The 107,591-nt window shown below is 50.7% G+C and overlaps 1 protein-coding gene across 1 annotated transcript; it reads right to left on the bottom strand.

Annotated features, from left to right (window-relative positions):
- Positions 1-36,308: 36,308 nt before the first annotated feature.
- FGF11 (fibroblast growth factor 11) lies at positions 36,309-99,043 on the bottom strand. The gene is made up of 5 exons (XM_075261785.1): positions 98,465-99,043; positions 94,328-94,438; positions 90,250-90,353; positions 85,538-85,736; positions 36,309-36,806 (listed from the first exon to the last, which is right to left on the bottom strand). Exons 1-5 carry the CDS (start codon positions 98,655-98,657, stop codon positions 36,706-36,708), a joined length of 708 nt encoding a protein of 235 aa, XP_075117886.1. The 5' UTR covers positions 98,658-99,043; the 3' UTR covers positions 36,309-36,705.
- Between the last annotated feature and the right edge of the window lie 8,548 nt (positions 99,044-107,591).

Genomic DNA, 107,591 nt, shown 5'->3' with positions numbered 1-107,591 from the left:
TTGGGGGTTGTAGCGCTGTATACGGTATATAGGAGTGTATTATGGCCATGTTGGGGTTGTAGCGCTGTATACGGTATATAGGAGTGTATTATGGCCATGTTGGGGGTTGTAGCGCTGTATACGGTATATAGGAGTGTATTATGGCCATGTTGGGGGTTGTAGCGCTGTATACAGTATATAGGAGTGTATTATATCCATGTTGGGGTTGTAGCGCTGTATACGGTATATAAGGAGTGTATTATGGCCATGTTGGGGGTTGTAGCGCTGTATACAGTATATAGGAGTGTATTATGGCCATGTTGGGGGTTGTAGCGCTGTATACGGTATATAGGAGTGTATTATGGCCATGTTGGGGGTTGTAGTGCTGTATACGGTATATAGGAGTGTATTACGGCCATGTTGGGGGTTGTAGCGCTGTATACGGTATATAGGAGTGTATTATGGCCATGTTGGGGGTTGCAGTGCTGTATATGGTATATTGGAGTGTATTACAGCCATGTTGGGGGTTGTAGCGCTGTATACGGTATATAGGAGTGTATTATGGCCATGTTGGGGGTTGTAGTGCTGTATACGGTATATAGGAGTGTATTACAGCCATGTTGGGGGTTGTAGCGCTGTATACGGTATATAGGAGTGTATTATGGCCATGTTGGGGGTTGCAGTGCTGTATATGGTATATAGGAGTGTATTATGGCCATGTTGGGGGTTGTAGTGCTGTATACAGTATATAGGAGTGTATTACGGCCATTGCTGGGGGTTGTAGCGCTGTATACGGTATATAGGAGTGTATTACAGCCATGTTGGGGGTTGTAGCGCTGTATACGGTATATAGGAGTGTATTATGGTCATGTTGGGGGTTGTAGCGCTGTATACAGTATATAGGAGTGTATTATGGCCATGTTGGGGGTTGTAGCGCTGTATACGGTATATAGGAGTGTATTATGGCTATGTTGGGGGTTGTAGTGCTGTATACAGTATATAGGAGTGTATTATGGCCATGTTCGGGTTGTAGTGCTGTATACGGTATATAGGAGTGTATTGTGGGCCATGTTGGGGGTTGTAGCGCTGTATACGGTATATAGGAGTGTATTACAGCCATGTTGGGGGTTGTAGCGCTGTATACAGTATATAGGAGTGTATTATGGCCATGCTGGGGGTTGTAGCGCTGTATACGGTATATAGGAGTGTATTATGGCCATGTTGGGGGTTGTAGTGCTGTATACAGTATATAGGAGTGTATTACAGCCCATGTTGGGGGTTGTAGTGCTGTATACGGTATATAGGAGTGTATTATGGCCATGTTGGGGGTTGTAGCGCTGTATACGGTATATAGGAGTGTATTATGGCCATGTTGAGGGGGTTGTAGTGCTGTATACAGTATATAGGAGTGTATTACAGCCATGTTGGGGGTTGTAGTGCTGGTATACAGTATATAGGAGTGTATTATGGCCATGTTGGGGGTTGCAGTGCTGTATACAGTATATAGGAGTGTATTATGGGCCTTGTTGGGGGTTGTAGCGCCGTATACGGTATATAGGAGTGTATTACAGCCATGTTGGGGGTTGTAGCGCTGTATACGGTATATAGGAGTGTATTACAGCCATGTTAGGGGTTGTAGTGGTGTATACGGTATATAGGAGTGTATTATGGCCATGCTGGGGGTTGTAGCGCTGTATACGGTATATAGGAGTGTATTACAGCCATGTTGGGGGTTGTAGCGCTGTATACGGTATATAGGAGTGTATTACAGCCATGTTAGGGGGTTGTAGCGCTGTATACGGTTACTATATAGGAGTGTATTATGGCCATGTTGGGGGTTGCAGTGCTGTATATGGTATATAGGAGTGTATTATGGCCATGTTGGGGGTTGTAGCGCTGTATACGGTATATAGGAGTGTATTATGGCCATGTTGGGGGTTGCAGTGCTGTATACAGTATATAGGAGTGTATTACAGCCATGTTGGGGGTTGTAGCGCTGTATACGGTATATAGGAGTGTATTATGGCCATGCTGGGGGTTGTAGCGCCGTATACGGTATATAGGAGTGTATTACAGCCATGTTGGGGGTTGTAGTGCTGTATACGGTATATAGGAGTGTATTATGGCCATGTTGGGGGGTTGTAGTGCTGTATACAGTATATAGGAGTGTATTACAGCCATGTTGGGGGTTGTAGTGCTGTATACGGTATATAGGAGTGTATTATGGCCATGTTGGGGGTTGTAGCGCTGTATACAGTATATAGGAGTGTATTATGGCCATGTTGGGGGTTGTAGCGCTGTATATAGGAGTGTATTATGGCCATGTCGGGGGTTGTAGTGCTGTATACGGTATATAGGAGTGTATTATGGCCATGTTAGGGGGTTGTAGCGCTGTATACGGTATATAGGAGTGTATTATGGCCATGTTGGGGGTTGTAGTGCTGTATACAGTATATAGGAGTGTATTATGGCCATGTTAGGGGTTGTAGCGCTGTATACAGTATATAGGAGTGTATTATGGCCATGTTGGGGGTTGTAGCGCTGTATACGGTATATAGGAGTGTATTACAGCCATGTTGGGGGTTGTAGTGCTGTATACAGTATATAGGAGTGTATTATGGCCATGTTGGGGGTTGTAGTGCTGTATACGGTATATAGGAGTGTATTATGGCCATGTTGGGGTTGTAGTGCTGTATACAGTATATAGGAGTGTATTATGGCCATGTTGGGGGTTGTAGCGCTGTATACGGTATATAGGAGTGTATTATGGCCATGTTGGGGGTTGTAGTGCTGTATACAGTATATAGGAGTGTATTATGGCCATGTTGGGGGTTGTAGTGCTGTTTACAGTATATAGGAGTGTAGTATGGCCATGTTGGGGGTTGTAGCGCTGTATACGGTATATAGGAGTGTATTATGGCCATGTCGGGGGGTTGTAGTGCTGTATACGGTATATAGGAGTGTATTATGGCCATGTTAGGGGTTGTAGCGCTGTATACGGTATATAGGAGTGTATTATGGCCATGTTAGGGGTTGTAGCGCTGTATACAGTATATAGGAGTGTATTATGGCCATGTTGGGGGTTGTAGCGCTGTATACAGTATATAGGAGTGTATTATGGCCATGTTGGGGTTGTAGCGCTGTATACCGTATATAGGAGTGTATTATGGCCATGTTGGGGGTTGTAGCGCTGTATACGGTATATAGGAGTGTATTACGGCCATGTTGGGGGTTGTAGTGCTGTATATAGGAGTGTATTATGGCCATGTCGGGGGTTGTAGTGCTGTATACGGTATATAGGAGTGTATTATGGCCATGTTAGGGGTTGTAGCGCTGTATACGGTATATAGGAGTGTATTATGGCCATGTTAGGGGTTGTAGCGCCGTATACAGTATATAGGAGTGTATTATGGCCATGTTGGGGGTTGTAGTGGTGTATACGTATATAGGAGTGTATTATGGCCATGTTAGGGGTTGTAGCGCTGTATATGGTATATAGGAGTGTATTATGGCCATGTTGGGGGTTGTAGTGCTGTATACAGTATATAGGAGTGTATTATGGCCATGTTATTAGGGGTTGTAGCGCTGTATATGGTATATAGGAGTGTATTTTGGCCATGTTGGGGGTTGTAGCGCTGTATACAGTATATAGGAGTGTATTATGGCCATGTTGGGGGTTGTAGCGCTGTATACGGTATATAGGAGTGTATTATGGCCATGTTGGGGGTTGTAGTGCTGTATACAGTATTTAGGAGTGTATTATGGCCATGTTGGGGGTTGTAGCGCTGTATACAGTATATAGGAGTGTATTATGGCCATGTTGGGGGTTGTAGCGCTGTATACGGTATATAGGAGTGTATTATGGCCATGTGGGGGTTGTAGCGCTGTATACAGTATATAGGAGTGTATTATGGCCATGTTGGGGGTTGTAGCGCTGTATACAGTATATAGGGAGTGTATTACAGCCATGTTGGGGGTTGTAGTGCTGTATACAGTATATAGGAGTGTATTATGGCCATGTTGGGGGTTGCAGTGCTGTATACGGTATATAGGAGTGTATTACAGCCATGTGGGGGTTGTAGCGCTGTATACGGTATATAGGAGTGTATTATGGCCATGTTGGGGGTTGTAGCACTGTATACAGTATATAGGAGTGTATTACGGCCATCTTGGGGTTGCAGTGCTGTATACAGTATATAGGAGTGTATTACGGCCATGCTGGGGGTTTGTAGCGCTGTATACGGTATATAGGAGTGTATTACAGCCATGTTGGGGGTTGTAGCGCTGTGATACAGTATATAGGAGTGTATTATGGCCCATGTTGGGGGTTGTAGTGCTGTATACAGTATATAGGAGTGTATTACAGCCATGTTGGGGGTTGTAGCGCTGTATACGGTATATAGGAGTGTATTATGGCCATGTTGGGGGTTGTAGTGCTGTATACGGTATATAGGAGTGTATTACGGCCATGTTGGGGGTTGTAGTGCTGTATACAGTATATAGGAGTGTATTATGGCCATGTTGGGGGTTGTAGCGCTGTATACGGTATATAGGAGTGTATTACAGCCATGTTGGGGGTTGTAGCGCTGTATACAGTATATAGGAGTGTATTATGGCCATGTTGGGGGTATGTAGCGCTGTATACAGTATATAGGAGTGTATTACAGCCATGTTGGGGTTGTAGCGCTGTATACGGTATATAGGAGTGTATTATGGCCATGTTGGGGGTTGCAGTGCTGTATATGGTATATAGGAGTGTATTACAGCCATGTTGGGGTTGCAGTGCTGTATACGGTATATAGGAGTGTATTATGGCCATGTTGGGGTTGTAGCGCTGTATACGGTATATAGGAGTGTATTATGGCCATGTTGGGGGTTGTAGTGCTGTATACGGTATATAGGAGTGTATTATGGCCATGTTGGGGTTGTAGCGCTGTATACGGTATATAGGAGTGTATTATGGCCATGTTTGGGGTTGTAGTGCTGTATACGGTATATAGGAGTGTATTATGGTCATGTTGGGGGTTGTAGCGCTGTATACGGTATATAGGAGTGTATTATGGCCATGTAGGGGTTGTAGCGCTGTATACGGTATATAGGAGTGTATTATGGCCATGTTAGGGGTTGTAGCGCTGTATACGGTATATAGGAGTGTATTATGGCCATGTTAGGGGTTGTAGCGCTGTATACAGTATATAGGAGTGTATTACGGCCATGTTGGGGGTTGTAGTGCTGTATATAGGAGTGTATTATGGCCATGTCGGGGGTTGTAGTGCTGTATACGGTATATAGGAGTGTATTATGGCCATGTTAGGGGTTGTAGCGCTGTATACGGTATATATGGAGTGTATTATGGCCATGTTAGGGGTTGTAGCGCTGTATACGGTATATAGGAGTGTATTATGGCCATGTTGGGGGTTGTAGTGCTGTATACAGTATATAGGAGTGTATTATGGCCATGTTGGGGGTTGTAGTGCTGTATACAGTATATAGGAGTGTATTATGGCCATGTTGGGGGTTGTAGTGTGTATACGGTATATAGGAGTGTATTATGGCCATGTTAGGGGTTGTAGCGCTGTATATGGTATATAGGAGTGTATTATGGCCATGTTGGGGGTTGTAGTGCTGTATACAGTATATAGAGTGTATTATGGCCATGTTAGGGGTTGTAGCGCTGTATACGGTATATAGGAGTGTATTATGGCCATGTTGGGGGTTGTAGTGCTGTATACGGTATATAGGAGTGTATTACGGCCATGTTGGGGGTTGTAGCCGCTGTATACGGTATATAGGAGTGTATTATGGCCATGTTGGGGGGTTGAAGTGCTGTATACAGTATTTAGGAGTGTATTATGGCCATGTTGGGGGGTTGTAGCGCTGTATACAGTATATAGGAGTGTATTATGGCCATGTTGGGGGTTGTAGCGCTGTATACGGTATATAGGAGTGTATTATGGCCATGTTGGGGGTTGTAGCGCTGTATACAGTATATAGGAGTGTATTATGGCCATGTTGGGGGTTGTAGTGCTGTATACAGTATATAGGAGTGTATTACAGACATGTTAGGGGTTGTAGCGCTGTATACGGTATATAGGAGTGTATTACAGCCATGTTGGGGGTTGTAGCGCTGTATACGGTATATAGGAGTGTATTACGGCCATGTTGGGGGTTGTAGCGCTGTATACAGTATATAGAGTGTATTATGGCCATGTTGGGGGTTGTAGCGCTGTATACAGTATATAAGAGTGTATTATGGCCATGTTGGGGGTTGTAGTGCTGTATACGGTATATAGGAGTGTATTACAGCCATGTTGGGGGTTGTAGCGCTGTATACGGTATATAGGAGTGTATTATGGCCATGTTGGGGGTTGTAGCGCTGTATACGGTATATAGGAGTGTATTATATCCATGTTGGGGGTTGTAGCGGCTGTATACGGTATATAGGAGTGTATTATGGCCATGTTGGGGGTTGTAGCGCTGTATACGGTATATAGGAGTGTATTATGGCCATTGTTGGGGTTGTAGCGCTGTATACGGTATATAGGAGTGTATTATGGGCCATGTTGGGGGTTGTAGCGCTGTATACGGTATATAGGAGTGTATTATGGCCATGTTGGGGGTTGTAGCGCTGTATACAGTATATAGGAGTGTATTATATCCATGTTGGGGTTGTAGCGCTGTATACGGTATATAGGAGTGTATTATGGGCCATGTTGGGGGTTGTAGCGCTGTATACAGTATATAGGAGTGTATTATGGCCATGTTGGGGGTTGTAGCGCTGTATACGGTATATAGGAGTGTATTATGGCCATGTTGGGGGGTTGTAGTGCTGTATACGGTATATAGGAGTGTATTACGGCCATGTTGGGGGTTGTAGCGCTGTATACGGTATATAGGAGTGTATTATGGCCATGTTGGGGGTTGCAGTGCTGTATATGGTATATTGGAGTGTATTACAGCCATGTTGGGGGTTGTAGCGCTGTATACGGTATATAGGAGTGTATTATGGCCATGTTGGGGGTTGTAGTGTCTGTATACGGTATATAGGAGTGTATTACAGCCATGTTGGGGGTTTGTAGCGCTGTATACGGTATATAGGAGTGTATTATGGCCATGTTGGGGGTTTGTAGTGCTGTATACAGTATATAGGAGTGTATTATGGCCATGTGGGGTTGTAGTGCTGTATACGGTATATAGGAGTGTATTATGGCCATGTTGGGGGTTTGCAGTGCTGTATATGGGTATATAGGAGTGTATGACAGCCATGTTGGGGGTTTGTAGCGCTGTATACGGTATATAGGAGTGTATTATGGCCATGTTGGGGTTGTAGTGCTGTATACAGTATATAGGAGTGTATTAATGGCCATGTTGGGGGTTGCAGTGCTGTATACGGTATATAGGAGTGTATTATGGCCATGTTGGGGGTTGTAGCACTGTATACGGTATATAGGAGTGTATTACAGCTATGTGGGGGTTGTAGCGCTGTATACGGTATATAGGAGTGTATATGGCCATGTTGGGGGTTGTAGCGCTGTATACGGTATATAGGAGTGTATTATGGCCATGTTGGGGGTTGTAGCGCTGTATACAGTATATAGGAGTGTATTATGGCCATGTTGGGGGTTGTAGTGCTGTATACAGTATATAGGAGTGTATTATGGCCATGTGGGGGTTGTAGCGCTGTATACGGTATATAGGAGTGTATTATGGCCATGTTGGGGGTTGTAGCGCTGTATACAGTATATAGGAGTGTATTATGGCCATGTTGGGGTTGTAGCGCTGTATACGGTATATAGGAGTGTATTACAGCCATGTTGGGGGTTGTAGCGCTGTATACGGTATATAGGAGTGTATTATGGCCATGTTGGGGGGTTGTAGCGCTGTATACGGTATATAGGAGTGTATTATGGCCATGTTGGGTGTTGTAGCGCTGTATACGGTATATAGGAGTGTATTATGGCCATGTTGGGGTTGTAGTGCTGTATACGGTATATAGGAGTGTATTACAGCCATGTTGGGGGTTGTAGCGCTGTATACGGTATATAGGAGTGTATTATGGCCATGTTGGGGGTTGTAGCGCTGTATACGGTATATAGGAGTGTATTATGGCCATGTTGGGTGTTGTAGCGCTGTATACGGTTATAGGAGTGTATTATGGCCATGTTGGGGGTTGTAGTGCTGTATACAGTATATAGGAGTGTATTATGGCCATGTTGGGTGTTGTAGCGCTGTATACGGTATATAGGAGTGTATTATGGCCATGTTGGGGGTTGTAGTGCTGTATACAGTATATAGGAGTGTATTTACAGCCATGTTGGGGGTTGTAGCGCCGTATACAGTATATAGGAGTGTATTATGCCATGTTGGGGGTTGTAGTGCTGTATACAGTATATAGGAGTGTATTACGGCCATGCTGGGGGTTGTAGCGCTGTATACGGTATATAGGAGTGTATTACAGCATGTTGGGGGTTGTAGCGCTGTATACGGTATATAGGAGTGTATTATGGTCATGTTGGGGGTTGTAGCGCTGTATACAGTATATAGGAGTGTATTATGGCCATGTTGGGGGTTGTAGCGCTGTATACGGTATATAGGAGTGTATATGGCTATGTTGGGGGTTGTAGTGCTGTATACTGTATATAGGAGTGTATTATGGCCATGTTCGGGTTGTAGTGCTGTATACAGTATATAGGAGTGTATTACGGCCATGTTGGGGGTTGTAGTGCTGTATACAGTATATAGGAGTGTATTATGGCCATGTTGGGGGTTGTAGTGCTGTATACGGTATATAGGAGTGTATTGTGGCCATGTTGGGGGTTGTAGCGCTGTATACGGTATATAGGAGTGTATTACAGCCATGTTGGGGGTTGTAGCGCTGTATACAGTATATAGGAGTGTATTATGGCCATGCTGGGGGTTGTAGCACTGTATACGGTATATAGGAGTGTATTATGGCCATGTTGGGGGTTGTAGTGCTGTATACAGTATATAGGAGTGTATACAGCCATGTTGGGGGTTGTAGTGCTGTATACAGTATATAGGAGTGTATTATGGCCATGTGGGGGTTGTAGTGCTGTATACAGTATATAGGAGTGTAATATGGCCATGTTGGGGGGTTGCAGTGCTGTATACAGTATATAGGAGTGTATTATGGCCATGTTGGGGGTTGTAGCGCCGTATACGGTATATAGGAGTGTGTATTACAGCCATGTTGGGGGTTTGTAGCGCTGTATACGGTATATAGGAGTGTATTACAGCCATGTTAGGGGTTGTAGTGGTTGTATACGGTATATAGGAGTGTATTATGGCCATGCTGGGGTTGTTGTAGCGCTGTATACGGTATATAGGAGTGTATTACAGCCATGTTGGGGGTTGTAGCGCTGTATACGTATATAGGAGTGTATTACAGCCATGTTAGGGGTTGTAGCGCTTGTATACGGTATATAGGAGTGTATTATGGCCATGTTGGGGGTTGCAGTGCTGTATATGGTATATAGAGTGTATTATGGCCATGTTGGGGGTTGTAGCGCTGTATGCGGTATATAGGAGTGTATTATATCCATGTTGGGGTTGTAGCGCTGTATACGGTATATAGGAGTGTATTATGGCCATGTTGGGGGTTGCAGTGCTGTATACAGTATATAGGAGTGTATTACAGCCATGTTGGGGGTTGTAGCGCTGTATACGGTATATAGGAGTGTATTATGGCCATGCTGGGGGTTGTAGCGCCGTATACGGTATATAGGAGTGTATTACAGCCATGTTGGGGGTTTGTAGTGCTGTATACGGTATATAGGAGTGTATTACAGCCATGTTGGGGGTTGTAGCGCTGTATAGCAGTATATAGGAGTGTATTATGGCCATGCTGGGGGTTGTAGCGCTGTATACGGTATATAGGAGTGTATTATGGCCATGTTGGGGGTTGTAGTGCTGTATACAGTATATAGGAGTGTATTACAGCCATGTTGGGGGGTTGTAGTGCTGTATACAGTATATAGGAGTGTATTATGGCCATGTTGGGGGTTGTAGTGCTGTATACAGTATATAGGAGTGTATTATGGCCATGTTGGGGGTTGCAGTGCTGTATACAGTATATAGGAGTGTATTATGGCCATGTTGGGGGTTGTAGCGCCGTATACGGTATATAGGAGTGTATTACAGCCATGTTGGGGGTTGTAGCGCTGTATACGGTATATAGGAGTGTATTACAGCCATGTTAGGGGTTGTAGTGGTGTATACGGTATATAGGAGTGTATTATGGCCATGCTGGGGGTTGTAGCGCTGTATACGGTATATAGGAGTGTATTACAGCCATGTGGGGGTTGTAGCGCTGTATACGGTATATAGGAGTGTATTACAGCCATGTTAGGGGTTGTAGCGCTGTATACGGTATATAGGAGTGTATATGGCCATGTTGGGGGTTGCAGTGCTGTATATGGTATATAGGAGTGTATTATGGCCATGTTGGGGGTTGTAGCGCTGTATGCGGTATATAGGAGTGTATTATATCCATGTTGGGGGTTGTACTGCTGTATACGGTATATAGGAGTGTATTATGGCATGTTGGGGGTTGCAGTGCTGTATACAGTATATAGGAGTGTATTACAGCCATGTTGGGGGTTGTAGCGCTGTATACGGTATATAGAGTGTATTATGGCCATGCTGGGGGTTGTAGCGCCGTATACGGTATATAGGAGTGTATTACAGCCATGTTGGGGGTTGTAGTGCTGTATACGGTATATAGGGTGTATTATGGCCATGTTGGGGGTTGTAGTGCTGTATACAGTATATAGGAGTGTATTACAGCCATGTTGGGGGTTGTAGTGCTGTATACGGTAATAGGAGTGTATTATGGCCATGTTGGGGGTTGTAGTGCTGTATACAGTATATAGGAGTTGTATTACAGCCATGTTGGGGGTTGTAGTGCTGTATACGGTATATAGGAGTGTATTATGGCCATGTTGGGGTTGTAGTGCTGTATACAGTATATAGGAGTGTATTACAGCCATGTTGGGGGTTGTAGTGCTGTATACGGTATATAGGAGTGTATTATGGCCATGTTGGGGGTTGTAGCGCTGTATACAGTATATAGGAGTGTATTATGGCCATGTTGGGGGTTGTAGCGCTGTATATAGGAGTGTATTATGGCCATGTCGGGGGTTGTAGTGCTGTATACAGATATAGGAGTGTATTATGGCCATGTTAGGGGTTGTAGCGCCTGTATACGGTATATAGGAGTGTATTATGGCCATGTTAGGGGTTGTAGCGCTGTATACAGTATATAGGAGTGTATTATGGCCATGTTGGGGGTTGTAGCGCTGTATACGGTATATAGAGTGTATTACAGCCATGTTGGGGGTTGTAGTGCTGTATACAGTATATAGGAGTGTATTATGGCCATGTTGGGGGTTGTAGTGCTGTATACGGTATATAGGAGTGTATTATGGGCCATGTTGGGGTTGTAGTGCTGTATACAGTATATAGGAGTGTATTATGGCCATGTTGGGGGTTGTAGCGCTGTATACGGTATATAGGAGTGTATTATGGCCATGTTGGGGGTTGTAGTGCTGTTTACAGTATATAGGAGTGTAGTATGGCCATGTTGGGGGTTGTAGCGCTGTATACGGTATATAGGAGTGTATTATGGCCATGTCGGGGGTTGTAGTGCTTGTATACGGTATATAGGAGTGTATTATGGCCATGTTAGGGGTTGTAGCGCTGTATACGGTATATAGGAGTGTATTATGGCCATGTTGGGGGTTGTAGCGCTGTATACAGTATATAGGAGTGTATTATGGCCATGTTGGGGTTGTAGTGCTGTATACCGTATATAGGAGTGTATTATGCCATGTTGGGGGTTGCAGTGCTGTATATGGTATATAGGAGTGTATTATGGCCATGTTGGGGGTTGTAGCGCTGTATACAGTATATAGGAGTGTATTATGGCCATGTTAGGGGTTGTAGCGCTGTATACAGTATATAGGAGTGTATTATGGCCATGTTGGGGGTTGTAGCGCTGTATACAGTATATAGTAGTGTATTATGGCCATGTTGGGGTTGTAGCGCTGTATACCGTATATAGGAGTGTAATTATGGCCATGTTGGGGGTTTGGTAGCGCTGTATACGGTATATAGGAGTGTATTACGGCCATGTTGGGGTTGTAGTGCTGTATATAGGAGTGTATTATGGCCATGTCGGGGGTTGTAGTGCTGTATACAGTATATAGGAGTGTATTATGGCCATGTTAGGGGTTGTAGCGCTGTATACGGTATATAGGAGTGTATTATGGCCATGTTAGGGGTTGTAGCGCCGTATACAGTATATAGGAGTGTATTATGGCCATGTTGGGGTTGTAGTGGTGTATACGGTATATAGGAGTGTATTATGGCCATGTTAGGGGTTGTAGCGCTGTATATGGTATATAGGAGTGTATTATGGCCATGTTGGGGGTTGTAGTGCTGTATACAGTATATAGGAGTGTATTATGGCCATGTTAGGGGTTGTAGCGCTGTATATGGTATATAGGAGTGTATTATGGCCATGTTGGGGGTTGTAGCGCTGTATACGGTATATAGGAGTGTATTATGGCCATGTTGGGGGTTGTAGTGCTGTATACAGTATTTAGGAGTGTATTATGGCCATGTTGGGGGTTGTAGCGCTGTATACAGTATATAGGAGTGTATTATGGCCATGTTGGGGGTTGTAGCGCTGTATACGGTATATAGGAGTGTATTATGGCCATGTTGGGGGTTGTAGCGCTGTATACAGTATATAGGAGTGTATTATGGCCATGTTGGGGGTTGTAGCGCTGTATACAGTATATAGGAGTGTATTATGGCCATGTTGGGGGTTGTAGTGCTGTATACAGTATATAGGAGTGTATTACAGCCATGTTGGGGGTTGTAGCGCTGTATACAGTATATAGGAGTGTATTACAGCCATGTTGGGGGTTGTAGTGCTGTATACAGTATTTAGGAGTGTATTATGGCCATGTTGGGGGTTGTAGCGCTGTATACAGTATATAGGAGTGTATTATGGCCATGTTGGGGGTTGTAGCGCTGTATACGGTATATAGGAGTGTATTATGGCCATGTTGGGGTTGTAGCGCTGTATACGGTATATAGGAGTGTATTACAGCCATGTTGGGGGTTGTAGCGCTGTATACGGTATATAGGAGTGTATTACGGCCATGTTGGGGGTTGTAGCGCTGTATACAGTATAAAGGAGTGTATTATGGCCATGTTGGGGGTTCTAGTGCTGTATACAGTATATAGGAGTGTATTATGGCCATGTTGGGGGTTGCAGTGCTGTATACGGTATATAGGAGTGTATTACAGCCATGTTGGGGGTTGTAGCGCTGTATACGGTATATAGGAGTGTATTATGGCCATGTTGGGGGTTGTAGCACTGTATACAGTATATAGGAGTGTATTACGGCCATGTTGGGGTTGCAGTGCTGTATACAGTATATAGGAGTGTATTACGGCCATGCTGGGGGTTGTAGCGCTGTATACAGTATATAGGAGTGTATTATGGCCATGTTGGGGGTTGTAGTGCTGTATACAGTATATAGGAGTGTATTACAGCCATGTTGGGGGTTGTAGCGCTGTATACGGTATATAGGAGTGTATTATGGCCATGTTGGGGGTTGTAGTGCTGTATACGGTATATAGGAGTGTATTACGGCCATGTTGGGGGTTGTAGTGCTGTATACAGTATATAGGAGTGTATTATGGCCATGTTGGGGGTTGCAGTGCTGTATATGGTATATAGGAGTGTATTACAGCCATGTTGGGGTTGCAGTGCTGTATACGGTATATAGGAGTGTATTATGGCCATGTTGGGGTTGTAGCGCTGTATACGGTATATAGGAGTGTATTATGGCCATGTTGGGGGTTGTAGTGCTGTATACGGTATATAGGAGTGTATTATGGCCATGTTGGGGGTTGTAGCGCTGTATACGGTATATAGGAGTGTATTATGGCCATGTTGGGGGTTGTAGCGCTGTATACAGTATATAGGAGTGTATTATGGCCATGTTGGGGTTGTAGCGCTGTATACGGTATATAGGAGTGTATTATGGCCATGTTGGGGGTTGTAGTGCTGTATACGGTATATAGGAGTGTATTATGGTCATGTTGGGGGTTGTAGCGCTGTATACGGTATATAGGAGTGTATTATGGCCATGTTGGGGGTTGTAGTGCTGTATACAGTATATAGGAGTGTATTATGGCCATGTTGGGGTTGTAGTGCTGTATACGGTATATAGGAGTGTATTATGGCCATGTTGGGGGTTGTAGTGCTGTATACGGTATATAGGAGTGTATTATGGCCATGTTGGGGGTTGTAGTGCTGTATACAGTATATAGGAGTGTATTATGGCCATGTTGGGGGTTATAGTGCTGTATACAGTATATAGGAGTGTATTATGGCCATGTTGGGGGTTGCAGTGCTGTATACAGTATATAGGAGTGTATTACAGCCATGTTGGGGGTTGTAGCGCCGTATACGGTATATAGGAGTGTATTATATCCATGTTGGGGGTTGTAGCGCTGTATACGGTATATAGGAGTGTATTACGGCCATGTTGGGGGTTGTAGCGCTGTATACAGTATATAGGAGTGTATTATGGCCATGTTGGGGGTTGTAGCGCTGTATACAGTATATAGGAGTGTATTACGGCCATGTTGGGGGTTGTAGTGCTGTATACGGTATATAGGAGTGTATTATGGCCATGTTGGGGGTTGTAGCGCCGTATACGGTATATAGGAGTGTATTACAGCCATGTTGGGGGTTGTAGCGCTGTATACGGTATATAGGAGTGTATTATGGCCATGTTGGGGGTTGTAGTGCTGTATACGGTATATAGGAGTGTATTATGGCCATGCTGTGGGTTGTAGTGCTGTATACGGTATATAGGAGTGTATTATGGCCATGTTGGGGGTTGTAGTGCTGTATACAGTATATAGGAGTGTATTACAGACATGTTGGGGGTTGTAGCGCTATATACGGTATATAGGAGTGTATTACGGCCATGTTGGGGGTTGTAGTGCTGTATACAGTATATAGGAGTGTATTATGGCCATGTTGGGGGTTGTAGTGCTGTATACAGTATATAGGAGTGTATTACGGCCATGTTGGGGTTGTAGTGCTGTATACAGTATATAGGAGTGTATTATGGCCATGTTGGGGGTTGTAGCGCTGTATATAGGAGTGTATTATGGCCATGTTGGGGGTTGTAGTGCTGTATACAGTATATAGGAGTGTATTATGGCCATGTTGGGGGTTGTAGCGCTGTATACGGTATATAGGAGTGAATTACAGCCATGTTGGGGGTTGTAGTGCTGTATACAGTATATAGGAGTGTATTACAGCCATGTTGGGGGTTGTAGTGGTGTATACGGTATATAGGAGTGTATTATGACCATGTTGGGGGTTGTAGTGCTGTATACAGTATATAGGAGTGTATTACAGCCATGTTGGGGGTTGTAGTGGTGTATACGGTATATAGGAGTGTATTATGGCCATGTTGGGGGTTGTAGTGGTGTATACGGTATATAGGAGAGTATTATGACCATGTTGGGGGTTGTAGCGCTGTATACGGTATATAGGAGTGTATTATGACCATGTTGGGGGTTGTAGTGGTGTATACGGTATATAGGAGAGTATTATGACCATGTTGGGGGTTGTAGTGGTGTATACGGTATATAGGAGAGTATTATGACCATGTTGGGGGTTGTAGCGCCGTATACGGTATATAGGAGTGTATTATGGCCATGTTGGGGGTTGTAGCGCTGTATACGGTATATAGGAGTGTATTATGGCCATGTTGGGGGTTGTAGCGCTGTATACGGTATATAGGAGTGTATTATGGCCATGTTGGGGGTTGTAGTGCTGTATACAGTATATAGGAGTGTATTATGGCCATGTTGGGGGTTGTAGCGCTGTATACAGTATATAGGAGTGTATTATGGCCATGTTGGGGTTGTAGCGCTGTATACAGTATATAGGAGTGTATTATGGCCATGTTGGGGGTTGTAGCGCTGTATACAGTATATAGGAGTGTATTATGGCCATGTAGGGGGTTGTAGTGCTGTATACAGTATATAGGAGTGTATTATGGCCATGCTGGGGGTTGTAGCGCCGTATACGGTATATAGGAGTGTATTATATCCATGTTGGGGGTTGTAGCGCTGTATACAGTATATAGGAGTGTATTACAGCCATGTTGGGGGTTGTAGTGCTGTATACGGTATATAGGAGTGTATTATGGCCATGTTGTGGGTTGTAGCGCTGTATACGGTATATAGGAGTGTATTATGGCCATGTTGGGGGTTGTAGTGCTGTATACAGTATATAGGAGTGTATTATGGCCATGTCGGGGGTTGTAGCGCTGTATACGGTATATAGGAGTGTATTCCAGCCATGTTGGGGGTTGTAGTGGTGTATACGGTATATAGGAGTGTATTATGGCCATGTTGGGGGTTGTAGTGCTGTATACAGTATATAGGAGTGTATTACGGCCATGTTGGGGGTTGTAGCGCTGTATACGGTATATAGGAGTGTATTATGGCCATGTTGGGGGTTGTAGCGCTGTATATAGTATATAGGAGTGTATTATGGCCATGTTGGGGGTTGTAGTGCTGCATACAGTATATAGGAGTGTATTATGGCCATGTTGGGGGTTGTAGCGCTGTATATAGTATATAGGAGTGTATTATGGCCATGTTGGGGGTTGTAGTGCTGTATACAGTATATAGGAGTGTATTACAGCCATGTTGGGGGTTGTAGCGCTGTATACAGTATATAGGAGTGTATTATGGCCATGTTGGGGGTTGTAGCGCTGTATATAGGAGTGTATTATGGCCATGTTGGGGGTTGTAGTGCTGTATACAGTATATAGGAGTGTATTATGGCCATGTTGGGGTTGTAGCGCTGTATACGGTATATAGGAGTGTATTATGGCCATGTTGGGGGTTGTAGTGCTGTATACGGTATATAGGAGTGTATTATGGCCATGTTGGGGTTGTAGCGCTGTATACGGTATATAGGAGTGTATTACAGCCATGTTGGGGGTTGTAGCGCTATATACGGTATATAGGAGTGTATTACGGCCATGTTGGGGGTTGTAGCGCTGTATACAGTATATAGGAGTGTATTATGGCCATGTTGGGGGTTGTAGCGCTGTATACGGTATATAGGAGTGTATTATGGCCATGTTGGGGTTGTAGCGCCGTATACGGTATATAGGAGTGTATTACGGCCATGTTGGGGGTTGTAGCGCTGTATACGGTATATAGGAGTGTATTATGGCCATGTTGGGGTTGTAGCACTGTATACGGTATATAGGAGTGTATTATGGCCATGTTGGGGTTGTAGCGCCGTATACGGTATATAGGAGTGTATTACAGCCATGTTGGGGGTTGTAGCGCTGTATACGGTATATAGGAGTGTATTATGGCCATGTTGGGGGTTGTAGCGCTGTATACGGTATATAGGAGTGTATTATGGCCATGTCGGGGGTTGTAGCGCTGTATACGGTATATAGGAGTGTATTATGGCCATGTTGGGGGTTGTAGCGCTGTATACGGTATATAGGAGTGTATTACAGCCATGTTGGGGGTTGTAGTGCTGTATACGGTATATAGGAGTGTATTATGGCCATGTTGGGTTTGTAGTGCTTTATACGGTATATAGGAGTGTATTATGGCCATGTTGGGGTTGTAGTGCTGTATACGGTATATAGGAGTGTATTATATCCATGTTGGGGGTTGTAGCGCTGTATACGGTATATAGGAGTGTATTATGGCCATGTTGGGGTTGTAGTGCTGTATACGGTATATAGGAGTGTATTATGGCCATGTTGGGGGTTGTAGCGCTGTATACGGTATATAGGAGTGTATTATGGCCATGTTGGGGGTTGTAGCGCTGTATACGGTGTATAGGAGTGTATTATGGCCATGTTGGGGTTGTAGCGCTGTATACGGTATATAGGAGTGTATTATGGCCATGTTGGGGGTTGTAGCGCTGTATACGGTATATAGGAGTGTATTATGGCCATGTTGGGGGTTGTAGCGCTGTATACAGTATATAGGAGTGTATTATGGCCATGTTGGGGGTTGTAGTGGTGTATACGGTATATAGGAGTGTATTATGGCCATGTTGGGGTTGCAGTGCTGTATACAGTATATAGGAGTGTATTATGGCCATGTTGGGGGTTGCAGTGCTGTATATGGTATATAGGAGTGTATTACAGCCATGTTGGGGGTTGTAGTGCTGTATACGGTATATAGGAGTGTATTATGGCCATGTTGGGGTTGTAGTGCTGTATACGGTATATAGGAGTGTATTACGGCCATGTTCGGGGTTGTAGCGCTGTATACGGTATATAGGAGTGTATTATGGCCATGTTGGGGGTTGTAGCGCTGTATACGGTATATAGGAGTGTATTATGGCCATGTTGGGGGTTGCAGTGCTGTATACGGTATATAGGAGTGTATTATGGCCATGTTGGGGGTTGCAGTGCTGTATATGGTATATAGGAGTGTATTACAGCCATGTTGGGGGTTGTAGTGCTGTATACGGTATATAGGAGTGTATTATGGCCATGTTGGGGGTTGTAGCGCTGTATACGGTATATAGGAGTGTATTATGGCCATGTTGGGGTTGTAGCGCTGTATACGGTATATAGGAGTGTATTATGGCCATGTTGGGGGTTGTAGCGCTGTATACGGTATATAGCAGTGTATTATGGCCATGTTGGGTGTTGTAGTGCTGTATACAGTATATAGGAGTGTACTATGGCCATGTTGGGGGTTGTAGCGCTGTATATGGTATATAGGAGTGTATTATGGCCATGTTGGGGGTTGTAGTGCTGTATACGGTATATAGGAGTGTATTATGGCCATGTTGGGTGTTGTAGCGCTGTATACGGTATATAGGAGTGTATTATGGCCATGTTGGGGGTTGTAGCGCTGTATATAGGAGTGTATTATGGCCATGTTGGGGTTGCAGTGCTGTATACGGTATATAGGAGTGTATTATGGCCATGTTGGGGGTTGTAGTGCTGTATACAGTATATAGGAGTGTATTATGGCCATGTTGGGGGTTGTAGTGCTGTATACAGTATATAGGAGTGTATTATGGCCATGTTGGGGGTTGTAGTGCTGTATACAGTATATAGGAGTGTATTACGGCCATGTTGGGGGTTGTAGTGCTGTATACAGTATATAGGAGTGTATTATGGCTATGTTGGGGGTTGTAGCGCTGTATACGGTATATAGGAGTGTATTATGGCCATGTTGGGGGTTGTAGCGCTGTATACGGTATATAGGAGTGTATTATGGCCATGTTGGGGGTTGTAGCGCTGTATACGGTATATAGGAGTGTATTATGGCCATGTTGGGGGTTGTAGCGCTGTATACGGTATATAGGAGTGTATTATGGCCATGTTGGGGGTTGTAGCGCTGTATACAGTATATAGGAGTGTATTATGGCCATGTTGGGGGTTGTAGCGCTGTATACGGTATATAGGAGTGTATTATGGCCATGTTGGGGTTGCAGCGCTGTATACAGTATATAGGAGTGTATTATGGCCATGTTGGGGGTTGTAGTGCTGTATACAGTATATAGGAGTGTATTACAGCCATGTTGGGGGTTGTAGCGCTGTATACGGTATATAGGAGTGTATTATGGCCATGTTGGGGGTTGTAGCGCTGTATACGGTATATAGGAGTGTATTATATCCATGTTGGGGGTTGTAGCGCTGTATACGGTATATAGGAGTGTATTACAGCCATGTTGGGGGTTGTAGCGCTGTATACAGTATATAGGAGTGTATTATGGCCATGTTGGGGTTGCAGCGCTGTATACAGTATATAGGAGTGTATTATGGCCATGTTGGGGGTTGTAGTGCTGTATACAGTATATAGGAGTGTATTACGGCCATGTTGGGGGTTGTAGCGCTGTATACGGTATATAGGAGTGTATTATGGCCATGTTGGGGGTTGTAGTGCTGTATACGGTATATAGGAGTGTATTATGGCCATGTTGGGGGTTGTAGCGCTGTATACGGTATATAGGAGTGTATTATGGCCATGTTGGGGTTGCAGCGCTGTATACAGTATATAGGAGTGTATTATGGCCATGTTGGGGGTTGTAGTGCTGTATACAGTATATAGGAGTGTATTACGGCCATGTTGGGTGTTGTAGTGCTGTATACAGTATATAGGAGTGTATTATGGCCATGTTGGGGGTTGCAGTGCTGTATACGGTATATAGGAGTGTATTATGGCCATGTTGGGGGTTGTAGTGCTGTATACGGTATATAGGAGTGTATTATGGCCATGTTGGGGTTGCAGCGCTGTATACAGTATATAGGAGTGTATTATGGCCATGTTGGGGGTTGTAGTGCTGTATACAGTATATAGGAGTGTATTACAGCCATGTTGGGGGTTGTAGCGCTGTATACGGTATATAGGAGTGTATTACAGCCATGTTGGGGGTTGTAGCGCTGTATACGGTATATAGGAGTGTATTACGGCCATGTTGGGGGTTGTAGCGCTGTATATAGGAGTGTATTATGGCCATGTTGGGGGTTGTAGCGCTGTATACGGTATATAGGAGTGTATTACGGCCATGTTGGGGGTTGTAGCGCTGTATATAGGAGTGTATTATGGTCATGTTGGGGGTTGTAGCGCTGTATACAGTATATAGGAGTGTATTATGGCCATGTTGGGGTTGCAGTGCTGTATACGGTATATAGCAGTGTATTATGGCCATGTTGGGGGTTGTAGCGCTGTATACGGTATATAGGAGTGTATTACAGCCATGTTGGGGGTTGTAGCGCTGTATACGGTATATAGGAGTGTATTACAGCCATGTTGGGGGTTGTAGTGCTGTATACAGTATATAGGAGTGTATTATGGCCATGTTGGGGGTTGTAGCGCTGTATACAGTATATAGGAGTGTACTATGGCCATGTTGGGGGTTGTAGCGCTGTATACGGTATATAGGAGTGTATTATGGCCATGTTGGGGGTTGTAGCGCTGTATACAGTATATAGGAGTGTATTATGGCCATGTTGGGGGTTGTAGCGCTGTATACAGTATATAGGAGTGTACTATGGCCATGTTGGGGGTTGTAGCGCTGTATACGGTATATAGGAGTGTATTATGGCCATGTTGGGGGTTGTAGCGCTGTATACGGTATATAGGAGTGTATTACAGCCATGTTGGGGGTTGTAGCGCTGTATACAGTATATAGGACAGTATATAGGTGTAGTCCCCGGGCAGTGTGGTCTCCGGTCGCTCCCCTTACCTTGTAGGAGTCTTGCAGACAGCAGGATTAGGGGCAGCAGTCTCCAGGTCTCCTCCATGGCTGTCTCTTCTGCTCGGGGCGGTCTCTGGCAGCAGCTGCCGGACGTGTCTGTGACTGACAGGACAGGGGGTCCGGGCTTGTCATTCAGAAATCCTGTGGCATCTGACATATGAGACCCCGTGGCCCTGCCAGGCATTCCTCCATGTGTATGTCACATCCCCCCCACACATACACAATATATTACATGTACATCACATGGCTCCTGACTGATCCCCATCTATATGTATAGACTGCTGTGTCCAGATATAACACCCCGGGCACTGCCACCTACAAGACGGACTTCACTCCAGCTCAAGCCCCAGAGTCCTCCACTGCCAGTCTGTGCCTGACCATGTACAGCGCCACGGAAGAGGATGGCACCATATAGATATCTAATACTGGCAGGACAGATAGAGAGCAGAGTCTGTATTACATGTGTGATATTACACAGGAGGAGCAGAGTCTGTATTACATGTGTGATATTACACAGGTGAGGAGGAGCAGAGTCTGTATTACATGTGTGATATTACACAGGAGGAGCAGAGTCTGTATTACATGTGTGATATTACACAGGAGGAGCAGAGTCTGTATTACATGTGTGATATTACACAGGAGGAGGAGCAGAGTCTGTATTACATGTGTGATATTACACAGGGGGGAGCAGAGTCTGTATTATATGTGTGATATTACACAGGAGGAGGAGCAGAGTCTGTATTACATGTGTGATATTACACAGGAGGAGGAGCAGAGTCTGTATTACATATGTGATATTACACAGGAGGAGCAGAGTCTGTATTACATGTGTGATATTACACAGGTGGGGAGCAGAGTCTGTATTACATGTGTGATATTACACAGGGGAGGAGGAGCAGAGTCTGTATTACATGTGTGATATTACACAGGGGGAGGAGGAGCAGAGTCTGTATTACATGTGAGATATTACACAGGAGGAGCAGAGTCTGTATTACATGTGTGATATTACACAGGAGGAGGAGCAGAGTCTGTATTACATATGTGATATTACACAGGAGGAGCAGAGTCTGTATTACATGTGTGATATTACACAGGTGGGGAGCAGAGTCTGTATTACATGTGTGATATTACACAGGGGGAGGAGCAGAGTCTGTATTACATGTGTGATATTACACAAGGGGAGGAGCAGAGTCTGTATTACATGTGTGATATTACACAGGGGAGGAGCAGAGTCTGTATTACATGTGTGATATTACACAGGGGAGGAGGAGCAGAGTCTGTATTACATGTGTGATATTACACAGGGGAGGAGCAGAGTCTGTATTACATGTGTGATATTACACAGGGGAGGAGGAGCAGAGTCTGTATTACATGTGTGATATTACACAAGGGGAGGAGCAGAGTCTGTATTACATGTGTCATATTACACAGAGGGAGGAGGAGCAGAGTCTTTATTACTTGTGTGATATTACACAGGGGGGAGCAGAGTCTGTATTACATGTGTGATATTACACAGGGGGGAGCAGAGTCTGTATTACATGTGTGATATTACACAGGGGGGAGCAGAGTCTGTATTACATGTGTCATATTACACAGAGGGAGGAGGAGCAGAGTCTGTATTACTTGTGTGATATTACACAGGGGGGAGCAGAGTCTGTATTACATGTGTGATATTACACAGGGGGGAGCAGAGTCTGTATTACATGTGTGATATTACACAGGGGGGAGCAGAGTCTGTATTACATGTGTGATATTACACAGGGGGGAGCAGAGTCTGTATTACATGTGTGATATTACACAGGGGGGAGCAGAGTCTGTATTACATGTGTGATATTACACAGGAGGAGGAGCAGAGTCTGTATCACATGTGTGATATTACACAGGGGATGAGGAGCAGAGTCTGTATTACATGTGTGATATTACACAGGGGGAGGAGGAGCAGAGTCTGTATTACATGTGTGATATTACACAGGAGGAGCAGAGTCTGTATTACATGTGTGATATTACACAGGAGGAGCAGAGTCTGTATTACATGTGTGATATTACACAGGGGGAGGAGGAGCAGAGTCTGTATTACATGTGTGATATTACACAGGGGGGAGCAGAGTCTGTATTACATGTGTGATATTACACAGGAGGAGGAGCAGAGTCTGTATTACATGTGTGATATTACACAGGTGGGGAGGAGCAGAGTCTGTATTACATGTGTGATATTACACAGGGGAGGAGGAGCAGAGTCTGCATTACATGTGTGATATTACACAGGAGAGGAGCAGAGTCTGCATTACATGTGTGATATTACACAGGGGAGGAGGAGCAGAGTCTGTATTAGATGTGTGATATTACACAGGGGATGAGGAGCAGAGTCTGTATTACATGTGTGATATTACACAAGGGGAGGAGCAGAGTCTTTATTACATGTGTGATATTACACAGGGAGGGAGCAGAGGCTGTATTACATGTGTGATATTACACAGGAGGAGGAGCAGAGTCTGTATTACATGTGTGATATTACACAGGGGAGGAGCAGAGTCTGTATTACATGTGTGATATTACACAGGGGGGAGCAGAGTCTGTATTACATGTGTGATATTACACAGGAGGAGGAGCAGAGTCTGTATTACATGTGTGATATTACACAGGGGAGGAGCAGAGTCTGTATTACATGTGTGATATTACACAGGAGGAGCAGAGTCTGTATTACATGTGTGATATTAAACAGGAGGAGCAGAGTCTGTATTACATGTGAGATATTACACAGGGGAGGAGGAGCAGAGTCTGTATTACATGTGTGATATTACACAGGTGAGGAGGAGCAGAGTCTGTATTACATGTGTGATATTACACAGGGGGGAGCAGAGTCTGTATTACATGTGTGATATTACAGAGGAGGAGGAGCAGAGTCTGTATTACATGTGTGATATTACACAGGGGGAGGAGGAGCAGAGTCTGTATTACATGTGTGATATTACACAGGGGGGAGCAGAGTCTGTATTACATGTGTGATATTACACAGGAGGAGGAGCAGAGTCTGTATTACATGTGTGATATTACACAGGTGGGTAGGAGCAGAGTCTGTATTACATGTGTGATGTTACACAGGGGAGGAGGAGCAGAGTCTGCATTACATGTGTGATATTACACAGGAGAGGAGCAGAGTCTGCATTACATGTGTGATATTACACAGGGGAGGAGGAGCAGAGTCTGTATTAGATGTGTGATATTACACAGGGGATGAGGAGCAGAGTCTGTATTACATGTGTGATATTACACAAGGGGAGGAGCAGAGTCTTTATTACATGTGTGATATTACACAGGGAGGGAGCAGAGGCTGTATTACATGTGTGATATTACACAGGAGGAGGAGCAGAGTCTGTATTACATGTGTGATATTACACAGGGGAGGAGCAGAGTCTGTATTACATGTGTGATATTACACAGGGGGGAGCAGAGTCTGTATTACATGTGTGATATTACACAGGAGGAGGAGCAGAGTCTGTATTACATGTGTGATATTACACAGGGGAGGAGCAGAGTCTGTATTACATGTGTGATATTACACAGGGGAGGAGGAGCAGAGTCTGCATTACATGTGTGATATTACACAGGAGAGGAGCAGAGTCTGCATTACATGTGTGATATTACACAGGGGAGGAGGAGCAGAGTCTGTATTAGATGTGTGATATTACACAGGGGATGAGGAGCAGAGTCTGTATTACATGTGTGATATTACACAAGGGGAGGAGCAGAGGCTGTATTACATGTGTGATATTACACAGGGGGGAGCAGAGGCTGTATTACATGTGTGATATTACACAGGGGGGAGCAGAGTCTGTATTACATGTGTGATATTACACAGGAGGAGGAGCAGAGTCTGTATTACATGTGTGATATTACACAGGAGGAGGAGCAGAGTCTGTATTACATGTGTGATATTAAACAGGAGGAGCAGAGTCTGTATTACATGTGAGATATTACACAGGGGAGGAGGAGCAGAGTCTGTATTACATGTGTGATATTACACAGGTGAGGAGGAGCAGAGTCTGTATTACATGTGTGATATTACACAGGGGGGAGCAGAGTCTGTATTACATGTGTGATATTACAGAGGAGGAGGAGCAGAGTCTGTATTACATGTGTGATATTACACAGGGGGGAGCAGAGGCTGTATTACATGTGTGATATTACACAGGGGGGAGCAGAGTCTGTATTACATGTGTCATATTACACAGAGGGAGGAGGAGCAGAGTCTGTATTACTTGTGTGATATTACACAGGGGGGAGCAGAGTCTGTATTACATGTGTGATATTACACAGGAGGAGCAGAGTCTGCATTACATGTGTGATATTACACAGGAGGAGGAGCAGAGTCTGTATTACATGTGTGATATTAAACAGGAGGAGCAGAGTCTGTATTACATGTGAGATATTACACAGGGGAGGAGGAGCAGAGTCTGTATTACATGTGTGATATTACACAGGTGAGGAGGAGCAGAGTCTGTATTACATGTGTGATATTACACAGGGGGGAGCAGAGTCTGTATTACATGTGTGATATTACAGAGGAGGAGGAGCAGAGTCTGTATTACATGTGTGATATTACACAGGAGAGGAGCAGAGTCTGCATTACATGTGTGATATTACACAGGGGAGGAGGAGCAGAGTCTGCATTAGATGTGTGATATTACACAAGGGGAGGAGCAGAGTCTGTATTACATGTGTGATATTACACAGGGGAGGAGGAGCAGAGGCTGTATTACATGTGTGATATTACACAGGGGAGGAGGAGCAGAGTCTGCATTACATGTGTGATATTACACAGGGGAGGAGCAGAGTCTGTATTACATGTGTGATATTACACAGGAGAGGAGCAGAGTCTGCATTACATGTGTGATATTACACAGGGGAGGAGGAGCAGAGTCTGTATTAGATGTGTGATATTACACAAGGGGAGGAGCAGAGTCTTTATTACATGTGTGATATTACACAGGGAGGGAGCAGAGGCTGTATTACATGTGTGATATTACACAGGAGGAGGAGCAGAGTCTGTATTACATGTGTGATATTACACAGGGGAGGAGCAGAGTCTGTATTACATGTGTGATATTACACAGGGGAGGAGCAGAGTCTGTATTACATGTGTGATATTACACAGGGGGGAGCAGAGGCTGTATTACATGTGTGATATTACACAGGGGGGAGCAGAGTCTGTATTACATGTGTGATATTACACAGGAGGAGGAGCAGAGTCTGTATTACATGTGTGATATTACACAGGGGAGGAGGAGCAGAGTCTGTATTACATGTGTGATATTACACAGGGGGGAGCAGAGTCTGTATTACATGTGTGATATTACACAGGGGAGGAGCAGAGTCTGTATTACATGTGTGATATTACACAGGAGGAGCAGAGTCTGTATTACATGTGTGATATTAAACAGGAGGAGCAGAGTCTGTATTACATGTGAGATATTACACAGGGAAGGAGGAGCAGAGTCTGTATTACATGTGTGATATTACACAGGTGAGGAGGAGCAGAGTCTGTATTACATGTGTGATATTACACAGGGGGGAGCAGAGTCTGTATTACATGTGTGATATTACACAGGAGGAGGAGCAGAGTCTGTATTACATGTGTGATATTACACAGGAGAGGAGCAGAGTCTGCATTACATGTGTGATATTACACAGGGGAGGAGGAGCAGAGTCTGTATTAGATTTGTGATATTACACAAGGGGAGGAGCAGAGTCTGTATTACATGTGTGATATTACACAGGGAGGGAGCAGAGGCTGTATTACATGTGTGATATTACACAGGGGAGGAGGAGCAGAGTCTGCATTACATGTGTGATATTACACAGGAGAGGAGCAGAGTCTGCATTACATGTGTGATATTACACAGGGGAGGAGGAGCAGAGTCTGTATTAGATGTGTGATATTACACAAGGGGAGGAGCAGAGTCTGTATTACATGTGTGATATTACACAGGGGAGGAGGAGCAGAGTCTGCATTACATGTGTGATATTACACAGGAGAGGAGCAGAGTCTGTATTACATGTGTGATATTACACAGGGGAGGAGCAGAGTCTATTACATGTGTGATATTACACAGGGGAGGAGCAGAGTCTGTATTACATGTGTGATATTACACAGGGGGGGAGCAGAGGCTGTATTACATGTGTGATATTACACAGGAGGAGGAGCAGAGTCTGTATTACATGTGTGATATTACACAGGAGGAGGAGCAGAGTCTGTATTACATGTGTGATATTACATAGGAGGAGGACCAGAGTCTGTATTACATGTGTGATATTACATAGGAGGAGGAGCAGAGTCTGTATTACATGTGTTATATTACACAGGAGGAGCAGAGTCTGTATTACATGTGAGATATTACACAGGGGAGGAGGAGCAGAGTCTGTATTACATGTGTGATATTACACAGGTGAGGAGGAGCAGAGTCTGTATTACATGTGTGATATTACACAGGGGGGAGCAGAGTCTGTATTACATGTGTGATATTACACAGGGGGAGCAGAGTCTGCATTACATGTGTGATATTACACAGGTGGGGAGCAGAGTCTGTATTACATGTGTGATATTACACAGGGGAGGAGGAGCAGAGTCTGTATTACATGTGTGATATTACACAGGGGGGAGCAGAGTCTGTATTACATGTGTGATATTACACAGGGGGAGGAGGAGCAGAGTCTGTATTACATGTGTGATATTAAACAGGGGGAGCAGAGTCTGTATTACATGTGTGATATTACACAGGTGGGGAGCAGAGTCTGTATTACATGTGTGATATTACACAGGGGGAGGAGGAGCAGAGTCTGTATTACATGTGTGATATTACACAGGAGGAGGAGCAGAGTCTGCATTACATGTGTGATATTACACAGGTGGGGAGCAGAGTCTGTTTTACATGTGTGATATTACACAGGGGAGGAGGAGCAGAGTCTGTATTACATGTGTGATATTACACAGGGGGAGGAGGAGCAGAGTCTGTATTACATGTGTGATATTACACAGGAGGAGGAGCAGAGTCTGCATTACATGTGTGATATTACACAGGTGGGGAGCAGAGTCTGTTTTACATGTGTGATATTACACAGGGGAGGAGGAGCAGAGTCTGTATTACATGTGTGATATTACACAGGGGGAGCAGAGTCTGCATTACATGTGTGATATTACACAGGTGGGGAGCAGAGTCTGTATTACATGTGTGATATTACACAGGGGAGGAGGAGCAGAGTCTGTATTACATGTGTGATATTACACAGGGGGGAGCAGAGTCTGTATTACATGTGTGATATTACACAGGGGGAGGAGGAGCAGAGTCTGTATTACATGTGTGATATTAAACAGGGGGAGCAGAGTCTGTATTACATGTGTGATATTACACAGGGGAGGAGGAGCAGAGTCTGTATTACATGTGTGATATTACACAGGGGGAGGAGGAGCAGAGTCTGTATTACATGTGTGATATTACACAGGAGGAGGAGCAGAGTCTGCATTACATGTGTGATATTACACGGGTGGGGAGCAGAGTCTGTTTTACATGTGTGATATTACACAGGGGAGGAGGAGCAGAGTCTGTATTACATGTGTGATATTACACAGGGGGGGACAGAGTCTGTATTACATGTGTGATATTACACAGGGGGGAGCAGAGTCTGTATTACATGTGTGATATTACACGGGGAGGAGGAGCAGAGTCTGTATTACATGTGTGATATTACACGGGGAGGAGGAGCAGAGTCTGTATTACATGTGTGATATTACACGGGGGGGAGGAGCAGAGTCTGTATTACAAGTGTGATATTACACAGGTGGGGAGCAGAGTCTGTATTACATGTGTGATATTACACAGGTGGGGAGCAGAGTCTGTATTACATGTGTGATATTACACAGGGGAGGAGGAGCAGAGTCTGTATTATATGTTTGATATTACACAGGGGGGAGAAGAGTCTGTATTACATGTGTGATATTACACAGGAGGAGGAGCAGAGTCTGTATTATATGTGTGATATTACACAGGTGGGGAGCAGAGTCTGTATTACATGTGTGATATTACACAGGTGGGGAGCAGAGTCTGTATTACATGTGTGATATTACACAGGGGAGGAGGAGCAGAGTCTGTTTTACATGTGTGATATTACACAGGGGGGAGCAGAGTCTATATTACATGTGTGATATTACACAGGAGGAGGAGCAGAGTCTGTATTACATGTGTGATATTACACAGGGGAGGAGGAGCAGAGTCTGTATTACATGTGTGATATTACACAGGGGAGGAGCAGAGTCTGTATTACATGTGTGATATTACACAGGGGAGGAGGAGCAGAGTCTGTATTACATGTGTGATATTACACAGAGGGAGGAGGAGCAGAGTCTGTATTACATGTGTGATATTACACAGGGGAGGAGGAGCAGAGTCTTTATTACATGTGTGATATTACACAGGAGAGGAGCAGAGTCTGCATTACATGTGTGATATTACACAGGGGAGGAGGAGCAGAGTCTGTATTACATGTGTGATATTACACAAGGGGAGGAGCAGAGTCTGTATTACATGTGTGATATTACACAGGGAGGGAGCAGAGGCTGTATTACATGTGTGATATTACACAGGAGGAGCAGAGTCTGTATTACATGTGTGATATTACACAGGAGGAGCAGAGTCTGTATTACATGTGAGATATTACACAGGGGAGAAGGAGCAGAGTCTGTATTACATGTGTGATATTACACAGGGGGGGAGCAGAGGCTGTATTACATGTGTGATATTACACAGGAGGAGCAGAGTCTGTATTACACGTGTGATATTACACGGGGGGAGGAGCAGAGTCTGTATTACACGTGTGATATTACACGGGGGGAGGAGCAGAGTCTGTATTACATGTGTGATATTACACAGGTGGGGAGCAGAGTCTTTATTACATGTGTGATATTACACAGGGGAGGAGGAGCAGAGTCTGTATTACATGTGTGATATTACACAGGGGGGAGCAGAGTCTGTATTACATGTGTGATATTACACGGGGGGAGGAGGAGAGTCTGTATTACATGTGTGATATTACACAGGGGAGGAGGAGCAGAGTCTGTATTACATGTGTGATATTACACAGGGGGAGGAGCAGAGTCTGTATTACATGTGTGATATCACACAGGGGGAGGAGCAGAGTCTGTATTACATGTGTGATATTACACAGGGGGAGGAGCAGAGTCTGTATTACATGTGTGATATTACACAGGGGGAGGAGCAGAGTCTGTATTACATGTGTGATATTACACAGAGAGGAGGAGCAGAGTCTGTATTACATGTGTGATATTACACAGGGGGGAGCAGAGTCTGTATTACATGTGTGATATTACACAGGGGGGAACAGAGTCTGTATTACATGTGTGATATTACACAGGGGGAGGAGGAGCAGAGTCTGTATTACATGTGTGATATTACACAGGGGGAGGAGGAGCAGTGTCTGTATTACATGTGTGATATTACACAGGGGAGGAGGAGTAGAGTCTGTATTACATGTGTGATATTACACAGGGGGGAGCAGAGTCTGTATTACATGTGTGATATTACACAGGGGAGGAGCAGAGTCTGTATTACATGTGTGATATTACCCAGGGGAAGAGGAGCAGAGTCTGTATTACATGTGTGCTATTACACAGGGGAGGAGGAGCAGAGTCTGTATTACATGTGTGATATTACACAGGGGAAGAGGAGCAGAGTCTGTATTACATGTGTGATATTACACAGGGGAGGAGCAGAGTCTGTATTACATGTGTGATATTACACAGGGGAGGAGGAGCAGAGTCTGTATTACATGTGTGATATTACACAGGGGGAGGAGGAGCAGAGTCTGTATTACATGTGTGATATTACACAGGAGGAGGAGCAGAGTCTGTATTACATGTGTGATATTACACAGGAGGAGCAGAGTCTGTATTATATGTGTGATATTACACAGGGGAGGAGGAGCAGAGTCTGCATTACATGTGTGATATTACACAGGTGGGGAGCAGAGTCTGTTTTACATGTGTGATATTACACAGGGGAGGAGGAGCAGAGTCTGTATTACATGTGTGATATTACACAGGGGGGAGCAGAGTCTATATTACATGTGTGATATTACACAGGGGGGAGCAGAGTCTGTATTACATGTGTGATATTACACGGGGAGGAGGAGCAGAGTCTGTATTACATGTGTGATATTACACAGGGGAGGAGCAGAGTCTGTATTACATGTGTGATATTACACCGGAGGAGGAGCAGAGTTTGTATTACATGTGTGATATTACACGGGGGGAGGAGCAGAGTCTGTATTACATGTGTGATATTACACAGGTGCGGAGCAGAGTCTGTATTACATGTGTGATATTACACAGGGGGAGGAGGAGCAGAGTCTGTATTATATGTGTGATATTACACAGGGGGGAGAAGAGTCTGTATTACATGTGTGATATTACACAGGTGGGGAGTAGAGTCTGTATTACATGTGTGATATTACACAGGGGAGGAGGAGCAGAGTCTGTATTACATGTGTGATATTACACAGGGGAGGAGCAGAGTCTGTATTACATGTGTGATATTACACAGGGGGAGGAGGAGCAGAGTCTGTATTACATGTGTGATATTACACCGGGGAGGAGGAGCAGAGTCTGTATTACATGTGTGATATTACACAGGGGAGGAGCAGAGTCTGTATTACATGTGTGATATTACACAGGGGAGGAGGAGCAGAGTCTGTATTACATGTGTGATATTACACAGGAGAGGAGCAGAGTCTGTATTACATGTGTGATATTACACAGGAGAGGAGCAGAGTCTGCATTACATGTGTGATATTACACAGGGGAGGAGGAGCAGAGTCTGTATTACATGTGTGATATTACACAAGGGGAGGAGCAGAGTCTGTATTACATGTGTGATATTACACGGGGAGGGAGCAGAGGCTGTATTACATGTGAGATATTACACAGGGGGGAGCAGAGGCTGTATTACATGTGTGATATTACACAGGAGGAGCAGAGTCTGTATTACATGTGTGATATTACACAGGGGAGGAGGAGCAGAGTCTGTATTACATGTGTGATATTACACAGGAGAGGAGCAGAGTCTGTATTACATGTGTGATATTACACAGGAGAGGAGCAGAGTCTGCATTACATGTGTGATATTACACAGGGGAGGAGGAGCAGAGTCTGTATTACATGTGTGATATTACACAAGGGGAGGAGCAGAGTCTGTATTACATGTGTGATATTACACGGGGAGGGAGCAGAGGCTGTATTACATGTGAGATATTACACAGGGGAGGAGGAGCAGAGTCTGTATTACATGTGTGATATTACACAGGGGGGGAGCAGAGGCTGTATTACATGTGTGATATTACACAGGAGGAGCAGAGTCTGTATTACATGTGTGATATTACACGGGGGGAGGAGCAGAGTCTGTATTACACGTGTGATATTACACAGGTGGGGAGCAGAGTCTGTATTACACGTGTGATATTACACAGGGGAGGAGGAGCAGAGTCTGTATTACATGTGTGATAATACACAGGTGGGGAGCAGAGTCTGTATTACATGTGTGATATTACACAGGTGGGGAGCAGAGTCTGTATTACATGTGTGATATTACACAGGGGGAGGAGGAGCAGAGTCTGTATTACATGTGTGATATTACACAGGAGGAGCAGAGTCTGTATTACATGTGTGATATTACACAGGAGGAGGAGCAGAGTCTGTATTACATGTGTGATATTACACAGGAGGAGCAGAGTCTGTATTACATGTGTGATATTACACAGGTGGGGAGCAGAGTCTGTATTACATGTGTGATATTACACAGGGGAGGAGGAGCAGAGTCTGTATTACATGTGTGATATTACACAGGGGGGAGCAGAGTCTGTATTACATGTGTGATATTACACGGGGGGAGGAGCAGAGTCTGTATTACATGTGTGATATTACACAGGGGGAGGAGGAGCAGAGTCTGTATTATATGTGTGATATTACACAGGGGGAGGAGCAGAGTCTGTATTACATGTGTGATATTACACAGGGGGAGGAGCAGAGTCTGTATTACATGTGTGATATTACACAGGGGGAGGAGCAGAGTCTGTATTACATGTGTGATATTACACAGGGGGGAACAGAGTCTGTATTACATGTGTGATATTACACAGGGGGAGGAGGAGCAGAGTCTGTATTACATGTGTGATATTACACAGGGGGGAGCAGAGTCTGTATTACATGTGTGATATTACACAGGGGGGAACAGAGTCTGTATTACATGTGTGATATTACACAGGGGAGGAGGAGCAGAGTCTGTATTACATGTGTGATATTACACAGGAGGAGCAGCAGAGTCTGTATTACATGTGTGATATTACACAGGGGGGAGCAGAGTCTGTATTACATGTGTGATATTACACAGGGGGGAACAGAGTCTGTATTACATGTGTGATATTACACAGGGGAGGACGTGTAGAGTCTGTATTACATGTGTGATATTACACAGGAGGAGGAGCAGAGTCTGTATTACATGTGTGATATTACACAGGAGAGGAGGAGCAGAGTCAGTATTACATGTGTGATATTACACAGGGGAGGAGCAGAGTCTGTATTACATGTGTGATATTACACAGGGGAGGAGGAGCAGAGTCTGTATTATATGTGTGATATTACACAGGAGAGGAGCAGAGTCTGCATTACATGTGTGATATTACACAGGGGAGGAGCAGAGTCTGTATTACATGTGTGATATTAAACGGGGGAGCAGAGTCTGTATTACATGTGTAATATTACACAGGGGGAGGAGCAGAGTCTGTATTACATGTGTCATATTACACAGGGAGAGGAGCAGAGTCTGTATTACATGTGTGATATATTTTACAGGGGTGAAGCAGGGTCTGTATTACATGTGTGATATTATACAGGGGGAGCAGAGTCTGTATTACATGTGTGATATTACACAGGGGAGGAGGAGCAGAGTCTGTATTACATGTGTGATATTATACAGGGGGAGCAGAGTCTGTATTACATGTGTGATATTACACAGGGGAGGAGGAGCAGAGTCTGTATTACATGTGTGATATTACACGGAGGGAGGAGCAGAGTCTGTATTACACATGTGATATTACACAGGTGGGGAGCAGAGGCTGTATTACATGTGTGATATTACACAGGGGGGGAGCAGAGGCTGTATTACATGTGTGATATTACACAGGGGGAGCAGAGTCTGTATTACATGTGTGATATTACACAGGAGGAGCAGAGTCTGTATTACATGTGTGATATTACACAGGGGGAGGAGGAGCAGAGTCTGTATTACATGTGTGATATTACACAGGGGAGGAGGAGCAGAGTCTGTATTACATGTGTGATATTACACAGGTGAGGAGCAGAGTCTGTATTACATGTGTGATATTACACAGGGGAGGAGGAGCAGAGTCTGTATTACATGTGTGATATTACACAGGGGGAGGAGGAGCAGAGTCTGTATTACATGTGTGATATTACACAGGAGGAGGAGCAGAGTCTGTATTACATGTGTGATATTACACAGGAGGAGCAGAGTCTGTATTACATGTGTGATATTACACAGGTGGGGAGCAGAGTCTTTACTACATGTGTGATATTACACAGGGGAGGAGGAGCAGAGTCTGTATTACATGTGTGATATTACACAGGGGAGGAGGAGCAGAGTCTGTATTACATGTGTGATATTACACAGGGGGAGGAGGAGCATAGTCTGTATTACATGTGTGATATTATACAGGGGGAGCAGAGTCTGTATTACATGTGTGATATTACACAGGGGAGGAGGAGCAGAGTCTGTATTACATGTGTGATATTACACAGGGGGAGGAGGAGCAGAGTCTGTATTACATGTGTGATATTACACCGGGGAGGAGGAGCAGAGTCTGTATTACATGTGTGATATTACACGGGGGGAGGAGCAGAGTCTGTATTACACGTGTGATATTACACAGGTGGGGAGCAGAGTCTGTATTACATGTGTGATATTACACAGGGGGAGGAGGAGCAGAGTCTGTATTACATGTGTGATATTACACAGGGGGGAGCAGAGTCTGTATTACATGTGTGATATTACACAGGTGGGGAGCAGAGTTTGTATTACATGTGTGATATTACACAGGGGGAGGAGGAGCAGAGTCTGTATTACATGTGTGATATTACACAGGGGGGAGCAGAGTCTGTATTACATGTGTGATATTACACAGGGGAGGAGGGGCAGAGTCTGTATTACATGTGTGATATTACACAGGGGAGGAGGGGCAGAGTCTGTATTACATGTGTGATATTACACAGGGGGAGGAGCAGAGTCTGTATTACATGTGTGATATTACACAGGGGGGAGCAGAGTCTGTATTACATGTGTGATATTACACAGGAGGAGGAGCAGAGTCTGTATTACATGTGTGATATTACACAGGGGGAGGAGCAGAGTCTGTATTACATGTGTGATATTACACAGGGGGGAGCAGAGTCTGTATTACATGTGTGATATTACACAGGAGGAGGAGCAGAGTCTGTATTACATGTGTGATATTACACAGGGGAGGAGCAGAGTCTGTATTACATGTGTGATATTACACAGGGGGAGGAGCAGAGTCTGTATTACATGTGTGATATTACACAGGAGGAGGAGGAGCAGAGTCTGTATTACATGTGTGATATTACACAGGAGGAGGAGGAGCAGAGTCTGTATTACATGTGTGATATTACACAGGAGAGGAGCAGAGTCTGCATTACATGTGTGATATTACACAGGGGAGGAGGAGCAGAGTCTGTATTACATGTGTGATATTACACAAGGGGAGGAGCAGAGTCTGTATTACATGTGTGATATTACACGGGGAGGGAGCAGAGGCTGTATTACATGTGTGATATTACACAAATTACGCAGTTTGCTAATATTGCTGTAATAAATGTGACCAGTCAGATTTTGGGCGTGTCATCATTTATTTGCATATATTGGGTTAGTATCAGGAGGCTTTTCCTCTTCATTGAGGGTCTTATGGTTTGGGGGTCACAGGTTAGTGTGGATACATGTGCAGATACAGGGATATGGGGACATTCGCTGTATACTCTATGTACAGATGCTGGAAGACGGTTTTCAGGCTTCCTGAGATGTGGACCGTGTGATATTCCTTCTTGTGGTCCTGGAGGTCTGGAGATATTATTTCTACCTCAGATGCAGCATGGCGGGTCCTTCACTTCAAAATCTTATACATCCACCAATAGTCCAAGAGGTATCTAAGAAGTTCATTGCCTAGAGGAAGACCCTGCCCGTCCTCAGGTCTTCTCCCACAACGTGGTCAGTACTTATTGCTACGTCCACCAGTCGTCCTCATCGGGCCCCTCGGAGCCGAGCGCTCGGTTTTGACGTCAGTCTTCTTTTAGGAGACACTTTGATGACATCATGGAGAGAAGGCTCCTTGTAGAGAGCGACTGCCAGACAGAAGAGCGGGGTCAGCAGTCAGGTCATGTGGACCCCTCCAGTCATAGCCCACCTTTATGAAGACCCCACAGGCACAGTCCACCCCTCAGTCAGGGAACATTGTAATATACAACCCCCCCAGTCAGAAAACCCCCACCATAGAGCCCTAGTCACTGACCACCAGCCATAGAGCCCTAGTCACTGACCACCAGCCATAGAGCCCTAGTCACTGACCATTAGCCATAGAGCCCTAGTCACTGACCATTAGCCATAGAGCCCTAGTCACTGACCACCAGCCATAGAGCGCTAGTCACTGACCATTAGTCATAGAGCCCTAGTCACTGACCACCAGCCATAGAGCCCTAGTCACTGACCATTAGTCATAGAGCCCTAGTCACTGACCACCAGCCATAGAGCCCTAGTCACTGACCACCAGCCATAGAGCCCTAGTCACTGACCATTAGCCATAGAGCCCTAGTCACTGACCATTAGCCATAGAGCCCTAGTCACTGACCACCAGCCATAGAGCGCTAGTCACTGACCACCAGCCATAGAGCCCTAGTCACTGACCACCAGCCATAGAGCGCTAGTCACTGACCATTAGTCATAGAGCCCTAGTCACTGACCACCAGCCATAGAGCACTAGTCACTGACCATTAGCCATAGAGCCCTAGTCACTGACCACCAGCCATAGAGCCCTAGTCACTGACCACCAGCCATAGAGCCCTAGTCACTGACCATTAGCCATAGAGCCCTAGTCACTGACCATTAGCCATAGAGCCCTAGTCACTGACCACCAGCCATAGAGCGCTAGTCACTGACCATTAGTCATAGAGCCCTAGTCACTGACCACCAGCCATAGAGCCCTAGTCACTGACCATTAGTCATAGAGCCCTAGTCACTGACCACCAGCCATAGAGCCCTAGTCACTGACCACCAGCCATAGAGCCCTAGTCACTGACCATTAGCCATAGAGCCCTAGTCACTGACCATTAGCCATAGAGCCCTAGTCACTGACCACCAGCCATAGAGCGCTAGTCACTGACCACCAGCCATAGAGCCCTAGTCACTGACCACCAGCCATAGAGCGCTAGTCACTGACCATTAGTCATAGAGCCCTAGTCACTGACCACCAGCCATAGAGCACTAGTCACTGACCATTAGCCATAGAGCCCTAGTCACTGACCACCAGCCATAGAGCACTAGTCACTGACCATTAGTCATAGAGCCCTAGTCACTGACCACCAGCCATAGAGCACTAGTCACTGACCATTAGCCATAGAGCCCTAGTCACTGACCACCAGCCATAGAGCCCTAGTCACTGACCACCAGCCATAGAGTCCTAGTCACTGGCCATCAGCCATAGAGCCCTAGTCACTGACCACCAGCCATAGAGCCCTAGTCACTGACCATTAGCCATAGAGCCCTAGTCACTGACCATTAGTCATAGAGCCCTAGTCACTGACCACCAGCCATAGAGCCCTAGTCACTGACCATTAGTCATAGAGCCCTAGTCACTGACCACCAGCCATAGAGCCCTAGTCACTGACCACCAGCCATAGAGCTCTAGTCACTGACCATTAGTCATAGAGCCCTAGTCACTGACCATTAGCCATAGAGCCCTAGTCACTGACCATTAGTCATAGAGCCCTAGTCACTGACCATTAGCCATAGAGCCCTAGTCACTGACCATTAGCCATAGAGCCCTAGTCACTGACCACCACCCATAGAGCCCTAGTCACTGACCATTAGCCATAGAGCCCTAGTCACTGACCACCACCCATAGAGCCCTAGTCACTGACCACCACCCATAGAGCCCTAGTCACTGACCACCAGCCATAGAGCTCTAGTCACTGACCATTAGCCATAGAGCCCCAGTCACTGACCACCAGCCATAGAGCTCTAGTCACTGACCATTAGCCATAGAGTCCTAGTCACTGACCATTAGCCATAGAGCCCTAGTCACTGACCATTAGCCATAGAGTCCTAGTCACTGACCACCAGCCATAGAGCCCTAGTCACTGACCACCAGCCATAGAGCCCTAGTCACTGACCACCAGCCATAGAGCCCTAGTCACTGACCATTAGCCATAGAGTCCTAGTCACTGACCACCAGCCATAGAGCCCTAGTCACTGACCATTAGCCATAGAGCCCTAGTCACTGACCACCAGCCATAGAGCCCTAGTCACTGACCACCAGCCATAGAGCCCTAGTCACTGACCATTAGCCATAGAGCCCTAGTCACTGACCATTAGCCATAGAGTCCTAGTCACTGACCATTAGCCATAGAGCCCTAGTCACTGACCATTAGTCATAGAGCCCTAGTCACTGACCACCAGTCATAGAGCGCTAGTCACTGACCATTAGTCATAGAGCCCTAGTCACTGACCCCTTGCCATAGAGCCCTAGTCACTGACCCCCAGCCATAGAGCCCTAGTCACTGACCACCAGCCATAGAGCCCTAGTCACTGACCACCAGCCATAGAGCGCTAGTCACTGACCACCAGCCATAGAGCCCTAGTCACTGACCACCAGCCATAGAGCCCTAGTCACTGACCACCAGCCATAGAGCCCTAGTCACTGACCACCAGCCATAGAGCCCTAGTCACTGACCACCAGCCATAGAGCCCTAGTCACTGACCATTAGTCATAGAGCCCTAGTCACTGACCATTAGTCATAGAGCCCTAGTCACTGACCCCCAGCCATAGAGCCCTAGTCACTGACCACCAGCCATAGAGTCCTAGTCACTGACCATTAGCCATAGAGCCCTAGTCACTGACCATTAGCCATAGAGCCCTAGTCACTGGCCACCAGTCATAGAGTCCTAGTCACTGGCCACCAGCCATAGAGCGCTAGTCACTGACCACTAGCCATAGAGCCCTAGTCACTGACCACCAGCCATGGAGCCCTAGTCACTGACCATTAGTCATAGAGCCCTAGTCACTGGCCACCAGCCATAGAGCCCTAGTCACTGACCACCAGCCATAGAGCCCTAGTCACTGACCACCAGCCATAGAGTCCTAGTCACTGACCATTAGCCATAGAGCCCTAGTCACTGACCATTAGCCATAGAGCCCTAGTCACTGACCATTAGCCATAGAGTCCTAGTCACTGACCATTAGCCATAGAGCCCTAGTCACTGACCATTAGTCATAGAGCCCTAGTCACTGACCATTAGTCATAGAGCCCTAGTCACTGACCATTAGCCATAGAGCCCTAGTCACTGACCACCAGCCATAGAGCCCTAGTCACTGACCACCAGCCATAGAGCCCTAGTCACTGACCACCAGTCATAGACCCCTAGTCACTGACCATTAGCCATAGAGCCCTAGTCACTGACCATTAGCCATAGAGTCCTAGTCACTGACCATTAGCCATAGAGCCCTAGTCACTGACCACCAGCCATAGAGCCCTAGTCACTGACCATTAGTCATAGAGCCCTAGTCACTGACCACCAGCCATAGAGCCCTAGTCACTGACCATTAGTCATAGAGCCCTAGTCACTGACCACCAGCCATAGAGTCCTAGTCAATGACCACCAGCCATAGAGTCCTAGTCACTGACCACCAGCCATAGAGCCCTAGTCACTGACCACCAGTCATAGAGCCCTAGTCACTGACCCCCAGCCATAGAGCCTTAGTCACTGACCATTAGCCATAGAGCCCTAGTCACTGAGCACCAGCCATAGAGCCCTAGTCACTGACCACCAGTCATAGAGCCCTAGTCACTGACCACCAGTCATAGAGCCCTAGTCACTGACCACCAGTCATAGAGCCCTAGTCACTGACCACCAGCCAAAGAGCCCTAGTCACTGACCACCAGCCATAGAGCCCTAGTCACTGACCATTAGCCATAGAGCCCTAGTCACTGACCCCCAGCCATAGAGCCCTAGTCACTGACCATTAGCCATAGAGCCCTAGTCACTGACCACCAGCCATAGAGCCCTAGTCACTGACCACCAGCCATACAGCCCTAGTCACTGACCACCAGCCATAGAGCCCTAGTCACTGACCATTAGCCATAGAGCCCTAGTCACTGACCACCAGCCATAGAGCACTAGTCACTGACCATTAGCCATAGAGCCCTAGTCACTGACCACCAGCCATAGAGTCCTAGTCACTGACCACCAGCCATAGAGCCCTAGTCACTGACCATTAGCCATAGAGCCCTAGTAACTGACTATTAGCCATAGAGCCCTAGTCACTGACCACCAGCCATAGAGCCCTAGTCACTGACCACCAGCCATAGAGCCCTAGTCACTGACCACCAGCCATAAAGCCCTAGTCACTGACCACCAGCCATAGAGTCCTAGTCACTGACCATTAGCCATAGAGCCCTAGTCACTGACCATTAGCCATAGAGCCCTAGTCACTGACCACCAGCCATAGAGCCCTAGTCACTGACCACCAGCCATAGAGCCCTAGTCACTGACCATTAGCCATAGAGCCCTAGTCACTTACCACCAGCCATAGAGCCCTAGTCACTGACCACCAGCCATAGAGTCCTAGTCACTGACCATTAGTCATAGAGCCCTAGTCACTTACCACCAGCCATAGAGCCCTAGTCACTGACCACCAGCCATAGAGCCCTAGTCACTGACCACCAGCCATAGAGCCCTAGTCACTGACCACCAGCCATAGAGCCCTAGTCACTGACCATTAGTCATAGAGCCCTAGTCACTTACCACCAGCCATAGAGCCCTAGTCACTGACCACCAGCCATAGAGTCCTAGTCACTGACCATTAGTCATAGAGCCCTAGTCACTGACCACCAGCCATAGAGCCCTAGTCACTGACCATTAGTCATAGAGCCCTAGTCACTGACCATTAGCCATAGAGTCCTAGTCACTGACCATTAGCCATAGAGCCCTAGTCACTGACCACCAGCCATAGAGCCCTAGTCACTGACTACCAGCCATAGAGCCTTAGTCACTGACCACCAGCCATAGAGCCCTAGTCATTGACCACCAGCCATAGAGCCCTAGTCACTGACCATTAGCCATAGAGCCCTAGTCACTGACCATTAGCCATAGAGCCCTAGTCACTGACCACCAGCCATAGAGCCCTAGTCACTGACCCCCAGCCATAGAGCGCTAGTCACTGACCATTAGCCATAGAGCGCTAGTCACTGACCACCAGCCATAGAGCCCTAGTCACTGACCACCAGCCATAGAGCCCTAGTCACTGACCACCAGCCATAGAGCCCTAGTCACTGACCACCAGCCATAGAGCCCTAGTCACTGACCACCAGCCATAGAGCGCTAGTCACTGACCACCAGCCATAGAGCCCTAGTCACTGACCCCCAGCCATAGAGCGCTAGTCACTGACCATTAGCCATAGAGCGCTAGTCACTGACCATTAGCCATAGAGCCCTAGTCACTGACCACCAGCCATAGAGCCCTAGTCACTGACCACCAGCCATAGAGCCCTAGTCACTGACCACCAGCCATAGAGCCCTAGTCACTGACCATTAGCCATAGAGCCCTAGTCACTGACCATTAGCCATAGAGCCCTAGTCACTGACCACCAGCCATAGAGTCCTAGTCACTGAGCACCAGCCATAGAGCCCTAGTCACTGACCATTAGCCATAGAGCCCTAGTTACTGACCACCAGCCATAGAGCGCTAGTCACTGACCACCAGCCATAGAGTCCTAGTCACTGACCATTAGTCATAGAGCCCTAGTCACTGACCACCAGCCATAGAGCCCTAGTCACTGACCATTAGTCATAGAGCCCTAGTCACTGACCACCAGCCATAGAGCCCTAGTCACTGACCACCAGCCATAGAGCCCTAGTCACTGACCACCAGTCATAGACCCCTAGTCACTGACCATTAGCCATAGAGCCCTAGTCACTGACCATTAGCCATAGAGCCCTAGTCACTGACCACCAGTCATAGAGCTCTAGTCACTGACCATCAGCCATAGATCCCTAGTCACTGACCACCAGCCATAGAGCCCTAGTCACTGACCATTAGTCATAGAGCCCTAGTCACTGACCATTAGCCATAGAGCCCTAGTCACTGACCACCAGCCATAGAGCCCTAGTCACTGACCACCAGCCATAGAGCCCTAGTCACTGACCACCAGCCATAGAGCCCTAGTCACTTACCACCAGCCATAGAGCCCTAGTCACTGACCACCAGCCATAGAGCCCTAGTCACTGACCACCAGCCATAGAGCGCTAGTCACTGATCATTAGCCATAGAGCCCTAGTCACTGACCACCAGCCATAGAGCCCTAGTCACTGACCACCAGCCATAGAGCCCTAGTCACTGACCACCAGCCATAGAGCCCTAGTCACTGACCATTAGTCATAGAGCCCTAGTCACTGACCACCAGCCATACAGCCCTAGTCACTGACCACCAGCCATAGAGCCCTAGTCACTGACCACCAGCCATAGAGCCCTAGTCACTGACCACCAGCCATAGAGCCCTAGTCACTGACCATTAGTCATAGAGCCCTAGTCACTGACCACCAGCCATACAGCCCTAGTCACTGACCACCAGCCATAGAGCGCTAGTCACTGACCACCAGCCATAGAGCCCTAGTCACTGACCACCAGCCATAGTGTCCTAGTCACTGACCACCAGCCATAGAGCCCTAGTCACTGAACACCAGCCATAGAGCCCTAGTCACTGACCATTAGCCATAGAGCCCTAGTCACTGACCACCAGCCATAGAGCGCTAGTCACTGACCATTAGCCATAGAGCCCTAGTCACTGGCCACCAGCCATAGAGCCCTAGTCACTGACCACCAGCCATAGAGCGCTAGTCACTGACCACCAGCCATAGAGCCCTAGTCACTGACCACCAGCCATAGAGCCCTAGTCACTGACCACCAGCCATAGAGCCCTAGTCACTGACCATTAGCCATAGAGCCCTAGTCACTGACCACCAGCCATAGAGCCCTAGTCACTGACCATTAGTCATAGAGCCCTAGTCACTGACCATTAGCCATAGAGTTCTAGTCACTGACCACCAGCCATAGAGCCCTAGTCACTGACCATTAGCCATAGAGCCCTAGTCACTGACCACCAGCCATAGAGCCCTAGTCACTGACCACCAGCCATAGAGCCCTAGTCACTGACCACCAGCCATAGAGCCCTAGTCACTGACCACAAGCCATAGAGCCCTAGTCACTGACCATTAGTCATAGAGCCCTAGTCACTGACCATTAGTCATAGAGCCCTAGTCACTGACCATTAGCCATAGAGCCCTAGTCACTGACCACCAGCCATAGAGCCCTAGTCACTGACCACCAGCCATAGAGTCCTAGTCACTGACCACCAGCCATAGAGCCTTAGTCACTGACCACCAGCCATAGAGCCCTAGTCACTGACCATTAGCCATAGAGCCCTAGTCACTGACCATTAGTCATAGAGCCCTAGTCACTGACCATTAGCCATAGAGTCCTAGTCACTGACCATTAGTCATAGAGTCCTAGTCACTGACCATTAGCCATAGAGCCCTAGTCACTGACCACCAGCCATAGAGCACTAGTCACTGACCATTAGCCATAGAGCCCTAGTCACTGACCACCAGTCATAGAGTCCTAGTCACTGGCCATCAGCCATAGAGCCCTAGTCACTGACCATTAGCCATAGAGCCCTAGTCACTGACCACCAGCCATAGAGCCCTAGTCACTGACCATTAATCATAGAGCCCTAGTCACTGACCATTAGCCATAGAGCCCTAGTCACTGACCACCAGCCATAGAGCCCTAGTCACTGACCATTAATCATAGAGCCCTAGTCACTGACCATTAATCATAGAGCCCTAGTCACTGACCATTAGTCATAGAGCCCTAGTCACTGACCATTAGCCATAGAGTCCTAGTCACTGACCATTAGCCATAGAGCCCTAGTCACTGACCACCAGCCATAGAGCCCTAGTCACTGACCACCAGCCATAGAGCGCTAGTCACTGACCATTAGCCATAGAGCCCTAGTCACTGACCACCAGCCATAGAGCCCTAGTCACTGACCATTAGCCATAGAGCCCTAGTCACTGACCACCAGCCATAGAGCGCTAGTCACTGACCATTAGCCATAGAGCCCTAGTCACTGACCACCAGCCATAGAGCGCTAGTCACTGACCAGCAGCCATAGCGCCCTAGTCACTGACCACCAGCCATAGAGCCCTAGTCACTGACCACCAGCCATAGAGCCCTAGTCACTGACCACCAGCCATAGAGCCCTAGTCACTGACCACCAGCCATAGAGCCCTAGTCACTGACCACCAGCCATAGAGCCCTAGTCACTGACCACCAGCCATAGAGTCCTAGTCACTGACCACCAGTCATATAGCGCTAGTCACTGACCATTAGCCATAGAGCCCTAGTCACTGACCACCAGCCATAGAGCCCTAGTCACTGACCACCAGCCATAGAGCGCTAGTCACTGACCACCAGCCATAGAGCCCTAGTCACTGACCACCAGCCATAGAGCGCTAGTCACTGACCACCAGTCATATAGCGCTAGTCACTGACCATTAGCCATAGAGCCCTAGTCACTGACCACCAGCCATAGAGCCCTAGTCACTGACCACCAGTCATAGAGCCCTAGTCACTGTCCACCAGTCATAGAGCCCTAGTCACTGACCATTAGCCATAGAGCCCTAGTCACTGAGCACCAGCCATAGAGCCCTAGTCACTGACCACCAGCCATAGAGCCCTAGTCACTGACCATTAATCATAGAGCCCTAGTCACTGACCATTAGCCATAGAGCCCTAGTCACTGACCATTAGTCATAGAGCCCTAGTCACTGACCATTAGCCATAGAGTCCTAGTCACTGACCATTAGCCATAGAGCCCTAGTCACTGACCACCAGCCATAGAGCCCTAGTCACTGACCACCAGCCATAGAGCGCTAGTCACTGACCATTAGCCATAGAGCCCTAGTCACTGACCACCAGCCATAGAGCGCTAGTCACTGACCAGGAGCCATAGCGCCCTAGTCACTGACCACCAGCCATAGAGCGCTAGTCACTGACCACCAGCCATAGAGCCCTAGTCACTGACCATTAGCCATAGAGCCCTAGTCACTGACCATTAGTCATAGAGCCCTAGTCACTGACCATTAGCCATAGAGCCCTAGTCACTGACCATTAGCCATAGAGCCCTAGTCACTGACCATTAGCCATAGAGCCCTAGTCACTGACCACCAGCCATAGAGCCCTAGTCACTGACCACCAGCCATAGAGCCCTAGTCACTGACCACCAGCCATAGAGCCCTAGTCACTGACCACCAGCCATAGAGCCCTAGTCACTGACCACCAGCCATAGAGTCCTAGTCACTGACCACCAGTCATATAGCGCTAGTCACTGACCATTAGCCATAGAGCCCTAGTCACTGACCACCAGCCATAGAGCCCTAGTCACTGACCACCAGCCATAGAGCGCTAGTCACTGACCACCAGCCATAGAGCCCTAGTCACTGACCACCAGCCATAGAGCGCTAGTCACTGACCACCAGTCATATAGCGCTAGTCACTGACCATTAGCCATAGAGCCCTAGTCACTGACCACCAGCCATAGAGCCCTAGTCACTGACCACCAGCCATAGAGCCCTAGTCACTGACCACCAGTCATAGAGCGCTAGTCACTGACCACCAGCCATAGAGCCCTAGTCACTGACCATTAGCCATAGAGCCCTAGTCACTGACCATTAGTCATAGAGCCCTAGTCACTGACCATTAGCCATAGAGCCCTAGTCACTGACCATTAGCCATAGAGCCCTATTCACTGACCACCAGCTATAGAGCCCTAGTCACTGACCATTAGCCATAGAGCCCTAGTCACTGACCATTAGCCATAGAGCCCTAGTCACTGACCATTAGCCATAGAGCCCTAGTCACTGACCATTAGCCATAGAGTCCTAGTCTCTGACCACCAGCCATAGAGCCCTAGTCACTGACCCCCAGCCATAGAGCGCTAGTCACTGACCATTAGCCATAGAGCCCTAGTCACTGACCACCAGCCATAGAGCGCTAGTCACTGACCATTAGTCATAGAGCCCTAGTCACTGGCCACCAGCCATAGAGCCCTAGTCACTGACCACCAGCCATAGAGTCCTAGTCACTGGCCACCAGCCATAGAGCCCTAGTCACTGACCATTAGCCATAGAGCCCTAGTCACTGACCACCAGCCATAGAGCCCTAGTCACTGACCACCAGCCATAGAGCCCTAGTCACTGACCACCAGCCATAGAGTCCTAGTCACTGAGCACCAGCCATAGAGCCCTAGTCACTGACCACCAGCCATAGAGCCCTAGTCACTGACCACCAGCCATAGAGCCCTAGTCACTGACCACCAGCCATAGAGCCCTAGTCACTGACCATTAGCCATAGAGCCCTAGTCACTGACCACCAGCCATAGAGCCCTAGTCACTGACCATTAGTCATAGAGCCCTAGTCACTGACCACCAGCCATAGAGCCCTAGTCACTGACCACCAGCCATAGAGCCCTAGTCACTGACCATTAGTCATAGAGCCCTAGTCACTGACCACCAGCCATAGAGCCCTAGTCACTGACCACCAGCCATAGAGCCCTAGTCACTGACCACCAGTCATAGACCCCTAGTCACTGACCATTAGCCATAGAGCCCTAGTCACTGACCATTAGCCATAGAGCCCTAGTCACTGACCACCAGCCATAGAGCCCTAGTCACTGACCACCAGCCATAGAGCGCTAGTCACTGACCATTAGCCATAGAGCCCTAGTCACTGACCACCAGCCATAGAGCCCTAGTCACTGACCATTAGCCATAGAGCCCTAGTCACTGACCACCAGCCATAGAGCGCTAGTCACTGACCATTAGCCATAGAGCCCTAGTCACTGACCACCAGCCATAGAGCGCTAGTCACTGACCAGCAGCCATAGCGCCCTAGTCACTGACCACCAGCCATAGAGCCCTAGTCACTGACCACCAGCCATAGAGCCCTAGTCACTGACCACCAGCCATAGAGCCCTAGTCACTGACCACCAGCCATAGAGCCCTAGTCACTGACCACCAGCCATAGAGCCCTAGTCACTGACCACCAGCCATAGAGTCCTAGTCACTGACCACCAGTCATATAGCGCTAGTCACTGACCATTAGCCATAGAGCCCTAGTCACTGACCACCAGCCATAGAGCCCTAGTCACTGACCACCAGCCATAGAGCGCTAGTCACTGACCACCAGCCATAGAGCCCTAGTCACTGACCACCAGTCATAGAGCGCTAGTCACTGACCACCAGCCATAGAGCCCTAGTCACTGACCATTAGCCATAGAGCCCTAGTCACTGACCATTAGTCATAGAGCCCTAGTCACTGACCATTAGCCATAGAGCCCTAGTCACTGACCACCAGCCATAGAGCCCTAGTCACTGACCATTAGCCATAGAGCCCTAGTCACTGACCATTAGCCATAGAGCCCTAGTCACTGACCACCAGCCATAGAGCCCTAGTCACTGACCATTAGCCATAGAGCCCTAGTCACTGACCACCAGCCATAGAGCCCTAGTCACTGACCATTAGCCATAGAGCCCTAGTCACTGACCATTAGCCATAGAGCCCTAGTCACTGACCACCAGCCATAGAGCCCTAGTCATTGACCATTAGCCATAGAGCCCTAGTCACTGACCACCAGCCATAGAGCCCTAGTCACTGACCACCAGTCATAGAGCGCTAGTCACTGACCACCAGCCATAGAGCCCTAGTCACTGACCATTAGCCATAGAGCCCTAGTCACTGACCATTAGTCATAGAGCCCTAGTCACTGACCATTAGCCATAGAGCCCTAGTCACTGACCATTAGCCATAGAGCCCTATTCACTGACCACCAGCTATAGAGCCCTAGTCACTGACCATTAGCCATAGAGCCCTAGTCACTGACCATTAGCCATAGAGCCCTAGTCACTGACCATTAGCCATAGAGCCCTAGTCACTGACCATTAGCCATAGAGTCCTAGTCTCTGACCACCAGCCATAGAGCCCTAGTCACTGACCCCCAGCCATAGAGCGCTAGTCACTGACCATTAGCCATAGAGCCCTAGTCACTGACCACCAGCCATAGAGCGCTAGTCACTGACCATTAGTCATAGAGCCCTAGTCACTGGCCACCAGCCATAGAGCCCTAGTCACTGACCATTAGTCATAGAGCCCTAGTCACTGGCCACCAGCCATAGAGCCCTAGTCACTGACCATTAGCCATAGAGCCCTAGTCACTGACCACCAGCCATAGAGCCCTAGTCACTGACCACCAGCCATAGAGCCCTAGTCACTGACCATTAGCCATAGAGTCCTAGTCACTGAGCACCAGCCATAGAGCCCTAGTCACTGACCACCAGCCATAGAGCCCTAGTCACTGACCACCAGCCATAGAGCCCTAGTCACTGACCACCAGCCATAGAGCCCTAGTCACTGACCATTAGCCATAGAGCCCTAGTCACTGACCACCAGCCATAGAGCCCTAGTCACTGACCATTAGTCATAGAGCCCTAGTCACTGACCACCAGCCATAGAGCCCTAGTCACTGACCACCAGCCATAGAGCCCTAGTCACTGACCATCAGCCATAGAGCCCTAGTCACTGACCATTAGTCATAGAGCCCTAGTCACTGACCACCAGCCATAGAGCCCTAGTCACTGACCACCAGCCATAGAGCCCTAGTCACTGACCACCAGTCATAGACCCCTAGTCACTGACCATTAGCCATAGAGCCCTAGTCACTGACCATTAGCCATAGAGCCCTAGTCACTGACCACCAGTCATAGAGCTGTAGTCACTGACCATCAGCCATAGATCCCTAGTCACTGACCACCAGCCATAGAGCCCTAGTCACTGACCATTAGTCATAGAGCCCTAGTCACTGACCATTAGCCATAGAGCCCTAGTCACTGACCACCAGCCATAGAGCCCTAGTCACTGACCACCAGCCACAGAGCCCTAGTCACTGACCACCAGCCATAGAGCCCTAGTCACTGACCACCAGCCATAGAGCCCTAGTCACTGACCACCAGCCATAGAGCGCTAGTCACTGATCATTAGCCATAGAGCCCTAGTCACTGACCACCAGCCATAGAGCCCTAGTCACTGACCACCAGCCATACAGCCCTAGTCACTGACCACCAGCCATAGAGCGCTAGTCACTGACCACCAGCCATAGAGCCCTAGTCACTGACCACCAGCCATAGTGTCCTAGTCACTGACCACCAGCCATAGAGCCCTAGTCACTGACCACCAGCCATAGAGTCCTAGTCACTGACCACCAGTCATAGAGCGCTAGTCACTGACCACCAGCCATAGAGCCCTAGTCACTGACCATTAGTCATAGAGCCCTAGTCACTGACCATTAGCCATAGAGCCCTAGTCACTGACCACCAGCTATAGAGCCCTAGTCACTGACCATTAGCCATAGAGCCCTAGTCACTGACCATTAGCCATAGAGCCCTAGTCACTGACCATTAGCCATAGAGCCCTAGTCACTGACCATTAGCCATAGAGTCCTAGTCTCTGACCACCAGCCATAGAGCCCTAGTCACTGACCCCCAGCCATAGAGCGCTAGTCACTGACCATTAGCCATAGAGCCCTAGTCACTGACCATTAGTCATAGAGCCCTAGTCACTGACCACCAGCCATAGAGCCCTAGTCACTGACCACCAGCCATAGAGCCCTAGTCACTGACCATTAGTCATAGAGCCCTAGTCACTGGCCACCAGCCATAGAGCCCTAGTCACTGACCACCAGCCATAGAGTCCTAGTCACTGGCCACCAGCCATAGAGCCCTAGTCACTGACCATTAGCCATAGAGCCCTAGTCACTGACCACCAGCCATAGAGCCCTAGTCACTGACCACCAGCCATAGAGCCCTAGTCACTGACCATTAGCCATAGAGTCCTAGTCACTGAGCACCAGCCATAGAGCCCTAGTCACTGACCACCAGCCATAGAGCCCTAGTCACTGACCACCAGCCATAGAGCCCTAGTCACTGACCACCAGCCATAGAGCCCTAGTCACTGAGCACCAGCCATAGAGCCCTAGTCACTGACCACCAGCCATAGAGCCCTAGTCACTGACCACCAGCCATAGAGCCCTAGTCACTGAGCACCAGCCATAGAGTCCTAGTCACTGACCACCAGCCATAGAGCCCTAGTCACTGACCATTAGTCATAGAGCCCTAGTCACTGACCACCAGCCATAGAGCCCTAGTCACTGACCACCAGCCATAGAGCCCTAGTCACTGACCATTAGTCATAGAGCCCTAGTCACTGACCACCAGCCATAGAGCCCTAGTCACTGACCACCAGCCATAGAGCCCTAGTCACTGACCACCAGTCATAGAGCCCTAGTCACTGACCACCAGCCATAGAGCCCTAGTCACTGACCATTAGCCATAGAGTCCTAGTCACTGACCATTAGCCATAGAGCCCTAGTCACTGACCATTAGCCATAGAGCCCTAGTCACTGACCACCAGTCATAGAGCTCTAGTCACTGACCATCAGCCATAGATCCCTAGTCACTGACCACCAGCCATAGAGCCCTAGTCACTGACCATTAGTCATAGAGCCCTAGTCACTGACCATTAGCCATAGAGCCCTAGTCACTGACCACCAGCCATAGAGCCCTAGTCACTGACCACCAGCCATAGAGCCCTAGTCACTGACCACCAGCCATAGAGCCCTAGTCACTTACCACCAGCCATAGAGCCCTAGTCACTGACCACCAGCCATAGAGCCCTAGTCACTGACCACCAGCCATAGAGCGCTAGTCACTGATCATTAGCCATAGAGCCCTAGTCACTGACCACCAGCCATAGAGCCCTAGTCACTGACCACCAGCCATACAGCCCTAGTCACTGACCACCAGCCATAGAGCGCTAGTCACTGACCACCAGCCATAGAGCCCTAGTCACTGACCACCAGCCATAGAGCCCTAGTCACTGACCATTAGTCATAGAGCCCTAGTCACTGACCATTAGTCATAGAGCCCTAGTCACTGACCATTAGCCATAGAGCCCTAGTCACTGACCACCAGCCATAGAGCCCTAGTCACTGACCACCAGCCATAGAGTCCTAGTCACTGACCACCAGCCATAGAGCCTTAGTCACTGACCACCAGCCATAGAGCCCTAGTCACTGACCATTAGCCATAGAGCCCTAGTCACTGACCATTAGTCATAGAGCCCTAGTCACTGACCATTAGCCATAGAGTCCTAGTCACTGACCATTAGTCATAGAGTCCTAGTCACTGACCATTAGCCATAGAGCCCTAGTCACTGACCACCAGCCATAGAGCCCTAGTCACTGACCACCAGCCATAGAGCACTAGTCACTGACCATTAGCCATAGAGCCCTAGTCACTGACCACCAGTCATAGAGTCCTAGTCACTGGCCATCAGCCATAGAGCCCTAGTCACTGACCATTAGCCATAGAGCCCTAGTCACTGACCACCAGTCATAGAGTCCTAGTCACTGGCCATCAGCCATAGAGCCCTAGTCACTGACCATTAGCCATAGAGCCCTAGTCACTGACCACCAGCCATAGAGCCCTAGTCACTGACCATTAGTCATAGAGCCCTAGTCACTGACCATTAGCCATAGAGCCCTAGTCACTGACCACCAGCCATAGAGCCCTAGTCACTGACCACCAGCCATAGAGCCCTAGTCACTGACCACCAGCCATAGAGCCCTAGTCACTGACCACCAGCCATAGAGCCCTAGTCACTGACCACCAGCCATAGAGCCCTAGTCACTTACCACCAGCCATAGAGCCCTAGTCACTGACCACCAGCCATAGAGCCCTAGTCACTGACCACCAGCCATAGAGCGCTAGTCACTGATCATTAGCCATAGAGCCCTAGTCACTGACCACCAGCCATAGAGCCCTAGTCACTGACCACCAGCCATACAGCCCTAGTCACTGACCACCAGCCATAGAGCGCTAGTCACTGACCACCAGCCATAGAGCCCTAGTCACTGACCACCAGCCATAGAGCCCTAGTCACTGACCATTAGTCATAGAGCCCTAGTCACTGACCATTAGTCATAGAGCCCTAGTCACTGACCATTAGCCATAGAGCCCTAGTCACTGACCACCAGCCATAGAGCCCTAGTCACTGACCACCAGCCATAGAGCGCTAGTCACTGACCATTAGCCATAGAGCCCTAGTCACTGACCATTAGTCATAGAGCCCTAGTCACTGACCACCAGCCATAGAGCCCTAGTCACTGACCACCAGCCATAGAGCCCTAGTCACTGACCATTAGTCATAGAGCCCTAGTCACTGGCCACCAGCCATAGAGCCCTAGTCACTGACCACCAGCCATAGAGTCCTAGTCACTGGCCAACAGCCATAGAGCCCTAGTCACTGACCATTAGCCATAGAGCCCTAGTCACTGACCACCAGCCATAGAGCCCTAGTCACTGACCACCAGCCATAGAGCCCTAGTCACTGACCATTAGCCATAGAGCCCTAGTCACTGACCACCAGCCATAGAGCCCTAGTCACTGACCACCAGCCATAGAGCCCTAGTCACTGACCACCAGCCATAGAGCCCTAGTCACTGAGCACCAGCCATAGAGCCCTAGTCACTGAGCACCAGCCATAGAGCCCTAGTCACTGAGCACCAGCCATAGAGCCCTAGTCACTGACCACCAGCCATAGAGCCCTAGTCACTGAGCACCAGCCATAGAGTCCTAGTCACTGACCACCAGCCATAGAGCCCTAGTCACTGACCATTAGTCATAGAGCCCTAGTCACTGACCACCAGCCATAGAGCCCTAGTCACTGACCACCAGCCATAGAGCCCTAGTCACTGACCATTAGTCATAGAGCCCTAGTCACTGACCACCAGCCATAGAGCCCTAGTCACTGACCACCAGCCATAGAGCCCTAGTCACTGACCACCAGTCATAGACCCCTAGTCACTGACCATTAGCCATAGAGCCCTAGTCACTGACCATTAGCCATAGAGCCCTAGTCACTGACCACCAGTCATAGAGCTCTAGTCACTGACCATCAGCCATAGATCCCTAGTCACTGACCACCAGCCATAGAGCCCTAGTCACTGACCACCAGTCATAGACCCCTAGTCACTGACCATTAGTCATAGAGCCCTAGTCACTGACCATTAGCCATAGAGCCCCAGTCACTGACCACCAGCCATAGAGCCCTAGTCACTGACCATTAGCCATAGAGCCCTAGTCACTGACCATTAGTCATAGAGCCCTAGTCACTGACCATTAGCCATAGAGCCCTAGTCACTGACCACCAGCCATAGAGCCCTAGTCACTGACCACCAGCCATAGAGCCCTAGTCACTGACCACCAGCCATAGAGCCCTAGTCACTGACCACCAGCCATAGAGCCCTAGTCACTGACCACCAGCCATAGAGCGCTAGTCACTGATCATTAGCCATAGAGCCCTAGTCACTGACCACCAGCCATAGAGCCCTAGTCACTGACCACCAGCCATACAGCCCTAGTCACTGACCACCAGCCATAGAGCGCTAGTCACTGACCACCAGCCATAGAGCCCTAGTCACTGACCACCAGCCATAGTGTCCTAGTCACTGACCACCAGCCATAGAGCCCTAGTCACTGACCACCAGCCATAGAGCCCTAGTCACTGACCATTAGCCATAGAGCCCTAGTCACTGACCCCCAGCCATAGAGCCCTAGTCACTGACCACCAGCCATAGAGCCCTAGTCACTGACCATTAGCCATAGAGCCCTAGTCACTGACCATTAGCCATAGAGCCCTATTCACTGACCACCAGCTATAGAGCCCTAGTCACTGACCATTAGCCATAGAGCCCTAGTCACTGACCATTAGCCATAGAGCCCTAGTCACTGACCATTAGCCATAGAGCCCTAGTCACTGACCACCAGCCATAGAGCCCTAGTCACTGACCATTAGCCATAGAGCCCTAGTCACTGGCCACCAGCCATAGAGCCCTAGTCACTGACCACCAGCCATAGAGCCCTAGTCACTGACCACCAGCCATAGAGCCCTAGTCACTGACCACCAGCCATAGAGCCCTAGTCACTGACCACAAGCCATAGAGCGCTAGTCAATGACCACCAGCCATAGAGCGCTAGTCACTGACCATTAGCAATAGAGTCCTAGTCACTGACCATTAGACATAGAGCCCTAGTCACTGACCATTAGTCATAGAGCCCAAGTCACTGACCATTAGTCATAGAGCCCTAGTCACTGACCACCAGCCATAGAGCCCTAGTCACTGACCACCAGCCATAGAGCCCTAGTCACTGACCACCAGCCATAGAGCCCTAGTCACTGACCACCAGCCATAGAGCCCTAGTCACTGACCACCAGCCATAGAGCCCTAGTCACTGACCACAAGCCATAGAGCGCTAGTCAATGACCACCAGCCATAGAGCGCTAGTCACTGACCATTAGCCATAGAGCCCTAGTCACTGACCACCAGCCATAGAACCCTAGTCACTGACAACCAGCCATAGAGCCCTAGTCACTGACCACCAGCCATAGAGCGCTAGTCACTTACCATTAGCCATAGAGCCCTAGTCACTGACCACCAGCCATAGAACCCTAGTCACTGACCACCAGCCATAGAGCCCTAGTCACTGACCATTAGCCATAGAGCCCTAGTCACTGACCACCAGCCATAGAGCCCTAGTCACTGACCACCAGCCATAGAGCCCTAGTCACTGACCACCAGCCATAGAGCCCTAGTCACTGACCACCAGCCATAGAGCCCTAGTCACTGACCATTAGCCATAGAGCCCTAGTCACTGACCACCAGCCATAGAGCGCTAGTCACTGACCATTAGCCATAGAGCCCTAGTCACTGACCACCAGCCATAGAGCCCTAGTCACTGACCACCAGCCATAGAGCCCTAGTCACTGACCACCAGGCATAGAGCCCTAGTCACTGACCATTAGCCATAGAGCCCTAGTCACTGACCACCAGCCATAGAGCGCTAGTCACTGACCACCAGCCATAGAGCGCTAGTCACTGACCACCAGCCATAGAGCCCTAGTCACTGACCACCAGCCATAGAGCCCTATTCACTGACCACCAGCCATAGAGCCCTAGTCACTGAGCACCAGCCATAGAGTCCTAGTCACTGACCACCAGCCATAGAGCCCTAGTCACTGACCATTAGTCATAGAGCCCTAGTCACTGACCACAAACCATAGAGCCTTAGTCACTGACCATTAGCCATAGAGCCCTAGTCACTGACCACCAGCCATAGAGCCCTAGTCACTGACCACCAGCCATAGAGCCCTAGTCACTGACCACCAGCCATAGAGCCCTAGTCACTGACCATTAGCCATAGAGCCCTAGTCACTGACCACCAGCCATAGAGCGCTAGTCACTGACCACCAGCCATAGAGCGCTAGTCACTGACCACCAGCCATAGAGCCCTAGTCACTGACCACCAGCCATAGAGCCCTATTCACTGACCACCAGCCATAGAGCCCTAGTCACTGAGCACCAGCCATAGAGTCCTAGTCACTGACCACCAGCCATAGAGCCCTAGTCACTGACCATTAGTCATAGAGCCCTAGTCACTGACCACAAACCATAGAGCCTTAGTCACTGACCACCAGCCATAGAGCCCTAGTCACTGACCACCAGCCATAGAGCCCTAGTCACTGACCACCAGCCATAGAGCGCTAGTCACTGACCACCAGCCATAGAGCCCTAGTCACTGACCACCAGCCATAGAGTCCTAGTCACTGACCATTAGCCATAGAGCCCTAGTCACTGACCATTAGCCATAGAGCCCTAGTCACTGACCATTAGCCATAGAGCCCTAGTCACTGACCACCAGCCATAGAGCGCTAGTCACTGACCACCAGCCATAGAGTCCTAGTCACTGACCACCAGCCATAGAGCCCTAGTCACTGACCACCAGCCATAGAGTCCTAGTCACTGACCACCAGCCATAGAGTCCTAGTTACTGACCATTAGTCATAGAGCCCTAGTCACTGACCCCCAGCCATAGAGCCCTAGTCACTGACCACCAGCCATAGAGCCCTAGTCACTGACCATTAGTCATAGAGCCCTAGTCACTGACCACCAGCCATAGAGCCCTAGTCACTGACCATTAGCCATAGAGCCCTAGTCACTGACCATTAGTCATAGAGCCCTAGTCACTGACCACCAGCCATAGAGCCCTAGTCACTGACCACCAGCCATAGAGCCCTAGTCACTGACCACCAGTCATAGACCCCTAGTCACTGACCATTAGCCATAGAGCCCTAGTCACTGACCACCAGTCATAGACCCCTAGTCACTGACCACCAGTCATAGACCCCTAGTCACTGACCACCAGCCATAGAGCCCTAGTCACTGACCACCAGTCATAGAGCCCTAGTCACTGACCACCAGTCATAGACCCCTAGTCACTGACCATTAGCCATAGAGCCCTAGTCACTGACCATTAGCCATAGAGTCCTAGTCACTGACCACCAGTCATAGACCCCTAGTCACTGACCACCAGTCATAGACCCCTAGTCACTGACCACCAGTCATAGAGCTCTAGTCACTGACCATTAGTCATAGACCCCTAGTCACTGACCATTAGTCATAGAGCCCTAGTCACTGACCACCAGCCATAGAGCCCTAGTCACTGACCATCAGCCATAGATCCCTAATCACTGACCATTAGTCATAGAGCCCTAGTCACTGACCACCAGCCATAGAGCCCTAGTCACTGAGCACCAGCCATAGAGCCCTAGTCACTGACCACCAGCCATAGAGCGCTAGTCACTGACCACCAGCCATAGAGCCCTAGTCACTGACCCCCAGCCATAGAGCGCTAGTCACTGACCATTAGCCATAGAGCTCTAGTCACTGACCACCAGCCATAGAGCGCTAGTCACTGACCACCAGCCATAGAGCGCTAGTCACTGACCACCAGCCATAGAGCCCTAGTCACTGACCACCAGCCATAGAGTCCTAGTCACTGGCCATCAGCCATAGAGCCCTAGTCACTGACCACCAGCCATAGAGCCCTAGTCACTGACCATTAGCCATAGAGCCCTAGTCACTGACCACCAGCCATAGAGCGCTAGTCACTGACCATTAATCATAGAGCCCTAGTCACTGACCATTAGCCATAGAGCCCTAGTCACTGACCATTAGTCATAGAGCCCTAGTCACTGACCATTAGTCATAGAGCCCTAGTCACTGACCATTAGTCATAGAGCCCTAGTCACTGACCATTAGCCATAGAGCCCTAGTCACTGACCATTAGCCATAGAGCCCTAGTCACTGACCACCAGCCATAGAGCGCTAGTCACTGACCATTAGCTATAGAGCCCTAGTCACTGACCACCAGCCATAGAGCCCTAGTCACTGACCACCAGCCATAGAGCCCTAGTCACTGACCATTAGCCATAGAGCCCTAGTCACTGACCACCAGCCATAGAGCGCTAGTCACTGACCAGGAGCCATAGCGCCCTAGTCACTGACCACCAGCCATAGAGCCCTAGTCACTGACCACCAGCCATAGAGCCCTAGTCACTGACCACCAGCCATAGAGCCCTAGTCACTGACCACCACCCATAGAGCCCTAGTCACTGACCACCAGCCATAGAGCCCTAGTCACTGACCATTAGTCATAGAGCCCTAGTCACTGACCATTAGCCATAGAGCCCCAGTCACTGACCACCAGCCATAGAGCCCTAGTCACTGACCACCAGTCATAGAGCCCTAGTCACTGACCATTAGTCATAGAGCCCTAGTCACTGACCATTAGCCATAGAGCCCCAGTCACTGACCACCAGCCATAGAGCCCTAGTCACTGACCACCAGTCATAGAGCCCTAGTCACTGACCACCAGCCATAGAGCCCTAGTCACTGACCACCAGTCATAGAGCCCTAGTCACTGACCACCAGCCATAGAGTCCTAGTCACTGACCACCAGCCATAGAGCCCTAGTCACTGAGCACCAGCCATAGAGCCCTAGTCACTGACCATTAGCCATAGAGCCCTAGTCACTGACCACCAGCCATAGAGCGCTAGTCACTGACCACCAGCCATAGAGCCCTAGTCACTGAGCACCAGCCATAGAGCCCTAGTCACTGACCACCAGCCATAGAGCCCTAGTCACTGACCACCAGCCATAGAGTCCTAGTCACTGACCATTAGCCATAGAGCCCTAGTCACTGACCATTAGCCATAGAGCCCTAGTCACTGACCATTAGCCATAGAGCCCTAGTCACTGACCACCAGCCATAGAGCCCTAGTCACTGACCATTAGCCATAGAGCCCTAGTCACTGACCACCAGCCATAGAGCCCTAGTCACTGACCATTAGCCATAGAGCCCTAGTCACTGAGCACCAGCCATAGAGCCCTAGTCACTGACCCCCAGCCATAGAGCCCTAGTCACTGACCACCAGCCATAGAGCCCTAGTCACTGAGCACCAGCCATAGAGCCCTAGTCACTGACCATTAGTCATAGAGCCCTAGTCACTGACCACCAGCCATAGAGCCCTAGTCACTGACCACCAGCCATAGAGTCCTAGTCACTGACCACTAGCCATAGAGCCCTAGTCACTGACCATTAGTCATAGAGCCCTAGTCACTGACCATTAGTCATAGAGCCCTAGTCACTGACCATTAGCCATAGAGTCCTAGTCACTGACCATTAGCCATAGAGCCCTAGTCACTGACCATTAGTCATAGAGCCCTAGTCACTGACCATTAGCCATAGAGCCCTAGTCACTGACCACCAGCCATAGAGCCCTAGTCACTGACCACCAGCCATAGAGCCCTAGTCACTGACCACCAGCCATAGAGCCCTAGTCACTGACCACAAACCATAGAGCCCTAGTCACTGACCATTAGCCATAGAGCCCTAGTCACTGACCATTAGTCATAGAGCCCTAGTCACTGACCATTAGCCATAGAGCCCTAGTCACTGACCAATAGCCATAGAGCCCTAGTCACTGACCATTAGCCATAGAGTCCTAGTCACTGAGCACCAGCCATAGAGCCCTAGTCACTGACCATTAGCCATAGAGTCCTAGTCACTGACCACCAGCCATAGAGCCCTAGTCACTGACCACCAGCCATAGAGCCCTAGTCACTGAGCACCAGCCATAGAGCCCTAGTCACTGACCATTAGCCATAGAGCCCTAGTCACTGACCACCAGCCATAGAGCCCTAGTCACTGTCCACCAGCCATAGAGCCCTAGTCACTGACCACCAGTCATAGAGCCCTAGTCACTGACCACCAGCCATAGAGCGCTAGTCACTGACCACCAGCCATAGAGCCCTAGTCACTGAGCACCAGCCATAGAGCCCTAGTCACTGACCACCAGCCATAGAGCCCTAGTCACTGACCACCAGCCATAGAGCCCTAGTCACTGACCATTAGCCATAGAGCCCTAGTCACTGACCATTAGCCATAGAGCCCTAGTCACTGACCATTAGCCATAGAGCCCTAGTCACTGACCACCAGCCATAGAGCCCTAGTCACTGGCCACCAGCCATAGAGCGCTAGTCACTGGCCACCAGCCATAGAGCGCTAGTCACTGACCACCAGCCATAGAGCCCTAGTCACTGACCACCAGCCATAGAGCCCTAGTCACTGACCATTAGCCATAGAGCCCTAGTCACTGACCACCAGCCATAGAGCCCTAGTCACTGACCATTAGCCATAGAGCCCTAGTCACTGACCACCAGCCATAGAGCATTAGTCACTGACCATTAGTCATAGAGCCCTAGTCACTGACCATTAGCCATAGAGTTCTAGTCACTGACCATTAGCCATAGAGCCCTAGTCACTGACCACCAGCCATAGAGCCCTAGTCACTGACCATTAGCCATAGAGCCCTAGTCACTGACCACCAGCCATAGAGCCCTAGTCACTGACCACCAGCCATAGAGTCCTAGTCACTGACCACCAGTTATAGAGCGCTAGTCACTGACCATTAGCCATAGAGCCCTAGTCACTGACCACCAGCCATAGAGCGCTAGTCACTGACCACCAGCCATAGAGCCCTAGTCACTGACCACCAGCCATAGAGCCCTAGTCACTGACCACCAGCCATAGAGCCCTAGTCACTGACCACCAGCCATAGAGTCCTAGTCACTGACCACCAGTCATAGAGCGCTAGTCACTGACCACCAGCCATAGAGCCCTAGTCACTGACCATTAGTCATAGAGCCCTAGTCACTGACCATTAGCCATAGAGCCCTAGTCACTGACCATTAGCCATAGAGCCCTATTCACTGACCACCAGCTATAGAGCCCTAGTCACTGACCACCAGCCATAGAGCCCTAGTCACTGACCATTAGTCATAGAGCCCTAGTCACTGACCATTAGCCATAGAGCCCTAGTCACTGACCATTAGTCATAGAGCCCTAGTCACTGACCATTAGCCATAGAGCCCTAGTCACTGACCATTAGCCATAGAGCCCTAGTCACTGACCATTAGCCATAGAGCCCTAGTCACTGACCATTAGTCATAGAGCCCTAGTCACTGACCATTAGCCATAGAGCCCTAGTCACTGACCATTAGCCATAGAGCCCTATTCACTGACCACCAGCTATAGAGCCCTAGTCACTGACCACCAGCCATAGAGCGCTAGTCACTGGCCACCAGCCATAGAGCGCTAGTCACTGACCACCAGCCATAGAGCCCTAGTCACTGACCACCAGCCATAGAGCCCTAGTCACTGACCACCAGCCATAGAGCCCTAGTCACTGGCCACCAGCCATAGAGCGCTAGTCACTGGCCACCAGCCATAGAGCGCTAGTCACTGACCACCAGCCATAGAGCCCTAGTCACTGACCACCAGCCATAGAGCCCTAGTCACTGACCATTAGCCATAGAGCCCTAGTCACTGACCACCAGCCATAGAGCCCTAGTCACTGACCACCAGCCATAGAGCCCTAGTCACTGACCATTAGCCATAGAGCCCTAGTCACTGACCACCAGTCATAGAGCCCTAGTCACTGACCATTAGTCATAGAGCCCTAGTCACTGACCATTAGCCATAGAGCACTAGTCACTGACCATTAGCCATAGAGCCCTAGTCACTGACCACCAGCCATAGAGCGCTAGTCACTGACCATTAGCCATAGAGCCCTAGTCACTGACCACCAGCCATAGAGCCCTAGTCACTGACCATTAGCCATAGAGCCCTAGTCACTGACCATTAGTCATAGAGCCCAAGTCACTGACCATTAGTCATAGAGCCCTAGTCACTGACCACCAGCCATAGAGCCCTAGTCACTGACCACCAGTCATAGAGCCCTAGTCACTGACCACCAGCCATAGAGCCCTAGTCATTGACCACCAGCCATAGAGCCCTAGTCACTGACCACAAGCCATAGAGCGCTAGTCAATGACCACCAGCCATAGAGCGCTAGTCACTGACCATTAGCCATAGAGCCCTAGTCACTGACCACCAGCCATAGAACCCTAGTCACTGACAACCAGCCATAGAGCCCTAGTCACTGACCACCAGCCATAGAGCCCTAGTCACTGACCACCAGCCATAGAGCGCTAGTCACTGACCATTAGCCATAGAGCCCTAGTCACTGACCACCAGCCATAGAGCCCTAGTCACTGACCACCAGCCATAGAGCCCTAGTCACTGACCATTAGCCATAGAGCCCTAGTCACTGACCACCAGCCATAGAGCGCTAGTCACTGACCACCAGCCATAGAGCCCTAGTCACTGACCACCAGCCATAGAGCCCTAGTCACTGACCACCAGCCATAGAGCCCTAGTCACTGAGCACCAGCCATAGAGCCCTAGTCACTGACCACAAACCATAGAGCCTTAGTCACTGACCACCAGCCATAGAGCCCTAGTCACTGACCATTAGCCATAGAGCCCTAGTCACTGACCACCAGCCATAGAGCCCTAGTCACTGACCACCAGCCATAGAGCCCTAGTCACTGACCACCAGCCATAGAGCCCTAGTCACTGACCACCAGCCATAGAGCCCTAGTCACTGACCACCAGCCATAGAGTCCTAGTCACTGACCATTAGCCATAGAGCCCTAGTCACTGACCATTAGCCATAGAGCCCTAGTCACTGACCATTAGCCATAGAGCCCTAGTCACTGACCACCAGCCATAGAGCGCTAGTCACTGACCACCAGCCATAGAGTCCTAGTCACTGACCACCAGCCATAGAGCCCTAGTCACTGACCACCAGCCATAGAGTCCTAGTTACTGACCATTAGTCATAGAGCCCTAGTCACTGACCACCAGCCATAGAGCCCTAGTCACTGACCACCAGCCATAGAGCCCTAGTCACTGACCACCAGCCATAGAGCCCTAGTCACTGACCATTAGCCATAGAGCCCTAGTCACTGACCATTAGTCATAGAGCCCTAGTCACTGACCACCAGCCATAGAGCCCTAGTCACTGACCACCAGCCATAGAGCCCTAGTCACTGACCACCAGTCATAGACCCCTAGTCACTGACCATTAGCCATAGAGCCCTAGTCACTGACCATTAGCCATAGAGTCCTAGTCACTGACCACCAGTCATAGACCCCTAGTCACTGACCACCAGCCATAGAGCCCTAGTCACTGACCACCAGTCATAGACCCCTAGTCACTGAGCACCAGCCATAGAGCCCTATTCACTGACCACCAGTCATAGACCCCTAGTCACTGACCACCAGCCATAGAGCCCTAGTCACTGACCACCAGTCATAGACCCCTAGTCACTGACCACCAGTCATAGAGCCCTAGTCACTGACCACCAGTCATAGACCCCTAGTCACTGACCATTAGCCATAGAGCCCTAGTCACTGACCATTAGCCATAGAGTCCTAGTCACTGACCACCAGTCATAGACCCCTAGTCACTGGCCACCAGCCATAGCGCCCTAGTCACTGACCACCAGTCATAGACCCCTAGTCACTGACCACCAGTCATAGACCCCTAGTCACTGACCACCAGTCATAGAGCTCTAGTCACTGACCATTAGTCATAGACCCCTAGTCACTGACCACCAGTCATAGACCCCTAGTCACTGACCACCAGTCATAGACCCCTAGTCACTGACCACCAGTCATAGACCCCTAGTCACTGACCATTAGTCATAGACCCCTAGTCACTGACCATCAGCCATAGAGCCCTAGTCACTGACCACCAGCCATAGAGCCCTAGTCACTGACCATCAGCCATAGATCCCTAATCACTGACCATTAGTCATAGAGCCCTAGTCACTGACCACCAGCCATAGAGCCCTAGTCACTGACCACCAGCCATAGAGCCCTAGTCACTGAGCACCAGCCATAGAGCCCTAGTCACTGACCACCAGCCATAGAGCCCTAGTCACTGACCACCAGCCATAGAGCGCTAGTCACTGACCACCAGCCATAGAGCCCTAGTTACTGACCACCAGCCATAGAGCGCTAGTCACTGACCATTAGTCATAGAGCCCTAGTCACTGACCACAAACCATAGAGCCTTAGTCACTGACCACCAGCCATAGAGCCCTAGTCACTGACCATTAGCCATAGAGCCCTAGTCACTGACCACCAGCCATAGAGCCCTAGTCACTGACCACCAGCCATAGAGCCCTAGTCACTGACCACCAGCCATAGAGCCCTAGTCACTGACCACCAGCCATAGAGCCCTAGTCACTGACCACCAGCCATAGAGTCCTAGTCACTGACCATTAGCCATAGAGCCCTAGTCACTGACCATTAGCCATAGAGCCCTAGTCACTGACCATTAGCCATAGAGCCCTAGTCACTGACCACCAGCCATAGAGCGCTAGTCACTGACCACCAGCCATAGAGTCCTAGTCACTGACCACCAGCCATAGAGCCCTAGTCACTGACCACCAGCCATAGAGTCCTAGTCACTGACCACCAGCCATAGAGTCCTAGTTACTGACCATTAGTCATAGAGCCCTAGTCACTGACCCCCAGCCATAGAGCCCTAGTCACTGACCACCAGCCATAGAGCCCTAGTCACTGACCATTAGTCATAGAGCCCTAGTCACTGACCACCAGCCATAGAGCCCTAGTCACTGACCACCAGCCATAGAGCCCTAGTCACTGACCATTAGCCATAGAGCCCTAGTCACTGACCATTAGTCATAGAGCCCTAGTCACTGACCACCAGCCATAGAGCTCTAGTCACTGACCACCAGCCATAGAGCCCTAGTCACTGACCACCAGTCATAGACCCCTAGTCACTGACCATTAGCCATAGAGCCCTAGTCACTGACCATTAGCCATAGAGTCCTAGTCACTGACCACCAGTCATAGACCCCTAGTCACTGACCACCAGCCATAGAGCCCTAGTCACTGACCACCAGTCATAGACCCCTAGTCACTGAGCACCAGCCATAGAGCCCTAGTCACTGACCACCAGTCATAGACCCCTAGTCACTGACCACCAGTCATAGAGCCCTAGTCACTGACCACCAGTCATAGACCCCTAGTCACTGACCATTAGCCATAGAGCCCTAGTCACTGACCATTAGCCATAGAGTCCTAGTCACTGACCACCAGTCATAGACCCCTAGTCACTGACCACCAGTCATAGACCCCTAGTCACTGATCACCAGTCATAGACCCCTAGTCACTGACCACCAGTCATAGAGCTCTAGTCACTGACCATTAGTCATAGACCCCTAGTCACTGACCATCAGCCATAGAGCCCTAGTCACTGACCACCAGCCATAGAGCCCTAGTCACTGACCATCAGCCATAGATCCCTAATCACTGACCATTAGTCATAGAGCCCTAGTCACTGACCACCAGCCATAGAGCCCTAGTCACTGACCACCAGCCATAGAGCCCTAGTCACTGAGCACCAGCCATAGAGCCCTAGTCACTGACCACCAGCCATAGAGCCCTAGTCACTGACCACCAGCCATAGAGCGCTAGTCACTGACCACCAGCCATAGAGCCCTAGTCACTGACCACCAGCCATAGAGCGCTAGTCACTGACCATTAGTCATAGAGCCCTAGTCACTGACCACCAGCCATAGAGCACTAGTCACTGACCATTAGCCATAGAGCCCTAGTCACTGACCACCAGCCATAGAGCGCTAGTCACTGACCATTAGTCATAGAGCCCTAGTCACTGACCACCAGCCATAGAGCACTAGTCACTGACCATTAGCCATAGAGCCCTAGTCACTGACCACCAGCCATAGAGCCCTAGTCACTGACCACCAGCAATAGAGTCCTAGTCACTGGCCATCAGCCATAGAGCCCTAGTCACTGACCACCAGCCATAGAGCGCTAGTCACTGACCACCAGCCATAGAGCCCTAGTCACTGACCACCAGCCATAGAGTCCTAGTCACTGACCACCAGCCATAGAGCCCTAGTCACTGACCACCAGCCATAGAGCTCTAGTCACTGACCATTAGTCATAGAGCCCTAGTCACTGACCATTAGCCATAGAGCCCTAGTCACTGACCACCAGCCATAGAGCCCTAGTCACTGACCATTAATCATAGAGCCCTAGTCACTGACCACCAGCCATAGAGCCCTAGTCACTGACCATTAGTCATAGAGCCCTAGTCACTGACCATTAGCCATAGAGTCCTAGTCACTGACCATTAGCCATAGAGCCCTAGTCACTGACCACCAGCCATAGAGCCCTAGTCACTGACCACCAGCCATAGAGCGCTAGTCACTGACCATTAGCCATAGAGCCCTAGTCACTGACCACCAGCCATAGAGCCCTAGTCACTGACCATTAGCCATAGAGCCCTAGTCACTGACCACCAGCCATAGAGCGCTAGTCACTGACCATTAGCTATAGAGCCCTAGTCACTGACCACCAGCCATAGAGCCCTAGTCACTGACCACCAGCCATAGAGCACTAGTCACTGACCATTAGCCATAGAGCCCTAGTCACTGACCACCAGCCATAGAGCCCTAGTCACTGACCACCAGCCATAGAGCGCTAGTCACTGACCAGGAGCCATAGCGCCCTAGTCACTGACCACCAGCCATAGAGCCCTAGTCACTGACCACCAGCCATAGAGCCCTAGTCACTGACCATTAGTCATAGAGCCCTAGTCACTGACCATTAGCCATAGAGCCCCAGTCACTGACCACCAGCCATAGAGCCCTAGTCACTGACCACCAGTCATAGAGCCCTAGTCACTGACCATTAGCCATAGAGTCCTAGTCACTGACCATTAGTCATAGAGTCCTAGTCACTGACCACCAGTCATAGACCCCTAGTCACTGACCACCAGTCATAGAGCTCTAGTCACTGACCATTAGTCATAGACCCCTAGTCACTGACCATCAGCCATAGAGCCCTAGTCACTGACCACCAGCCATAGAGCCCTAGTCACTGACCATCAGCCATAGATCCCTAATCACTGACCATTAGTCATAGAGCCCTAGTCACTGACCACCAGCCATAGAGCCCTAGTCACTGACCACCAGCCATAGAGCCCTAGTCACTGAGCACCAGCCATAGAGCCCTAGTCACTGACCACCAGCCATAGAGCCCTAGTCACTGACCACCAGCCATAGAGCGCTAGTCACTGACCACCAGCCATAGAGCCCTAGTCACTGACCACCAGCCATAGAGCGCTAGTCACTGACCATTAGTCATAGAGCCCTAGTCACTGACCACCAGCCATAGAGCACTAGTCACTGACCATTAGCCATAGAGCCCTAGTCACTGACCACCAGCCATAGAGCGCTAGTCACTGACCATTAATCATAGAGCCCTAGTCACTGACCACCAGCCATAGAGCCCTAGTCACTGACCATTAATCATAGAGCCCTAGTCACTGACCACCAGCCATAGAGCCCTAGTCACTGACCATTAATCATAGAGCCCTAGTCACTGACCATTAGTCATAGAGCCCTAGTCACTGACCATTAGCCATAGAGTCCTAGTCACTGACCATTAGCCATAGAGCCCTAGTCACTGACCACCAGCCATAGAGCCCTAGTCACTGACCACCAGCCATAGAGCGCTAGTCACTGACCATTAGCCATAGAGCCCTAGTCACTGACCACCAGCCATAGAGCCCTAGTCACTGACCATTAGCCATAGAGCCCTAGTCACTGACCACCAGCCATAGAGCGCTAGTCACTGACCATTAGCTATAGAGCCCTAGTCACTGACCACCAGCCATAGAGCCCTAGTCACTGACCACCAGCCATAGAGCACTAGTCACTGACCATTAGCCATAGAGCCCTAGTCACTGACCACCAGCCATAGAGCCCTAGTCACTGACCACCAGCCATAGAGCGCTAGTCACTGACCAGGAGCCATAGCGCCCTAGTCACTGACCACCAGCCATAGAGCCCTAGTCACTGACCACCAGCCATAGAGCCCTAGTCACTGACCACCAGCCATAGAGCCCTAGTCACTGACTATTAGTCATAGAGCCCTAGTCACTGACCATTAGCCATAGAGCCCCAGTCACTGACCACCAGCCATAGAGCCCTAGTCACTGACCACCAGTCATAGAGCCCTAGTCACTGACCACCAGCCATAGAGCCCTAGTCACTGACCATTAGCCATAGAGCCCCAGTCACTGACCACCAGCCATAGAGCCCTAGTCACTGACCACCAGCCATAGAGCCCTAGTCACTGAGCACCAGCCATAGAGCCCTAGTCACTGACCACCAGCCATAGAGCCCTAGTCACTGACCACCAGCCATAGAGTCCTAGTCACTGACCACCAGTCATAGAGCGCTAGTCACTGACCACCAGCCATAGAGCCCTAGTCACGGACCATTAGTCATAGAGCCCTAGTCACTGACCATTAGCCATAGAGCCCTAGTCACTGACCATTAGCCATAGAGCCCTAGTCACTGACCACCAGCTATAGAGCCCTAGTCACTGACCATTAGCCATAGAGCCCTAGTCACTGACCATTAGTCATAGAGCCCTAGTCACTGACCATTAGTTATAGAGCCCTAGTCACTGACCATTAGCCATAGAGCCCTAGTCACTGACCATTAGCCATAGAGTCCTAGTCACTGACCATTAGCCATAGTGCCCTAGTCACTGACCATTAGCCATAGAGCCCTAGTCACTGACCATTAGCCATAGAGTCCCAGTCACTGACCATTAGCCATAGAGCCCTAGTCACTGACCATTAGCCATAGAGTCCCAGTCACTGACCACCAGCCATAGAGCCCTAGTCACTGTCCACCAGCCATAGAGCCCTAGTCACTGACCACCAGTCATAGAGCGCTAGTCACTGACCATTAGCCATAGAGCCGTAGTCACTGAGCACCAGCCATAGAGCCCTAGTCACTGACCACCAGCCATAGAGCCCTAGTCACTGACCACCAGCCATAGAGCCCTAGTCACTGACCATTAGTCATAGAGCCCTAGTCACTGACCATTAGCCATAGAGCCCTAGTCACTGACCATTAGCCATAGAGCCCTATTCACTGACCACCAGCTATAGAGCCCTAGTCACTGACCATTAGCCATAGAGCCCTAGTCACTGACCATTAGCCATAGAGCCCTAGTCACTGACCATTAGCCATAGAGCCCTAGTCACTGACCATTAGCCATAGAGCCCTAGTCACTGACCACCAGCCATAGAGCCCTAGTCACTGGCCAACAGCCATAGAGCGCTAGTCACTGGCCACCAGCCATAGAGCGCTAGTCACTGACCACCAGCCATAGAGCCCTAGTCACTGACCACCAGCCATAGAGCCCTAGTCACTGACCATTAGCCATAGAGCCCTAGTCACTGACCACCAGCCATAGAGCCCTAGTCACTGACCATTAGCCATAGAGTTCTAGTCACTGACCATTAGCCATAGAGCCCTAGTCACTGACCATTAGCCATAGAGCCCTAGTCACTGACCACCAGCCATAGAGCCCTAGTCACTGACCATTAGTCATAGAGCCCTAGTCACTGACCATTAGCCATAGAGTTCTAGTCACTGACCACCAGCCATAGAGCCCTAGTCGCTGACCATTAGTCATAGAGCGCTAGTCACTGACCATTAGCCATAGAGCCCTAGTCACTGACCACCAGCCATAGAGCGCTAGTCAATGACCACCAGCCATAGAGCGCTAGTCACTGACCATTAGTCATAGAGCCCTAGTCACTGACCATTAGTCATAGAGCCCTAGTCACTGACCATTAGCCATAGAGCACTAGTCACTGACCATTAGCCATAGAGCCCTAGTCACTGACCACCAGCCATAGAGCGCTAGTCACTGACCATTAGCCATAGAGCCCTAGTCACTGACCACCAGCCATAGAGCCCTAGTCACTGACCATTAGCCATAGAGTCCTAGTCACTGACCATTAGCCATAGAGCCCTAGTCACTGACCATTAGTCATAGAGCCCAAGTCACTGACCACCAGCCATAGAGCCCTAGTCACTGACCACCAGCCATAGAGCCCTAGTCACTGACCACCAGCCATAGAGCCCTAGTCACTGACCACAAGCCATAGAGCGCTAGTCAATGACCACCAGCCATAGAGCGTTAGTCACTGACCACCAGCCATAGAGCCCTAGTCACTGACCACCAGCCATAGAGCCCTAGTCACTGACCATTAGCCATAGAGCCCTAGTCACTGACCACCAGCCATAGAGCCCTAGTCACTGACCACCAGCCATAGAGCGCTAGTCACTGACCACCAGCCATAGAGCCCTAGTCACTGACCACCAGCCATAGAGCCCTAGTCACTGACCATTAGCCATAGAGCCCTAGTCACTGACCACCAGCCATAGAGCCCTAGTCACTGAGCACCAGCCATAGAGCCCTAGTCACTGACCACCAGCCATAGAGCCCTAGTCACTGACCACCAGCCATAGAGCCCTAGTCACTGACCATTAGCCATAGAGCCCTAGTCACTGACCACCAGCCATAGAGCCCTAGTCACTGAGCACCAGCCATAGAGCCCTAGTCACTGACCACCAGCCATAGAGCCCTAGTCACTGACCACCAGCCATAGAGCCCTAGTCACTGACCACCAGCCATAGAGCCCTAGTCACTGACCACCAGCCATAGAGCGCTAGTCACTGACCATTAGCCATAGAGCCCTAGTCACTGACCACCAGCCATAGAGCCCTAGTCACTGACCACCAGCCATAGAGCCCTAGTCACTGACCATTAGCCATAGAGCCCTAGTCACTGACCACCAGCCATAGAGCGCTAGTCACTGACCACCAGCCATAGAGCCCTAGTCACTGACCACCAGCCATAGAGCCCTAGTCACTGACCACCAGCCATAGAGCCCTAGTCACTGAGCACCAGCCATAGAGCCCTAGTCACTGACCATAAACCATAGAGCCTTAGTCACTGACCACCAGCCATAGAGCCCTAGTCACTGACCATTAGCCATAGAGCCCTAGTCACTGACCACCAGCCATAGAGCGCTAGTCACTGACCACCAGCCATAGAGCCCTAGTCACTGACCACCAGCCATAGAGCCCTAGTCACTGACCACCAGCCATAGAGCCCTAGTCACTGACCACCAGCCATAGAGTCCTAGTCACTGACCATTAGCCATAGAGCCCTAGTCACTGACCATTAGCCATAGAGCCCTAGTCACTGACCACCAGCCATAGAGCGCTAGTCACTGACCACCAGCCATAGAGTCCTAGTCACTGACCACCAGCCATAGAGTCCTAGTCACTGACCACCAGCCATAGAGTCCTAGTTACTGACCATTAGTCATAGAGCCCTAGTCACTGACCCCCAGCCATAGAGCCCTAGTCACTGACCACCAGCCATAGAGCCCTAGTCACTGACCATTAGTCATAGAGCCCTAGTCACTGACCATTAGCCATAGAGCCCTAGTCACTGACCATTAGCCATAGAGCCCTAGTCACTGACCACCAGTCATAGATCCCTAGTCACTGACCATTAGCCATAGAGCCCTAGTCACTGACCATTAGCCATAGAGTCCTAGTCACTGACCACCAGTCATAGAGCCCTAGTCACTGTCCACCAGTCATAGAGCCCTAGTCACTGACCACCAGTCATAGACCCCTAGTCACTGACCATTAGCCATAGAGCCCTAGTCACTGACCACCAGCCATAGAGCCCTAGTCACTGTCCACCAGTCATAGACCCCTAGTCACTGACCATTAGCCATAGAGTCCTAGTCACTGACCACCAGTCATAGACCCCTAGTCACTGACCACCAGCCATAGAGCCCTAGTCACTGACCACCAGCCATAGAGCCCTAGTCACTGACCACCAGTCATAGAGCCCTAGTCACTGAGCACCAGCCATAGAGCCCTAGTCACTGACCACCAGCCATAGAGCCCTAGTCACTGACCACCAGCCATAGAGCCCTAGTCACTGACCCCCAGCCACAGAGCGCTAGTCACTGACCACCAGCCATAGAGCCCTAGTCACTGACCACCAGCCATAGAGCCCTAGTCACTGAGCACCAGCCACAGAGCGCTAGTCACTGACCACCAGCCATAGAGCCCTAGTCACTGAGCACCAGCCATAGAGCCCTAGTCACTGAGCACCAGCCATAGAGCCCTAGTCACTGACCACCAGCCATAGAGCACTAGTCACTGACCATTAGCCATAGAGCCCTAGTCACTGACCACCAGCCATAGAGCCCTAGTCACTGACCACCAGCCATAGAGCCCTAGTCACTGACCATTAATCATAGAGCCCTAGTCACTGACCATTAGCCATAGAGCCCTAGTCACTGACCATTAGTCATAGAGCCCTAGTCACTGACCATTAGCCATAGAGTCCTAGTCACTGACCATTAGCCATAGAGCCCTAGTCACTGACCACCAGCCATAGAGCCCTAGTCACTGACCACCAGCCATAGAGCGCTAGTCACTGACCATTAGCCATAGAGCCCTAGTCACTGACCACCAGCCATAGAGCCCTAGTCACTGACCACCAGCCATAGAGCGCTAGTCACTGACCACCAGCCATAAAGCCCTAGTCAGTGACCACCAGCCATAGAGCGCTAGTCACTGACCACCAGCCATAGAGCGCTAGTCACTGACCAGGAGCCATAGCGCCCTAGTCACTGACCACCAGCCATAGAGCGCTAGTCACTGACGACCAGCCATAGAGCCCTAGTCACTGACCATTAGCCATAGAGCCCTAGTCACTGACCATTAGTCATAGAGCCCTAGTCACTGACCATTAGCCATAGAGCCCTAGTCACTGACCATTAGCCATAGAGCCCTAGTCACTGACCATTAGCCATAGAGCCCTAGTCACTGACCACCAGCCATAGAGCCCTAGTCACTGACCACCAGCCATAGAGCCCTAGTCACTGACCACCAGCCATAGAGCCCTAGTCACTGACCACCAGCCATAGAGCCCTAGTCACTGACCACCAGCCATAGAGTCCTAGTCACTGACCATTAGCCATAGAGCCCTAGTCACTGACCACCAGCTATAGAGCCCTAGTCACTGACCCCCAGCCATAGAGCCCTAGTCACTGACCATTAGCCATAGAGCTCTAGTCACTGACCATTAGCCATAGAGCCCTAGTCACTGACCATTAGCCATAGAGCCCTAGTCACTGACCACCAGCCATAGAGCCCTAGTCACTGACCATTAGCCATAGAGCCCTAGTCACTGACCACCAGCCATAGAGCCCTAGTCACTGACCACCAGCCATAGAGCCCTAGTCACTGACCACCAGCCATAGAGTCCTAGTCACTGACCCTCAGCCATAGAGCCCTAGTCACTGACCATTAGCCATAGAGCCCTAGTCACTGACCACCAGCCATAGAGCGCTAGTCACTGACCACCAGCCATAGAGTCCTAGTCACTGACCACCAGCCATAGAGCGCTAGTCACTGACCACCAGCCATAGAGTCCTAGTCACTTACCATTAGCCATAGAGCCCTTGTCACTGACCATTAGCCATAGAGCCCTAGTCACTGACCATTAGCCATAGAGCCCTAGTCACTGACCACCAGCCATAGAGCGCTAGTCACTGACCACCAGCCATAGAGTCCTAGTCACTGACCACCAGCCATAGAGCCCTAGTCACTGACCACCAGCCATAGAGTCCTAGTCACTGACCACCAGCCATAGAGTCCTAGTTACTGACCATTAGTCATAGAGCCCTAGTCACTGACCACCAGCCATAGAGCCCTATTCACTGACCATTAGTCATAGAGCCCTAGTCACTGACCATTAGCCATAGAGCCCTAGTCACTGACCATTAGCCATAGAGCCCTAGTCACTGACCACCAGTCATAGATCCCTAGTCACTGACCATTAGCCATAGAGCCCTAGTCACTGACCATTAGCCATAGAGTCCTAGTCACTGACCACCAGTCATAGACCCCTAGTCACTGACCACCAGCCATAGAGCCCTAGTCACTGTCCACCAGTCATAGAGCCCTAGTCACTGACCACCAGTCATAGACCCCTAGTCACTGACCATTAGCCATAGAGCCCTAGTCACTGACCATTAGCCATAGAGTCCTAGTCACTGACCACCAGTCATAGACCCCTAGTCACTGACCACCAGTCATAGAGCCCTAGTCACTGAGCACCAGCCATAGAGCCCTAGTCACTGACCACCAGCCATAGAGCACTAGTCACTGACCATTAGCCATAGAGCCCTAGTCACTGACCACCAGCCATAGAGCCCTAGTCACTGACCACCAGCCATAGAGCCCTAGTCACTGACCATTAGCCATAGAGCCCTAGTCACTGACCATTAGTCATAGAGCCCTAGTCACTGACCATTAGCCATAGAGTCCTAGTCACTGACCATTAGCCATAGAGCCCTAGTCACTGACCACCAGCCATAGAGCCCTAGTCACTGACCACCAGCCATAGAGCGCTAGTCACTGACCATTAGCCATAGAGCCCTAGTCACTGACCACCAGCCATAGAGCGCTAGTCACTGACCAGGAGCCATAGCGCACTAGTCACTGACCACCAGCCATAGAGCCCTAGTCACTGACCACCAGCCATAGAGCCCTAGTCACTGACCACCAGCCATAGAGCCCTAGTCACTGACCACCAGCCATAGAGCCCTAGTCACTGACCACCAGCCATAGAGTCCTAGTCACTGACCATTAGCCATAGAGCCCTAGTCACTGACCACCAGCTATAGAGCCCTAGTCACTGACCCCCAGCCATAGAGCCCTAGTCACTGACCATTAGCCATAGAGCCCTAGTCACTGACCACCAGCCATAGAGCCCTAGTCACTGACCATTAGCCATAGAGCCCTAGTCACTGACCACCAGCCATAGAGCCCTAGTCACTGACCATTAGCCATAGAGTCCTAGTCACTGACCACCAGCCATAGAGCCCTAGTCACTGACCATTAGCCATAGAGCCCTAGTCACTGACCACCAGCCATAGAGTCCTAGTCACTGACCCTCAGCCATAGAGCCCTAGTCACTGACCATTAGCCATAGAGCCCTAGTCACTGACCACCAGCCATAGAGCGCTAGTCACTGACCATTAGCCATAGAGCCCTAGTCACTGACCACCAGCCATAGAGCCCTAGTCACTGACCACCAGCCATAGAGCCCTAGTCACTGACCACCAGCCATAGAGTCCTAGTCACTGACCATTAGCCATAGAGCCCTAGTCACTGACCACCAGCTATAGAGCCCTAGTCACTGACCCCCAGCCATAGAGCCCTAGTCACTGACCATTAGCCATAGAGCCCTAGTCACTGACCACCAGCCATAGAGCCCTAGTCACTGACCATTAGCCATAGAGCCCTAGTCACTGACCACCAGCCATAGAGTCCTAGTCACTGACCCTCAGCCATAGAGCCCTAGTCACTGACCATTAGCCATAGAGCCCTAGTCACTGACCACCAGCCATAGAGCGCTAGTCACTGACCATTAGCCATAGAGTCCTAGTCACTGACCACCAGCCATAGAGCCCTAGTCACTGACCATTAGCCATAGAGTCCTAGTCACTGACCACCAGCCATAGAGCCCTAGTCACTGACCATTAGCCATAGAGTCCTAGTCACTGACCACCAGCCATAGAGCCCTAGTCACTGACCATTAGCCATAGAGCCCTAGTCACTGACCACCAGCCATAGAGTCCTAGTCACTGACCCTCAGCCATAGAGCCCTAGTCACTGACCATTAGCCATAGAGCCCTAGTCACTGACCACCAGCCATAGAGCGCTAGTCACTGACCATTAGCCATAGAGCGCTAGTCACTGACCACCAGCCATAGAGCCCTAGTCACTGACCACCAGCCATAGAGCCCTAGTCACTGACCACCAGTCATAGAGCCCTAGTCACTGACCATTAGCCATAGAGTCCTAGTCACTGACCATTAGTCATAGAGTCCTAGTCACTGACCACCAGTCATAGACCCCTAGTCACTGACCACCAGTCATAGAGCTCTAGTCACTGACCATTAGTCATAGACCCCTAGTCACTGACCATCAGCCATAGAGCCCTAGTCACTGACCACCAGCCATAGAGCCCTAGTCACTGACCATCAGCCATAGATCCCTAATCACTGACCATTAGTCATAGAGCCCTAGTCACTGACCACCAGCCATAGAGCCCTAGTCACTGACCACCAGCCATAGAGCCCTAGTCACTGAGCACCAGCCATAGAGCCCTAGTCACTGACCACCAGCCATAGAGCCCTAGTCACTGACCACCAGCCATAGAGCGCTAGTCACTGACCACCAGCCATAGAGCCCTAGTCACTGACCACCAGCCATAGAGCGCTAGTCACTGACCATTAGTCATAGAGCCCTAGTCACTGACCACCAGCCATAGAGCACTAGTCACTGACCATTAGCCATAGAGCCCTAGTCACTGACCACCAGCCATAGAGCGCTAGTCACTGACCATTAGTCATAGAGCCCTAGTCACTGACCACCAGCCATAGAGCACTAGTCACTGACCATTAGCCATAGAGCCCTAGTCACTGACCACCAGCCATAGAGCCCTAGTCACTGACCACCAGCCATAGAGTCCTAGTCACTGGCCATCAGCCATAGAGCCCTAGTCACTGACCACCAGCCATAGAGCGCTAGTCACTGACCACCAGCCATAGAGCCCTAGTCACTGACCACCAGCCATAGAGTCCTAGTCACTGACCATTAGCCATAGAGCCCTAGTCACTGACCCCCAGCCATAGAGCCCTAGTCACTGACCATTAATCATAGAGCCCTAGTCACTGACCACCAGCCATAGAGCCCTAGTCACTGACCATTAATCATAGAGCCCTAGTCACTGACCACCAGCCATAGAGCCCTAGTCACTGACCATTAATCATAGAGCCCTAGTCACTGACCATTAGTCATAGAGCCCTAGTCACTGACCATTAGCCATAGAGTCCTAGTCACTGACCATTAGCCATAGAGCCCTAGTCACTGACCACCAGCCATAGAGCCCTAGTCACTGACCACCAGCCATAGAGCGCTAGTCACTGACCATTAGCCATAGAGCCCTAGTCACTGACCACCAGCCATAGAGCCCTAGTCACTGACCATTAGCCATAGAGCCCTAGTCACTGACCACCAGCCATAGAGCGCTAGTCACTGACCATTAGCTATAGAGCCCTAGTCACTGACCACCAGCCATAGAGCCCTAGTCACTGACCACCAGCCATAGAGCACTAGTCACTGACCATTAGCCATAGAGCCCTAGTCACTGACCACCAGCCATAGAGCGCTAGTCACTGACCAGGAGCCATAGCGCCCTAGTCACTGACCACCAGCCATAGAGCCCTAGTCACTGACCACCAGCCATAGAGCCCTAGTCACTGACCACCAGCCATAGAGCCCTAGTCACTGACTATTAGTCATAGAGCCCTAGTCACTGACCATTAGCCATAGAGCCCCAGTCACTGACCACCAGCCATAGAGCCCTAGTCACTGACCACCAGTCATAGAGCCCTAGTCACTGACCACCAGCCATAGAGCCCTAGTCACTGACCATTAGCCATAGAGCCCCAGTCACTGACCACCAGCCATAGAGCCCTAGTCACTGACCACCAGCCATAGAGCCCTAGTCACTGAGCACCAGCCATAGAGCCCTAGTCACTGACCACCAGCCATAGAGCCCTAGTCACTGACCACCAGCCATAGAGTCCTAGTCACTGACCACCAGTCATAGAGCGCTAGTCACTGACCACCAGCCATAGAGCCCTAGTCACGGACCATTAGTCATAGAGCCCTAGTCACTGACCATTAGCCATAGAGCCCTAGTCACTGACCATTAGCCATAGAGCCCTAGTCACTGACCACCAGCTATAGAGCCCTAGTCACTGACCATTAGCCATAGAGCCCTAGTCACTGACCATTAGTCATAGAGCCCTAGTCACTGACCATTAGTTATAGAGCCCTAGTCACTGACCATTAGCCATAGAGCCCTAGTCACTGACCATTAGCCATAGAGTCCTAGTCACTGACCATTAGCCATAGTGCCCTAGTCACTGACCATTAGCCATAGAGCCCTAGTCACTGACCATTAGCCATAGAGTCCCAGTCACTGACCATTAGCCATAGAGCCCTAGTCACTGACCATTAGCCATAGAGTCCCAGTCACTGACCACCAGCCATAGAGCCCTAGTCACTGTCCACCAGCCATAGAGCCCTAGTCACTGACCACCAGTCATAGAGCGCTAGTCACTGACCATTAGCCATAGAGCCGTAGTCACTGAGCACCAGCCATAGAGCCCTAGTCACTGACCACCAGCCATAGAGCCCTAGTCACTGACCACCAGCCATAGAGCCCTAGTCACTGACCATTAGTCATAGAGCCCTAGTCACTGACCATTAGCCATAGAGCCCTAGTCACTGACCATTAGCCATAGAGCCCTATTCACTGACCACCAGCTATAGAGCCCTAGTCACTGACCATTAGCCATAGAGCCCTAGTCACTGACCATTAGCCATAGAGCCCTAGTCACTGACCATTAGCCATAGAGCCCTAGTCACTGACCATTAGCCATAGAGCCCTAGTCACTGACCACCAGCCATAGAGCCCTAGTCACTGGCCAACAGCCATAGAGCGCTAGTCACTGGCCACCAGCCATAGAGCGCTAGTCACTGACCACCAGCCATAGAGCCCTAGTCACTGACCACCAGCCATAGAGCCCTAGTCACTGACCATTAGCCATAGAGCCCTAGTCACTGACCACCAGCCATAGAGCCCTAGTCACTGACCATTAGCCATAGAGTTCTAGTCACTGACCATTAGCCATAGAGCCCTAGTCACTGACCATTAGCCATAGAGCCCTAGTCACTGACCACCAGCCATAGAGCCCTAGTCACTGACCATTAGTCATAGAGCCCTAGTCACTGACCATTAGCCATAGAGTTCTAGTCACTGACCACCAGCCATAGAGCCCTAGTCGCTGACCATTAGTCATAGAGCGCTAGTCACTGACCATTAGCCATAGAGCCCTAGTCACTGACCACCAGCCATAGAGCGCTAGTCAATGACCACCAGCCATAGAGCGCTAGTCACTGACCATTAGTCATAGAGCCCTAGTCACTGACCATTAGTCATAGAGCCCTAGTCACTGACCATTAGCCATAGAGCACTAGTCACTGACCATTAGCCATAGAGCCCTAGTCACTGACCACCAGCCATAGAGCGCTAGTCACTGACCATTAGCCATAGAGCCCTAGTCACTGACCACCAGCCATAGAGCCCTAGTCACTGACCATTAGCCATAGAGTCCTAGTCACTGACCATTAGCCATAGAGCCCTAGTCACTGACCATTAGTCATAGAGCCCAAGTCACTGACCACCAGCCATAGAGCCCTAGTCACTGACCACCAGCCATAGAGCCCTAGTCACTGACCACCAGCCATAGAGCCCTAGTCACTGACCACAAGCCATAGAGCGCTAGTCAATGACCACCAGCCATAGAGCGTTAGTCACTGACCACCAGCCATAGAGCCCTAGTCACTGACCACCAGCCATAGAGCCCTAGTCACTGACCATTAGCCATAGAGCCCTAGTCACTGACCACCAGCCATAGAGCCCTAGTCACTGACCACCAGCCATAGAGCGCTAGTCACTGACCACCAGCCATAGAGCCCTAGTCACTGACCACCAGCCATAGAGCCCTAGTCACTGACCATTAGCCATAGAGCCCTAGTCACTGACCACCAGCCATAGAGCCCTAGTCACTGAGCACCAGCCATAGAGCCCTAGTCACTGACCACCAGCCATAGAGCCCTAGTCACTGACCACCAGCCATAGAGCCCTAGTCACTGACCATTAGCCATAGAGCCCTAGTCACTGACCACCAGCCATAGAGCCCTAGTCACTGAGCACCAGCCATAGAGCCCTAGTCACTGACCACCAGCCATAGAGCCCTAGTCACTGACCACCAGCCATAGAGCCCTAGTCACTGACCACCAGCCATAGAGCCCTAGTCACTGACCACCAGCCATAGAGCGCTAGTCACTGACCATTAGCCATAGAGCCCTAGTCACTGACCACCAGCCATAGAGCCCTAGTCACTGACCACCAGCCATAGAGCCCTAGTCACTGACCATTAGCCATAGAGCCCTAGTCACTGACCACCAGCCATAGAGCGCTAGTCACTGACCACCAGCCATAGAGCCCTAGTCACTGACCACCAGCCATAGAGCCCTAGTCACTGACCACCAGCCATAGAGCCCTAGTCACTGAGCACCAGCCATAGAGCCCTAGTCACTGACCATAAACCATAGAGCCTTAGTCACTGACCACCAGCCATAGAGCCCTAGTCACTGACCATTAGCCATAGAGCCCTAGTCACTGACCACCAGCCATAGAGCGCTAGTCACTGACCACCAGCCATAGAGCCCTAGTCACTGACCACCAGCCATAGAGCCCTAGTCACTGACCACCAGCCATAGAGCCCTAGTCACTGACCACCAGCCATAGAGTCCTAGTCACTGACCATTAGCCATAGAGCCCTAGTCACTGACCATTAGCCATAGAGCCCTAGTCACTGACCACCAGCCATAGAGCGCTAGTCACTGACCACCAGCCATAGAGTCCTAGTCACTGACCACCAGCCATAGAGTCCTAGTCACTGACCACCAGCCATAGAGTCCTAGTTACTGACCATTAGTCATAGAGCCCTAGTCACTGACCCCCAGCCATAGAGCCCTAGTCACTGACCACCAGCCATAGAGCCCTAGTCACTGACCATTAGTCATAGAGCCCTAGTCACTGACCATTAGCCATAGAGCCCTAGTCACTGACCATTAGCCATAGAGCCCTAGTCACTGACCACCAGTCATAGATCCCTAGTCACTGACCATTAGCCATAGAGCCCTAGTCACTGACCATTAGCCATAGAGTCCTAGTCACTGACCACCAGTCATAGAGCCCTAGTCACTGTCCACCAGTCATAGAGCCCTAGTCACTGACCACCAGTCATAGACCCCTAGTCACTGACCATTAGCCATAGAGCCCTAGTCACTGACCACCAGCCATAGAGCCCTAGTCACTGTCCACCAGTCATAGACCCCTAGTCACTGACCATTAGCCATAGAGTCCTAGTCACTGACCACCAGTCATAGAGCCCTAGTCACTGTCCACCAGTCATAGAGCCCTAGTCACTGACCACCAGTCATAGACCCCTAGTCACTGACCATTAGCCATAGAGCCCTAGTCACTGACCACCAGCCATAGAGCCCTAGTCACTGTCCACCAGTCATAGACCCCTAGTCACTGACCATTAGCCATAGACCCCTAGTCACTGACCACCAGCCATAGAGCCCTAGTCACTGACCACCAGCCATAGAGCCCTAGTCACTGACCACCAGTCATAGAGCCCTAGTCACTGAGCACCAGCCATAGAGCCCTAGTCACTGACCACCAGCCATAGAGCCCTAGTCACTGACCACCAGCCATAGAGCCCTAGTCACTGACCCCCAGCCACAGAGCGCTAGTCACTGACCACCAGCCATAGAGCCCTAGTCACTGACCACCAGCCATAGAGCCCTAGTCACTGAGCACCAGCCACAGAGCGCTAGTCACTGACCACCAGCCATAGAGCCCTAGTCACTGAGCACCAGCCATAGAGCCCTAGTCACTGAGCACCAGCCATAGAGCCCTAGTCACTGACCACCAGCCATAGAGCACTAGTCACTGACCATTAGCCATAGAGCCCTAGTCACTGACCACCAGCCATAGAGCCCTAGTCACTGACCACCAGCCATAGAGCCCTAGTCACTGACCATTAATCATAGAGCCCTAGTCACTGACCATTAGCCATAGAGCCCTAGTCACTGACCATTAGTCATAGAGCCCTAGTCACTGACCATTAGCCATAGAGTCCTAGTCACTGACCATTAGCCATAGAGCCCTAGTCACTGACCACCAGCCATAGAGCCCTAGTCACTGACCACCAGCCATAGAGCGCTAGTCACTGACCATTAGCCATAGAGCCCTAGTCACTGACCACCAGCCATAGAGCCCTAGTCACTGACCACCAGCCATAGAGCGCTAGTCACTGACCACCAGCCATAGAGCCCTAGTCAGTGACCACCAGCCATAGAGCGCTAGTCACTGACCACCAGCCATAGAGCGCTAGTCACTGACCAGGAGCCATAGCGCCCTAGTCACTGACCACCAGCCATAGAGCGCTAGTCACTGACGACCAGCCATAGAGCCCTAGTCACTGACCATTAGCCATAGAGCCCTAGTCACTGACCATTAGTCATAGAGCCCTAGTCACTGACCATTAGCCATAGAGCCCTAGTCACTGACCATTAGCCATAGAGCCCTAGTCACTGACCATTAGCCATAGAGCCCTAGTCACTGACCACCAGCCATAGAGCCCTAGTCACTGACCACCAGCCATAGAGCCCTAGTCACTGACCACCAGCCATAGAGCCCTAGTCACTGACCACCAGCCATAGAGCCCTAGTCACTGACCACCAGCCATAGAGTCCTAGTCACTGACCATTAGCCATAGAGCCCTAGTCACTGACCACCAGCTATAGAGCCCTAGTCACTGACCCCCAGCCATAGAGCCCTAGTCACTGACCATTAGCCATAGAGCTCTAGTCACTGACCATTAGCCATAGAGCCCTAGTCACTGACCATTAGCCATAGAGCCCTAGTCACTGACCACCAGCCATAGAGCCCTAGTCACTGACCATTAGCCATAGAGCCCTAGTCACTGACCACCAGCCATAGAGCCCTAGTCACTGACCACCAGCCATAGAGCCCTAGTCACTGACCACCAGCCATAGAGTCCTAGTCACTGACCCTCAGCCATAGAGCCCTAGTCACTGACCATTAGCCATAGAGCCCTAGTCACTGACCACCAGCCATAGAGCGCTAGTCACTGACCACCAGCCATAGAGTCCTAGTCACTGACCACCAGCCATAGAGCGCTAGTCACTGACCACCAGCCATAGAGTCCTAGTCACTTACCATTAGCCATAGAGCCCTTGTCACTGACCATTAGCCATAGAGCCCTAGTCACTGACCATTAGCCATAGAGCCCTAGTCACTGACCACCAGCCATAGAGCGCTAGTCACTGACCACCAGCCATAGAGTCCTAGTCACTGACCACCAGCCATAGAGCCCTAGTCACTGACCACCAGCCATAGAGTCCTAGTCACTGACCACCAGCCATAGAGTCCTAGTTACTGACCATTAGTCATAGAGCCCTAGTCACTGACCACCAGCCATAGAGCCCTATTCACTGACCATTAGTCATAGAGCCCTAGTCACTGACCATTAGCCATAGAGCCCTAGTCACTGACCATTAGCCATAGAGCCCTAGTCACTGACCACCAGTCATAGATCCCTAGTCACTGACCATTAGCCATAGAGCCCTAGTCACTGACCATTAGCCATAGAGTCCTAGTCACTGACCACCAGTCATAGACCCCTAGTCACTGACCACCAGCCATAGAGCCCTAGTCACTGTCCACCAGTCATAGAGCCCTAGTCACTGACCACCAGTCATAGACCCCTAGTCACTGACCATTAGCCATAGAGCCCTAGTCACTGACCATTAGCCATAGAGTCCTAGTCACTGACCACCAGTCATAGTCCCCTAGTCACTGACCACCAGTCATAGAGCCCTAGTCACTGAGCACCAGCCATAGAGCCCTAGTCACTGACCACCAGCCATAGAGCACTAGTCACTGACCATTAGCCATAGAGCCCTAGTCACTGACCACCAGCCATAGAGCCCTAGTCACTGACCACCAGCCATAGAGCCCTAGTCACTGACCATTAGCCATAGAGCCCTAGTCACTGACCATTAGTCATAGAGCCCTAGTCACTGACCATTAGCCATAGAGTCCTAGTCACTGACCATTAGCCATAGAGCCCTAGTCACTGACCACCAGCCATAGAGCCCTAGTCACTGACCACCAGCCATAGAGCGCTAGTCACTGACCATTAGCCATAGAGCCCTAGTCACTGACCACCAGCCATAGAGCGCTAGTCACTGACCAGGAGCCATAGCGCACTAGTCACTGACCACCAGCCATAGAGCCCTAGTCACTGACCACCAGCCATAGAGCCCTAGTCACTGACCACCAGCCATAGAGCCCTAGTCACTGACCACCAGCCATAGAGCCCTAGTCACTGACCACCAGCCATAGAGTCCTAGTCACTGACCATTAGCCATAGAGCCCTAGTCACTGACCACCAGCTATAGAGCCCTAGTCACTGACCCCCAGCCATAGAGCCCTAGTCACTGACCATTAGCCATAGAGCCCTAGTCACTGACCACCAGCCATAGAGCCCTAGTCACTGACCATTAGCCATAGAGCCCTAGTCACTGACCACCAGCCATAGAGCCCTAGTCACTGACCATTAGCCATAGAGTCCTAGTCACTGACCACCAGCCATAGAGCCCTAGTCACTGACCATTAGCCATAGAGCCCTAGTCACTGACCACCAGCCATAGAGTCCTAGTCACTGACCCTCAGCCATAGAGCCCTAGTCACTGACCATTAGCCATAGAGCCCTAGTCACTGACCACCAGCCATAGAGCGCTAGTCACTGACCATTAGCCATAGAGCCCTAGTCACTGACCACCAGCCATAGAGCCCTAGTCACTGACCACCAGCCATAGAGCCCTAGTCACTGACCACCAGCCATAGAGTCCTAGTCACTGACCATTAGCCATAGAGCCCTAGTCACTGACCACCAGCTATAGAGCCCTAGTCACTGACCCCCAGCCATAGAGCCCTAGTCACTGACCATTAGCCATAGAGCCCTAGTCACTGACCACCAGCCATAGAGCCCTAGTCACTGACCATTAGCCATAGAGCCCTAGTCACTGACCACCAGCCATAGAGCCCTAGTCACTGACCATTAGCCATAGAGTCCTAGTCACTGACCACCAGCCATAGAGCCCTAGTCACTGACCATTAGCCATAGAGCCCTAGTCACTGACCACCAGCCATAGAGTCCTAGTCACTGACCCTCAGCCATAGAGCCCTAGTCACTGACCATTAGCCATAGAGCCCTAGTCACTGACCACCAGCCATAGAGCGCTAGTCACTGACCATTAGCCATAGAGCGCTAGTCACTGACCACCAGCCATAGAGCCCTAGTCACTGACCACCAGCCATAGAGCCCTATTCACTGACCACCAGCCATAGAGCGCTAGTCACTGACCATTAGCCATAGAGCGCTAGTCACTGACCACCAGCCATAGAGCCCTAGTCACTGACCACCAGCCATAGAGCCCTAGTCACTGACCATTAGCCATAGAGCCCTAGTCACTGACCACCAGCCATAGAGCTCTAGTCACTGACCATTAGCCATAGAGCCCTAGTCACTGACCACTAGCCATAGTCTGCCTTCATGTAGTCCTCCCCCCCCCGCCTTATTACCACATGTGTATTCTTTACCTTCACTCAGCTTTGGAAGGAAGTGACCAGCTGGTCTATGTTTCTTCACCCGGTTGCCCTCCATGGCTCGTCCATCTTTATTGATGCCCAGGTACCATCCCCGGCCGGAGCCGCGCTGGCGGTAGAGCGTTGAAGAGTAGGTGACAAAATAATTGTCAAAAACACTTTCCTTAAAGCGACACTCCGCTGTAAAGTAAACCTGGAAGACAAGGAGAGAGCGCGGATGAAGAAGATGATGGAAGAGGAAGATGATGGAAGAAGGAGGAAGATGATGATGATGATGATGATGATGATAGAAGAATGAAGTTGGCATAAAACATCCTCTGAATGAGGCTCCTAAGCAGGTGACAGTTCACACTGCTACATGAGGAGGTTTTGGGGGAGCCTAAGGAGCGGCACAGACATGACTGCGGTCACTGCCACCATTAAAGCTCAGTATAATCTACTGATGTACTTCACTGCGTGAGAAGAAGACCTGGAGATCCTCAATAAAGACTTGAGAGAGAAGGAAACCCACCCAAGGTGGAAGAAAGAAGACGTCACCAAGGAGTCCGATCTCGGATGGTCACCTCCAGTCTGGAGAAGGAACAGTCCATCATACTAGACATTTCTACCACCTGGAGCTTCTCCCTCCTAGTTTTAAGACATTCACCAAGACACTGAGCCAAAGTTGTTCAACAACACTCAGAGCCAACGTAGAAGACATCGAGAAGGAGCCTTCACTAAGACTATAAGCCCACCTCAAAGACAAGATGTGACATTGTCTAGATAAAGACTCCAGATAGATGTGTTGTCTTGGGCAAACACGTTGGCAAGAGCCTTTTCCAAGACAAGGCATTTAAATGGAGCCTTCTCCAAGTTTAGGAGCCCAAGATGTTCATTTGGTACCTTCACCAAGACACTAAGCCTACACTAAGACTAGAGATTACACAAGTCGTCTCCAAGATGCTGAACCTAAGAGGATAAAGAATCCAAATAAAGGTCTCAAGACAAAACATTCCACTGGAACTGTCAAAGATAGAGCCCTAGATGAGACACCGAGCCAACATCCAAGACACCGAGCCAACATCCAAGACACCGAGCCAACCTCCATGTCACGGGATGGTTAGAGTCTATACTATAGGCAATGTGTAATATATATTTCATGTGGAATGTATTCTCTAACCTGTTATATACATCAATGTGTAGTTGGCTGATTGGGGTCTAGTGTGTTAGCACATTGTATGCAAATCCCTCTAACTAGTGAGGACCAGTGAGGACAATGGGTGGAGATAATCTGATCAGTGTCTCCAAGAAGATGTTGGACGGTGCATTGTCCATAGTAGACAGGGAGTCTGCTCTCCTTGGTATAGGTGAGGGGGGAAGGATCTGTGACTCAGCCCTTCCCACCCACAGATATAGGTGTAACAGTCTTAGTATATAGTATATAGCTAGCAGTTAGTATGTGTTAGCCGGCCTGTGCACAGCTCTGCAGAGAGCCAGGATTTAGTTACAGGACCAAGGAGCCAAAGCTATCATTGGATTGTGACTTCTGTGGACTTATTGTTATTACGGTTGATGTGACCGCCGCCGGCTACTAACTTTGTGGATTACAATAAATTGCTGTTGTCTCCCGACCTCTTGCATCCGTGTTGGTTCAAGATATCCTCCGGAGGAAGACGTATACCTTTGCTCCGTGACAACTGGTTGGCAGCGGTGGGATCAACAGCGGACAGCGAGATGGACTACAGCAGCCCAGCGATTAATGGAGCCACAACCTCAGAATACAGGAACTGGACTATGGCAAGTCTACAAGTAAGGGCCCGGGAACTAAACCTGAGTTACCAGGGAAGAACGAAAGAGCAACTGATCGAGGCACTGGAGGAGATGACCCTGCAAAGCGACCATGAGGAGGGCTGCCCCCAGGAGACTGGAGAGATACAGGAGTGGCAGGTACAGACCCAAAAGAGCAGATGGGTTGTTTTGTATGAGGAGGAATTGGCAGTGCTGGGGCTAGAAGCAACTGCAGAGCAAAGGAGTAGAGCATTACAGAGGGCTCAGGAAACGGAGAAGGAGAAACAGAGAATGGCGCATGAAAAGGAAAGAATGGCGCATGAAATGCGAATGGCTGAGATAACTACGCGGAATTATAATCAAACGTCGACCCCCAGCCCAACAGTGAGAGAACCACCATATGTCTCCCATAAACACTTCAAGACCTTTGATGAAGCGGCTGGGGATGTTGATGGATATTTTCAGGACTTCGAACACCAGTGCCACCTGATGGAAGTCCCAGAGAAGGATTGGGTCCAGTATCTGGTGGGGCACCTACGAGATGGGGCTGCGGAAGCTCTCAGAGCCATGGACCCTAGTGATCAGCGGGACTATGAGGCCATTAAAAGAGCGGTGCAGAAGTATTATGCAGTCACTCCAGAGACCTACCGAGTTCAGTTCCGCTCTTTGTCTTACAATGGGGGAAGCTCCTTCCACATGTTCGCCCACAAGTTGAAGCAAGCATGCAAGCGCTGGCTAGAAGGAGAGGAGGCTGTCACAGTCGATAAGATCCTCCAAGTCATACTTAAGGAACAGTTCTTTTCCCAGTGCCCCGCTGAGATCCGTGAGTGGGTGCTGGAACGGAACCCAGCCACAGTTGAGCAAGCTGCTTCCCTTGCAGATGAGGGCCTGACCATCAAGCCGCAGTGGAAGAGGTTGTTTGCAGAGGAGCGGAAAACTACCACAGTCCGCCAGACACCCTTCAGCCAGCCACCCACCTTTCGTGTCCGGCCTCAGGATTACAATTCCCCCTCTACCCCTGCCCCAGCCCATCGGCCTCCAGCTATGAACAACCCTGTCCCTAGACAACGACCCACTGGAAGAATGCTAGAGCGCAGATGTTTTGGGTGCGGGCGGCCTGGACATTTGCAAGCTAGTTGCCCTGTTAACATGGGGGCACGGGCCACCGTGGCATCCCGGCCTATTCCCTACCTGGGAACCACCCCTAGGACAGAAAGTTTGGCCCCATTTCCAGATGACTCCATGAATGACCCATCTGTTCCACCTCCAGGGGTCTATGGGATTCAGCCTTCCGCCACACATCCCGCAAACCCTCAGAGGAAGCACTTGCAGGAGGTCCTACTGAATGGCCGAACAGTTGTTGGATTCCGGGACTCGGGAGCTTTCCTAACGGTAGCGGACCCCCGAGTTGTGCGACCCGAGGCCCTAGAGGAGGGCCCTGGCATTTCTATCGAGTTGGCAGGGGGTACTCGGAGACGTATTCCTAAAGCTACCGTGGAACTCGACTATGGTTATGGACCAAAACGATGCACAATTGGTGTGATGAGCGGGCTGCCGGCCGATGTTCTGTTAGGCAACGATGTTGGAAATCTACAGTGCCACTTTGTGGGAGCAGTGACCCGAAGCCAAGCTCAGAGAGACGCCAACATGGATCCACCGGATTTTCTGCCAGATGCCAGCCCTTCAACCCTACAACTTTACCATTCAGTACCGCCGAGGGAACCAACACCAGAACACAGATGGGTTATCCCGGCAGGAGGACATATGAGCTATAGAGACTGATGTGCATTCCCCAATTTACCTGTGTAGGCCAATTGTGTCATGCACATGTTTTGAGAGGGGGAGGGGTTGTCACGGGATGGTTAGAGTCTATACTATAGGCCATGTGTAATATATATTTCATGTGGAATGTATTCTCTAACCTGTTATATACATCAATGTGTAGTTGGCTGATTGGGGTCTAGTGTGTTAGCACATTGTATGCAAATACCTCTAACTAGTGAGGACAATGGGTGGAGATAATCTGATCGGTGTCTCCAAGAAGATGTTGGACGGTGCATTGTCCATAGTAGACAGGGAGTCTGCTCTCCTTGGTATAGGTGAGGGGGGAAGGATCTGTGGCTCAGCCCTTCCCACCCACAGATATAGGTGTAACAGTCTTAGTATATAGTATATAGCTAGCAGTTAGTATGTGTTAGCCGGCCTGTGCACAGCTCTGCAGAGAGCCAGGATATAGTTACAGGACCAAGGAGCCAAAGCTATCATTGGATTGTGACTTCTGTGGACTTATTGTTATTACGGTTGATGTGACCGCTGCCGGCTACTAACTTTGTGGATTACAATAAATTGCTGTTGTCTCCCGACCTCTTGCGTCCGTGTTGATTCAAAAGACCATCCGGAGGAAGACGTATACCTTTGCACCGTGACACTCCAAGACACCGATCTAACCTCCAAGACACCGAGCCAACATCCAAGACACCGAGCCAACATCCAAGACACTGAGCCAACCTCCAAGACACCGAGCCAACCTCCAAGACACCGAGCCAACCTCCAAGACACCGAGCCAACATCCAAGACACCGAGCCAACATCCAAGACACCGAGCCAACATCCAAGACACCGAGCCAACCTCCAAGACACCGAGCCAACCTCCAAGACACCGAGCCAACCTCCAAGACACCGAGCCAACCTCCAAGACACCGAGCCAACATCCAAGACACCGAGCCAACCTCCAAGACACCGAGCCAACCTCCAAGACACCGAGCCAACATCCAAGACAAGACACTCAACCAGATCCAGTCACCAAAGCTGAACGGGGTCTCCTAAGCCCCTGAAGGAGATGCTGCAGTGCGGGAGATCTTCCCATGGATCTGCTGTATGGGTGAGATGTTTATCTGCTGGTAATGAAGGAGACGTGAAGAAGGAAAGAAAAACACTCACGGAGTTGTAAAGACGTCCCTCAGAATTCATGGCCACATACTGACCACAGGCCGAGCTCTGTATGGCCACAACCCGGAGACCCACAGGGATAACATTAAAGAGAGCTTGAGACAAGGAACAGAGATCAGAGGAAAAACAGAGATGGGGGGGGGAAGAGAACAGAGATCGGGGGGGGGGGGGGGAGAACAGAGATGGGGGGGGAGAGAACAGAGATCGGGGGGGGGGGGGGGAGAACAGAGATGGGGGGGGAGAGAACAGAGATCGGGGGGGGGAGGAGAACAGAGATCGGGGGGGGGGGGAAGAGAACAGAGATCGGGGGGGGGGAGAACAGAGATCGGGGGGGGGAAGAGAACAGAGATCGGGGGGGGGAAGAGAACAGAGATCGGGGGGGGGAAGAGAACAGAGATCGGGGGGGGGAGAACAGAGATGGGGGGGAGAGAACAGAGATCGGGGGGGGAAGAGAACAGAGATCGGGGGGGGGGAAGAGAACAGAGATCGGGGGGGGGAAGAGAACAGAGATCGGGGGGGGGAAGAGAACAGAGATCGGGGGGGGGGGAAGAGAACAGAGATCGGGGGGGGGGAAGAGAACAGAGATCGGGGGGGGGAAGAGAACAGAGATCGGGGGGGGGGAAGAGAACAGAGATCGGGGGGGGGGAAGAGAACAGAGATCGGGGGGGGGAAGAGAACAGAGATCGGGGGGGGGGGAAGAGAACAGAGATCGGGGGGGGGAGAACAGAGATGGGGGGGAGAGAACAGAACAGAGATCGGGGGGGGAGAACAGAGATGGGGGGGAGAGAACAGAACAGAGATCGGGGGGGGAAGAACAGAGATGGGGGGAAGAACAGAGATGGGGGGAAGAACAGAGATGGGGGGAAGAACAGAGATGGGGGGAAGAACAGAGATGGGGGGAAGAACAGAGATGGGGGGGAGAACAGAGATCGGGGGGGGAAGAGAACAGAGATCGGAGGGAAGAGAACAGAGATCGGGGGGGAAGAGAACAGAGATCGGGGGGGAAGAGAACAGAGATCGGGGGGGAAGAGAACAGAGATCGGGGGGAGAGAACAGAGATGGGGGGAGAGAACAGAGATGGGGGGGGAGAACAGAGATCGGGGGGAGAGAACAGAGATGGGGGGAGAGAACAGAGATGGGGGGGGAGAACAGAGATCGGGGGGAGAGAACAGAGATGGGGGGAGAGAACAGAGATGGGGGGGGAGAACAGAGATCGGGGGGAGAGAACAGAGATGGGGGGGGAGAGAACAGAGATGGGGGGGGAGAGAACAGAGATGGGGGGGGAGAACAGAGATCGGGGGGAGAGAACAGAGATGGGGGGAGAGAACAGAGATCGGGGGGGGGGGGGAAGAGAACAGAGATCGGGGGGGGAGAAGAGAACAGAGATCGGGGGGGGAAGAGAACAGAGATCGGGGGGGGGGGAAGAGAACAGAGATCGGGGGGGGGGAAGAGAACAGAGATCGGGGGGGGGGAAGAGAACAGAGATCGGGGGGGGGGAAGAGAACAGAGATCGGGGGGGGGGAAGAGAACAGAGATGGGGGGGGGGAAGAGAACAGAGATCGGGGGGGGGGGAAGAGAACAGAGATCGGGGGGGGGGGAGAGAACAGAGATCGGGGGGGGGAGAACAGAGATGGGGGGGAGAGAACAGAGATCGGGGGGGGGAGAGAACAGAGATCGGGGGGGGAGAACAGAGATGGGGGGGAGAGAACAGAACAGAGATCGGGGGGGGAAGAACAGAGATGGGGGGAGAGAACAGAACAGAGATCGGGGGGGGAAGAACAGAGATCGGGGGGGGGGAAGAGAACAGAGATGGGGGGAAGAGAACAGAGATCGGAGGGAAGAGAACAGAGATGGGGGGGAGAGAACAGAGATGGGGGGGAGAGAACAGAGATGGGGGGGAGAGAACAGAGATCGGGGGGAGGGGGGAGAGAACAGAGATGGGGGGGGGAGAGAACAGAGATGGGGGGAAGAGAACAGAGATCGGGGGGGGGGGAAGAGAACAGAGATCGGGGGGAAGAGAACAGAGATCGGGGGGGGGGGAAGAGAACAGAGATGGGGGGGGGGAGAGAACAGAGATGGGGGGAAGAGAACAGAGATCGGGGGGGGGGAAGAGAACAGAGATCGGGGGGGGGAGAACAGAGATGGGGGGGAGAGAACAGAACAGAGATCGGGGGGGGAGAGAACAGAACAGAGATCGGGGGGGGGGAAGAACAGAGATGGGGGGAGAGAACAGAACAGAGATCGGGGGGGGGAAGAACAGAGATCGGGGGGGGAAGAGAACAGAGATCGGGGGGGGAAGAGAACAGAGATCGGAGGGAAGAGAACAGAGATGGGGGGGGAAGAGAACAGAGATCGGGGGGGAAGAGAACAGAGATGGGGGGGAGAGAACAGAGATGGGGGGGAGAGAACAGAGATGGGGGGGAGAGAACAGAGATCGGGGGGAGGGGGGAGAGAACAGAGATCGGGGGGAGGGGGGAGAGAACAGAGATCGGGGGGGGGAGAACAGAGATCGGGGGGAAGAGAACAGAGATCAGAAGGACAAGGACAACAGCACATTGGAGGCAACAGGGTAGGTCAGAGGAGGTAGAGGTAGATTAGGACAGGTCCACATCTTAGACTTCTATTCTTAACCTTAGAACATGAGATACAAGACCAGAAGATGAAGGAGGACAGAAGGTCTCCAGCTAGAGCTTTATGTAGGTGGAGGATCATCTCCAAGGTGAGGAGTAAGAGGTGGTGTAGAGAAGATTCAGAGTGAAAAGCCAAGTTTAAGTTGTCCACTCTGCAGTACCTACTCTGGTGTGTAGCACATGCCCATACACTCCACCCCAGGGTGCCTAGTGTGCCCCCACGCCCTCCACCCCAGGGTGCCTAGTGTGCCCCCACGCCCTCCACCCCAGGGTGCCTAGCGTGCCCCCACGCCCTCCACCCCAGGGTGCCTAGCGTGCCCCCACGCCCTCCACCCCAAGGTGCCTAGCGTGCCCCCACGCCCTCCACCCCAGGGTGCCTAGTGTGCCCCCACGCCCTCCACCCCAAGGTGCCTAGTGTGCCCCCACGCCCTCCACCCCAGGGTGCCTAGTGTGCCCCCACGCCCTCCACCCCAAGGTGCCTAGTGTGCCCCCACGCCCTCCACCCCAGGGTGCCTAGTGTGCCCCCACGCCCTCCACCCCAGGGTGCCTAGTGTGCCCCCACGCCCTCCACCCCAGGGTGCCTAGTGTGCCCCCACGCCCTCCACCCCAGGGTGCCTAGTGTGCCCCCACGCCCTCCACCCCAGGGTGCCTAGTGTGCCCCCACGCCCTCCACCCCAGGGTGCCTAGTGTGCCCCCACGCCCTCCACCCCAGGGTGCCTAGTGTGCCCCCACGCCCTCCACCCCAAGGTGCCTAGTGTGCCCCCACGCCCTCCACCCCAGGGTGCCTAGTGTGCCCCCACGCCCTCCACCCCAGGGTGCCTAGTGTGCCCCCACGCCCTCCACTCCAAGGTGCCTAGTGTGCCCCCACGCCCTCCACCCCAGGGTGCCTAGTGTGCCCCCACGCCCTCCACCCCAGGGTGCCTAGTGTGCCCCCACGCCCTCCACCCCAGGGTGCCTAGTGTGCCCCCACGCCCTCCACCCCAGGGTGCCTAGTGTGCCCCCACGCCCTCCACCCCAGGGTGCCTAGTGTGCCCCCACGCCCTCCACCCCAAGGTGCCTAGTGTGCCCCCACGCCCTCCACCCCAGGGTGCCTAGTGTGCCCCCACGCCCTCCACCCCAGGGTGCCTAGTGTGCCCCCACGCCCTCCACCCCAAGGTGCCTAGTGTGCCCCCACGCCCTCCACCCCAAGGTACCTAGTGTGCCCCCACGCCCTCCACCCCAGGGTGCCTAGTGTGCCCCCACGCCCTCCACCCCAGGGTGCCTAGTGTGCCCCCACGCCCTCCACCCCAGGGTGCCTAGTGTGCCCCCACGCCCTCCACCCCAGGGTGCCTAGTGTGCCCCCACGCCCTCCACCCCAGGGTGCCTAGTGTGCCCCCACGCCCTCCACCCCAGGGTGCCTAGTGTGCCCCCACGCCCTCCACCTTGCTCTCCATACTCACTGTAAGGGCTCAGCTCTTCCTTGGTTCCGGATATTGACCCATCGGGCAGACACTGGAGGTAGAAGCCCATCCTGCTGAGCAGACGCGTCACTATACCCTTCAGCTGCGGCTCTGGAGGAGACAAAAAAAAAAAAAAGTCATCAATGTCCAAGAAACTCCCAGAATCCTTCACGACATCCCAAGATAATAACTGTGCACTTTATCCTAGCACCGACCCTGACCTCCTTACTGACTCCGCCGGGAGCGAGAACTCCATTATCCAGAGAGCGGAGGAGCCAGAAAAGAGAACAAACTGATGAGACAGTAACAGCAGAGCCGAGTGTGTGAGAGGACAGGATGCAGGGAAGTGTAGAGCAGAGTCAGGACAGGTTGGGGTGTAGTGTGGAGCAGAGTCAGGACAGGTTGGGGTGTAGTGTGGAGCGGTGTCAGGACAGGTTGGGGTGTAGTGTGGAGCGGTGTCAGGACAGGTTGGGGTGTAGTGTAGAGCAGAGTCAGGACAGGTTGGGGTATAGTGTGGAGCTGTGTCAGGACAGGTTGGGGTGTAGTGTAGAGCAGTGACAGGACAGGTTGGGGTATAGTGTGGAGCTGTGTCAGGACAGGTTGGGGTGTAGTGTAGAGCAGTGACAGGACAGGTTGGGGTGTAGTGTAGAGCAGTGACAGGACAGGTTGGGGTGTAGTGTAGAGCAGAGTCAGGACAGGTTGGGGTATAGTGTGGAGCAGAGTCAGGACAGGTTGGGGTGTAGTGTGGAGCAGAGTCAGGACAGGTTGGGGTATAGTGTGGAGCTGTGTCAGGACAGGTTGGGGTGTAGTGTGGAGCTGTGTCAGGACAGGTTGGGGTGTAGTGTAGAGCAGTGACAGGACAGGTTGGGGTATAGTGTGGAGCTGTGTCAGGACAGGTTGGGGTGTAGTGTAGAGCAGTGACAGGACAGGTTGGGGTGTAGTGTAGAGCAGTGACAGGACAGGTTGGGGTGTAGTATAGAGCAGAGTCAGGACAGGTTGGGGTATAGTGTGGAGCAGAGTCAGGACAGGTTGGGGTGTAGTGTGGAGCAGAGTCAGGACAGGTTGGGGGTGTAGTGTGGAGCTGTGTCAGGACAGGTTGGGGTGTAGTGTGGAGCTGTGTCAGGACAGGTTGGGGTGTAGTGTGGAGCAGAGTCAGGACAGGTTGGGGGTGTAGTGTGGAGCTGTGTCAGGACAGGTTGGGGTGTAGTGTAGAGCAGAGTCAGGACAGGTTGGGGGTGTAGTGTGGAGCAGAGTCAGGACAGGTTGGGGGTGTAGTGTGGAGCAGAGTCAGGACAGGTTGGGGTATAGTGTGGAGCAGAGTCAGGACAGGTTGGGGTGTAGTGTGGAGCGGTGTCAGGACAGGTTGGGGTATAGTGTGGAGCAGTGTCAGGACAGGTTGGGGTGTAGTGTAGAGCAGTGACAGGACAGGTTGGGGTGTAGTGTAGAGCAGAGTCAGGACAGGTTGGGGTGTAGTGTAGAGCAGAGTCAGGACAGGTTGGGGGTGTAGTGTGGAGCTGTGTCAGGACAGGTTGGGGTGTAGTGTAGAGCAGTGTCAGGACAGGTTGGGGTGTAGTGTAGAGCAGTGACAGGACAGGTTGGGGTGTAGTGTAGAGCAGAGTCAGGACAGGTTGGGGTGTAGTGTAGAGCAGAGTCAGGACAGGTTGGGGGTGTAGTGTGGAGCTGTGTCAGGACAGGTTGGGGTGTAGTGTAGAGCAGAGTCAGGACAGGTTGGGGTGTAGTGTGGAGCAGAGTCAGGACAGGTTGGGGTGTAGTGTAGAGCAGAGTCAGGACAGGTTGGGGTGTAGTGTAGAGAGGTGTCAGGACAGGTTGGGGGTGTAGTGTAGAGCAGAGTCAGGACAGGTTGGGGTGTAGTGTGGAGCGGTGTCAGGACAGGTTGGGGTGTAGTGTGGAGCGGTGTCAGGACAGGTTGGGGTGTAGTGTGGAGCTGTGTCAGGACAGGTTGGGGTGTAGTGTAGAGCTGTGTCAGGACAGGTTGGGGTGTAGTGTGGAGCGGTGTCAGGACAGGTTGGGGTGTAGTGTGGAGCTGTGTCAGGACAGGTTGGGGTGTAGTGTGGAGCGGTGTGAGGACAGGTTGGGGTGTAGTGTGGAGCAGTGACAGGACAGGTTGGGGTGTAGTGTGGAGCAGAGTCAGGACAGGTTGGGGTGTAGTGTAGAGCAGAGTCAGGACAGGATGGGGTGTAGTGTGGAGCAGTGACAGGACAGGTTGGGGTGTAGTGTGGAGCGGTGTCAGGACAGGTTGGGGTGTAGTGTGGAGCAGAGTCAGGACAGGTTGGGGTGTAGTGTAGAGCTGTGTCAGGACAGGTTGGGGTGTAGTGTAGAGAGGTGTCAGGACAGGTTGGGGGTGTAGTGTGGAGCAGAGTCAGGACAGGTTGGGGTGTAGTGTGGAGCGGTGTCAGGACAGGTTGGGGTGTAGTGTGGAGCGGTGTGAGGACAGGTTGGGGTGTAGTGTGGAGAGGTGTCAGGACAGGTTGGGGTGTAGTGTAGAGCAGAGTCAGGACAGGTTGGGGTGTAGTGTAGAGAGGTGTCAGGACAGGTTGGGGATGTAGTGTAGAGCAGAGTCAGGACAGGTTGGGGTGTAGTGTGGAGCGGTGTCAGGACAGGTTGGGGTGTAGTGTGGAGCGGTGTGAGGACAGGTTGGGGTGTAGTGTGGAGCAGTGTCAGGACAGGTTGGGGTGTAGTGTGGAGCGGTGTGAGGACAGGTTGGGGTGTAGTGTGGAGCTGTGTCAGGACAGGTTGGGGTGTAGTGTGGAGCGGTGTGAGGACAGGTTGGGGTGTAGTGTGGAGCAGTGTCAGGACAGGTTGGGGTGTAGTGTGGCGCGGTGTGAGGACAGGTTGGGGTGTAGTGTGGAGCGGTGTGAGGACAGGTTGGGGTGTAGTGTGGAGCAGTGACAGGACAGGTTGGGGTGTAGTGTGGAGCAGAGTCAGGACAGGTTGGGGGTGTAGTGTAGAGCTGTGTCAGGACAGGTTGGGGTGTAGTGTAGAGGGGTGTCAGGACAGGTTGGGGGTGTAGTGTGGAGCAGAGTCAGGACAGGTTGGGGTGTAGTGTAGAGCAGAGTCAGGACAGGTTGGGGTGTAGTGTAGAGAGGTGTCAGGACAGGTTGGGGGTGTAGTGTAGAGCAGAGTCAGGACAGGTTGGGGTGTAGTGTAGAGCTGTGTCAGGACAGGTTGGGGGTGTAGTGTAGAGCAGAGTCAGGACAGGTTGGGGTGTAGTGTAGAGCAGAGTCAGGACAGGTTGGGGTGTAGTGTGGAGCGGTGTCAGGACAGGTTGGGGTGTAGTGTGGAGCGGTGTCAGGACAGGTTGGGGTGTAGTGTGGAGCGGTGTGAGGACAGGTTGGGGTGTAGTGTGGAGCGGTGTCAGGACAGGTTGGGGTGTAGTGTGGAGCAGAGTCAGGACAGGTTGGGGTGTAGTGTGGAGCAGTGTCAGGACAGGTTGGGGTGTAGTGTGGAGCAGAGTCAGGACAGGTTGGGGTGTAGTGTGGAGCGGTGTCAGGACAGGTTGGGGTGTAGTGTGGAGCGGTGTCAGGACAGGTTGGGGTGTAGTGTGGAGCGGTGTGAGGACAGGTTGGGGTGTAGTGTGGAGCGGTGTGAGGACAGGTTGGGGTGTAGTGTGGAGCGGTGTGAGGACAGGTTGGGGTGTAGTGTGGAGCGGTGTCAGGACAGGTTGGGGGTGTAGTGTGGAGCGGTGTCAGGACAGGTTGGGGTGTAGTGTGGAGCGGTGTCAGGACAGGTTGGGGTGTAGTGTGGAGCGGTGTGAGGACAGGTTGGGGTGTAGTGTGGAGCGGTGTCAGGACAGGTTGGGGTGTAGTGTGGAGCGGTGTGAGGACAGGTTGGGGTGTAGTGTGGAGCGGTGTGAGGACAGGTTGGGGTGTAGTGTGGAGCGGTGTGAGGACAGGTTGGGGTGTAGTGTGGAGCGGTGTCAGGACAGGTTGGGGTGTAGTGTGGAGCGGAGTCAGGACAGGTTGGGGTGTAGTGTGGAGCGGTGTCAGGACAGGTTGGGGTGTAGTGTGGAGCGGTGTGAGGACAGGTTGGGGTGTAGTGTGGAGCGGTGTCAGGACAGGTTGGGGGTGTAGTGTGGAGCGGTGTCAGGACAGGTTAGGATGTAGTGTCGGTTCTCACCAGGGTCTTTGTCCAGGGCTCTCCGATTTCTCCCACACAGTCGGACCTTGGACACCAGGAATAGCAGTTGTTTCTGACACAAGGATTTGGTTCCCCGGGGACAGACCTTCCTCTGAGGCGGTGCAGGGCGGGAACCTCCGGAGTCTTTAATTTCTCGCTTCTGACGGATGAGAGAACTGGCGAGAGCGGCCATTACCCCCGGACTACAGGCGATGTGTGAGGAGAGACAGCCGGAGAATGTCCTCACATCTCAGCCGGAGCCTGGCAACCTGCCCACAGCAGCAGCATCAGCATCAGCCCGCCCCCGAGCCAGACACTACACCCAGACACTGCTACTCCGCACACACAGCTCTGCAACATGTCCTCTCTCTGCTCCTCCTGTCACACACAGCTCTGCAACATGTCCTCTCTCTGCTCCTCCTGTCACACACAGCTCTTTCCTCTCTCTGCTCCTCCTGTCACACACAGCTCTTTCCTCTCTCTGCTCCTCCTGTCACACACAGCTCTTTCCTCTATCTGCTCCTCCTGTCACACACAGCTGTATCCTCTCTCTGCTCCTCCTGTCACACACAGCTCTTTCCTCTATCTGCTCCTCCTGTCACACACAGCTGTATCCTCTCTCTGCTCCTCCTGTCACACACAGCTCTATCCTCTCTCTGCTCCTCCTGTCACACACAGCTCTTTCCTCTATCTGCTCCTCCTGTCACACACAGCTCTATCCTCTCTCTGCTCCTCCTGTCACACACAGCTCTTTCCTCTATCTGCTCCTCCTGTCACACACAGCTGTATCCTCTCTCTGCTCCTCCTGTCACACACAGCTCTATCCTCTCTCTGCTCCCCCTGTCACACACAGCTGTATCCTCTCTCTGCTCCTCCTGTCACACACAGTTCTATCCTCTCTCTGCTCCTCCTGTCACACACAGCTCTATCCTCTCTCTGCTCCTCCTGTCACACACAGCTCTTTCCTCTCTCTGCTCCTCCTGTCACACACAGCTCTTTCCTCTCTCTGCTCCTCCTGTCACACACAGCACTTTCCTCTATCTGCTCCTCCTGTCACACACAGCTCTATCCTCTCTCTGCTCCCCCTGTCACACACAGCTGTATCCTCTCTCTGCTCCTCCTGTCACACAGCTGTATCCTCTCTCTGCTCCTCCTGTCACACACAGCTGTATCCTCTCTCTGCTCCTCCTGTCACACACAGCTGTATCCTCTCTCTGCTCCTCCTGTCACACACAGCTGTATCCTCTCTCTGCTCCTCCTGTCACACACAGCTCTATCCTCTCTCTGCTCCTCCTGTCACACACAGCTCTATCCTCTCTCTGCTCCTCCTGTCACACACAGCTCATTCCTCTCTCTGCTCCTCCTGTCACACACAGCTCTTTCCTCTCTCTGCTCCTCCTGTCACACACAGCTCTATCCTCTCTCTGCTCCTCCTGTCACACACAGCTCTATCCTCTCTCTGCTCCTCCTGTCACACACAGCTCTATCCTCTCTCTGCTCCTCCTGTCACACACAGCTCATTCCTCTCTCTGCTCCTCCTGTCACACACAGCTCTTTCCTCTCTCTGCTCCTCCTGTCACACACAGCTCTATCCTCTCTCTGCTCCTCCTGTCACACACAGCTCTATCCTCTCTCTGCTCCTCCTGTCACACACAGCTCATTCCTCTCTCTGCTCCTCCTGTCACACACAGCTCTTTCCTCTCTCTGCTCCTCCTGTCACACACAGCTCTATCCTCTCTCTGCTCCTCCTGTCACACACAGCTCTATCCTCTCTCTGCTCCTCCTGTCACACACAGCTCTATCCTCTCTCTGCTCCTCCTGTCACACACAGCTCTATCCTCTCTCTGCTCCTCCTGTCACACACAGCTGTATCCTCTCTCTGCTCCTCCTGTCACACACAGCTGTATCCTCTCTCTGCTCCTCCTGTCACACACAGCTCTATCCTCTCTCTGCTCCTCCTGTCACACACAGCTCTTTCCTCTCTCTGCTCCTCCTGTCACACACAGCTCTTTCCTCTCTCTGCTCCTCCTGTCACACACAGCTGTATCCTCTCTCTGCTCCTACTGTCACACACAGCTCTATCCTCTCTCTGCTCCCCCTGTCACACACAGCTCTATCCTCTCTCTGCTCCTCCTGTCACACACAGCTCTATCCTCTCTCTGCTCCTCCTGTCACACAGCTGTATCCTCTCTCTGCTCCTCCTGTCACACACAGCTGTATCCTCTCTCTGCTCCTCCTGTCACACACAGCTGTATCCTCTCTCTGCTCCTCCTGTCACACACAGCTGTATCCTCTCTCTGCTCCCCCTGTCACACACAGCTCTTTCCTCTCTCTGCTCCTCCTGTCACACACAGCTGTATCCTCTCTCTGCTCCTCCTGTCACACACAGCTGTATCCTCTCTCTGCTCCTCCTGTCACACACAGCTGTATCCTCTCTCTGCTCCTCCTGTCACACACAGCTCTTTCCTCTCTCTGCTCCTCCTGTCACACACAGCTCTTTCCTCTCTCTGCTCCTCCTGTCACACACAGCTGTATCCTCTCTCTGCTCCTCCTGTCACACACAGCTCTATCCTCTCTCTGCTCCTCCTGTCACACACAGCTCTTTCCTCTACCTGCTCCTCCTGTCACACAGCTCTATCCTCTCTCTGCTCCTCCTGTCACACACAGCTCTTTCCTCTCTCTGCTCCTCCTGTCACACACAGCTCTTTCCTCTCTCTGCTCCTCCTGTCACACACAGCTGTATCCTCTCTCTGCTCCTCCTGTCACACACAGCTCTATCCTCTCTCTGCTCCTCCTGTCACACACAGCTCTATCCTCTCTCTGCTCCTCCTGTCACACACAGCTCTTTCCTCTCTCTGCTCCTCCTGTCACCCAGCTCTATCCTCTCTCTGCTCCTCCTGTCACACACAGCTCTATCCTCTCTCTGCTCCTCCTGTCACACACAGCTCTTTCCTCTCTCTGCTCCTCCTGTCACACACAGCTGTATCCTCTCTCTGCTCCTCCTGTCACACACAGCTGTATCCTCTCTCTGCTCCTCCTGTCACACACAGCTGTATCCTCTCTTTGCTCCTCCTGTCACACACAGCTCTATCCTCTCTCTGCTCCTCCTGTCACACACAGCTGTATCCTCTCTCTGCTCCTCCTGTCACACACAGCTGTATCCTCTCTCTGCTCCTCCTGTCACACACAGCTCTATCCTCTCTCTGCTCCTCCTGTCACACACAGCTCTTTCCTCTCTCTGCTCCTCCTGTCACACACAGCTCTTTCCTCTCTCTGCTCCTCCTGTCACACACAGCTGTATCCTCTCTCTGCTCCTCCTGTCACACAGCTGTATCCTCTCTCTGCTCCTCCTGTCACACACAGCTGTATCCTCTCTCTGCTCCTCCTGTCACACAGCTGTATCCTCTCTCTGCTCCTCCTGTCACACACAGCTCTATCCTCTCTCTGCTCCTCCTGTCACACACAGCTCTATCCTCTCTCTGCTCCTCCTGTCACACACAGCTCTTTCCTCTCTCTGCTCCTCCTGTCACACACAGCTCTTTCCTCTCTCTGCTCCTCCTGTCACACACAGCACTTTCCTCTATCTGCTCCTCCTGTCACACACAGCTCTTTCCTCTCTCTGCTCCTCCTGTCACACACAGCTCTTTCCTCTCTCTGCTCCTCCTGTCACACACAGCTCTTTCCTCTCTCTGCTCCTCCTGTCACACACAGCTGTATCCTCTCTCTGCTCCTCCTGTCACACAGCTGTATCCTCTCTCTGCTCCTCCTGTCACACACAGCTCTTTCCTCTCTCTGCTCCTCCTGTCACACACAGCACTTTCCTCTATCTGCTCCTCCTGTCACACACAGCTCTTTCCTCTCTCTGCTCCTCCTGTCACACACAGCTCTTTCCTCTCTCTGCTCCTCCTGTCACACACAGCTGTATCCTCTCTCTGCTCCTCCTGTCACACAGCTGTATCCTCTCTCTGCTCCTCCTGTCACACACAGCTATTTCCTCTCTCTGCTCTTCCTGTCACACACAGCTATTTCCTCTCTCTGCTCTTCCTGTCACACACAGCTGTATCCTCTCTCTGCTCCTCCTGTCACACACAGCTCTATCCTCTCTCTGCTCCTCCTGTCACACACAGCTCTTTCCTCTCTCTGCTCCTCCTGTCACACACAGCTCTATCCTCTCTCTGCTCCCCCTGTCACACACAGCTGTATCCTCTCTCTGCTCCTCCTGTCACACACAGCTCTATCCTCTCTCTGCTCCTCCTGTCACACACAGCTCTATCCTCTCTCTGCTCCTCCTGTCACACACAGCTCTTTCCTCTCTCTGCTCCTCCTGTCACACACAGCTCTTTCCTCTCTCTGCTCCTCCTGTCACACACAGCTGTATCCTCTCTCTGCTCCTACTGTCACACACAGCTCTATCCTCTCTCTGCTCCCCCTGTCACACACAGCTCTATCCTCTCTCTGCTCCTCCTGTCACACACAGCTCTATCCTCTCTCTGCTCCTCCTGTCACACAGCTGTATCCTCTCTCTGCTCCTCCTGTCACACACAGCTCTATCCTCTCTCTGCTCCTCCTGTCACACACAGCTGTATCCTCTCTCTGCTCCTCCTGTCACACACAGCTGTATCCTCTCTCTGCTCCCCCTGTCACACACAGCTCTTTCCTCTCTCTGCTCCTCCTGTCACACACAGCTGTATCCTCTCTCTGCTCCTCCTGTCACACACAGCTGTATCCTCTCTCTGCTCCTCCTGTCACACACAGCTCTTTCCTCTCTCTGCTCCTCCTGTCACACACAGCTCTTTCCTCTCTCTGCTCCTCCTGTCACACACAGCTGTATCCTCTCTCTGCTCCTCCTGTCACACAGCTGTATCCTCTCTCTGCTCCTCCTGTCACACACAGCTATTTCCTCTCTCTGCTCTTCCTGTCACACACAGCTATTTCCTCTCTCTGCTCTTCCTGTCACACACAGCTGTATCCTCTCTCTGCTCCTCCTGTCACACACAGCTCTATCCTCTCTCTGCTCCCCCTGTCACACACAGCTCTTTCCTCTCTCTGCTCCTCCTGTCACACACAGCTCTATCCTCTCTCTGCTCCCCCTGTCACACACAGCTGTATCCTCTCTCTGCTCCTCCTGTCACACACAGCTCTATCCTCTCTCTGCTCCTCCTGTCACACACAGCTCTATCCTCTCTCTGCTCCTCCTGTCACACACAGCTCTTTCCTCTCTCTGCTCCTCCTGTCACACACAGCTCTTTCCTCTCTCTGCTCCTCCTGTCACACACAGCTGTATCCTCTCTCTGCTCCTACTGTCACACACAGCTCTATCCTCTCTCTGCTCCCCCTGTCACACACAGCTCTATCCTCTCTCTGCTCCTCCTGTCACACACAGCTCTATCCTCTCTCTGCTCCTCCTGTCACACAGCTGTATCCTCTCTCTGCTCCTCCTGTCACACACAGCTCTATCCTCTCTCTGCTCCTCCTGTCACACACAGCTGTATCCTCTCTCTGCTCCTCCTGTCACACACAGCTGTATCCTCTCTCTGCTCCCCCTGTCACACACAGCTCTTTCCTCTCTCTGCTCCTCCTGTCACACACAGCTGTATCCTCTCTCTGCTCCTCCTGTCACACACAGCTGTATCCTCTCTCTGCTCCTCCTGTCACACACAGCTCTTTCCTCTCTCTGCTCCTCCTGTCACACACAGCTCTTTCCTCTCTCTGCTCCTCCTGTCACACACAGCTCTTTCCTCTATCTGCTCCTCCTGTCACACACAGCTCTATCCTCTCTCTGCTCCTCCTGTCACACACAGCTCTTTCCTCTCTCTGCTCCTCCTGTCACACAGCTCTATCCTCTCTCTGCTCCTCCTGTCACACACAGCTCTATCCTCTCTCTGCTCGTCCTGTCACACAGCTCTATCCTCTCTCTGCTCCTCCTGTCACACACAGCTCTTTCCTCTCTCTGCTCCTCCTGTCACCCAGCTCTATCCTCTCTCTGCTCCTCCTGTCACACACAGCTCTATCCTCTCTCTGCTCCTCCTGTCACACACAGCTCTTTCCTCTCTCTGCTCCTCCTGTCACACACAGCTGTATCCTCTCTCTGCTCCTCCTGTCACACACAGCTGTATCCTCTCTCTGCTCCTCCTGTCACACACAGCTGTATCCTCTCTTTGCTCCTCCTGTCACACACAGCTCTATCCTCTCTCTGCTCCTCCTGTCACACACAGCTGTATCCTCTCTCTGCTCCTCCTGTCACACACAGCTGTATCCTCTCTCTGCTCCTCCTGTCACACACAGCTCTATCCTCTCTCTGCTCCTCCTGTCACACACAGCTCTTTCCTCTCTCTGCTCCTCCTGTCACACACAGCTCTTTCCTCTCTCTGCTCCTCCTGTCACACACAGCTGTATCCTCTCTCTGCTCCTCCTGTCACACAGCTGTATCCTCTCTCTGCTCCTCCTGTCACACACAGCTGTATCCTCTCTCTGCTCCTCCTGTCACACACAGCTCTATCCTCTCTCTGCTCCTCCTGTCACACACAGCTCTTTCCTCTCTCTGCTCCTCCTGTCACACACAGCTCTTTCCTCTCTCTGCTCCTCCTGTCACACACAGCACTTTCCTCTATCTGCTCCTCCTGTCACACACAGCTCTTTCCTCTCTCTGCTCCTCCTGTCACACACAGCTCTATCCTCTCTCTGCTCCTCCTGTCACACACAGCTCTTTCCTCTCTCTGCTCCTCCTGTCACACACAGCTCTATCCTCTCTCTGCTCCTCCTGTCACACACAGCTCTTTCCTCTCTCTGCTCCTCCTGTCACACACAGCTGTATCCTCTCTCTGCTCCTCCTGTCACACAGCTGTATCCTCTCTCTGCTCCTCCTGTCACACACAGCTGTATCCTCTCTCTGCTCCTCCTGTCACACACAGCTATTTCCTCTCTCTGCTCTTCCTGTCACACACAGCTATTTCCTCTCTCTGCTCCTCCTGTCACACACAGCTCTTTCCTCTCTCTGCTCCTCCTGTCACACAGCTGTATCCTCTCTCTGCTCCTCCTGTCACACACAGCTGTATCCTCTCTCTGCTCCTCCTGTCACACACAGCTATTTCCTCTCTCTGCTCTTCCTGTCACACACAGCTATTTCCTCTCTCTGCTCTTCCTGTCACACACAGCTGTATCCTCTCTCTGCTCCTCCTGTCACACACAGCTGTATCCTCTCTCTGCTCCTCCTGTCACACACAGCTGTATCCTCTCTCTGCTCCTCCTGTCACACACAGCTGTATCCTCTCTCCCCCCCCCCCCCCCAGCGCTCTGCTGTTCCGGCAGCTTGGCCTCTGCTACCCCCGTCACCACACTGCACCGTTTTCATCTTGACACATTTATTAGAGTATCTCTGGTCGGGCTGGGGGCCAGGTTGGCATCGCTGTGCCGCACACAAGGACAGCAGGGAGCGGCTTCGGTGCCAGATTCTTCCTTCTGGTTTGTTGTCTGGGGGTCAGACTGAGGTGAGGGACGAGGAGACAACTTGGAGTCCCAGTGGAATATTGGGGTGTGATTGACAGTCTGTGTATGAGGGGGCCAAGGACAAGATCACCAGGAGATCTACAAGGATGTGCAGAATCCAAAGCTCGTAGACGGATACTGGTAGTGGATTCCTAAGAGATCTTCATTGTGCAGCCTGAGAGAACACACAGATCTAGAAGTAGGACCGGGATCTAGTGTGGATCTGTCCCTAAGCTCATCATTCATAGCCCAGAGATCCAGAAGTAGATGTGGGATCTATAATGGGGGGGGGATCTGTAAACTAGAGCTCTATTACAGAGGAGAGGATCTGTAAACTAGAGATCTACTATGGAGGAAGGGATCTGTAAACTGGAGATCTACTATGGAGGAGGGATCTGTAAACTGGAGATCTATTACGGAGGAAGGGATCTGTAAACTAGAGATCTATTACGGAGGAAGGGATCTGTAAACTAGAGATCTATTACGGAGGAAGGGATCTGTAAACTAGAGATCTATTACGGAGGAGGGGATCTGTAAACTAGAGATCTATTACGGAGGAGGGGATCTGTAAACTGGAGATCTACAGAGGAGGGGATCTGTAAACTAGAAATCTATTATGGATGTGGGAACTATTAAATGGAGATCTATTATGGAGGAGGGATCTGTAAACTGGAGATCTACTAGGAGGGATCTGTAAACTGGAGATCTACTATGGAGGAAGGGATCTGTAAACTGGAGATCTACAGAGGAGGGGATTTGTAAACTAGAGATCTATTATGGAGGAGGGATCTGTAAACTGGAAATCTATTATGGAGGAGGGATCTGTAAACTGGAAATCTATTATGGAGGAGGGATCTGTAAACTGGAGATCTACTATGGAGGAGGGATCTGTAAACTGGAGATCTACTATGGAGGAAGGGATCTGTAAACTGGAGATCTACAGAGGAGGGGATTTGTAAACTAGAGATCTATTATGGAGGAGGGATCTGTAAACTGGAAATCTATTATGGAGGAGGGATCTGTAAACTGGAGATCTACTATGGAGGAGGGATCTGTAAACTGGAGATCTATTATGGAGGAAGGGATCTGTAAACTGGAGATCTACAGAGGAGGGGATTTGTAAACTGGAGATCTATTACGGAGAAGGGATCTGTAAACTGGAGATCTATTACGGAGGAGGGATCTGTAAACTGGAGATCTATTACGGAGGAGGGATCTGTAAACTGGAGATCTATTACGGAGGAGGGATCTGTAAACTGGAGATCTATTACAGAGAAGGGATCTGTAAACTGGAGATCTATTACGGAGGAGGGATCTGTAAACTGGAGATCTATTATGGAGGAAGGGATCTGTAAACTGGAGATCTACTATGGAGGAAGGGATCTGTAAACTGGAGATCTACAGAGGAGGGGATTTGTAAACTAGAGATTTATTATGGAGGAAGGATCTGTAAACTGGAGATCTACAGAGGAGGGGATTTGTAAACTAGAGATCTATTATGGAGGAGGGATCTGTAAACTGGAGATCTATTATGGAGGAGGGATCTGTAAACTGGAGATCTACTATGGAGGCGGGATCTTTAAACTGGAGATCTATTACGGAGGAGGGATGTGAAAACTGGAGATCTATTATGGAGGAGGGA

This window comes from Leptodactylus fuscus, unplaced genomic scaffold, assembly GCF_031893055.1.
Source record: "Leptodactylus fuscus isolate aLepFus1 unplaced genomic scaffold, aLepFus1.hap2 HAP2_SCAFFOLD_393, whole genome shotgun sequence".
Classification (NCBI taxonomy): domain Eukaryota; kingdom Metazoa; phylum Chordata; class Amphibia; order Anura; family Leptodactylidae; genus Leptodactylus; species Leptodactylus fuscus.
Note: the sequence above shows the minus strand (reverse complement) of the source record. Positions and strands in the feature narration are given on the sequence as shown.

What these genes read in the sequence shown, in the direction of transcription:
- FGF11 (XM_075261785.1), bottom strand. Translation starts at nt 98,657, where the DNA reads ATGGCCGCTCTCGCCAGTTCTCTCATCCGTCAGAAGCGAGAAATTAAA. An exon ending in AGGGACGTCTTTACAACTCC is followed by an intron (nt 85,737 to 90,249) that starts GTGAGTGTTTTT and finishes CTTGTCTTCCAG; the next exon opens with GTTTACTTTACAGCGGAGTG. An exon ending in CCTTCCAAAGCTGAGTGAAG is followed by an intron (nt 36,807 to 85,537) that starts GTAAAGAATACA and finishes TCTGTCTGGCAG; the next exon opens with TCGCTCTCTACAAGGAGCCT.